This window comes from Tinamus guttatus, unplaced genomic scaffold (assembly GCF_059628265.1).
Source record: "Tinamus guttatus ecotype Peru unplaced genomic scaffold, ASM5962826v1 Tinamus_guttatus_pri_ptg000171l, whole genome shotgun sequence".
Classification (NCBI taxonomy): domain Eukaryota; kingdom Metazoa; phylum Chordata; class Aves; order Tinamiformes; family Tinamidae; genus Tinamus; species Tinamus guttatus.
The window spans coordinates 4695001-4836727 of NW_028288705.1; the positions used below are offsets into that span (position 1 = coordinate 4695001).

Genomic DNA, 141727 nt, shown 5'->3' on the forward strand with positions numbered 1-141727 from the left:
GAATCCCCTTGTTGCCTCGGGGGGCTCTGGGGATGCAGGAGCAAAACAGGCCAGAAAGCAGCAAGACACACTCACCTGGGAGAAGGCCACTGTGGTGACTAAAAACAGATAAATGAAACAGGAGAAACTCTTCCTTAGACTTGTGAGAAAGAGGCTTCACATAAATCTTCAAGTAAAAGTAGGGGAGGAGAATACATTGCTGAAAATACCTGTTTGAGACTATTAGTAGGAATAGATAAAAAGCTTAGAATAAACACGTACTTGTGATTAAAAAAGAACTCACTTGCTACCCAGAGTCCAGGTGCCGGGTGACAGAGCAGTGCTAGAGAGATGAGGATGTTCAGGAACAGCGGGGACTCCTGCACGAGAAGGGAATGAAAAGGGACACTGACGCCCAGCTCAGCAAATGAAGAGGCTGCAATAGGTGACGAGTGCATAGAAAACTCGGTGTACCCGTCTCAGAGGTTCTCCTGGGCCCGAATCTAGGCTACGTCCCCTGCTGTGAATCATGTCCCCAGCCACTCCCCAATGAGCTGCGCGCCTGATGTCCCTGGGGGAGCGGAGCTGCTGCACGGGATGACGCAGGGAACGGCGCCAAGAACCACACGGGCCAGCACTTGTCAGGCCTTTCTTGTTCAAATGGGTAATTTCCAGCCTCCTCTTCTGCCATCCTGCTCCCTCTTGAGAATTTAGGTTTTGGGGGCATTTTCCAACCAGATGACAATGCTGCACAAGCAGCCTCCTTGTCCGCAGGGGTGTTGCGGGAAACAAACACAAAGCAGCCGGGGCTGCAGGGACTTGTTTGTGTGATAATGGGTCCCTGACTGCAGGTGAGACTCTCAGCCCCTTCATCCCTTCCCCTGTGAGATGGATACAGCACCAAGCAACATCACAAGGTCGCCAAACATGCTAACAAATAACCTTGGAAAGAAAAATGTTTGAAATGCAGTGTTACTGCCATTACTGTAACAAAAGTAAAGACACAATTGCATTAAAGAAAACAAATAGAAGTTTTCCTCTTATTGCCATTACTGTCTCCAAAGAAAAGCAGGAGGGAACCCTCAGGAAGAGCAGAAAGTTGGAAGAATGTTTTCTCATGACGTAAAAGGAGGTGACCTCTTGGTTGCAAAGCCTGGGTTAGTGCTGAGCACAAGAAAGATCAGAGATGTGAAAGATCAGAGGTCTCCAAGAAGCAGCTACCATGGCTCAAGTGCTGGGCAGAAGGGTCAGCCAGCGATGATGGAGAGGAGAGGAGAGGAGAGGAGAGGAGAGCAGAGGAGAGGAGAGGAGAGGAGAGGAGAGGAGAGGATAGGAGAGGAGAGGAGAGGAGAGGAGAGGAGAGGAGAGGAGAGGAGAGGAGAGGAGAGGAGAGGAGAGGAGAGGAGAGGCAGAGCACCAGGTGAGAAGGTGAGGCACAACGAGCCTTTGCTGTGAGAAATGAAAAATTCTGCTGGCTTTTCCACTTTGCTGTTATTGTGCGGTGCGCACACACCTGAGGAGTTTCCTGTTGTCTGGTCCCAGGCTCAAACGAAGGAAAGGGGAGAGATTTGAGCAGCAAACTTGTCTCCATGATCTCAGATAGCCCAGCCCAAAGGAGGACTTGTCTGCAGTTTGCATCCCACGACTATTTTCCTCAGTGGATGCAGGACATTCTCCAGGACACATGGATACAGGTTGTTAGCAGAGTCCAGGGCAAGAAGCTCAGGAGATTTTACCTAACAGGTTTAAACAAACAGCAAAACAAACAGCAAAAATGGGCAAAAACATGGATTTGGGGTTTTCCAGAAAGGAAGCTGGTGGGCTCGAAAAACAAAGAACAAAACCACACTAGGAAAAAGAAGTGTGGCTTTTAAAATTTGCATTTTGACATATTAAAATGCTACAATAAAAAAAGGCAAAATATATTTCTGGTATGCTTGTGGTTTGGATATATAACAGCTATTAAGAATGCATCTCTTTTTGCGGCGAAGGCAAGGCCAGAGAGAGAAATATTTCCAGCAATAAGTTGCTTTACGCGATTCTGTTGAGTAAAGAAAAGCCTAGTTTATATCCTGCTGTTTAGTAACAATTCATTTATACAGCTCTGAGTCATTCTCGGCGCAGCAGCAGCAGCTTGAGCTGTTTACTGAACTGCTGCAAATTTCTGTGCAGCCCGTACGGATAATATCCAATGCTCCGTAGCACGCCGGGCGGGAAATGCCTGCCGAGGTCAATCCATACCTGGAGCAAAGCAGAGGTGCGCGATGAATCTCAAAGGTACCGCTGCAAATATTATTCCAGAAACAAGAGGGGTTATTTCAGTCAGGGAACCGAAGGAAGCAAACAAATATCTCCTCTTCCTCACAGGTAGCGAAGGTGAAGCTGGACCAGCTCCACCTTTTCCAGAGCCATCGCTTTAGAAGGAGAGTAGGTTGAACTGATGCATGGAGGCAGGCTTAAATAGCAGGTTGTGCTCCAAGAAACTGGCTGGGGAGCACAAAAAGAGGCTGTAATTAGAAAAAGGGCCAGTTTCCATTTTACATTCTGAAGATATGCAGTATTTTAGGACCACGAGTAGAGTTCTTTTGTTGTTTAATTCCCGGGGGCTGCTCATAACCTCCACTGGGAAAGTAGCTCCTTAGCAGAGCTACCAAATTACTTTATGGTAACACAGGAAAAAAAATCCCCACACTTGCAGTAAACATCTCAGGATGTGCCAGTCGTTCAAAGGTTATGGAGTTCAGCAGCTTACTGGATAATTTCATGACACGTGAAGCACTGGGCTATAGCCCTTTGCTCCTCCACCAAGGCATCAAGCTGAAAAAGTAAGAGCATCCCCATTTCCAAACGAGCCTTGTGGGATCAGAGATCCTGTGCGTGGCACGGAGATGTGTTTTAAAGGAAAACGGTACGTGAAAACGATCGACTGCCAATAAACCCTGCAGGCTGGAAGGGCTGCTCGCAGGGACTGCGCACCCACTGCCTCTCAGAAAGGACTGAGACGGATTTAGAGCAATGGCAAATACGAGCCATGCATTTGGGAGGGTCGTTCCCAAAGGGCTCTTCTAGATAATGACAGCTTTATTGTGCAATACAACTTTATTTTCAGATGCAGCATTTTAATCTATTTGTGCTTTTATTCATTATTTTTCAGCCTTTTAAAATCCAGTTAATCCAGTTCTTAGTTAACATTAAACATTTTCATCAGCATTAACTGGACCTATGAGCACTTGTGCTCCTAGCCTGGATTAAGTCTGTATTCCTCACGGTTTTAAATGCATGAAAGTCAACTGTGCTTTGTGTTCTCTATGCCACAGTGAATTCTATGCCGTTAAGGCTGTAAATGGGCCACATCACTCATGAATTACTAAGCCCTATCACTGCGTTTTCTGTAGAATATATGCTCTCTATAGGCTTTATATTTGGAAAAACAAAGCTGGAGAACTCTGAGGCTATTTTTCTCATTAGGAGTCTTTAGAATATACCCTGAAAAATAAAACAGCAAGATAGTTTAGTCACCATGTATAAGTGGAATTCATTAACTGCAATGGAAATTAGACCCTTGAATTGAGAGGCTAATTAGGATAATTAGGTATAAAGCCTGAAAGGAATCTACACAGACTTTTCTTAAAATCTCATTTCTACTTAGGAAATTCAGAAGCACCTCCACTGTCATTTTCTGGATTTATACCCAAGTAATTGAAATCACTAGTTAGCTCCTTTAAGCTCTCACTATCAGCAAAAGCCATCGAAGCAAAACAATTAACAGGTAGGCTGCATGTTTCGCTGTTATTTCTAGATGAACTTAATGTCACAAAGCTGTTCTTTCCAAAGGTACTTTGGCATTCTGATGCATTAAAAAAAATAAAGCTTGATTAAAGTGCCACCATCTATTTAAGAAGCTGACAATTTTTACAATGGTAGCAAAAGAAGAGCTGATAATTTTCAGCTTCTCCTACCGCTTTGTGCAGGAGAGTTGTGCTTTTGGATCAGTTGCCTTCATCCAGAAGGAACTTTCCTTCCTCCTGTATTTTCTTCCACCGCTACCTGTGCTGAGACCATCATTTGGAACAAATCAGAAATATTAAATAAAAGATGTGCAAAAAACAGGTAGAAAGTGGAAAAACTGAGCAGGGAAGGAAATCTAACCGATTATACACAGATATGAATTTTAACTGTGTGCCTTTTCCATGCAGTTGACTTCCCTGCAACCATGAGGACGCACACGCCATTCCTGGCTGGTATTTACCGGAGAGGGATTTCTAACTTGTGACCTGCTCTTTGCGCCTCCTTTTCCCGCTGGTGACATTTAGTTGTCACTAGAGCTGTGCCCGTCTGTCTCACACGCAGCTAATGCGAGCTGAAAGGCAGCAGTGACAAAGGGAGCCCCGCAGCCGCCTCTCGCTCACATCCCAGATCCGGATTACTGCGTAACTGCCGTGATGAATACGGAGGGCTCCCTCAGACCCCGCTGCCCTAGGACCATGACACTCTCGTATTTAAAATATGGAAGTGAGCAGAAGCAGGGATTAAAAACAGGTAAAACCAACCCTTGCCCATCACAGGAAAATATTGTTCCATCCTTTGCAACTGGTTTTCCTCTAAAAAGCTAGAACATAATGAGAGCAGTAGTGGCTCACGCCGAAGGGGTCCCCAGGCGTGTATCTGTGGGTTCTCCTCTCCGCAGAAATGCCTGCAAGCCTTCCGGCAAGTCCTGCTGCTTCCATCGGCGTTTGGTGACGATTCAGGCAGGCTGACATGTGGGAATGTGTGCACAGCCTTAAGGTGGCATCACGTGGTGTGACCTAGGAGAGCAAAGAGGCTACAGTGGAAGAAAGGAGAGAGGCCTCCCCTCACTTGGGCTAAAAAGGGGAAAGAGTGGAGCGAGGCTCGTCAAGTGCTGGCTCCTCTAGAGCATCTGGGACGCCTGAAGCCGTCATGGCATCTCGGATCAGCACCTTATCACTTTGAAGTGCTGTTGTTTGTTTTTTGTTTTTTTTTTTCTTTTGTGGGAGGCTTTCTAAAATAGCTCCCAGCAACCCAAGAGACGCTGCCAGCCTCAGCACGGGGGCTCTGCATCGTGGGGAGCTGCTCTCTGCAAGGCTCCCGCAGCTCTGCGGCTCGGTGCGAGCCGGGAGCCACTGCCCTGCACCGAGCAGGCGCCCCCGCTGCCTACGAGCACGTGGTGCTCGTGATAAAACCAGAACCAAATGCAAACAAGCCCCGCTCCGTCCAGCCCCAAACTCGCAGACCCATTTCACATCACCCCATGGTCTGAATTCAAGTCTGTTGAGTCAATGAGTTTAGGACCAGCCCTTCACGACTACCCTTTGACTCATTAACCTGAACCTTTGAAACCTCTGTCCCATGGGAACACATGTTTTATGGACTATCTTGGCTCTATCAAATAAATAAATAAAACATAAAACCTAAAAAAGGTTGCCTTTTTGCCAAGCACACAGGAGAGTTTAGGGTCCAGGACTGTATACTTTGTATCTTTCCCACTCATGCCCTGGAATTTGATTTTTATTCATCAGGACAAATCACTGCCAGGGACTTCTTTCAGCATGCAGCAAAGCAAGGCAGCTCTCCAGCTATGCGTTACCCAGGGCATGAGGGCAGGCTCTTTCGGGGCACAGCAGAGCCAAAAAAAAGGTCCCCTCCTTCCCAATTCCACCACTGCTCTGACATTTAATGTCACCTGCACACTGGGGTGGTTGTAGCTCTACAGTAAATTTCTTTTTAGCAGGAACTGGATTTTAATTAAAATCTGCTGGTTTCTTTATGAGCAACAATAGGTATCAACCTTTCTTAAAAGAAAATTGGGGTTTCGGTTGCTAACCGCACATGAATCAGTTCTCTGTGACTTTCCCACATAACCTTCAGGATAATTAGTCAGCTTTTTCACACAGTCATACATCTCTGTCCCTTTCCCTCCTGCTAGGATGTTCTAGCAAAGCAGCTGTGGAAAATTAAGGTTGAAAATCAGAACTTCATGACAACCTGAGCACATCTCAGGTTACACAGAACCACAGAATCACAGAATGGCTGAGGTTGGAAGGGGCCTCTAGAGATCATCTAGTCCAACCCCCCTGCTCCAGCAGGGACACCTAGAGCACGTGGCACAGGGTGGCATCCAGGTGGGTTTGGAAGATCTCCAGGGAAGGAGACTCCACAGCCTGTCCGGGCAGCCTGTTCCAGGGCTCTGGCACCCTCACAGGAAAGAAATTCTTCCTCACATGGAGATGGAACTTCCTGTGTTTCAGCTTGCACCCATTACCCCTTGTCCTGTCACTGGCCACCACCAAGAAGAGTTTGGCCTCATCCTCCCTACAATCACCCCTCAGGTATTTGAACATGTTAATCAAATCTCCTCTCAGCCTTCTCTTCTCCAAGCTAACCAGACCCAGTTCACTTAGTCTTTCCTCATGAGAGAGATACTCCAGTCCCTTAATCATCTTCATGGCCCTACGCTGGACCCTCTCTAGAAGCTCCACGTCCCTCTTGTACTGGGGAGCCCAGAACTGCACCCAATACTCCAGGTGCGGCCTCACCAGAGCTGAGCAGAGGGGCAGGATCCCCTCCCTCCACCTGCTGGCAACGCTCCTCCTCATGCAGGCCAGGATCCCACTGGCCTTCTTGGCCATGAGGGCATGTTGCTGACTCGTGGTTAACCTGTTGTCAACCAGGACTCGCAAATCCCTCTCTGATGAGCTGCTTTCCAGCAGGTCAACCCCTAGTCTGTCCTGGTGCTTGGGGTTATTCCTCCCCAGGTGCAGGACCCTGCACTTGTTGAACCTCATGAGGCTCCTCTCTGCCCAACTCTCCATCCTGTCTAGGTCTCTCTGAATGGCAGCGCAGCCCTCAGGAGTGTCAGCCACTCCTCCCAGTTTGGTGTCATCTACAAACTTGCTGAGGGTGCACTCTGTGCCCTTGTCCAAGTCATTGATGATCAAGTTGAACAGCACCGGGCCCACTGCTTATCAGAATCCACAAAAAAACATACAATATTCTATACATTACAGAGCAAAACAATAGCTATAGGAATGACATCCTGTGCAACAGAAAGTATATTAGTACATAGCTCATACCTCTGGTATCAAAAAATGGTGGCTTTTGGCCCAATGGGACAGATTCAGAGCTAAATTCTTTCTCATGTGTATATTAGAGCTGCTGTATTGAAATTCAGAAAGCATGGATTAGTATACCTAGATAAGCATATGGTATTATTTTGACCTAGAGGTTTGTGTTTGACCCATTTTTAGTGCAAACACATGTTTCATGGCCTTTTCAAGAAATTTGACCTCCAATATCGATGAAGAAAGAAATAAAACTCCAGAGATAAATGAAAATATGGAGATATAAAACTCATTATTTTAATGGACACAATAACTCTTTCAAAGTGTAGACTCTTTCATGAGGATTATTAAAGCTGAGCAGAACTACAAGACATTTTTACTGCAGTTTATTATATCACACTTTTCTCCTGTTCCGAAGCTTAACAGGATGAAAGTTGTACCTTTGAACAATGTGGCACTCTAGTGCACTGAATGGTCTCCATCTCTGTAAAGTTTGTTCTCATAACCCTGCAGCGTTACTCAGACAGCCAGTGGAACACTTAGTGCTCTCTCCCAGTAAACTAACGAGATACTGTAGAGAATAAGTCAGCATCTGTTGTTCCCTCAAAATTAGATCGGGACTGGGATTAAGGAATTAATAAATTAAAATCAATGGCTGCATAGAAGGAAAAACAGAGCTTCCCATGCAGTGACCTTCTATATAGCTTTCCTCTGTTGTTTTTAGGAGGCACGTGTAGGCGGTGCAACACCTCTCCTAGACAGCCTGCTATGGAGAAGGTCACATAGTAGCGCTGGACAGAGTTACAGCAAACACAAACACTGGAGCTCTGGACAGCTCTGCAAGCCGAGAAGCGCGGCTGAAATGGCGTGGCCAGAGCCACGCTGCGCGTGGCCACCTGGCTGAGCACCTACGCTTGGCAGTGTTGCTGCAGGCTGCGATGGAGCCAGCGAGGTCCAGGCCGCAATATAAACTGCTGTGCCCTCTGTTGCTGCGTTGGACTCCTGGACCTCCTTAAGTGTCATGAACTTGGGCTTCTAAATATGTTTCACGACAAAATTCCAAGCATCGGCAGATAGTTGTGCATGCTGGAGCGGAAAGCTCCGAGTTTGCTGACTTTTCCATAGCCCAGCACCAACTTGGTGATGCCAGCACAGACCCAGCATAAGCGCGTGGTGCCACTGGCATGGGAAGGGCCACGTTGCAGCCAGGATTGTGCCCACATCCCTGCCTGGAGCAGAGCACAAGAGGAGGGTCAGGCCTGGCCCCAGGGCAGGGGACTCAGCTGCCCTCAGGCACAGACAGGGGGATCTGCCTACATTGCATTTTAGGAGCCTGAGTGCTTTTTTGGACCTATGTGCCTGAAGCACTTTAAAAATCATGGAGGGAAGTGCCTGGGATGTTCTGGCCACTCCAGGATTGTGCAGCTACAGTTTGTGGCAAGGTAGGAAACTCACAGTATCAGATCAGACATCCATAATTGACCTAGACCCTGTTTAAGGGACCTACTGTTTTGTTGGATCAAGCTCTAAACCTACTGCTGCTGACCTCACTGAATAATTCTAAAATGGGTCCACGTTCTCCTTCCAAAACATACCTCGCTTGTGTTTTTCACTTATTTTTCCTTGAGTCATGGTTTAAAGCTTTCTCTCAAGACTTCTTTAACCCGTTTTGGTCCTCCCTGCCCATCTCCTCAGGTCTTCCTTCCTGCCTGTGTATGTCTCCATTCAAACCATGGGGCTACGCAGCGGCTCCCGAGTCACGGGGTGAGTCAGTGTTGATGCCGGGCACCCAGCAGCTCCCACAACCCGGAGCTCCACACGCTGCCCAGCTCCGTCCTGAGGGCAGCCACTGCCCTGCACTAGGGGTCGGAGGGAGCCCCTTCTTCACGGCGTGAGGGCATCTGTCACACAACAGCTACCCTGCAGACCTCGCGACGGGAAGCGCTGCTGCTGGCGTGGCTGGAGGACCGGTGCGTGTTTCCCTTCTCTCATACAACCGGCAGGGCAATCACCATCTGATGAGCAACGGCGCCACGTTTCAAAGCGGGAGAGGCACACGGAAAAAGCTGACACGTGTCCCTCCCCAGGCAGCTGGGGCTGTAAGCCTGGCGGGAAGGAGGGCCTGGCGGGAAGGCCGGCCTGGCGGGCAGACCGGCTCACACAGCACGCAGCGGGGGCGCACAACCAGCTTCGTGTCTCCTACAAACCCAAGGACGAGGAAGTGAGATTCAAACATCTCTGCTTGTATTTCCTTACCAGTGTGAACACAGAATATAACAGATGGGCAGGTTCCTACTTGCTGTTTATGCCAGATACTCTGATTACAATTTGTTCCAAGTTGCTTGGAGTTCAAGTCATACTTAGTGTCTCGGTAAACTGAAGAACAAACGCATGGCTGCATGGAGGGAAAGGGCAGAGCTTCTTAAAGGCACTGCATTGCAAACATCTTACCATGCTGCATGCGACAATCACGAAGATGTGTGAGATTATTTCTGTAGTAAAAGAGAAAGGAACTTCAGAAGTTGCTCATTTATTAAAAAGTTCGTTTTTCTACAGTAATCAGATGCAAAAATCAAGACGAAATATACAGCGATCCTGGCAAAAACAGCTTTCTATACTTCATAAAAAGATAATAACCAGACTGAGAAGAGGTCTGGTGCATTTTATTTATTTTCTAACATGAAGTGACAGCACATTCATCCATTTCTGGATTCACAAAGATTTTAAAGCACAGCTTGAAACCTTTAGGACTACAAAGCCCTGTAGTACCTCATATGAAAAATTAACCATAGAGGCATTAAGTGACTTACCTCAGGTTTTGTAGCAATTTAGTGGCAGTTATGGGGTTTTAATCTCTGTCTCCTGCTCTAGCCAATGCCTTATATTTCTGACAATTGTTCCCAACTACTGGTTAGTTCTTTTTACAAGAAAGGCATGTTGTTATCCCACCATTGCTCTGATTATATTAGGGATAGCAATCTGTATGTATATGATGATAGAGACCAACTATAAAGCCATTCCGGAAATTTCTAGTAAGTAAGTACCATTTTTGAAGGATCCAGTTAACCTCAAGTTTAGGTTTTTAATTCTCTGCTATTTATTAATTGAAAAGGTTTAAAAGTGCTCATCATTTGCCTTCTTTAATCTGAATATTCATACCTGCTACTCTCTGTTGAACTGTTCCATGACTGTGTTGCATTACTACTTTCTTTGAACAGGGCGATTAGAACATAGGTGAATAGATAAGTAATATTTCAAGAGAGATTCTGGCATCTACGAGGTTAACAGAACACAACTTTCAACCACTAAGGAAAATATATGTACAAACAAGGGCTGGTGTCACACGGCACTTCAGAACCATGCAAGAAGGGAAAATCAGTGAGAGAAAATACGACATACCTCAACTATGGAAACTAAAGAAAGGTGTCCGCACACTCAGTTCTTCCTACAGACGTGGCAGCTTTTCCAAGTGGAGCACATTTATTCTAAGCTAAAAACTAGAGCATTTAGTAAACTCGCAATGACAAGTGCAATAACATTAGGAGCTGCAGAGGCAGCATTTCAAAGCAGTAGCATTTATTCTGACTTCTGTTATTAACACCCACTCACTCTGACACCAGAAATCCAGAGGGAACAAGGATGAGAAATTTATTTTTCTGAAACGTAATTGCATTTCGATGCAGATTCAGACTTTGCTATAACGCTGAGCAGTGCCCAAATGCGTAGGCAAAATTGTTAAAAAGCTTTACAATTTATGAGATGCTAAACACAGTCTGCAGATACTGCTGATTTGGGACCCATCTCTAACCTCGGGCATATATTGTTATAAAACTCTAGGAGACAAAATTCACTGTATTTCCTCTACGGCCCACTGTAATAGATTTTCAAGATGTTTGCCACATGGTTATTAGAATTCCATCTTTCCAGCTCAAGTGTTACAGTCAAAATCAGGTGGTTACTGAATCAATAAACACTTTAAAAAGCTTTGATATTAGTCATACTTGTAAAACCCTATGAACTCTCCACAACAAATGGTCAAAATTCAAGTATGTTTAATACTAATTGCAAAAGCAAGATCTATGCTCTTAGTCATTAATTTTATTTCAATGACCTTTTTTTCAGGAAAAAAAAAAAGGAGAACTATTTACTATTTAGGAAAAAAAATGGTATGGATCAGTGTTTGTTCCAAAGTATATGGAATCCATTATATAGGTCTGATATCTGTAAATTTAGTATTATCTGTTTAGAATTAGATGATTGGAGATCTGAGGTCTGAATATGCAGAAGTAAAACTCCTGATGTCAGTGGAGGATGAATCACCAGTCTTTTCTCTGTAGTCATGAGTGACAACTAGTAAATAAAGCAGACACTACCAAAAAGAGATGGGCTTATGAGATTATGAAAAACAAAGACTTTCAGAGTAATGTCTCCTTTGAAGTTTTTCAGTCATAAATGTCAGAACTATGAAGAAAATTCCTTTTTTTGTAATTCAATAGGGCAGCTAAAAACACTGAACTCTGGCAAAATTTTGCTATGTAAAAATAGTACACAGGTCCTAGAAGGCTTTCTACACTTCAACACAAGTAAACTTAGATTCATTATCTAGGGCCTAGCAAAGAGCAAATTTATCAGTTGCTGATTTATGATTCCAATAAGAGTTGGTCTAACTCTTTTCAAAGCAATAAATCCAGTAGCTTCCAGGCTCCAAACCTTCCCATTACAATCCCGTGCTCTTTACTGCGTGGCTTTTGCCATTCTCCTGCCCAGTACTTTCCAGACACACCTGTACAAGCTCCAATCTGGAAGCCCTTCCTGCTGCGTCCGGGGAGCAGCATGGGGTTGTATTGACTATTTTAGTGAGCACTGTGTAAGGATCCGAAGATCAAAAGACCTTCCAGAGTCTAAGACCAATTAGGACAAGCTATTCTATCCAAATAAATCCACACCCAGTACTTCCTGCCTCCATCCCTAGGTCCTTTCAGACTCTGCAGTAGGCTCAGGAACCCGACATGTTATCTGAGTTGCTGCAAGTTTACAGCCTGGCCTGCGTGGCAGGCACAGACAGCCTGTCTGCGGGGCTCGTAACACCTCCCTCCTCCCTGCAACAGCTCAGCAGGCAGCTGCTCTCACACTCCGGTACGGGAGAAAACTAGTTTCATGTATTTTTTTTTTCTATTTGGCAACCATCTTTTGCTACTCTTTCAAGGGAACATCAGAACGTCACTGATTCCCTTTGCCACTGCATCTCCCAGATAGGGAGTGTGAAAGTTGAGGCTGTTCCCATCCAGGTAGCCGAGTGTCTTAATTCTTCCTCCTATGTGACAGTTTTTCTCTTTATTCTGATTCAGCCTGCCCCCTTCCCCTTTTTGTCTATATCTATCTATATCTATCCCTCTCTTTCCTTGGAAGGGGGACCTGCTACCTACTCTCTTCTCTTTATTCCCGCACCTCCTTTGCTCTGTGCACCCAGCCCATTTCCCTGGGGTTACTACTTTGTGATACTAACTTGTGACCTCTGCAGTTGAGCAGAGACTAGAAGCAAAGAACAAACCACACGGGAAGGGAAAATTTCCTGCTTCCTGCTTCTTTACAGATCAGCTCCTTCTCACAGATCCAGGCCCTACTTTCTATTACACTTAGGATTATGGTCAAGGTGGCAAACTTCAAAAGCACATTAAGGTCCTAAGGCAAAACAGGACCAAGGCCACATCATAGTAACCATCAAAACTCAGAAAACCCTGCAAGGTGCTAATAATACCTCGGGTTACGGGGAATTCACTACAAATTCCAGTTCCTAATACTTGCTATATTATAGGCACTAGTTGTTCGAAAAATTGAAAAAATCTCACCGCTAACCCAAACCATGGCTTGCAAAGTTTACTGACCTGGCCAAACTCATCCCTTTAAGGAAAGCAAACTTAAGGAAAGCATCCCTTTAAGGAGAGTGGTAGGACCTCCCTTACGTGTGACTGAGCAGTTTTGAATCGTTCCGTGCACATTTATCACCACAATAAACCTTGTAAGGGCACACTGCAGCAGCACGTTATTTCAGAGGCGCAGAACAGCAAGATTTCCATTTGGACCTCTTCGTTCCCAGGTTCAGATTCTTTTTCCAGCTCTCTTGGCGGAAAAGCTAGAGAATTGTCCTCCGGGGAGTGAAACAAAAGGATTGCAGAGAAATTCAACAAATGCCTAAAATGCACAAAATTCATGCAAAATGAAGTATTTTTCTAATTCCTTTTTTGGAAACAATTGAATTGCTCAGTCAAACTTTTCCAAGCGAGTCAGCAGGAATCAGTCACTCCTTTACAGCGGGGGGAAATTTCCGCCAAAGAAAGCATTCAGGCTGAATCACTAATGATAAACACTGACTTTGGCAACGGAAAGTGCTAGGTATTTAGTACTAAGGATTTTCCTTAACATAGCAAAATCCTAAACTGTTTATGTGTGTCCACTTACCAGAAAAGATTTCATGCATGCAAACTAATCAATCAAGGAATTAAGTCAGCAGTCCTTTGTTTTGGGGGATGAAATAAAAATACACAAGTCACATCAAAAAAGCAAACTGTTTGGAGGTGTGTATATTAAAAGCGTTCAGAGGGAGGCAACAAGTAACTGCAACGATGCCCTTGGTGCAGAGCTCTCACCAGAGTCCTGCAGCCGGGGCAAGGGGGACTGGCCCTTGAGACCCTGTTGCCACATCTGCTTCATGGATTGAAAAAAGCCAATCCACAACCCCACACTTGCCCATGAACTCTCTAAAACAGTCAACACTAACAATAAGTACAATTTCTGCAGCACTATGAAGATATCTTGTACTGCTTTGGATACTGCATTGGGGTTCAGGAGCCTCAGACTATTTCTGCCTGTAGTAAGAAACAGACCCTACCCAGTTTATTTTCCTCATAAATATAATTCACCGGCTTCTAAAATGTGTGTCATTGCAGCAAAACATAAATCTAACCCTCCTACATGACACAAGACACACATCAAGCCTAGCATTAAAATCCTAGCAGATGTAACTCTCATGTGGAGCTGCCTTTTTCTGCACGCACAGAGCAATCCCTGCCACATGGTCTCTCTGCGCATTTACATTTTAAGGTAATATTTAATCAGATGCTTAGTCTGGAAAATGAAGATCCTGCTGAAAGTAGGTCATGTTTATTATCATGAGGAAAGATCACCACGCCGGAATGTTTCACTGGAATTCGCAAAACAGGTTGCAGCCTCCCTTCTGTAAAACAATGCATTCCTCAAACACCTTAAACAGAAATTTGCATTTTATAGTGAGCTCTAGGGAGGGGTTTAGGATGCAGCCACACAGCAAGCAATGCTGCGGGTGTGCCCTTAATCCTGCACCCAATAACAGCTTAAGTGCAGCAATTTTTTTTATCTGCTAGTGATTCCATGATAAACAAACTGTCTGCTCAGCTCTTGTCTTCCCATCCATCACAGGAACAAACAGTACTTCCTGAGTCTAGTCTTTTACTGAATTATACTACAAATGAGCAGATACTATATACTAAATCTCTTTCATTTTTTGCTGTCATTATTTTTAGTTTTGGACTGCCAAAATTAAAATTCCTATTCCTGAATGTAATTATGGGTTTAATAATCTTATAGGTAAGTAATTTGTATAATCCTACATCCAAATATCTACTTCAAATTTCATTAAAAAATGCAAATGATGCATTACACAAAATGCTTCTCCAAAATTACAAACATGGCAATTGAACCCAACACATGTTCAAACAGTATTTCTTTCATTTTTCCGACCTATTAGTAATTACGTGATAAACAGTAAATAAAGCTCATATTCATTCTTCTTAATCAAGACAAAAATATTAACATATTTCTTGGATTTCAAGAGAACTCAACCGCAAAATCTCTGCAGTTTAATAGTGAAATAGATTCTCTCTTAACAAGAGATTTAAAAGAACCTCGCCAAAAAATGAAAGACACACAGGGAATAATTAACCAAAAACAAGTGATCAAAAATGGAAGTTTCTGCCTCTAAGAACAAACTTGCATACCCACATAACAAAAAATTAGTAGAGGTTGAGGTGAGTATAATTCCAGTGAAGCCAAGGGGATATATGTGAGTTGGGAATTTAATCTTCTTTCACCTGCTCACACAACATGCTTAACCACACACCTATTGGGAAGATCCTAACAGAAGCAATATGAAATCACCATAACTATGCTGCTACACAACAAAAGGCATACTTGCCTTTAGTCTTGCCTTAAGATAACCTCTGACAGCTTTGGGGTTATATGCAACAAAAACAAACCTTTTCAGATGGCTGGACTTATTAAAAAGGAAATGCAGTTGAATATGCCAGTTTCACCTTGGTTATTAAACCACCCACCTAAAGCAGAATTTTCCCTGGGCCCGAAGTCCACAATAGCATCACGGCACCTATGTCCTGTTGACATTAATAGGAAACAAAAGGGCCTAATGGATCTACACTGGGCTGGGCCTTTCTGTTGACCATAAGGCAGGTAACGCTTCTTCATAGAAACAGCAGATAGCTTTGCAGCTTCCCAGCTTGGGAAACATCCTTTATCCTTTGCTCCTAAACAGGAAAATGTCCCTCTAGCTCCCTAGTCCCTCTTGCACCTCACTTACACCTCGCGTGGAGATCAGCCTGTGCTCAGGTACAAAGTTTTGTGACTGATGATGGCGGGTCAGACCTGTCAAGAGAGGAGAAAACTCACCCACAGTGTTTGAACAACAGTCTGCTACACGACACAAGTTAATGGAAGGAAAATCTGATTTTCAGTTGTAATCCTCTCTGGTGCAGTGGATAAAAAAATGTGGGGTTTTTGCCTTTACGTGTCCTCACTTCATTTTATTTAATGGCAGATTAAATATATATATATATTATGCAACTGCACATACAGAGAATGAAGGTGGCACCTTTATCAGCTAGAGCTGCTTGTTGACCCAAAAACTTCTCCAATCCAGCCAAAAGTTGTTAAGATAGATGAAAAAGAGGTGTGTTGATATCCAGGGGATACCGAGTGAAAGCAAATTTTATTAGGATGAAAAACCTGGAGGGAGAAGGAGGAGAAAAAAACAGAATAAAATCCTTGATGACAAAGTCTGAACTGCAACGCTGTCTCAAAGGGCTCTTCACATAAAATCGTAATACTGCCTGTATATTTTTCTCCCATGACCATACAGCCTGCTTTTGTAGTATCAATACAACTCAACCCAGAAGAGCTAAAAATGACTAGTTGTACTAAATAATGCCACAGTACTTAATTTGTCAGAGTGAATGCTCACTATCAATTTCTACTTAACATGACTACCCTGAGCTGAACTTGATGGGAGGACAAAAATGCTGGAGTTCCCCTCAGACCAGAAATTTCTCCATTGGGATACAGTGCAGTAACCTATCACTTGTCGACTAACACTGAGCAGGCTAACACCACAGTTACTTTTTCCCATTGTACTAAAAAATATCATATTAAAAAAATACATTTTAACCTAGGATCACTTTTGATCCAAGTTAATGAAGAGTAATATTAAAAAGAAAATTTTGAACTTGCTTTGAACATGCACATTCAAGTGCCTGTCTGAAAAGCAGCTTGTCAGGAAAACTAATGGTACCTAATGAAAGCCAAGTTCACCCTTGGAGAGAAGTGTACACCGGATCCTCTGCACAGTGATGGAGAAGGCAGCGCACGTGGGAATCTGCTACGTCAGAATTACATTTTCTGATGCTTGAAACCTCAAGCTGTGCTGTTCACAACAGTGTTGTCCCCAAATCTCAGCTGATCCACCTCCTTCTTGTTCTTTTAATTCTAAGGAGGGGAAAAAAAAAAAAAAAAGCACATTAGGCCTTTGGAGCCTACATTTAGTCAAGACACACACAAAGCACAAAACCAAGAGGTCTTTATTGAATATTTTCACATATCATCTTCCGAGTCGCTACCCTCAGTTTTCTGCAAGGGCCGCTTAACACCGATCACTAAGTCAATCGTGAGCAGCTCGGCAGCACAGTCAAGAACTGCAAGGACTAACTGGTATTTACAGGACACTGACTCCAAGCCTTCTTCGCTCACAGGCAGGGGCTCATTTTTCCTGAGTGCATCCATGGCTCTGAGATAGAACCTGTTGAAGCAGTTTCCCCCCGCTGTGCTGTACAGGGCCTGGGGGATGCTTAGCAAGGCATCCGCTACTGCATGAGCTACCTCGGCTACCAGGGGCTCCTGGCACTCCTTAGCATAGTGCTGAATGTAATAATGCAGCAGGATCTCAAAGTTACCTCCTACTGGCAAAACTGACCCTGCTTCTATAATCCAGCCGGAATAATTCTGCTGACTACTTGTACAACCACTACTCTTTGGATGGTCCACAACTAAGTCACTTCCATAATCCTTGTGGATGTCACCTGGATGCTTCCAATTTGGATGCAGTCTGTGTACCTCTCCTGAAGAGGCCTCTCCAACAGTGAGAACACTTAACTCTCTGCGGGGCTCGACAGGATGTGGGAGCACCTGCAGGTCTGTTTGCTCACACACTGGATTTTCACTGCCCTCCAAGCTGGACTCTATGATCTGCATCGCTGTTTCACCCCCGTCCCTTCTCAGGTGATGCTCAAAGCCCTGACTACCATTACAGGAGATATTTTCTGTGGGGAGCTGCACGTGAGCAGTAGAAGGATGGAGGCCACAGGTGCCTGAGGTTTCACTCTCCTGCCTCTGCTCGACAGTTTCAGACAGCTGCTCCAGCATCTTAAATGCCCCGTGAAGAGCATCCGCGTGCTGCTCGATTGCACCAGGGGCCGGCCCGCACAGGATGAGGCAGTGGGGCTGGAAGGCGCAAGCACTGCTGAAGCCCAGGTGAACGTATCTCTCCGAGCCAAGCAACAAGGGCCGACAAAACGCTGCCACTGCGACGTCCGTGACTGCTCCCTGCGTGTCGTGGCACTGCGGGGTGAAAGGCGCCACGCCGGTGACTTTGCACAGAAGGGTGATCTCCTCGGGCGAGAGACCCTCGACAACAGCGATGCCGTACAGCTCGGCGAAGTAGATGACCACCTCGGGCTGCTTCCCGGCCGACAGCAGCAGCTTCACGTGGCTGCTTTGCAGGCGCCTCACGATGGCCTCGGCGCCGCGGGCCGCCCAGCGCTGCCAGGCCTGCAGCTGCGCCTCCGAGTGCAGCGCGAGCTCCAAGTCGCCGGGCCCGGAGAGCAGGGGCTCCGTGACCACGACGGCCGCCACGTCGCCGCCCGCGGGGCGGCAGGCGGTGAGGCGCCCGCGCAGCAGCAGCCCCGCGAGCAGGCGGGAGCGGGCGAGCGGCAGGCCGGGCACGGCGACGTGCAGCTCGCGCCAGTGCTCGGCGGCCACGCGCGGCGGGCAGCGCTCGCAGAGGCCGCGGCCGAGCCGCGCCAGCAGCCGCCGCTCGCCGGGCCCCGCGCGGCCGCCCAGGTAGGCCTCGAGCAGCGGCTCCAGGGCCGCGCTGCCGCGGCCGCCGGGCGCTGCGTGCCGCCGCAGCGCCGCCCCCGCGCGGGCCAGCACGGGCGCCGCCAGCCCCCGCAGCGCCCGCGCCGCCGCCGCCCGGGGCCCCGCGGCGCGCAGGCGGCGCAGCAGGGCGGCCAGCAGCAGCACGAAGCTCTTGGCACCGTCCCCCGTGGCGGCGCGGAGGCGGCCGGCGGCCGCCACCATCAGCCTGCGGGCGACACGCGCCGTCAGCTCCGCTGGCGCCGCCCGGCCCTGCCCTCCCGCCCCCCGCCGCCGTACCTGGCCGTGGGCGGCTCCAGGCGCAGCGCCTCGAGCAGGCGGCGCCCGTCGCGCGTGGGCAGCGCCGCGCCGCCCGGCAGCGCCAGCAGCGCCCGCCCGCCGCGCGGGCCCAGGCAGCCGCGCACGGCGCCCGCCAGCGCCGCCGCCTCCTGCGCCAGCCGCGCCAGCGCCCGCCGCTCCGCCGCCGCCATAGCGGCCCGCCGCCCCCGCACGTCGCCGCCACGCGCGCACGCGCCGGGAGGGAGGAGGCACCGAAGAGAGGAGAGGAGAGGAGGGCCAGGCGGGTGCGACACGACTTTATTGAGGGCAGGGGACGGCGGCGGCCCGCGGGGCGGCCGACACGCGGGAGGAAGCAGGAGCAAATAAATAAGGGCAGGCTCTGGCCTTCCAAAGCGGCGTTTCCCACCTAGTCAAACACGGGCATTGCAGAGCAGGGGCAAGGAGTCGAACGCCTGAAAATTTAGATGACAGGGACAGGTATCTGTGCCCCACACTCCCTAAAAAGGATCCAGTTCTTGCTTTTTTATTTTATTTTCTCTTTAGAAAAAGACAACAGGACAAGCAGCCTCCCACATTTATCGGTGCTGTCCTTATGTTACAGAAATTACTGTGATACCTCAACCGAAGTTGCAGCTTCAGTATATCAAACACCACACACTGCAAAACGGTCTCTGGTCACAACTCACCAGCCAGAAGAGGAAACTCTCTTTAAAGAAAGCTTTTTTTTTTTCTTTTCTTCCTTTTTTTTTTTTTTTCTCCCCCCTGGGGGCTTTTTTTTTTTTTTCTCCTTTTGGGGGCAAGAGAGAGTCTGACTAAGGAGGAAAGCTCGCTTTCAAAAACAGACGCCTTCACAAAAGATGGGGTGTTACATATGGCACACGCTTGACAATTATCCCGACACACTTCAGGACAGCAAGAAACCCACCAAGAAGGCACTGTTTGCAATACTCGAGTGTCCGGCAATACCCTTGCAATACAACAGTTCAAACAGCTGTACAGCATCCTTGTTACATGATATTTACAGAAAGAGTGGTGAAGTAACAACCTTCAAGCAACCATACCAAGCACTGCATCTCAGCTCTGTTTCATGAACACCGGTCTGGCAAAGTTTCCCAAAGGCACAGGAGGGCAGCAAACAAAGAAGAAAAAAAAAAAGTAAAAAGAAACAACTATCACAACATTTTATAGGGCAACCTTTAAAATTATTTAACGGTTTTAATGGGGAGGAAGACATGCTATAGCCTTATAAGAAACATCTACTATTTGAAAGTAATTAATATGTGAAATGCAAGAAATACCTCCTCATGCTAAAAGTGCTACTTGTTGCATTTCACATGATTTTTTTTTCTTTAGGTCATCTGTATCTAAATGGCAAATTAAAGGCTTAGAGTGCTTTTGTAGAAAACAAACAAACAAAATCCCTACCATGGCAACAAACTCGGAGAATATCTTATTTCCTGTACAAGAAACAAATAGTAAAATCAAGTGTGAAAGTAAGTGCTTGTCTGAACATTAAAAAACTAGTTGAGGTCACTGCCCTCAAACATCTGCAAACTGTACAATCATTTTTTTATGACTATGAGCAGAGTTCAGTCTTAGGTACGTAACATTCAAGATCTGCTACACATCATGGTAAAACAGGATAACAGGGATGCGCTAGAGAAAAGGCTTCAAAAAAAAGACCTGCAACCAGGTGCACTATAAAGGAGTCAGCAAGAAATTGCTTTGTTTCATTCATGTGAGGGAGCATTATACAAAACTCGGCAAAATGGGAATTCCCGGCTTGTGCTTTTTAGTATTTCAGTAATCTTTCAGTCAAAGCAGAAGCGTGCAGCTTTTACTTTGAAAATTTTCACAGTGTAGAACATAACTAACTTAATTTTTAAGTGGAGAAGGAAAATACCATGTAATTCATGTAAAAAATATATCTAGGCTGGGTTATTAATTGATTTTGAATAGAAGTGATTAAAACCATCATAGAAGGAAAGAAGCACATTCCTATCTACAATGGAGATGATAAGTCTTAACCATCATTCATGAACTTCAGCACCAAAAATTTAGCAGAGTGCTCTTTCAGGGTTTTAAGCTATTGCCCAAATTTGCAGTTTCTGTTTGCCTCCCTCTCATTTCCTCGTATATCCCTGTCATGTACAAAATACACTTAAGGAATTGCAACAGATCCTAAAACAGGTAAAACTTTGACATTTGAATGATGAAATGAATGATCTAAGTGCTGGGAGCTTTAATTATTAGAACACCCTGCTTTCTTTTCCTTTATGACATCTTTTACTCTGCTGACAACTTCAGGTCCTGCTGTGAGGGATCCTACCCCGCCCCTTTTTCTTTCTTCTTTATTTTGTATTTTAAAAAAAAATGAGAGAAAGAGGGCTCTTCTACATTCACATATTTTGCCTTATTGCCTATGGACATGATAGAAGCCCAGTCCGGTTTGGTGGTGTCCTTGGAAAACAACGTGGCTGCCCTTTACAGCCTGTCTCCTGTCACCCCGCGGTCCCGCCTGGGCTTCTGAAGGGGTCTCTGTGTTACTGCAGCTCCTCTTCAACTTGATTCGGAGGCAGAAAGGCTTAACTGGCATTAGGAACTCACCAGACAAATATCAGCACTAAATTATTTTGCTGAAGTTTTGCAAATTGTGTACATGCATTTTTTTTTCTAAATCAAAACATGTTCAAAATCCTGGCTTTAAATCAAAATTTTAAGCTTTCTAATTAATCCACAGAATAACAGTTAGGTGCACCAGGGCAATAAGTTAGATAGGATATATTGCAGCAAGGAAGAATTTAAGAGAGACTCAGGGTCTCATTCTGATTTGTTTTGGTACGTGTATTGTTAGCCATCCTGATATTTCTGAAGCCTTTCCCCTAGGAAAAACACATTTTCATTTGCGAGTGAACTGTTGACTGTGTGGCTGAATTCTGCTCTGCAGAGTCTCTCCTTTGGGAGATTCAACTCAAGCTACACACTAGATACAACTGTGTGTTAACATTTTGTTTCAAAATAAGAAAGAGTCCCTGATAGGAGCAGCCTGTCTTCTGACCATGAAGTGGTCATACACAAAATTCAAAGCTGCCAGTTTATCAAAACTTACAAACATACTGCAAATCCTTGACATTTGTAACTCATAAGCATGTGTGGACCAAGGCAGTACTTTCTTGGCTGCTGCATTGTTAAAAACTTGCTCTGTATGCTATATGGAGGAATGTTTTTATGAAGAAACATAAGTTTTAAAAATTGTAAAAATAAAACCACTGGCTTATAAGCCCTTATCACAATTCAGAATAAAAACTGTCATACTTCCACAGACAAATCAAGGACATTAAAGTGTAAAGGTCTCAAAGACCTCAGCTCTATACTTGCCCGTTTCATGAGCTTCGTATAATAATGTATTTGTTTGACCTAAAACAGTTTACTTCCAACCACCCAATATTCGCTCCACACCCCTTACAAAAATGGCTGCAAGAGGGCTACTTCAAAAGCTACTTTGTTCCAAAAACAGTAAGTTTATATGTAACAAACTCTGCTTATTGATTATTCTACCAAAATAGGAAACATGCCCTACTAGCGGGGGCTGACCTCTGGATTTGGACTCTGAGCTATTCCACAGTGAAGGTAGAGCAGTGCAGTGTATGACCTACAGCAAAACACAAGGCTGATGTTGCACGTCTGTGAGACAGGAGAGGCACACACCAGGAACGAGAGTGTACTGGCACTTGCACGATTCTTACTTCAACTGGGTAGACAGGAGGATGACTCTGAACCATGCACTCCAGCGCAAAGTTCTGTAAGTTGTTGCTACAGGGCTCTTTGAGATAATATTGCATCAAATGAAGTCCCACTCAAAACATGGTCCCCAGTAAGAGTTTGATCATTCCAGTTCAGAAAGGCCCGTGTTCATACTTCCTATTTCAAGAAAATATTGATGAGAAATTGTAGCACAATCACGAGCAGAATGATGACATAGTGCTTAAACTGCAAAAATTGGCTGTCCATGGATGGTGGATTGGAAGTGACTCGATTTCGTAGAGCCATAATGTCCCTGGAAGAAATAAAATAAAATCCTTTAAGGAACAATCAAGACAATTTGGTGTTTCTTGATATGTTAGGGATCCTTGCAAAAAGACAGTTTTTGAGGAAAATTATGAAATATTAGCGAGTAGTCGATATTTGGGAAGAAGGGTAATTGATTTAATTATCTTGGTCCTTTACATACTCTCTAAGGAAAACAAATGCCAGGAAAGTGGCATGTTATTTCATGTATTTCATAGATTGCATTTCAAGCAAACATACTGTCAAGAAAACAAACAAAAAACATCAAAAAAGGAAAATATTTTGATGCTTCTACTTTCATTTTTCCTATTTAATAAATAATAGACGTCAGAGTTCAACAGTTATGCTGTTCCTTGAATCTGTGCAAAACACAGCCCCTCAAATTAAACCGCCCATGTTTTTACACTTCGAGCTGAAGTACTTAAATCAAAAATTAACAAACTAGCTCATAATAATCTATGCATGTATTTTGCATGTTTAAAAAGCATTTCACATCTCTATTTTCAGGTAGGAAAATATTAGTTGCAAAAAAGCCTCTCCAGTTTCTAATAAGCAGTTGGTGAAGAGCCTGAGACAACCAACATTTCCCATCATTTGCTTATTTTATACAGATGTGACAAACTATTAAAGCATCAATGTTTATATATAAAAAATCTAGTATTTTTCCCATTGGGGGCATGATGTGTTGCATGCATATATGAGGTTTGGGTGCTCAAATTCATGAAGGCTTTGGCAGCAGTTATCCTCTGGTTGTTTTGCAGAGGGAATTATACTTTTACATTTTATACTTTTAAGTTTCACCTTAAAAATGACCATGGTGGTTAGCTGCGCTGAAGGATTTTTTTTTAATATATTCAGCAGCTTTTATATGAAACACTTCTTGTTTCAGTCTCTGCTTGTTCTCTGCTTTTGAATCGCTCTGCTCTCAGAGCTTTCTCATTCCTACTTTAGTGAATCAAACCCTTCCCCTGTCTTAAACTGATCCACACTAGTGAACTTGGGCACAAAGCAGGACAAATTCCAAAGAGATTTAAAATCAAAATTTGGTCCCAAACCTACAATAAGAGATGACCATGGAAAATCTCAGGTGATTTCCCTAAGGCAAGTATTTCATTGCTGTGGGTCCTGAAAAAGATTTTACAGTCATTTTTTTTTTTTAAGACCTGTCAGTCCACCTGTATCAGCTAAGGTGTCTAAATAAAGTTTTAAAATGTTTCCATTTTATAGTTATTCTGTCTTGATTACTGGACTATATAAATATTTCTTTTGAAATCATTATGACTGTTTTATCATCACATCTTTCAGTTTTCCACCTAGCACTCCTGTTGAGATGCATGGCTCAAAATCCTTCCATAACTTTCTAAAAAAAAATTAGTGCCATCTCTCAAATATACAAGGAATGAAAACTGATTAAAATTATTCCAGGAAGGAAGGAAAGAAATACAAAAATACACTTCCAGTGACCCAACACTAGAAATCCCCAAGCCATGTATTTCAGATTTCCCTATTCATAACTTGACAATTCTCCACAGAAAACAGCCTGCATTTATCAGAGAAGACACCAGGCTTGTTGGTGCAGCAGTGTCTTTCTCTGAACTACTCTAGTGCACACCATAGCCCAAAGCAAAAATTATGCCAGAATTCTTAAACACCAGTCTGAAGTGGTTTACTTGGTTTTTACTTACCCAACTTAAAACCCTCATTAAAAGCTAGAAAATTAATATCCTTGAAATTACAAAGCATGTTATTCAGTCTACCTCTTAATATCTTCTTGTGTTTCCTTTATAGCTTCAATTGCACTTTGTAGTTCACCAAGGTCTGCCCCTTTCTTCCTTATTCTTGTATTATGCTTCAGGAGTTGTGCTAGAAAGATGCAAAAGCCAGGCGTAACCGACAGAAAAGACTGCTTAGTTCAAAACTGAGCCATGTTCTACGAAACCATTCGCAAAAACGAGGAGCAAGGGCTCCAGCTGAGTTGGTACTGAAGGCTAGAGCTTTATTCTAGAGTCAACTCTAGCACAGGACAGCACGTTAGGCATCTGAAATATTTTTAAAACACATACTGGACTAACTGCTACAAGGACTGTCATCAACAAAAATCTGTTTTCTATCAACATACCGCTCTACAAATTAAATATACATACATACACATATATACAAAGGCTGTGTTGTTTTAATTACTATTTACAAACACTTTTTTTTTTCCCCACAGCTATTTAGTCTGCCTACATTACATATGGATGATTAAAAGAACAGAGAAGTTACCAATTAAAACCATGAGCCATCTGCTGCTTTTGTTTCTCTAGGACACACTTTGTGATCCAAAGCACCTAATGATCTCTGATACAAGCATCCCGGGTAGAAGAGTGTGTGACTCTAGATTTCCATCCAACTGTGGAATAAATTTACCATTTCTACATGTAAATGTATCTTTTCCTACCTTCGCTTCCAGAGGAATCCTGATTATCAGGCTCAGGGGACGAGAAGCCACACTCCCCTTTCTTCTGCTGACCAGTTGGTTTTCGTTTGATTTTTGGAACACTCACCTACAATTGATACACTTACAAATTATTTCCTGAGAATGAAGAATGTGCTACTTTGCCACAATTTAACAGCAATAATTACAAACACAATAGCCTAAAGTTTGTGCATCTTCTCTTTTAAAGAAGAGATCTTACAAAACTGTTGAGATCGAGCTTGAATACTTTATATTCCTATGCAATTAGCAATCTCCTATAATAAATAAACCATGCAACAGAGAAGTGAGAGACTATGGACTGGGTAAATTACATTTCTGTAGGATAACAGCAGTATCTTCCATGCCTCCCTTCATCGCTTTGATGAGACTCATGCACATAATAAAATATGTCCAAATCCCTGGATCTTGTGCAGTAGCCAACAAAATCAGAGCCTACCATTGGTGTCCGATGTCGAACTTTTGTTTGGATGGCACCATCTTTTTCAAATTGGATCATATCATTCAGAGGGTCCCATGGCCTGGTGCTACACAGAGAGTGAATGCAATTCATTAATGCCATAGCAGTATAAAGAAGAAATATTTTCTTATTCAAAGAAAAATATTAAGGATAGCCAATATCTCTCCCTACAGAAGGTAGACACGGAGCTATCTTTCACAAGAGGCTCAGCAAAGGTCACTTTCAAACGTTTAACAACCAGGGTTACAGACATTTCAGCACTCACTCTGCGTATTTGTAGTGCCATTCTCCTGTGACAGAATCCTGATCAAACAGTTTGCACGTCCACTCTTCACCTTTAAGTTTCCTCTCTTTGGCACCCTTTCTCTGGGCTTCTTCAAGAACATATTTCTCTTGAGTGGCTTCTGTTTGGTCTTTGTTATTTATTGCTCGAGTCACTTGTTGCCAAAGCCTGACAAGTGAGAAATATAAAATGAGTTACAAACTAGTTGACAGAAAAAAAATATTTCCCTAACAAGTAAATGAACCAACCTCCAAGAACAATATGACCACAGGCTAATGCATCTTTGAACTACATTTTCATTAAGACTTTCTATAAGGACAGGGTTTCTAAATAATGACTCTGTATTCAAACAGCATTTCTTTCTGGTTTTATAGGTCATGATCAGAAAAAATACAGTAAAACAGGAAACATCAGCTGTTGGCTAATGTTTACAATTCGGAGAAGATAATATGAGTTACTTTGTAGAATCGGTTACACACACTTCTAAAGCAAACTTACTTCTCTGACTCAAAGTCACCCTGCTCTTCAAACTTCACTGTGTATCTGAGTAATCTACGCTGCTTGATATCCGAAGTTGGGTTCCAGAAGATCTCTGAAACGTCTGTCTTTTTGTCACTAATGGTAACTTCACTGTCCTGTAACACACAGAATTTGGCTTAATTTTAGGTCTTAAATAATGCCAAGATGACACAAAAGGGAGGAATAAGCAATTTTGGTAACATGAATTTCTTTTCTGGATGATACATATAGCTAATAAAAATTACACATGCTAATTTCAATGTTCAATTTCCACACTCTGTTCAGGTTCTAACAGGAACAGAGCAGCAATGGAAGCATTACAATGCCCCCAAAACTCAGTGGTGACACCATCATCTCCCAGAACTGATTCAAGTTTGAACATTTCATGCTGGTGCCCTAGCAGTTTGTCACAGTGCTAACATGAAGATATTTTACCATGTCAAAAATATTTTTGCATGAACTACTCGAGCACACTCAACTTATCCATCCCTGAGAGTTGCAAGCAACATTATGTTGATTCTCTAGTCATTCCTCAGACTGACTATAGTATATTATAGTATAAGATTCTTGAGCTGACTGTAACAAGATGTTTTTTTATGAAAGTCAATCTCACCAATTCTCAAATCTTACGAATTTGTTTTGTAACACAGTACCATTTTCACTTGTCTTAACTGTCAGCCAGAATTTATTAAGCACTATCACTCATCACTACTTACCCAGTGACCCTCCAGAATAGCCAGAACTTCTTTACCAAGCTTAATTTTTCCTGATATTTGATTAACACTGTCATTGTTACCCAAGAATGGCTGTAAAACAGAGAGAAATGCTTTCACTTTTATTTTAATAACAAATTATATCTTCAAACATGTCAAGTGTTAAAGAAAAAAGCACAGTTATGAAATGCATTGCAAGCAGCCCTACCTGCTCTTAATATAAGAGCTTCTCGCTGTTTAATCCCAGAAATGACTATAAAATCACAGAAAGCTGTTCTCCCTCTCTGTTTTCTCAAATGCTTTGCTGGACAGAAGTACAAGGGCTGACTAAGAAGTGTGGAAAGAAACAGGGAAATAATGCAGGCTTCTCTTAGTGGTAGTATTGTCTTGGAGGATGTTGTCACTTTCTAATTTTTACTATACTAATTGCACCAGTTTAAGGGTCCTTTCTGAGCAGGGACGAATTCTTGCAGAAACACCAACAAATAAGACTGCCAGGGATTTCTTCCAGTACTTTTGATAATCTACACATATATCCTGTGGGCTGAGGAGCCAAAGCTTCAAGTAATACAGCCTCGTAACTTTTAATTTTCACCTAAAAATTCACCCGAATGCACAGTTTCCACCTCCACATGCTTCTGCTTTACAATTGTTTTTTTCAGCTTCCTATCGGATTTTGCCTCAAAGGTACCAGAAGTGCAAGCCACTCATGTGTACTAGAGAAACCCCTGCTAAGTCGTTGCGAGTACTACAAATATTAACATTCTTTTCACTACACCTACATCTGAGATTTTGAACAATGTTTCTACAGCACAAATCACTCTCAAGAAGAGCCCATGTAACTTAGCCTTGGGCAGACAGATCGAACAGCTAGTCAAAACCTTTGCATCGTCTTTACTCAAGAAGTCCCCAGCAACTTAAGTTTTATCCTGGATGGAGGAGGGGAACTTGGGTTTGAGTTCACCTTCAAAGGTTCGCTAGGTGGTTTATAAAGACCATTTTCAGCTTCAAAAATAAAATAAAAATGGATATGGGGCAATGACATGAAAATTCCTCAGTTTCCAAAGACAAAGAGCCAATTCCATATTAAAGAAAACATAAATAGTTCATGTCTACAGAGTGACCTGATCATTTATTACTATGCTCATTCTCTTCTGGTGTCCACCCACAGCATTTCCTAACCTTGAGCTTGAATTCAATGGTTGCGCTGTAGCCCGTTTTTTCACAGGTGATGTTGACAGTTCCCCCAAGCTCTAAAGTCATGGTGCCATAAAGAATTCCTGAAAAAAAAGATCCCAAACATTTATAACTAAGCAAGGTATAAAACTTAAGTTCTTTGTGCACAATTTGTAACAATTCCTACAGTAAACACTGCTGCATCAGAGGAAAAATAGAGAACAGCCCTAGTTATCATCTCTTTAGTTGACCTTTTCTAATTATGAGTGTTATCTTCCTGTCATAACCCACACACACACAAACATTCAGGAGAATTACAAGTAGAGTGGAAGAATTTAAAAAAAATCTGAATATGCATCCACTGTAAGTGATAATTTTTGTCACCAATGCCACACACACAAAAAAATACAGAATATCAAAAACATAAATGAAAAGTTATAAGAAAATGGCCAACCAATCCAATGTCAAATTATTTAATTCTGCTAGGTCATTTCCATAGCTGATGAAGAAAGCATTATAGAGCTGGTGATTGGCCAAATTCTGTCAGAAAACATATGGTTGGATATACTTGGTTCAAATATATCCATTTATATAAATTAGATCAGTAGTTAAAAAAAAAAAAAAGATGGCCAGCAATACTGCCCTGTATTTTGTACAATTACCCACCTTCCAGAAAGTTTTACAAACTATTAATGGGTTTCCTATACTGAAATTAGAGATGGATGGGCATGACTTACAGTTAAATAATATATTCAAGTGTAGATACTAACTTGACATTCACGCTTACAAGAGAAAAAATACTAGAGAAGCTCAACAAAATTGTTCTTAAAAACAAACAAACAACAAAAAAAAACAGTATTTTTGTCCTGTTGAAATATTTGAAAGTCTCAACAAAAAGAACTATCCAAGTTGCCTGTGTTCACAAAACTCCTCTCAGCTGACAAACTCAACTTCAAGACAATCTGCTGCTCAGAACAGTGAAGCTCTGTTCTTAGGGTTTTTGCTGTCTAGTAAATGGGCATGTGGCTACCTTTGCAATGAGCGTATGGCATGGTCATTACATAATCCTCTCCCCTGTTCAGGAATGTTAGCCGTCCTTCTCCATCCAGTATGGCAGATAGCGAATTCCCTAAAAACCAGAGAGAACATTTTAGCGCACACTTTCCCCACTGCAAGACACTTGTCAACATTTCCTAAGAATTGAGCAACAATATTAAAGAACACTGGTATACCTGGTGCTGCAATTTACACTTTCTAGTGAAAATGTTATAAAAAGGAGCATCTGCAATTATAAATAAAAATACTGATTACTCCCAAGACTAGCAGCAAAAACTTTTTAAGGAAATGTGAATACCATGTTCAAAAGCCAACTTCTTTACCAGCTTTCTTCTACCCACAAAACATAGCTTGTGGCTTCATGTACACATTTGACACTTTGACAATAATCCAGAAAACATCTTATTATTTACCATAGAATTTGGATTTGGCCAGAATGCTACCACTAAGGCAAAACCCATCCTTGCGATTGCTAACGTAGAAGGCAGATATTGGAGGATGATGAGATACCTGTTGAAAACACACATATTTGAAGAAAATCAAGCAATATAGCATAAACTTTAGCTAACAATGACAGAATACAGAATTCAAGTTCTTTAGATAAAGATCAAACAAATAGTGTTACTGAATTTCATGAGTTATTCAGAAAACTAATGTTTGATTTTTCCTGGAGGAAGAGAGAAGAGAAATGCAGGAAACACCTCACTTGCTTGTGATATCTCTGTCGGAAGACAGAGAGAAAGAGACATCTGTAGGACAGCAGTGCTAATGAGGAAAGCTTTTTGAAGATTTTTCATGTATTTAAATACTTTTTTTCCCCTGAAACTGCCACCTCATTTGCCTTGCACAAAAATGCCATAAATGTATTTTTCTCAAAAACGATTTTTTTTCATAGTTACTCTAACTACCTGTTCTGCAATGTAGAAAGTCTTGCTGTTTGTTCTTGGGTGAATCCACATGCAGCGGAAAGTCTCACCAAGTATAGGATTGTAGGGCTTTTTAAGTCCCTGCAAAGAAACAGAACAGCCACACAATGCAGGCAGAGAACTTGCAAAACACTTTACCAGGCTGACACTGAAGATAACACTGAGAAAGTAAATAAATATATAATTTAGAACATGTTGTACTTGATTTCATCATCTGAATATAATGCACATTTATTCTACTGTTCATTTTACGGGAATCAGGACAGATTTGATACATGACTAAACTAAACTGAAGAAGTGGAAAAAATGCCATTTTCCTCACCAGAAATAGGCCATCATCAAAGAGAGGTAAACAAAGAAATGTCTCAACTTTATCTCAAAGAAAAAGAGTTCAATTTCTACTTGAAGGTAAAAAAGAAAAAAAGCAGTTGGATATAGTCTATTTTAAGCATGGCTAGCAACAGTTGTACAACTGATGAAAACTTAACCTTGCAGTTTAAAAAATTCATAGCAAAATAATTAACAACAAAAACATACATCCAACACATCCCAAAGCTCAGAAATTAGACAAAGCCTCTAACACAATGACAAAATATACGAAAAGACACCTTTGGCTTTTTGTAGAATCCTGACAAATACCACTTCACTACTTTCTTCATACGGTTGTAAGCATTCTCTTCAAGAGCAGCCCTGAGAAAAAAACAGAACGGACAGATCAAATACAAAAAAAAAAATTCCATTATGCACTGTTTCAGGTGCAACATCCTGTTAATCCTTGTACTGGATCTTATATCTAGGAACCAACAAAAATGACTGCATTGTAATTTGCAATCACAATTATTAGAAAATGTTATTAGAAAACGATATTAGAAAATGCAATCACGTTATTAAAAAACCTTCAGAATGATGCTTCAAAATAAAAACTATCAAAACAGTTGTGTCAAAATGGAAATCGAATAGAAAAATCAGAAATAGCACTTCCTGAACAGTCTTTTCTGTGAAGGGAAGCGCTAACAATACAAATGATGAAACATGGGTTGCCAGAAACCTACCAAAAGAGCAGCAAGAATGTATGTAAATTGAAAATAAATTGGAGGAAAACATCTCAACTCCAGTAAGTTAGTGTTTCTTTCAGCCAGGCTGCCAGATGAGCTTCCTACTATGCACAACATACTCCAGAGAGCACGAGCAGTGCACAGAATGCATGTAGCTATTTTGCATATAGGATTTTAATGTGTGAATAACAGAGCAGACAGAGCAGGCTAAAAATTGTTTGACTGATAAAAAAGAAACATGCAAGAAAAACTTCCAAAACACAGAATGTATTTAGTTTCAAGCACTGGCAAAATCCTTCTTGGAGTCTACTCTTGAGCACCTTCCAGGGAAATTTTGTGTGTATGCACATACACACACATATTTAGGCACACACACACACACACAGAGAATTATTAAAGTAAGCTGGAGTTCTATTAACATTTAGAAAACCCATCTATTCAATGAGTAATAAAAAATTTAAAAATGTATTTAAAATTATACTAAATACTTTGGTTTTTGTCTTTGACTTCTGCTTCTTTGCTAACAGCCCTCACACCTGTGATGTAATCCACCTCAGCAGACTGTACTTTGAAAACATTTTTACTTTCACGTTTAGTTTGACAAATTGAATCTGTCTGTCTGTCTGTCTCTCTCCCCAAAAGAGAACTGTATCTTTCTGGACCACACTGCGAAACTTTAGGCCAAAATAAGGTTTCTCCTTCCTATATATAACAGGGAAGGACAATAAAAAAATGTTTATTTTGCAAAGCCAACCAAACTTAATCACAAGAAAGAACAGTAGTGCCGGATGTACTATGTTTAGATGTTTGTATCACTAAATCCTGTTCCACTTTTTGCATCCACTGCAGTTCTTCCATTTATAAAAGATACTGTTTTAGAAAACTGTTCTACTCATGTTCAACTCAGAATTGAATAATATCTCAATTTTCTTCCTTTATTTGACCATGTAAATTCATTATAAACTTGTAGGTAAATATGTATTTTAGAAAATAAAAATAAAAATAAAAAAAGCAGCTAGGTGGTACTGTTTTACCATTTCAAATATGCATCCTGGCGAAAAAAAAAAGAACAGACTGTTTTAGTGAAGGCTTCCAACCACTGTCTAAAAGACACAGAAGTGTCTTACTAATTACTAATAGGCATCAGCCTTCAGGATGTACCTGCCTTATGAGCTCTTAGACATTTATTTTTCAAAAATAAAAACCCAGCAAGGATATTTGATGATTTGCCAGACAGGCACTCCAACACTAAGTAGTCTATGACTTACTTTAAGATGAACACACAAAGAACAAACACTTTAATATCTCACCTGTTAACTGGTTTTAGTACAAAAATGAAAATAAACAAAATCAGAGATAGGATTGACTCACTCGGACAAAAAGTCTGCATGGTAGTAGTAATCAGACAGCTTGTCCAGGAAGGAACGAGGTTCCAAGATAAACGTGGGCAGCACGACCTTGGACAAGTCCATTCCTGGACGGACTTGCTTCAGCAGCGTCCAGATCAGACTCTTGTTTTCTTCTGACACTACTTCTGTCTGAGCAGCCTCCCCAGCCTAAAGTGAATAATAATAATAATAATAATAATAATAATAATAATAATAATAATAATAATAAACTCCATACAGAAAGGCAAAACAAAATAATTTTTTAAAAGAGACCAACACATTCTAAGGATGTAATGAGAAAGGAAAACTGGATACTCAGAAGAGTAACTGTGGGAAAGAGATCAAGTTCCTCTAAACAGACATATGACAGACATCTCTAGTTCAGGATGCCAGATTTACTATTCAGTGTTAAAAACAGATTTGTTTCATCAGTCCTAAAATGTTACAGAAAAAATGGAGATGGAATATTCTTCAGAATTCCTCCCTTAGCTTTTTTTTCCTAGGTATCAAGAACTTTTTCCTGTGTTCTCATGTGCAAGATTTATAAAGCTGTTCAACTTTTCCCCACCATGCAAGCTGCCACATTTACGTTTTTTAGCACATGCTGTGATCAGCCCACAGTATCAATTTTCCCTCAGAGAGCTCCACTGGGTTTAGTGAGCGCAAGCAGCAGCCCCAATACAACGTGCCTCCTTTCTGCCTGCGGAGAGGCAAAATATTTTTCCTTACAGCTTTGGAAATCAAAAGCAACAGCTGCAGAAAAAGAAGGCTTCTTTCTAGAACAGTTCTAAAATACACAGTCAAGAGTTGACCATCAACATAATCTTTTCATAAAGGTCATGTAAAAACAATACTAGAAAGTAACAAAGCACCAAGCAGTTTTGTCCAGTAAGCATATATATATATATATATATATATATATATATATATATGTAAAAGGAGAAAAAATTCTCACAACACTTTAGAGAGAGAAACTCTCCAGAAAAGCAGTGGTAGAATATAGCAGAAGATGTGTGGAAACACTTTTTCCCCACTATTGCTAAAAACATGAAAGAAAACTCTGCAAGTTACTTTTCCATATTTGATTCAACCCCAAAAATATTAGCTTGCTCTTTGGAAAGGAGGGTCTGCCCACTACGTGAACTGCACTTTTACCTCCCCAAGCTCTTCATGACTCTGTTCCAAGTAAGTAGTTTCCTTAACATCAATTGGTTCAGGATCAACATAAGAATCATCCTGTCGCTCAGATGTGTCACTGTCACTTTCTTCACTTTTCCCCAGTCCATCGTTATCAGATTCATCATGATCGTGATCATTTTCCTTATCAGATTTGTCAGAGTACAAGTCAGGATCTTTAAACTGATGCCTTTCAATTTCACTGTCATTTAACCTACAAAAAAATAATAATAAAAAAAAGACAAAATGAATATTCAGCTCTACATATAATATTTTTTTTTTGTTTCGAAGACAGGATCTTGGCAAAATAGAAAACATTAGTGCCAGTGAATATCAACAGCCTTGATCTAGCAGCAATTTTGAACTAGCTTTGTTGGAGTTATACAGGATGCACTCTTTGCATTGAAATGTTACATGTAGCAAGCCTAGTTTCCTCATATTTTTACCCATGAAGTTTCCAGATTAGTCTTCCCTGTGAAACATGCACGTAGACCATATGAAAACATGTAAAGTTCACTGATCACTAGAGAAGTAGTTGTATTTGGTAATACTTCAAATAACTTTTATTCATATTATTTATTTGTACAACTGCACGAGGGGACAGGTAACCTAAATTACCTGTCTGAACCAACATTACAGAGTGCAACAGCAGCACAGCACAACTGAAAAGGAGGAGAAAGCCTTCCGCAGACTTTAGATAACTGGGATCTCACTAACACAGTGGGGGAAGAGGCTCGCTACCTAGGAGAAAAAGATAAAGAATCTCCTCTCCTGTCTTCATTTTATTTGAAGTTGTCATACAAGGCATCACATGGCAGATAAAGAACACTGCCTCTTCTCTCAAATTAAGAAAATATAAGTGGATATTGTTTTTTTCCAAAGATACAGGAGTTAGGCTAGCTCTGAGCTGGAGCTTTTTAAATCTTCCTGGGAGGCTGCACAACTGCACAGAAGTAGGAAGCACACAGGACAGTGTTAACACGGAGCTAAACCCACCTTCACCTTTTCTCACCCTCTCCTGGCAACCTCAGCAAAACTGCAGCTGATTTTTTTATTGTTGCTTAGATAGTTAAGCACTGAACACTTTTGGAATAGGCTATACCCCAATACCTACCTAATTAAAACATCATTCTTAATTAAGCTTAGCAGTTGTGACTAATTGCTGTGACTGCAGTCTGGGCCAGCTGAGGAGTTCCTATCTACCAAAGCAGAACACAGTGACTTTAAACTACAATTCACGACAACAGCTCTTCAGCCAAACTGTGCAAAGCAGTTTTATTTCTTCATGAGAGAATGGAAGGAGCAATAACCTCCACTGAGAGACTCCTCAGCCATATGGATAGGGCTATGAATTGGATCTGAGGCAACAATTTGCATTTTCTCAGACTGTTTATGCCAAAAAGAATTGCGTTTCTCCCAGTGCGATGCTTTAGCTCTGCCTCAAAAGCAGAACCAAACTACAACAGCAATACAAGCTCCCTTCCTACCCAGAGAAGACAGACAGGCAACTGACTTTCGCACATAAGTGATTATTATACATATATATATATATATATATATATAATGTCAGTCAAAAGTATATTGAATTAATGGAAGATTATTCAGAAAAATCACAAACAGCTGAAGATTCAGACCGAATTACTTCAGATAAAGGAGCAAAACTTTTCTATTTTCTAATGCGCTTTGCTGCCACAATTCAAGCGTTTGAAAAGACCATTTATCATGCTTGCTTAATAATATTTTTGTGAGAAAGTTCATTATGCTCCCAAAAATCTAGCTGAAAGCATTTACTGAATTGATCAGGCAGATAACCCAAGTCTGCTTGAACACCGTATGCCACACGATAAATTTTATCCACTCTCTGGTTGAAGGTTGAAGAGATCCAAACGTGAGAATTCAGCTTTTATGCTGTTTTTGAATTGAGTTGCATCTAAGGATTCAAAGCTAAAAACATGCTGAAAATGTGTAAAGAGCTATATTATTCATACTTCAACCAAAAACAACAACATATATTCAGATCTACCAACTTTTGTCACACAAAGTAAACTTTATATTTTCAAGTGAAGCAGAAGAGAGACCAACTTGAGGATACCAAAAATTAAACTTGAACAATTGAACTTACAGATGTAGTATCCCGTTTTGAGTTCCTGTGCCAAACTCCCTCTGTACCCATTTTATTCTTACAAACTCTTATAAACACAGAGCAAATAAGGCATCTAAACAGAAAGCAGGAGCAAAAGACACTGTGAATTACTACCATGGAGTTTTGACCAATGGGCAATCCAGTTTAGTAATTAATTAATTTACTTACGGGAAGTTTTCTCCACTGTGCAAGTTGTTAGCACGAAGCAGACCATAGAGAGACACGTGCGTGCTGTCTGATGAGGAGTTCAGATCATGTTCCTTCCCTTCCCTAATCATGGTGCGCTTCAGCAGACTCGAACATTTCAGAGCCAGCTCCAAAGCGTCCATCCAACACCGGCCTAAAGACAGATTTATTACCAAAGTATTTAACCAAACTGTACAACTTCAATTCCCTAATTTCACAGTCCTTTATTCATCTGTTTACTTTAGCATGGGAGACATATTTCAGTGAAAGAGAGAGTTGTTCTATGCTACCTGCATTAGATTTTATAATCTGGTGTCAAAAATCTGGTGGTGACAAAAATAATTCAATGGCTCAATGACATCCAAAAGATGTTTCAGAGTAGAACAAGCAAGGTAAGTTTAGCTTCTACTTCAGTATATTCTAGTGTCCCTTCCTTAACATGTAAGTACCATGGTTCCATCTAGGCCCTACCGGCTTCCTCCAAAGTTGCCTATACCATGCTCTAGTTTTGAAGACTAAATAACTGCATCACTTAGCAAAATTTGCCAATCTAATACAACAACAATGTCAAATAGGTGCTAGAATAATAGCATATAACTATCTTTTCAATATAAAGCATGGCTATTTAATTTTTTTGCAAAAAGATAAGTAAATAACAAAATGATTTGTTTCTTCTTTCCATTCCTTATTTCTTCATTCCAAATTTGCAAGTAATTAACAATGAATAAATAAAAGAGATGGAATATAAAATGAAGGTAGCATAAACCTATGCTTATGGACAAATTAGCATAAATAACCCCAAAATGCCACTTCTACTCCCTTTCACATATATATATATATATATATATACACGTATATACATATGTATGTATGTATATAAAAATATCTCTTGATTTAAAGGCAAAAGAAGTCCTAATTTAAAAGTCTGTACTGGTAACTTTAATTAAGGAAACAGTTGCTAAAGGAAAGGAGTTGAAAGGAAGGAAAACAGTTACTAAAAACAAATTACACAACAGTCTTAAATTCTGTTTCCCTTTTATTATAACTTCTCAAGATGGCTGCACTAACATTGAGCACCCTGCGATAAAGTCTTGATACAAAACTGTATTTTGAGGGCACCGCTACTGCTAGAGCTCTGCAATGTTACCACACTGTATAATACATAGACAGCTCCATTAGAATCAATGCCTGTCCACATCAGCATTTTAAAAAGGAGCTACGTTGAGTGCTAGACGATAATTAACATAATGAAGTCTCAAGCAACCTCTTTCCTGCTCTGCCCAGCCGTAGCCCAATGACTTCCTTCAGGTCAATATTCTGCTTCAGTAACCTTGAAACACTTCCAGTACCAACACAACCGAATGCACAGTGCTAATGGAGAGCTCTCACAATCATGGAATTGCAAACACCCTGCTGTAATAGGTGTAGAAAAAGAACTAAAGACATCTCTCTTCTAGGAAGTTCTAAAATTCAGGAAAAAAAGTACTAAAATATCTATTTACCGTCTGATTCTGAAGCAGCTCGGATGATCAAGTAACTGCTGGGTAATGGCTGAGTTATAGAACCAACTGCTTCACCTTTTGGACCCTTGAAACACACAAAAGAGAAGCAAGAGCATTAGGTATCTTAGCCCAGGTTTAGAGTTCTTCATTCAGGCTGACACAGGGCAGGGCTATTTGCTGTCACTCAGCAACATCTAATGACAACATGAATGGAAAGATGGACAGCCCTCTTTTACTGGATTTCTTCTGCTGGGTCTTCACTCTAAATATAGCTCCCAATTCAACCCCACTTTGAAGAGAAAGGCCTTTGGCATTCAGATCAGTTTGTTTTGTTTTTTTTTTTTTTGGCAAATCACAGTTGGATCCATAACTTGCAAATGCTCTGCTGATGCCACTTATAGCAGGAAGACAAAAGCATCAAAAGGAAGCCTACTGGGGGTGTCACCCTCACTTTTAGGGATTAGGACACACAGAGAGATTGCAAGGGACAAGTCCTTCCTTCTCAGCTCTGTATGTGAGCTGAAGGACTGAGATAAAAAGCAAGCAAAACAAAAGGACCTTCCATGAGGAGGCTCGAGAGAGCTGATTTACAACAAATGCTGCCAAGCAGCGGAGCCCACAGGGCCCCATTCTTCCCCGCTCTGCTCTCTGCTCTTTTCTGATGAGAGCAAAGACTCTTTGACGCCCAACAGGCCGCTCCAGCTCAGGAGGCCCAGCCAGACACCAGGGCAAGAGGAACGGCGGCACAGAACGGGAGGCCCTTTGGGCCGATCTCCTGTGCCCATGTGCTGGGCTCCACGGCCGCAGCCGTCTGCCCGTCCTCTGCACACGGGCGACTCGCTCTGCGCCCACAGGAAACGGAAGGCAGCGCCTCCCGCCCAAGCACCGGAGTTCTCCACGGGTTTCCCCTTCTTCCTTTCTCCTTAACTTCTCCATTAGCGGATAATCAATTCACAAAATATTTAGGTGCCTAAACCTTGACTTCAGTGGAGTTGGTGCCCCCCAAAAGGGCATACCCAGGTCTATAAAGGCATTTAGATGCTTGGGTCCTTCTATAAAGAGTATCAGCAGGGCACCACGGCATTGTGCTCAGTCAAAAGACACAGGATTTAAACCGCCGAATTTTAATTTTCACTGTGAAGTTCTGTGCATTTTGAACTTAAGAATTATTCCCAAAGACCCTTCTATTGTTGCCAAGAATTGGTCTTGGAATAGAACATTAAACAACCACTTTAAGGCTCCTTTGAAAAGTTTATTTGTGGAAACTTTCAGACAACTGACAGGCAAAGAGGGCTGTATTAAAGAAAAAAAAAATACTCGAAGCTATCATTGAAAGCTGGGTTAAGCCTCCCTAACTGGTGAGTTAACACATTCTGCTCTTGTTTGATTTCCCCAGAGAAGCCTAATGAAAAGTTAGTACAAGGCTTAGAAGAGGGAATTGGAAAGCAAGCAGAAGTTTAGAGCAAAAGCAGGTAAAGGCAGATATTTTAGAAGCAAGCATATGAAACAGCCAAAACATTTCCGAGAGTGGGAGGGGGTAGCAAGGAGTGTTGGTGACACTTAAGACACCAATACACACACGCTGGCACTGGTGTAAATGATGTTCAGCAACTCCTGAATGCTAAGGACACCGTAACAGCAACCTGGCTGTCCAAAAGCTCATATATTGCAGCCCTCATCCAGAACGAGCTGAGAGCTGCTGGCGAAGGGGAGGAAGGAGGGCTGGAGTCACCTCCTCGGCCACCACGAGCCCTCCATTCCCAGATGACCGAACCCGGACCAAGGGCAGAGCTCTGCCCAGGAGCCCTGGGTGCAGAGGACACAGCACTTACTGTGCACTGAGAGACTGTGGTTTGGGATGGTAAGATTGCTCCTGTGGGGAAGTACAGCCTTAGGTGCTCTGCCATCATTAAAAGTGAGCAGATCTCTTGCAATGGACATTTAAGCAGCCTGGCTTCTTTTGGAATAACTGCTTGTGGATCTTAATTTCCTCTAATTAATGTTCCAGAAACACTGCACATTATTTGTTTTGATGTCACTAGTTACGAATTCAAAATCTATTATCTGTATATTAATATTATTTGACAAAGACACTAGGAAGTTTCCATTGGTTAGGTGACTTACTGGAACTGTTTCTGTCCTTGAAAAAGTGACTGTACAAGTCAGATACAAGGCAATGGCTAAGTTTAAAATTCTGCTTCCATACATTCAAAAAAACTTTTAAATTTACTTCCTGACAGAATATTCATGCCAATGAAACTCAAGTGTCATGAACATTCATAGAAAGTAACAAAAATAGATAAACAGCCACACTTTTAACTAAATATGTAGTGAAAAATTATTTTCAGTAATTTTCCTAGGTAGCAATCTCAGAAAATCGAAGTGGCACCGGGACGGGGCATGTGAAGGAGAACGAATGTGAGAGAGTGCACAGGGCTTCAGAGCGCGTGAGGAACATCAAAGACCACAGCAAGAAGCTTAAGGGAGCATGTTAAGTGACTGGCCTCAAACTACTGCAGAAGAGAATTCAAAATCTGCCAAAAGTGGGAAGTGTGTCCAAGCAAGAAAATCTCCTGCAGTACTTACACCTGTGTAAATATTTTCTTGCAATGTCATCTTCCTAGGCTGATGGCAAACAAGGTTCACTTTATCTTTGATTCAGGCTCGTCCTGGTAAAGCTACTCTGTAAATCAGTCAATTGCTATTATGCTTATGAACGTTTGCCTCGCAGTAATAAATCTGTAACTAGGAAGTTATAGTTGACTAGGAAAACAAGGCAGAAAGTTTCAAACTTCAAGGCCTTTCATCTAATTAAAACTAGTAATTCTCAACTGCAAATAGCCATACCAAAATGAACAAATGCCACTCCAGCTCTTAGCACATTTAGAATGGACAATTACCAACTTGTTCAGGTTCAAGATTTGACCTACCTTAAAAAAGTAAAAATCTGGTGGGCCATGTCCTCTAAATTCTAAATATCTAGTTAAAAAAAACAAACAAATCCATTTCTCATTGCCAAGCAATAAAGAAATAAAAGATCGATTTGTGATCTTCTGCAGACAGGCCACCACTTTGCAATGGAGGTATATGAGCATAAATCATTAAGTCACATTAACACCACACCCTGTAGCTTTGTAAAAGAGCATGAAGTTTGTGTTCTGCAAACGTGAGATCATCACTAATCAGTGAAAAATCCTCCTGAGGAATACAAAAATAAAATTATTCTAAAATGTAACTACCAAAGATTTGCTCTACAAGTCACAAGTTTATATAACATTGTTAGTGGTAATACTTTAAGACGATGACCTCAAACAAGCACCAGGAATTACACTTGCTGACTGGCCTTCTGGTCTGAAGGAAGAAGCAAAAGCACTGTAGCACATTCTACAGCTATCACAGTGCCACATCTGTGTCAACTAAAGGTGCAAAAGATGCAACTTAATATAGATGGTAATTGCGAAACAAAGGCTCTAATATTGTACAATCACTTCACTAAAAGAAGTTGTCATTTCAGGAGATAAATATGTTCCCTTGTGCTATGATTCCACACTACCTCTCCATATGTATGCATAAAACAAGGATTCTATTAGCTTGTTTATTTGAATATAAAAGCAAAATTTGAAATAAAGATTCCCATGAGACACTAGGCTAATCCTTCACTGTGCAGAACACTATACTTTTCAGCAGTTATGGGCTAATAACTAACGATATTACGTCATGCATGACCAAGCAAACACCAGAAGGGAAGGAAAATATTTGTCTTTCTAAAATTTCAGCCAAAAAGGAGCATAAATAGGTAACAAGGTATAATAAATACTACTGTTGTACAAGGAAGCCGCCTGAATGTTTTATTACACCCCTAGTAATAGAACTGGAAACCCCAAAATGCTTGTAATCCATCTCAGCTCTTTCATTCAGGCAAATGACTTCCGTCTTTAAATGTCCTTCCATAGCTAATCGTTGGAAAATCAGATTAGATTGATGTAAAATACAACATTATTATACTTTTTTCTTCCTCTGTACTCTTCTATACTGTTTTCTTCCTCTTACACCACTGTCAGGGACTGAACTAGTTTGTTTAATCTCTCCACACATCTCACAAACTATTTAAGCATATAGTCTAAACTATACAGAATAAATCAAATTACTTTTTCAATAAGAAAGACTAAATGTTGAAGTTTAACATTCAGAATAGACAAACTATTTAAGCTTTAACAAAACTTTTCATTAAGGAGGTTTTCACTCATAGCTGGTAACACTAATAGCACACACAGTTCTTAATGGACAACCACTAACCTTCACAGCCCATATGGACTGCTCCAAAGGATGAAAAAGTTTGAAACAAAAGCCATCTTTTTTAGAAGGCCTCTCAATGAGTTCACAAGCGTTCAGGAGCACTGTTCCTACCCACTGGCCATTTTTGGGAGTTTTGTAAATAAGCAAGACTCCTGGTTTTAGTACACACCACAGCTTGGTCCAGCTTTTCAAGGTACCACGAATCTAGAAGATAAATCAAGTTGAATATGAGTGAAGCCAGTACCAAAACCATCCGTTTTAACAAAAGTGTAATTAAAATAGAATTTGTTTAGTAGCTTTACTCTAAGAAAAGCTCATCCAGTGCATAAAGTTTTATGAAACACTTATTCAGCTACATCAAAAGAACAACAAAAGCATAATCTTAATGCCCATTTGTCTACTCATCCTTGATGAAAACTTATTCTACAAATGGATTTATATATGTTATTCCATTTAAATAAATAACTCTCTATATATCTCTAAATTTGAATTGTATTATCTGGCGATTTCATCCTAAACCTCCAAGAATTTTTCTATTTTGGAAATACTTGCCCACTAGCATGAAATTTATATATATAGATACATGTAAAAATGTGTAAGTATCCTTGAAAGCAAAGTTCCTCTGAAAATCGATCAAAGTCTGTTGAGAAAAACAGAATATTAGGAAAAGAGCAACTCTCATACATATGTGTATTTCTTGGATAAAATCTCTTACAAATAGCTATTAACTTAATTCCATAGATTATAGGAGAATCTTTCATGCATCCAAATTTGCCTATATCTGATTAGGCTGCTCACCTCAGCTCTGGCAGATCTGGTATTTAATTTCTTGAGCACCTGCAGGACTGAACACCAATCAGATATCCGAGTGCTATTCCAGCCTATTTACCTTCATTTTGCATAAACCTGGAGAAACTTTTCTCAGATAAACTATCACTCAGAGCTAAATAAAATGTGTAACAGACTTTCCTGTACAATTTGCAAGAAATACGTTTACAAATTTAAGGAATTAACATGAAGACTGCAGTAATTCTGATGACCCTGACTACTCTGAAGGAAATTAATTTCTCTTCTTTCATACAAGTTTTAGAGAACACTTTTATCTCAAGAAAGAAAAATAACAGAAAGGGATGCATAAAGAAGCCTGTACTCAAATATCTAACATATCTGAATGACTTTCTTTACTAGCAACAGAGCTCACATTCAAAGTGTAAAACAAAGAGACAAAATCAGAGTCTGGCAGCCAACTCCTCTGGAGTTCACTGCTATACATACAAGATGCATGTGACTGGTGACTGCAGTAAGTAGGAGCTAGGTCTACTATATTATTCCCCTAGGATTTAAGCAAAGACCCTGGGATACAATTAATAGTTCCTGTGCTTGTAGAAAAACATTAATCAGCAGCTAAGAGATTGACCCTTTTCTATTCTGGTGAGAAAGCAGCAGGCAGCTGCTAGGTCTTCAGCTCAGGTTTCACCCTTAAATTCTGACCTTCAGCCAGTCAGCCATGACAATAACTGATGGGTCTGTGATAGTGCTAAGTAATTCTTTCGTGGCTCTCTTCTTCTCTTCTCTGTAATTTTTCTTTTGAACCTGTAATTAATAACAAAAAAATATTTACAATGACAGACACAAACTAGTAAGCATAGCACAAAAAGACATCAATAAATACAAGTCAAGGAAAAAAAAAACTTATAAGTTCAATTTGTAATACGGATAACAGAAAAGTATCTTTAAAACATAACAGAGCATTTGACTTCAAGATGTAAAAGACTTTTGAATGATCTGTTTCAAGACCAGCTACTTCAGATTCTTGTGCAGTTTGTTTTTAAGACGGAGAATCAGGGAAAACACTGTTAGACTCCCAGAAAAAAAAAAATCCCTTCTGGGTTTAAGCACAAAACAAATCCAGAGATAGATTAATTATCTGGTCAGTCATCTTCATCCACCAACGACTCTCCCTTGCTAGCAGAAATTCACAGCTGTATAATGTCCCCTCTTTTAGTGGCAAAGAAAATTTAAATTTCTCCTGCCATGTTATCTGCCAAACACTGGTGTTTGGTCTTTTTACAACACAGGGACAAAGCCTGCAGGAAAACTACAGGTACTGCAAGTTGCAATCTTGATAATTCCTTTCGTCATCCATCGCATGGAGCAGATTATATCCTGAGATCCTTTCTAACCTAAATTATCCTTTAATCTCCTGTCGCTTTAAAGACTAAATTACAGAAGTCCATACTCAAATAACAACACAGCAAAATTGGAAAACTGAAGAGAATCAACAACATTCCTTCTCACAATCATTAGATATTCCATAGAGGTCTCATCACTATTTGGCATTTGTTTTCTCACTGGAGAACAAGGTAAAACTAGGAGATGCTCATAACCCCTGAGGAGATGCTTTGATATTGATTCACCTTGAGAGATTCCTTTTTTGTAAGCTTGCTTGAAGACAAAGAGATGTCCTTCTCCGAGCCATTGAAAAGTTTGGATTCAGACTGCAATTCACAAAATGCACAGTAAATAAGAGACAATAATAGAAACAAGGATGATATTGTTTCAGGCACTTTCAAAAAAGTGTTTGAAATGCATAGACAGGTTTGCAAATGTCCATTCACATTCACTTTCCTTCTGTTTCCTCCACATAAAAAGTAATGTGAGCTGTTTACTATCTATTTATGGAGTCTTGCTTCTTAAAGATTGTAAGAGTGGAAAGAGTCCAATTTCTCCACAAGCTGACCTACATACAGTAAATATTTAGCACATGTACTCTGTTGTAACAACATTCTTGACTAGCTGGGCATTATTTTAGCAGGCAGAGGGTTTCAGGCTTTTAAGAAAATCCTGGTATTTAGACACCAGAGAGCCCACGTGTCTGACAAAACTTCATTCCCAATCCCAGCCCCAATGTCTTTAAAACCTGGTAATTTCTCCAGACTGACCGCTAGAGAGGTACTTACCCCATGACCCATGAAGCAAAATAGTTTCTTCAGTCTAGAATTTAGCTGTTGTGCAAACTACCAGAGCACAGGTGACCACTAAAGCTACTCGTTCTGCTCCTTCCTTCCCAGCCCCACGATCTGATTATTTCTCAAGTCACCTTAGAGAAGCTCATAGATGTTTATAAGAGCTAAGTCCTCATTCGGAACAATATGCTGACTCAGCACCACATGATTTCTTCCACCCTTTCTCCATGTCTTATAAGGTTCAAAGTTTATTCCTTTGCATCTCTTGCCCACTAGTTAAAAAGGAACTGGAGCCAACTAAAGATTTGCCCTGGGATACAGAGGAAAGGAAAAACAAAAAATTAGCCTACTGTAGAGTTATTACTTGTCATTCCTATTGCAACTGTGGGAACGCTGAGCAGGGACCCACTATGTATATGATAAAATACAAAGAGTTATATCTCCTTGCACTGAAATGTAAATTTGATTCCTGCAAAATTCCTTCCTGCATATTAAAAAAAAAAAAAGAAGAAAATCAACATGATCATCTAAGCTTTGTAAATTCAAGGACACTGAAAACTGCTTCTTATTCACTTCAACATTTCGAAAGGGTAATTTTGAATCTCAGACTACAACACAAAGTTTTATCACTGAATTTCTATTCTCAAGTACTTTAAAGAGATAGTATTGAGAAAATTAATGAATTAATGCATTAATAAAAGTACTGCCTTTAAACATAATTTCTTTCCTAGCACATGGATCACTCAAAGCAAAGAGATAAAAATGAAAGAATTACAAACAGAACAAACAACAATTTAGCCTTGGTCCTGCTTCACTGCCTCAGAATTAACACTTTACAAGAGTCTACTTAGATAAGGTTATTAATTTGTTGTACTTGCCAAAAAGTCTAAGTAGTCTAACAAACTTCTATTTGATAAGTGTCAGACTAAGCAAGTTTTATTTCAGGGCAAAGCACTGTTATTTTGTGCCAATGCAGAATTAGTTTTTCCTTATTTGCTTCCACTATCATGCATGAGGCATATTTCCAGAAAAGGCACCAAAGGATTTGGGCAATTCGGCCAAAAAGTAATCCTGCTATCTCAAAATCATTTCAGCAAATGGTGCACCCTACTTTCACATGCACCTTGAGAGAAGGAAGGAATCCTTATCACTACTTATTGAAGATATGTTCTTAACGCTCAAGATACAGCTGTAAGACTGACACACAACTTTAAATTTGGTCATGTAATTCCTCTGTCTACAAGTTAAAGATCTACTGTACTTTAAATGCAGGAACAGAGGAGGCACTTAGCACTCTCTCATAAGAAGAAATAACCCAGTCGTTATGCAAGGTATAACTTAAGTAAAACATTCATAACTAATCTAGTTGCTCACTAACAGAACCTAATACCATCCATAAATATTTAAGCCTCCAAACGATAAGTATGCCAGGTTACAAAAATTCATTTTCTCAGTATCTGGTCGTAAACTCCACTAACATGACACTATATTCACCTATACAATAGATTCTGGAATAGATGGGAGAGTCGGCTACTTTTAAGCTAATAACCCAGTGCTACCTCCACACATTATGTTTGGATCCCTGCAGCTTGTTAAGAGGAGAACATTTTAAGAGCACCAACTGCAGTGGCCAGCAAGGAATGTTTGAGTACCTTCACACCAGACTCTGGGCAAGCCTCGTTCCTGCTTTCCTCACCCATGGTTAGGAGGAAGGGCTGTCACTTAACCCCACAGCTAGGACAGTTGACTGCCATCGTCTGCCAGACTTGTATCATTTGTGGGCTGTAAAGGAGCCACTGGTCTTGCAAAGCCCCACAGAGTTATTGCAGAAAAGAAAAATCCACACTAGGGTGAGTAGAAATGCCTCTCTTCTCTTGGATAATAGAGAAATGCAAATAAACAAAGTAAAAGCAAAGTATACAGAGATTTAAGATCAGAAAAGAATCAAGAAAGATAGGCACAGCAAAGAAAAGAAACACATGGGGTAGTAAAAGATAAATAATTAATAGAGTATGAAAAGAAAATACAAGTTAAAGAGCTTTGACTTGACTTCCAAATCAGGAAACAGCTTTGACGTGACTTGCAAATCAGGAAAGATTTAGAGGTTTCTGGACAAACCAAGTATTTTGGTCGGAAGCAAGCTGAATGGCTAAGAAGCCTTCCTGGGCCCCCTGCCCAGCGGGCCTCTACGAGGTGGCAAAGCGGAGGCTGGTGGTTGCTGGAGGCCGGCGGTTCCAATGAGACCTGGGCACCAGCCCCAGGTCGGGCTCCGCAGCAGTGACATGACAGAAACTGTTGAATTCGGAGCAATTCCAACAGCATCATTAACCATTACCAAAAATCTTTAGGCCACTCTGATTGTTTCTGGCGTCTATTAAACATTTGTCTTAAGTGGAGGAACCAGTAACTCCTCTTTAAGCCTCTGACACGTGAAATCTCTTTTCGTGCGGCTACTACTCTGGGACTGCGATCACTCCCCAGCGCAGCTTCCCCTTCCCCTCGGGAGCTGCCTGCTCCTGCTGCACCTTGATGACTGCTTTTTAGTGGTTGTCATCACGTCCTTCCCTTGGAAAAGCCAAAAAGGCAGCCGATGCACCAGCACAAAACACAAACACAAACACACACACACACACACTTAGATAGCCTGAAGTATCTTTCAACTCTATCTTGTAGTGCTGCTTAAGGAAGAAAAGCAGACAACAAATCCTCAGTTCAGTAATCAAACCATACAGGACTTCCCCCTCTGCAAAACACAGTCTCTCTCTCTCTTTTCTTTTCTCTTAAAGACATTAAAGACACCTGTTTTGTCAAATATCTGATAAAATTATTTTTACAGAACTCCAACTTCTAAATAAATACACTAGATAAAAATTTGACATGCCAGACACTTTTTCCTGACCAGAATATTCAGACTCTGGAAGAAGAGATCTGGGATCACAAAGTATAACAAGAGTAAAGGTCTTTTTGGTTGCTCCATGGTAGTCCACGCTTTCTTTCTTTTTAAAGTTTAACCATCCCAAGATGTTAGTGCTTCTTTCTGGTGACTGCAGTGTCTATCCCTCAGCTCCCAGATGTACGGACTCACTTTTCACTGCATTTAATAAGCTTTTTAAAAAATTTATCTTGCAATTATACCACAATGATTATGGATTTGCCTGGATGCTGCCTTCTTCATTTCTGTAAGACTGCCAGAATATAAACATGCATAGCAACCTTATCTAGTTTATTGTACTACTGAGCACATTTTCCTTTGTGCACTCATTGCCACACAGAAATGGACCTTTACACATGACTTCTGAGGTGCAAAAGCCCTTTCAATAAATATAACAAAAGAATACACACAACTGTGTTGCAACTGTGAAAGTGATAAAACTAAAGCTTCTCCAGTTACAGTTTCTTTAGCATTCCTATAAGATCAGCTACAGCTCAGTGAGCAGCATCCTCATCCACATCTTAAAGGGCTGTAAATTCTGCTCTGTACAAAGAGTTGACTTAAATCCATTGTTACATTTGGCTTGGCAAAACTGGACTCCAAGATGACTGCAAGAAGAGTCCACATTTCCTTTTCATTAATCTGAACTGCCATGTGATGGCATCCTGAGAACTGTATTAATAAAATTGCTTTAATCCTTATCTATTGATAAACGTGAAGAAAAACCTTAAGATTATCTAGAATGAAAGCTAAATACATTTGTATTTCTTGGAAAAGATACTCAACTCTTTTTATGCAGATATTTTTAAGCCACTTTAAGGTTGCATTACTTACCTTGCTTTTTGATATAGAATGTGCCGCATCCTCTTTACTTTGTGACACATCATCCTTCCCTTTGTCAAAACCTTAAAGAAAAGACACAGTTGTTATGAATGATTTGAACACGTTACATTATACTTGAGTTAGCCCGTGAAATACGTTCAGTAACTTGTGTTTAACAAACAAGTGCAAGCAAGTCAGATTTCTTTAATGATGTTCTAAACCATTTAAGCATATAGCTTACCATAAGGATTCCAATGATACTTTTTAAATTGAAACTCATTGAAAAATCATTTTTCAAACAACACATTCATTAGTCCTTCACATCAGCTGAAAGCTTACCAGTTACCACAACACAGGTAAATGTAACACCCACTCAGGCCAGAACATCCATCCTACTTGGAGGGTGCTGTGACTGATTCAATAACCTGATCAGTGCTAATTGTGGTTTGCAAAACATCCTTTTCTCCCCCATGCCCAAACATGCACTGTACATATGCAGGGCAGTACTGAACAAAGCCTTTATTATTTCTGTAAAGAGAAATAATCTGCTATATTCTAAATGAATGAAAGCAGCAACTATAGGCCACAGAAAGGCACATTGTGGTCTCTGTGTGTATTAAGGAAAAAGAACCAACTACATATATAATCATCATCCTGGTGATACATTTTCCCTGACCAGGTCTGTTCTAGCTTATAGAGGGGAACAAAGCAAGAGGAATAAAACAAAATTTCTCAGTTAATTTACCTTAGTAATAAAGCAGACAAGTAGGAAGTCGCACACAAGCTCCAGGAACGGCCCAGCCAGCCCCAAGCGTCGCCCCACCAGGGGGCACCAGGGCAACATGGCGGTGTCCCGAGGCCGAGGCCCTCCCGAGCTTCCTTCCCTCCCTCCCTTCCGCAGGCCCGAGGCTCTCCCGAGCTTCCTTCCCTCCATCCCGGCCTCCCTGTGCAGGCCGAGGGCCCCTGGGCACCGGGGAAGCAGCGCCTCAGGCGGGTCCCCGAGAGGAGGTGGGAGCAGGTTGCGTTTGTGCTCCCCAGCGGAGCAGAGCGGGGTGTCCCACACGTCTCCGGCGCTTCAGGGACGCTCTGCAGCCCTGGTGGGAAGCTTCTGCTTCTGACAGGCGCATGCAGGCCGAGGGCTGGGCGGCACAGTTAACACCAAGGCACATATTTTTCTAGGGCACCGATAATCAGGTGCTGAAACAACAACAAGAAAAGTTGCTTCAAGCCTTAAAGGGCAGAATTGCCTTAGTGCCTGAAACTCAATGCCAGTTTGAGGGAACCAAGCATTCCCTATAACCATAGCAATGGGTTTCCCTTTATTCCCATAACCAAAAGAAAGTCCCAAATAAGAACCAGGTTCCACTGAAAATATAATGTAGACATTTCCTAATAACTTTCCAGTTTGTGTGTGCATGTCTACACATACAGGCCTTAGCAGTTATAATCAACAGGCGCTATATCAGAATCACACTTTTTGAAGACAAGCAGTTATCATTCACACCTGACTTTCCACAGCAGAGCAGCTTTAATGTCTTGACACATTTCTACCTAATGAGCCTTAAATGAACCTCCCCCAGCAGAAAGGAAAACACAAGGAGCTGCCATTTCAGGTGATAACACAAACCGACCACCGCAACTCCGTACCCCAGCTACCCTGCTTGGAACTGCTCTCACCAAGGGGAATACGCGGAGCTCGGGACGCAGGCGGCGGGCTCTTCTCCTGTGGGAAAGTGCAGGTTTCACATAGCTTTGTGGGTACATCAGAACTCAGGTGCTGACCCAGCCTCCCCCCTGCTCCTCAGAGCAGTGACTTTGCCAGCAAAGTCTTTGCTAAGACAGAGGTGGCCGTACAGGAAGTTGTCCTATCTCTTAACAGCAGCAGTTTGAGACTGCGGCCTGCAGGGAAGTTTCTTCTGAAACACCACAAAAAGCAATACATGAGCCCAAAGTGAGGACAACATACAGTTTGCCTTGGAAATACTTGGTCAAGGAAACAGCTGAAGTCAGATTATTGAATTTACAGGATCAACAGTAAGAAACACTGTTTTCTCCCTCCCTGCCATCAGCAGCGAACTGCAAATTTCTCTATGGACTCCTGACCAGGACAACAACCCACTCCATGAAAATATACCTCACAGTGCTGTGTGCTCTTGCTCTTTTTGTTCTTTTGTTAGCCCCAAAGATACTGAAAGTTGCACTTCCCAGTAGGAAATGCTTGCACAAAAAGTAGCTGAGGTCCCTGTCCGGAGCACAGATACAGGCTATGGGAAGCTAGAGGCAGCACCTCATAAAAAAAGATGTTTCTCAAGATTCCTAACGTTTTGCAACTCTCAGTGTTTTCAGTGGAATATTTTCTTTTTCTTTCCATTTCCAACCCTAAAATTCAACTGAGAACTACTTAAGAGGATAATCTTGGCTCACAGTTCAATGCAAAAATTCAAGGGCTGAAGGTGAAATCCTTTGCTGTGACTTCTCTTTTACCATGATTGGATTTGTGGATCTTACGCTACTGAAACTTGCGAGATCAACCTTCAGCCCTAACAAAGGAGGAGATGTCAAGCAAATGCAGAGAAGGAGATTCAAGCAAATGCAGTTTGACCTCCCTCATTTAAAAAATGCCCTAAGCTTCACTGCCAAAGCCGCTAAAAGTGGTTCTGGCCTGCGGACTGTGTGCGCAGCAAACGTCTCTCCCTCCTTGTCTTCACCTTGCAAGCGCCATTCTTGCATGGTCAGGACACTTCAGCTGACTAACAAGTCTACTCTCAAATTGCCATTTGCTGTCAAATCAGAGAGGCCGACTCTGAAACCCAGTCCAAAACACAGTGGAGTTTATAACATGACCTTAGAGTTCATGGGAAACTTTCCCTCGCCACATTACTACAGAGAGCACTCGGCAAATCGCTCTAAAGCTCTCAGACCTGAATTTAAAATGGAGACTTGTGATCAACTTTCAGACAAAGATGGAAGTTTGATAATGCTGCACACACAGGATGTCACTGGAACAAAACCGAATGTTGCTTCTTTTGAGATGGCACTGGAGCATCCTGCCAATATTGAAAAAAATAAATCCTTCAGAATGCTGCCTTCAGGAACAAGATGAATATATGCACACATAGCAGTGAAATTCTTAGTTTATGGACAGCAAAATTTTAAAACAAAACTAAGGAATTAAGCTTTAAGTTAAGACACTGCAGCTGGGAAGGATAACTTGGTCACTGTTCTTTAAGTTGCACCCGCAATCTGTCCCTTCAATCAATCTTGAGAGAAGGGGAAAAAAAACCTCCCCGAGCAGGCAACATCAGCATTTCAAAGCCTGATTTTGTAGCTCTCAGCAAATATAATCTATATTTGGGATATCTGAGTGAGGAAAAAAAATCAGAAAAAAAGCATATTGCTACTTAGTTCTAACAAACCTGTTTTATCTCAAAGATAAGAAAGAAAAAAGCAACAAACGTGGGAACAAGTAACAAGCAATCTATGCATGAAAAGATCACAAACAGCAAGCCAAGCCACAACATTACTGACTTTGAAATGAAAGGCAAGGGAACAGACTGATTTGATTATTGGTATGAATAGATAATTTTGAAGACCAAATAACTGGGCTAAAATATGTGTCCTGCAACAATTGCTACCAGCTATATACTTAGTAGGAGATAGAAATACCAGGGTTGTGAAATAACCATGGCAGAAAAAAAATCCTTTTAAATCTGTGCACAAGAGAGAATAGCACTTTCAAATAATTGATTTTCAAAAGCTTGTTGACAACCAGTTTTAACAATACAATCTTACTGCTTTGGATTCTTCCTTCACTTTTGAAAGTGAAGTCAACAGAAAAGCTTACTTTAGATGGGTGAAACCAGCTCCTTGCTTAACACAAACTGAGAGGCCAAGCCTACCAATGTATTCATATTGTCTAAATTACTCAGACAAATGAAAAATTTCAGGAGACAGATTTTCTAGCTCGTTTTCTACCAGTTATCTGGTTTAACTTCATTTTTTCATTATTTCTTTTCCATGTGTTCATTTCAAATAAATCATCCACTGTTAACTTACAGAGAGCATCCAGCTGTGGTGTACAAACCCACATAGGAAAAAACAAGTGGGAAACTAACTCATTTTTGTTTCAGTAAATACCAGGTCACATGAATTTATTTTAAAAGTAAGAGGGTTTGGTGCAACTGCCAGCTCGACAATTTCAAGCTTTCTTTGAAACTCTTATTTCTTGAGCCCCTCTAATAAAGCTTTGCATTACGCTCTCTGCAGAAGGCTAATCCGACTCCTGAAGCAGCGTGATGGGAAAGGTTGTAGGGTAAAACACAAGGTTTGATGGTGCCTGGTCAAACCATGGCTCATGCAGCAGCAGTTGCGGCTCCAGGGATGCTGCCAGGCCAGGCAGCAGCCCTGGGATTGCAGCAGCCCTGGGATCCCAGCCCGCCGCCCCCAAACACCACACAGTTTTTCCGCGCGCCAGGACTTATAATTTTGGTGACCTTACGCTGCAGACGGTGCACAAAAAAAATTGAAAACTTGTTTCTTTCTTCAGCGTTCTGATCGCATGGAATGATGCTGCAAACGAGCTACGTGGGCAGGCATAGGACCAACCACACACGCAGAATAATTCTGCTGAGAATGCGCACATTTTATAATGTTCCTTTTCAGAAAGAGGTGACCTTGAAATGCATTTTCAAGGATCCTGCTGAAATAAAAGTCTGTGTACTAGCAGTGCGTATTACACAGAATGACATTCTAAAATTCACTTCAGTACCCCAGTACTGATTTTCAGAGACAATAAACCTGACCAGAAGGAGACCCAAGCCCCTCCCTTGTGTGAAATTTCCTGAAGCGCAGAGTTGTGCTGGGGGCTTTGCGAGGGGCTCTTGGCCGCAATTTGCTCTGTTTTGTCACTTTATGTCCAGGCATGGATGACATGCTCACTGATGCTCTGGCAGGCAAGGCCACATTCAAACCTTACGCAGTATCTTCCTATTTTAAAGCAAGATTTTTAGGGAATGGTGGGGGATAGGGGGCTACAAACCATATCCTAGATTTTCAGTCATGAAAACCCAAAACACAACCACCAAAGCAAACTACCCAGTCAGCACCAAATACACAAATCCCTTTTAAACGGATATTTGATCTGGTGTTGCCTATCTACAAGAACTCCTGGCACTGCAAACAGCTAATATCTAAATGCAAGCAAGCAATATTTGTTCTGAATTCCTGTGAACAGTTCCTACCATCTCTGTAGAGATGTGGGCATCTCAGGAGATTATTTTCATTCAGGTTGAACAGTTTCAGGTACCTCCTGTACATTAAGAAAAGCAAGACCAAAACAAACCTGGTAAAGCAGGAGAAAGTTCGTTATATCCTCCAAAGGAAGCGTTCCGGACAAGTTTTCGGCCATCGGGTCTCGGGGAAAACACAGCTGAAATCCCAGCACATGAGGAAAACCTACGTCGCGGCGGCCCCTCGTCCTTCATGAGTTAAGGTGTTTGTGCAGGGATTAAGTTCACTCGGAAAGCTGGTTAGCACTAGCTGGCTGGAACAAGAGGGTTGCAGTAACAGCCTTTTACCTCACATTCTGATGAGTAAGACACGAGAGGGGGAAAAAAAAAAAAGAACAGAACAGCACACAAACGAAGGGCGCCCGTGAAAGACGCGGCGAGGAGACAGATGCTGCCGGATCAGCTACACAGCGAGCGGCAGCAGCGCGTCTCCGCCGCGCCGCGAGCCCTCGGCGCGGAGCCTTCCCGCCCGCCGCGGGCGCTCAGCGCAGCCCCGCTCCGGCTCTGCTCACCAAGCTCTCCAAGAGCGCGGCTTCTTATTGAGGAGTTCAGGACTGCTTGAGGAAGGACACGAGCGCTAAGGTGTCCTCCCTGTTTGAGACCTTGCTTGCTCAGAAGGACAGCACAGGAACCTGAGAACCGAGCTATATTCTGCTTTTGGTAGCAGTATTAAACTTCCCTGCTTAGGCACTTACGTAGCTTGTTTTCATTAACTGATGGCTGTGGCTCTGTATCTTCATTTCTCATTTTTTATTTAAAAAGGCAAGGTGATAGCTTCTTCTTCTCTAAGACTCTGCCAAATTAATACATCAGCCTAACCATTAACAACCAGCCTAGCCTTTGGAGGAGCTGCACAAAATAAGTTCCACTTATGAAGTTGTTCCCCCCCCCCCCTTTTTTTTTAATTAATCAATTTAATAGCAGTATGACTTTGATTCATCCTCACACAGTACTGCTTCCTCCAGCTGCTTGTGTTAACGGTACTAGTTGTGGCTATGTGATTTCAGCTCACCTTGGCCCAAAGAACACCGTGATCAGCTGAAGTCCTCTCTAACCTCTGTGAAAGGTTAGAACTGTGCAGGGTTTATAAAAAAAATATAAACAAAATATTGTGGTTTTTTTTTCCTGATTATAGCTCTTCTCCATGACACTATGACTCAATAAAATGTCTTTTCACCTCTTTTAACAGAATAATCCTAACATATGCCCCCCATGGAGGAGGGACAGGAAAAAGGTGAGGAGGCTGAAACCGTTACATGGAGTAATCCTCTTTCTTTCATACAAGAACTGAAATACCATGGAGAAGAAGTGTCCAGGGTGGCACAGATAGCTACAGGCGCATACAAAGCACACGGGCCTTGTATTTATTCTGTGTGTATCCATTACATTGTGCCACACTTCTCAGCTAAGGGCAGTCTTGTTTGCATGAAGGACAAGAAATAGTAGCTGAAAAAAACAATGGGGGATACTTGCATGGATGGAGACTTTTTTTTTTTTTTAATATAAACTAAGTACCATACATTTCCCCAGTGCTATTTTTGACCATAAAACAGCAGAAAGTACAGTGGTTTAGGTCTCTGCAGCGTGCGCATTTTACTCTCTCTAAACAAAACCGTGAAAAAAGCTCCAGTGGAAAAACTCCCCTGTATATGTAAAAATTACCTTGTTCCCTCCTTACAAACCTGTTCTGTCTAATGAATGGCTCTTATCTGCTCTTTCAGAGTCAAGCTGATGAAGCAGCCAAGGGACCTCTCCTGACCTGGTTATCACAGGACATTTTCTCTACCTTGTACTTGCACCAGCTCCTCAGGGTCCCAAGGAGAGACTCCAGCAGCTCCCATGCAAGCACCTTCTTCTGGGAGTGCCACAATGCAGGTCCCACACCCTGTCCCTGCTAACAAGTGTCTACCAGGGCCTTTTACAATATCATTTTCTATCATGTTATGCTCCTCTACTGAAAAGTGGCTGCACGTGCAGGAGTTTGGAGAAATGATATAATTTTGAAGGTCTTCCCTTCATTCTTCCCCATTCTCACTCAGTTCCCTTGGCATTGCCTTTATAGCTAAGCTGGAAAAGAGTACAGATTAAAAAGCTTCTCTATTTAGAAGCAAGACTAAAATCTTCAGCTACAGAATATTAGGAATTCCAACAATAATAATGTTGATAACATTTCTACTCACTGACGCTGTCTTCCAAGCTGTTATCTGGGTATTTTGACTAAGTGCCTTTTGCTTTAACTCAGCAGCACCACAGGAAAGCCAGAATCTCTGGCACATTAAACGCCCCTTTGTCAAAAGATATCTCTGTGTCACCAACACAAAGGAGGGGAAAAAAAAACTGATTTAAACTTAACTCTTTATCTCCTTCTCCCTGCAAGTCCTCTTCATAGTTCACTTAAACCTTCAGTGCTACAACAGTTAAGGTCATGGTTTAACTGAAAAAAATCATCAGTTCATCAATCTCCACTTGTGATTTATTAATGCCTGTTCACACCTGTATACATAATTTCATCTGCTTTGTTACTTCAAAAGAGTGTATATTGTTGCAGAGAGGACCAGAAGTTCAACTCCTGAAGCTGCACAGAAGCTGGGAAGTATTGCGCCTTGGAAAAGACCAGGACTCACACAAACGTGTTTCAGGTGCATGTCACACTGTGTCTGTACAGGAAAAATAAAAAATTGGTTCTTCCTACCAGGCATTAACCACATAGTGGAAGCAGGTATTGACTAATTAGACCACACAAGGGAGAAAGAAAGTTTTCTGGTTTCTCTGCTTTATATAAAGCCTAAATTGGTAGGATGGAAGAGGGGAAAAAAAAGAGGGAAAAAAAACCTCTGAAGATTTATATTAAATATCTCAGGAAAACAAAACAAAAAATCCCACATTCTCAGTCATAATTTGTCATACTTCTCTTTAGAGTAGGAAAACGTGTCTGCTTTGTAAATTTTCTACAGAACAGACTGTATGTCCCACATTGGCTACTCAATCAGCACTGCTTTAGTGTAAATACCAGCTGAAAGCCAAATCATAATCCAGCGCTTAGACATTCTTGCAGGATATTGCTTGGGGCAAAACTTAAATCTCAGCGTGCAAAACAGTGTCAAACAGAAGACACATGCAATTCCAACAGTGCATGAGCAGTTCTGGTTTTATCTTAAAACATTTTCTAACTGAAAAATATCCACAAAAACAGCACGGGCTTATCAAGAAAGACCTCTCTGAATTGTACAGGTATTAACTCTGAGTACAGAAATAAATGGAACTCAAATCAAATCACAGTTTGAACTATCCTACTGAGGAATTTTTAAAAATCCCCCAAACTTGTAATATACACAAACAAATGATTCTTAAAGACAATGAGCACAACACTGTACATGCTGATACTGCTGCAATAACGAATACAACTCTCAGTACATCTACTTATGCAAAGAAAAAGATCCTATTCCTCTCCTCTGCCTCCATGGGTGTACAAGCAAAACCAAAACCCTCTCACACCCACCTCTCTACCAGCTGGTGCAGCTGAGGAAATAGAAGCTTCTTGGACTCGCTCTTCAAGTCCCTGACAATAATTTGCCCCGACATCTCAAAAATGCTATTCTTCCTTGCACAATTCTCCCCCAGTCTGACAAATGAAAAGGTCATAAATAACCTTACCTACATGCAGCATACACACATCCTTCCTGGTATGCAGAAAACAGACAACACAAACTGCTGGCAAATCCTACTTATAGATGGGCTTTATCCACCTACATTTTGTACCCGCACTGCCTGTGAAAGCCTTTTTCTGCCATTTATCCAGAAGTGTTTTTAAAGATCTACTTGCCTTTAGACAGCAGTTACTTGATTCACAAAAGAGACATCCTAAGAAAGGGCTACCCGTTGTGTTGTCATTTACAGCGACAGGTTCCTTCCATCAATACCCCGGCTCTCGCTAGCGCCTGCGGGACGAGCACACGTTGGCTGGGGCATCTGCCAGGGCCCAGCTGAGGAGGCCTAGGAATTAAGGGCAAGGTCCCCAGTGCCTTCCTGAGGACTGCATGTGCCTGCACCTCAGAGCTCACTAACAACCCAGCTCCTCCTACCCAAAGCAAACAGGCTTGGTCACTACTCAGGTTTCAGCAGTTTTGATCTCACACCACTTGTAAAACTCTCAAGGTCACAGGTGAGGTTCAAGCTGGACTGTGCCGCAGAGATTTAGCGCAGGAGAAACTTGCTTGAGAAGCTGCACAATGATGAGCCATCCCCGGCCTTTTAAACCCATCTCCTTGGCCGTGACCAAACAACAAGAAGATGGTGCAATTTACTGGAGCCCTAAGTGCTGGGTGGAGCAGCGCCGCAGAAGTGGCGAGTTAGAATTAACACGCAGCAGGCTCGGATCAGAACGGGCAATTAGAAGAGGAAAGCAGGACATCAGGATATGACTTCAGAAGACTAACCATGCACAGCAGGACTTCAAACATTCAGCAGAAATGCAGTCTGGCAGCACAAGCTGGACAAAAATGAATTATTTAGGGATCAAACTCCTTCCTTGCTTGCTGTGAAAAAAAAACTTACATTCCGATTCAGGAAAACATCTTGAAAGCTTTACCCCTGCACTGCCTGGGGCTTTGCCATCCCCGAACCAACACACCATTATCAAAAAGAAATATCAACAATTTCAAAATGGCAGTCAAAGCAAACGTGGAAGCTGACGTTTCTGCAGAGACAAATACCCTGCGAGCGCAGTTGCCATCTCCCCTGCCTGCAGCAAAGGCACCGTGGATAACTGCAGGCACGTAGGATGCCCTCCCCTGCTCCCGCACAGGACCGCTCCCGTGCGGCCTCAGTCCCGCACAGACCCACGGGGGCCCCTCGGCCTAGAAGCACCAGTCTGAAGTGCCCATCCAGCAGAGGCAGCTGGTACTTTAAGGCACCTTCAGGTTTCCTGACACGGGCCACGTTTTCCTGTCTCTGTGCCATGATAGCCCCTCTTTCCCCAGGGTCCTCAGGGTCCCTTTATTTGGCCCAAGGGCTGGGTGAGAAGTGGGATGTGTCCTGCCTCGCCAGTGCTCCCTTTCTGGCGTCAGTAATTCCAGGCGCTTCCTGCTGCCTGGTTCAACAGAAAGTGCTGTCTCTGCTACCAACTGCAACATCCTGCTTGGAAGGCTGCAAGTTGCCCAGATTTCCGTGGATATCATCCTTGTCGTCGGCAGATCCATAATTCCCCTTCCACTGTCAATCCACTTCCCTTCTTAACTCTTGCATCTAGGCCACTTCTTATAAATGATCTTGAGGCTCTATCTGCTTCTCAGACATGTAACAGAGAGAGAGAGGAGGAGCAGATCCTGGTTCTCCTTAAGCTCCTTGTGTCACACATTTCCCCCCCTCCAAATGTGTATCACACATTTCACCCTGAATAGGCTGAATCCCCTTATTCACACAAAAGGCCAAATGAATACACTAAAACAGCCCAAACCCTAAATTATGGGGCATGAAGTTATCTCCTCCTCCCTCCTGTTAAAATCCCTATCAAAAGACCATTTAATTTTTTAGATCCATTATCAAATTTATCAATTCTGAGTAAAATATTTAGTAAAAAAGCAGCATTATCGTTCATGCTATGTTCAAGGCACACAGAGCTGAGGACATTTCATTGTCTAGCAGGAAAACTGACCAAAAAAAAAAGAAGAATATTCTGAACACAAAGCATATTGGAAGCAATGTTCATATTTAATACACAGCACCAACAAGTTAGGGACTGGACTCTGATTTGAAATGTTATGAAAGGTAAATAGGAAAATTAAAAGCAAAGCACTCAAAATCTGCAACTAATGACTCTATGCGGAAAAAAGATTTCCTTGAAAATTTTGACCATCACAACATTCTTGTTAAATTTTTCTAACTGTTCAAGTGTGCTACTGAATTAAACTGCATTCTTAAATATATACAGTGAAAGGAGGAAAAGTGATAAATGTTCTCAAGGTCAGTTCCTCAGCGCGGCGTTCCCCTGAGCTATAATGCTGAGAAGCCCCATAACCAGAACACTTTCCTTGCTGAAGCTGAGCTTAGAGTCCCCTTGAAAATCGCTATTGCTGGCTGGAAATGTTGGTGCCAAACAGGAGGGAAAAAATGATATAGTTAAATTAACTTTGCATCTATAAATCCTTTCCTGAATACTGTAGAGGATAGCTTTTATTTATTTTGATATCTTTCAAACATCGTTACATCTGAGCATCTTAGATAAGTTTGCACTAGGTGGCACTTGAATTTTGCTGTTCTCCAATTTAAAGCCACTGATTTTTGCAGCCCTGATACACTTGTTTTAGGGAACATATATAACATGTTAGGGTCAGGTCTGGCTTATTCTGACACAGCAGTTAACTGCCAGATGAGAAAGTCGCAAACACATTAAATCCACACTAACTAAGATGAAAAATCCATCACAGAACCGATGTTTTATACCACCGAGTTAGCCTTATTATGGTTAACACTGAAGTTGCTGTGTGAAGTGCTGAGATCATGCAAGCAGAGCAATCTTTCAAAAGGCAGTTCTGTCAAAGAGCCCAGCTGGAGGTTTCCGTGCAGGCGGTGTCAGAGCGCTCACTCTGCCCTCAGAGGGCAGCCCCGCAGCCGGGAAGACGAGCTGCCCTTGCGCCTCCGACTGAGGCAGTGTGCCCCAGGAGCTCGGAAGCACCGCGTGAGCCGAGGCCGTGCAACCTCTGTGTGCAAAGCTTGTATAAACCAGGGGTAGAAGTACGTTTTGGCTGAACACCCACGATACAAAGTCAAATGAAGCCAACCTGGCGTTATTAAAACAGGGAGTATTGGGTTCCAAAAAGACAACAGCCACTGCCAGCTTAGGTAACACATTAAATTCCATTCTGAAGCGATGCACACAAAGGCCATAGCTAAAGCAAGCTGAACCTTTAGGGACAAAGTTACAATATCTCCTCCTCCACAGAATCACACTTCCTCCAAAGGGAGGGATACTTAAATCTTCTGAACATTGCTAAGTCAAAACTGATAGTTTGTTAACATTCTGTTAAATTAAGAGAAAATTCTTGGAAGCATTTAGAGCACTGCATTTACCCATGCTTTTACAGGCACAAATTTTTAAAGCAGAACTGCTTCAGTTTCCTGCCACATGCCTCAAACCAAATCGTGCACACAAATTTTCATCCCTGAGCACACCGGCTGAACTGTACCTCACATCTAAACTCTTCAAATGCAAAGAAACAGATTCCAAGGTTGAATTAGCTGATAACTGTAAACCCAAATGAACAAGGAGCAAGGAGGAAGCCACCAGTTTTAAACTAAGAAGCCAAGCAGAGGAAAAGAGCAGCTCTTGGAAATCCCCAGGAGTTGCATCTCACAAACACGAACGCCCCACGGTTACACACAGAAATGCTCAATCTCACTGGGCACTTCCCAGCTTCGCAGTCGCTCCTGCTGCCCGCTCACCCTTCCTTCCACGCAGGAAGCCAAGCGCACAGGGTGACTGTTACCTGTTCACCCCCACTCCCACACACGCAGACTCCAGCTCTCGTGTACTCGTAATCGCACTTGCCACAGCAGCCACGTGGATTTTCCTTAACACACAAGCACAGGCACGAACCAAGCGTGCTCCAACAAAGGCTCCAAGGGGCTTTCATCTCTCCCACTGCCTGTGTGCATCCAAGGACTCCAGCAGCTGCAGCGTCACCGGCTTGTGCCAGGATCACCATTCACCCACTTCAGCCAGGATTAACCCTGGCTGCTCCAGAGCTCTGCACAGGAGCCACTTCGTTCCTGCTCATTCTCTTTTAGCCAATAATCCCATGCTGTGTTTGCCAAGCGAGCTCTTTCAGTCAGGCAACAACAGCAAGTTGGCAGCATAACTTATTGGCGACCAGTAACACACAACGGGGCCAAACTGCCCGGAGACAAAAGCCAAAGCACCCAAGTTGCAGTGCCCCTATAAACACAATTAGCTCCTTGCAAGGCTGCACAATACATTTCTCTGTACTGGTTCTCTTTTATTCTGGGCCTAATGGGCTTTTTCATTGTTTGCTTATGTTACCATCACCAAAGGGTGCACTCAGGTGCCAGTAACCAAAACCATCTCTGCTTAGTTCATAGTAAATACCTTTAAAGGCTTTATTTGAACATTTCATACCTTTATGCTTATCCACTCCATACTTCAAGCATCTTGAACATACTCTTGCCAGCTCTTTCACAAGAGGGACGTTTGTAGTTACAGTCACACTCAGGTAACCATCATTTCAAACAGTGCAGCTACATTTGTTCTGCTCCCCATCTTCAGGCTTGCACAGCATCTTTTCCCTACATAAATTACTCCCATTTTTGTTAGCCCTGTAATTCTCCTGCATGAACAAGCCCTGCAGAGTAACCACCACAGAGTAACCACACAACTTCTGAACGGGGCTGAGTCATCGCCATGAAAGTCAAACCCACCACTTCCAAGGTGCGGCAGTGAAAGGTTGCTGAAGCCTGGCCCATTTTCTACCTTTTCCCTGCTGAAATTAACTACAAGCCAAATTTCTTGTACTGGGCAACTACAGCCTTGATTCTAGTAGCCCTGCTGGAAGACAAAGCCATAATAATGACTGATGCTAAGCAGGGCACAGACACACACAACAAGCTTCCAAACATTTATAGAAGCCCTGAAATAATCAGAGAGAAAAATAGGAGGGAAGACTTGGTATCTGCAAGGAGATAGTACATAGCACAATCAAGACTATTACTTCTTTTAGAGCCTGTTTTATTGCTTCTCATATGAGTAAAAGCCCTTAAAGCACAGTTGGATTATAACTATAAATTAGTGGGAATAGCAACACTGAAAGGAAGCATTTATTAAAATATTTGAACATACTTATACTACATCATTTATTACTGAATACAGTGTAGTATGAAGAGAGAATAGTAAAAAAATCTTCAAATGATGCAGTAAAAGTTACAAACAAGTTACCTGTGTAAATGCTACAGAAATTATTTCCACAGTAAGCACAACAAACCAGAGAAGTAGATGCTGCTGTTCTGGAGAGATAACAGCAGCTTTCAGAAAATATCCCAGAATTTTAGTAGGGCAGAAAATATTACAATAATCCTTTAAACATGCTAAAAAGATTACAAAATTCAACATACGTAACAACAGTCTTCAGCTCCATTATTATTATTATTATTTTATTCGACTTGTAGTAACTGGGAAAAGAGCAAAGCAATTTGGAGACAGCAGAGAGGCTGTTGTTATTGCTGCTGCTGTGTTCCTCACTTTAGGAACAGGAACCCCAGAAGAGTTCAGAGCTCTTCTCAGCTCAGGAACTAAAGGAGGTGCAGAAGGCTAACATGGCAGCCAGAAGTAAAATGAGAGAGAACACTTCTAAAAGTGTTAACACTTAAAGAAGCCAAAAGGCTTCATTAAGAACTGCCTACGCCATGGCCAATAAGACACTACAGGCAATCACAAGGGCAAATACCTACAAAAAATCAGGGAAAGCAACTATGCCTTGCCCTTTAAAAAGCAAAGAACAAAAAGCACAAGCCTTGGCATGTCAGGTTTACTAACAAGTTTCATTTCTGTTGCTCAAGTTCACTTTGGATCCAAATTGGTTCCTATTAACCCACTGAGAATTTGTTTTTGGTAAGCTTAAAGCAGAGAAGTGTTTAAATGCTGGCAAATGGCAGTGCTGAGACTGCTGCTTCCCTTTCCAAAGGAGAAATGCCCTTCAACAGAAGTGATCGTTAAATGAGCTTTACTTTCAGGCTTACGAGACGTGGCATAAAACTTCTCCACAAAGACACAGTTCAAAATACTGAGACACTAACGTGATCATCAATTACAGGATTACATGTGCACAATATTATTCACCATCACGTGGACTGTTTTCCCACAAGTCACACCATACTTTAACAAGGTAGTGCAGCTTGTATTACATGTTATCTATTCCTGATTAGAGCATAAGGATATGAAGAATTACATGCAATATTTTAAAATGTTTTCTTCCTTACATGTCTGTTGTGAAACGCTCTCTTTAAATCAGCATTTGCAATAGGCAATTAAAGTCAGTATTGAAGTTCTTCAAACCCTCTGTAAAAAGTAACTCTTTCTTACCATGGCTGTGAACTGTTCCTGGGCTGAGAGATGGCTGGAGCTGCTCTTTGGTTGGAGTAAAATAACCTTCTTTCCCCTGGCGCTGGCTCATCTTTCCTGGGGTTGAAAGGTGTGATTCATCACTGTTTGTTACCACTGCTGGAAAAGAAAAAAAAAAAAAAAAAGGATGCTCAATCATACTATTTGCCTCTGTATGTGTTTCTATTAATAATTTCACTGATATTTATGAAACTGGTATTAAAATGCTGCCTTGGGGAACTCTTTCTTTTAGAAAAAGAATATTTCTAACCAGGGACTTGCTTGGGAAGAGAAGGAGAAAGGAGACCACAAGATTGTTCCAAGACTTGATGCAGAACTTGGAGACAAGGATTCGTGGAGGTAGGAAAGCTACAGAATAAGCACTCAGGTGCTGCCTAACTTCTGGAATGCTGCTTTCCTCCTCCTGTGGCAGTTCTTGCTTTCACTAGGCACAAGAGCTTGCCAGGTTCTACCCTCCTGTCCCAGAAAGCAATGATGAATGCACTTCTTGTTGACATATATGGATATACAGGTCCTGTTTGTAAAGAGCACAGAGCTGGTGATTAGTAACTTGTCTAAAAGAGCATGTTATGACATTATTGCTCTTGCTGTAAGATAACCAGAGCTTTTCTCAGTCAAAAATTCCACAGAACTACTCAAAAAAAAAAAAAAGTTTATTTTTCTAGGCAAAATCTTTCAAAATACAGATACCTACAGATACCTACCTCTTCATTTTATTACTACTATTTATAGTACCCAAAGCAGATTGCTTTTTTTTTTCTAGCAGAGCCTGGAATCAACATGAGGCAGTATGAGGAACGCTATGATGATGAGATAGCCACCTGTAGCATTTTACCCCATCAGATAAATCATGTGAAGCAGTTCTGCTCCAGACAAACTAGACCTTATGCAGCATCCACTTTCAGTGAGCTTGCTGCAAACAGCTCTGGGAACGCTGCATGAGGAGGACCCCCTGCTCCCACCACACAGCCTTCTCCGCCATCCCTCAATCTTCCAAAGGCAGGATTATTAACGATCCGCTTTATTTTCTGGAGATATTCAACACCTCCCCACACACACCCCCAGACGCCACCCTGCGCCACGTGCTCTAGCTGACCCTGCTGGAGCAGGGGGCTGGACTGGATGATCTCCGGATGTCCTTTCCCAACCATTCTGCGATTCTGTAGCTGTTGCAGAAGGCTCATTTACAAGCACACCAAGTTGCTAATGTTTTTCCTACGTTTTCACTTCCAAAGTTACTAGAGGGCGGTTTCGACTTCAGAGATCAGTTCTCAACATTCCCAATTCAGGGTGCAAACAAGCTCTTCTCACTTGGGTTATACAATGCTATGAATTAAACTTGATGACTGGCAACTCACCAACACCCATAGGGTTACAGTCTTCAAGGTCATAGTTAAATTTGTGCTCCATTAGCCTAAAAAAGACTCCTTTCCTAAAAAACATAGTTCACATGTTCCCTAATATAGAGTATCTTGTGACAAGCTCTTTGCCTGCTTGGGGGTTTAAGCTGAACTTCTTAAAACTAGTGTGCTTTTAAATAGAAATGAACCTGCAAAGCAGATGAGTAATAGGGAAGTTTTAGAGTTTTCCTTTAAGAAGTGCTAAACAAATGGAAATAAATCAGATAGGAACATACATATCTGTCTGTACTGCAGCAGTCACCAGGAAGTAATAGTCCCCTTTATTCAAAATACCTCATCCTGATGCTCAGAGACCCTCGCTTTGGGATGAGGGGGAAGACAAGGAAAGACACATCACACCTCTACTGGTCACAAATTAGTGAACATGACTAATTAATTTTCACATTTTTTTCTTAAAAAAAAAAAAAAAAGACCTGATTTTTAATATGTGCTTTATATGTGTTTGGAGAAGCTCCTTGGCTGCTGATTTTATGAACTCTCTGTAAATTTATAGTATATACTCAAATCATCTATTCGATGACAATGTTTGATGGTCCCACAGCTAGGCAAATTTAGTTTGATTCAGGTGTACACAAGTACTGCTAGTGAAATCTTGCCACACAAAACAAAAGCTGTAAGCATCAGAAACATTACTCAGTTTCTGACTAACTTTCAAAGCCCTCACACTGAGGGCCGTGAGCCCTGAGTCAGTTCTCAGCTGCTTGATTTGATCAGGAGATCTTTGTGGCTTACTTATCCAAACAATGACTTTTTAGTCATCATGCCATTGTCCAACTTAAGCGACTGATCTGGTAGACATACACTGAAAACAAGAACTGCAAGGCTATTGCTTTGTGAACCTTTCAAACCTCTCAAATGGTGCTCTAAGTTAAACCTTTGGCTTAGGCTTTGGAGCACTCATCCAAACTGCAGAAGACCTCAGTTCATCCCTTCCTTTACCTGAATGAGTTTAAAGCCATGTCATCCAGCTCCTTGAAAAGGAGCAGCGGGTTATTTTGGAGAGAGAACATGAAGTATTTGCGGAGCATATTTCAATATTAACAGAACTATCAGAATTGGTAATATATACTTTGTTCAATTCACCCATTTTGACCATCAAATTACTAATTTATATTTTGTCAGTGAGATTCATGTATCAGAAGGAACACCAATTGCAGTCTTCACAGATAATTTATTATGTCATTGGAGGAAGCTATGGAAAAAAATCTGAAATGGCAAATTCCCAACTCTTTTATATCCATAATGAGAAAGTCAAAGTAACTATGTTCTAGAAAATAGCACAAGGACATCAGAATAAAGCATATGTTTATTATAATTCATTTTTGCAATAGTTTTGAATGTCTACAAATCAGCAATATCAGCTCTACTTGATAAAAAACAGGAAAACTAGAAGTTGTTAAGTATTATTTACCCATTAGTTTTTAAAAGTTGTGTTTCCAGACATCTCTCACTAGCCTATATAGGCTTTACCTGTAAAGCTAAAGCTCTCTAGGCTTTACCTTTCACCAAAAAACTTGAGAAGTAACTTCAGAACTTGAGAAAAAGGTTTCAAGAACTGTGCAGATTTTTGTACCTCCTACCTATGCAAGCAGGAAATGAATCTGGAGATGCCATTAACTGCACCACCAGCCCACAGAAGAGGCCAACAGTTGCATGGAGACATATTCACAAAACAATATTAAAAATAGCTGAAACAAGTTTGTCCTCTGTAAGGACATATATGTCATACTATAGCACAAGAACCAATAGCACTAAAGGATCTTTGATTTCATGCACATACATACAAAGAAGTTTTCCCCATTAATGCCCCCAGGAGCATCCTTATTTGGGTATTACAGCACATGCACCTGTACCATTCTCATTATGCAAATGTAATAAAATTATGTGAACCATGCAGCACTACAAACAGACTAGCTCAAAAGTGAAATTGCTTTTGAATCATTATTTCCCAGGTGTTTATTATTCATACTACGCTAACATTTGAATCTTCCAACTCAGATTGTAGTCTCATCATGCCTGGCACTCAAAAAAACAAGCAAAAAAGTTCCATCCATCCCCATCCCGACCCCCCCCCAAAAAAAAAATTTAGATGTTAATGAATTGTTTGCCAGGTAAAATACTTTTCCAAAAATTACTTTTCATTATACTTCAGTCTCTCAATGAGAACACAGAAGAAACCCTCATACTTAGCCCGGGGACCTATCTGCAGAGATACATATTAGTATTAGGAACATAAGGCAAACACAGAGTAGGAAAGGGGAGTCACTTACTTGATGGTCCATGAGAGTCTCTGATTTCACCATGATGCTGTGCACACACACAATTGAAGAACGAGGAACAGCAAACAAAAAAATCCAGGCCAGGAAGAAGCAAGTGCACAAAAGCAGCAGCAGCAGCAGCGCAGGGAAAGAAGGACAATGAAAACAGTGTTAGTTCATCACTAAAACACAACATGCACCTCAGTTCCGAAGGCAGGACCTTGGAGGCTTTGCACTTGAGAAATCCAAGTTGAGGCAACCAAACTGACAAATGTGCTTATAAAGAAGCCATTACAAGAAGCCACCCTCATACATGGTTAGTAAAGAGCAACTGCCCCCAGTGCTACCCGAGCGGGGCTCCTCGGTGGGCAGCGTGACGCCAACGGGACGTGATGCTCAGCGCACCGGCAGAAACTGTTACCTGGGACGTTCTCAGAAGGCTAAAGCTACACAGGAAGAACAGAAGATTTATTTCTGAAACTGCTCCACTTTTAAACAAGTGTTTCGGAAACGCAGAAATTCTTAAGTGATCATTCACATGCAAACACCGACGAGTGCCACGGCCAAGCATAACTGCCTTTGCACACAAATGCCAACTTAGAAGCCACAGATTTAGTTCAATTATAACCACAAGTAGCAATTAAATTGCTTAGGAAGCAAGACAAGCAGTGCAGTTTTAAAATTAAAAAGGCATTTCGCATCCTCATGTCTCCAAAGAATTGACTTGTATTAAAAATAAAAATAAGATCCCCCACTGAAACACATCAATTGTGAGCACTTAGGAACATAATTACACAGCAGTAGTCTGCAATCCCTCTTGACATTTGAGTTGAATTTTTTATGGATCACTAATGCTCAAAGCCACAATCGGGGTTCATGGATGTTCTCAGCGTCCAGAGGTAAAGCAATATCCAGGTATCTGTCTCAGCATGAGACGGGGCTTCCTACCTTGGAGGCACGTGAGTAAGGAGAAGAAAACAAGCAACTCGTCAGCATGAACATACACTCCCTCCTTAAGAAGCAAGGAAACCAAACATGCTGCATCTTCCATACCCTAAACAAAAACTGCTGCTCCATTTCTAGGTCGGAGAGAAACCCTTGCTCTGCTCTAAAGAGCCCCTCATTTTGCATGTCTGTTGCCAAACATAAATAACACTGAAACTAGAAAAATCTCAGCAAGCAGGAGCCTCTTGTGCCCTGAACTGCCAAATCACACTCCTGCTCTCAAAACATGGTTTAGCCCTCAGCTCCCAGGAGAGGTGCTGGCATTAAACCAACATTGTGATGTGCAAATACAAAATACTGTAAAAAAAAAAAATTGTATTACCATACAAAAGAGTAGAAAGATTAGGGAATTTCTTTTTTTTTCTTTATTATTTTTTTTTTCTCTCTAGGATTTTGCACTTGGTTTAAAAGGACTTAAGTAAACATGAGAAACTGCAATAACTAAGAGACATGCAAGCACTTCTGGTAAACAATCCTCTCTCCCTGTCAGACACTTGAGGTGGAAGAAGGAGATATTCCTGAAGCAATCCATAGACATATAGAGAGGTTTAGACACTAGGCTTTCAAGAATTCAGGAGTTTATGGTAAAGTCTCTTTGACTCTACAGTGCTAACATATTATAGGCAGGGAAGCCATGTATATGTGATTTGGACCTGTCTTACCTTATGCTGCATTTAAGATTCAAGAGGATCCTGCCTGAGGAGAGCAAGGAGAGGAGTAGCACAGAGAAGGTGCAACCGACCCGAGAACTGCGCACCAGGGCTCCCTGGTCAGTTTTATTTCCTGCAAGATGATGGAAAGCCAGAGCAGAGCACTGGGAAATAAAATTGTTGGCAGATAGAGAGGAACGAAGCTCCTGCTGCTCAGCCAGCCCGTGCTCACACACTGCGTACGCGGAGAGAAAGGCCCGGCAGCAGGTAGTGTCTCAGTGCCCATCTCTGGGGCTGTCCCGTGCGTGGCTACAATGCGACGCCCCGGCACAGCGCGACACCCGAGACCGCGCAGCGACTGCAGTGTAAATATTTGAGTACCACGCAGTTACCCTGTGGACGGGTCCCAGCAGCTCCCGTGGCAGGAGCCAGCGCACAAGTGGTCCGGGCTCGTCCTCACGGCCGCCAGCACACGCGGAGCCCTGGCCCAGCAGCCCTCGCCCGGCAGTGCCGTCTCCAGAGCCTGCACCCACCCACCAGCACCAGCAGAGAAGCTCTACTACCCCGTCCAAACGTGATGAGAAACATCAAGAGACTGAAATTAGATTATTTCTGCCACAGAAACCCCTTTACTTTCCAATATCTTTGCCTACTCTGCACCATCTGCAATTCGTATCACTGCGGATTATGGATTCAGAGCTTTGAGGGAACAAAAAATGACAGTTTTTCCGCCTTTAATGTTTTCTGGGAAAAGAATGCCCTCGGGGCATTACTTTTTATCATCTCCAAAATGAAGAGAAATACATACTTAGTTTATTAGAGCCACAAGCTCTGATAATAATAGACTACACTTACTTTTGCATTTACTTAATTCAACACAGACTTCCACTGTAAAAGCAGAAGTTTGGCATAAAGCAGTTCAGTGCTTCATACAAAACTTTCCTCTTTAGCCCTGATTCTGACGGGGGGTTTCTCAACACCATGTCGTTTAGCCTGCTCTTGCTGAGACACATCTAGTTCAAATGTTGCTACCCAAATCTACTACAACATGCGCTCCTTCCCATTAGGTTTTAGAAACGCAGGACTCTAAGGACTCGAAATAGCAAAATGGACCATCACTAGAGACTGAAGCCACAGTTCTGACTGCATACCAGAGCAGCTCTCTGCTTCAAAGAGTACTATTTTTAGATACTCATTTTTCAGAGGCAAAGCTTCTAACAAATGCCATTAAACCTAAAATTACATCTGCCAACTTGTTCTATAAAACAAAGCTCTTTTTTTTTCTGTTGGAGAGTAGGGTAAAAGCAGAAACATGTTTCCTTGCTAGCAAGTCCGAAGCTCACATTTCTGAGATTAATTTAGAAAGTCTAACTAAGAAGATACTTCTTAAAGATATTTATTTTGCTTTTCAGATGTACTAAATTAGGCAGTCTGAAATGCAGCAACTAGTTTTATTTCAAATCAAGTTCTTCCTGTACAAAAGTTCCAGGATAAGAATTTACTACTGATTTGATTACTGACTTGATTTGCTTATTGATAAATTCAAGTATAACGTGCATACAGAAAGCACAAGATAAGATGCTGACTTTCATCTGAGTTTGTGCTGGTTCTACTCTATCTTTCATTTTTCTATGCAGTCCAAGGGGATGATCGGGGAAAGCAAAAAGAGCTTATATGCAGTCCCTGATGTGCTACAAATCCGTAGAAATTTGCCTACACAGTAGTTTATCTTAATGGACTTCTAGCAGTAGTTCATAAGCAACTAAGAATTATGTCTACATGCACACTTCACTTTATGAACAATGTAGAAAATTCAGCCTCACCATTTGCCCACAAAAAATGCACACCTTGAATTACTTGTTCATGTTCTCAGACAGGCAACTTTCTGCCTTAAATACTGGAATAACCAACAGCTGCTTTTGGAAAACAAACCAATTGTTTCATCTTAAATCCCTGACATACACGAGCTAAGTATTTATATATTAAAAGATGAAAACTTGGTCACCCCCAAAGGAACGTAGGCATTAGCCTAGGTGTATTATTAGCCTGTGCCTTAACTTTGTCAATGTTTTCAATTATACAATTCTTTCATTCAGTCAGTTGGCACTCGATCTGTCACCGCTCTGATGACAACCTGCTCAACCAGCAAACTGCACGTTTTGAGTCAAGTATCACACTGGCATCAGAACTACGCAAAATTAAACTCATCAGAAGACAGGCAATCTTAGCATGAGGTGAAAAAAAGCACTCTATTGTGACAAGACTGTTGGGAGGAAAGGAAAAAAAAAAAAGAAAAAGAAAAAAAAAGCCAAACACTGAAGCCAGAGATAGTGCTTTGCCAGGTCTTATAAAGTTGTTCCTTCTCTGTCTAACTGAAGACATTTAGAAAAGGTTATTTAAGGTACATTATCTACCTATCAAGGAAAAAAAGACATACAGGAAAAAACAAGATATAATCAACTTCACCCTTTATATGCTCTGAAAGTAATAGCACAGTACTAACCAGAGAAGCAGCTTAGCACAACTGATTTTTGATGCCACAGTAATGGGATTGTGTGTGACATAAAATTCAAGTACCAAAAATACTTTAAAAAATGAATACATGAGATGAAGTATCAACATATAATATACCCAATCAGACTGCAAAGTAATTGCAATAGTGATACAAAGCTGCAGTCAAATGAAACAGAAGAAAACAGTAAAAGGAGAAAGGACAATTTTGATCACAAGATACTGGGCGGAACTCTGGAAGTCTGTAATGAATCACTCTTTTTGCAGCAGTGTTACCTATGCTATAGATCATTCACAGATTTTGAAGTGAAGGAAACAAGAATCTACCCAGGCTCAGGAAGAAAACAAACACACTAAATCAACTCCTGAATACAGCTATTTAGAATCTTGAGATAATCCACATCTGCTTTGAAGAATGTCGTTTCCATTTTGAGGAAATGCAGATGTTGTGATGGTAAATCACAACATCTTCACAACCATTCAAGAATATAAATCACAGTGTACAGAATTACTGCAGAAGAAACACAATTAAGAAAGGAAAAACAAAACAAAACAATGAAAAGCACAAATTGCTGTATTAAAGGTTCAGGCACTGACATCCAGCAGTCACTCTTTAAATTGAAATCTTCAACTCTAAAGTGTAAGCAGCAAATCCAGTGTCTTTGATTAAAAAGAAAAATGTGGGTTAAATCCATCCTAGTCTCCATTGGAACACAAGCACAATTCTTCAAAAATTATTCAGAACTCCACAAGATGTCAGGATTGGCATGCACTTGGGATTTTCAAAATAATTGGGCCCAAATTAGACATGCTTATTTTTTTAATATACTAGTTTCATCAGACAAGTAAATTAGATATTCCAGATAAACACTCAAAAATATCTTCACAGCTGTAGTGCACAGCTCTACGTTACATCTGCAATTAAGATACACAATTTCCCAACTAAATGATATAATGATAAGGACTCAAGACTAGCCAGTTATACTAGATTCTTAGCATGCTGCAATGCTGCTTGCTTCCAAATTTATCACAAGTACCCAATTACTGTTTTGATGTTAACAAATGTACAGCTTCATGTAGTAGTTGAACCATCATAAATCATTTGTCACTAATGAAGCACTAAACCTGGCCTTCCATTCAATTACAGGAAATACGTATGTATTTTTTTTTGCGTTTTTTGAGTCGGTGTTGTATAAGAAAGCAGCTTTGGAAAGAAAAAAAAAAACATTTCCCACTTCAGTTTTGAGAGCACTTCCATGTAAAATAGCTTACATGAAAAATTAAGTTCTTAAATAACTTCAATATTAACATTTTGCTGAAGTGTCACAATATTCATTGGCCCTTTTTTTTAAGTACAATTCAGGTGGGGGAAGAGGGATAAGAAGAGGTGGTATTTTCACTACTTCAGAGAGTTTTTAACCTGCACCAATTATGTTATAATTAAAGGAGTCCTGAAAGAAAGTAATTATCACCCCTCCTGCCTTTTCTTATCTATCCATTATAAAGCAATAAAGTGCTGCTCAGTAAAACTGGCGGGAACACTTTCTTCATTTGGGACTTAGAGACACTAAGCAGAAAATCCAAGATGCAAATGTTTCCAGGCACCCAGCCTCCTTGCCATAAGGATTCAACAAGTTTTGCTACTGAATGCATTTTACTAGGAAAAAAACTCCATCCAAAGAAACCCAGGGCTCATTTTCGGTGTTTAACCTTTCCTCACACAAATGTCTTTACTTTTACTTGAGTATGTAGAGCTGTATTTAAATTACTCACTGAATTCCTATCAGGTTCCCCATCAACCAAAATGGTCTCCATGCTGGAAGAGCTCGTCTCCACCTCGTCTTCAACTAGAGTTCTTCCATCCTGCTACCCAATGTATCCTGGGAGGGAAAAAAGAGAAGGAAAAATAAAATAAGAAAAGAGAGACAGGAAAATTGCTTTCAGTGGCTGGCATGAAGAGGCCTTTGGAGATCTTAGGAGGGTAAACAGTTGTCTCTCCTACGTTATCTGTATTGCAGTTCCTTGCAAAACACATGCATGAGAACGTGCATTAGGGAGGGAAAGGGCAGATTCAAATAAAACCACCAAAGCAGGAGTTATTCCACAAGGAAGCTTCTACTTTTAACCAGATTTGCCTCAAATGAGGAATGGTTTCGCTGCAAAAACAGAACTAAAACATGAAAAGGCCACAATCTTCACTGGGATGCAGACCTGTCAGCCCCATGCATGCTGTATCTCTGCATAAAGCTCTTCTAGCAGCACTCCAAATCTGCTCATGTAGAACCTCCCAATATCATTTCAGAAACAGTGTGGGGAGGCACAATCGCAGCCAGATCTCGGCGGGTGAGTCTCGGGGTTAAACAGCACCACCTGCGGGACACTCGGGCGCTCAAGCTGCCGCCACAGCAGCGGGAAAACACCTCCTCCTCCTCCTCCACGCCATGCTTAAAGCTACTGGAGAGACAAGGCTTTGCTCTGGAATCGAATCAAACGCTGGGGAGGGCCGGGGGGGAGCTGGTTTATATCGTTAATAATCATGTTTTCTATTCTCACATATCATCAAACACACTAGAATTAAAATTCCCATGGGACGAGTGTACAGAATGATAGCAAGTTACCACAGCACACACCACTAAAATACAAGAAGAAGAAACACTAACGGGAAGCAGGAAGAACAAAAGACACTTCATGCAGCAATGCTTGAGGAATTGCAGTTCTTACTGCTCCCTAGATCAATTCAAAGCAGAAGAGAGAGTCTTACTCCAGGGCCAAAGCACCGAAGTAGATAGCACATAGCTGGGAAACAGCTTCCATTTAGATTACAAACAGTACATGTTCTGAGGAAGATTGAAGTTATTAATACAAATTACCACTATGAAAGGCAACATTACCACAGAAAAAAGAAAATTTTTACAGGTTTTCTTCCACATGGCACACAGACAATTCACTTGTTTAAGGCAGAATTTCATTAAATGTTTGTTTTCTTAAATGTCTCTTGGAGGTTTTTTATCCTCTTCCCCGCTGTTTCATGTTTCACTCTTCAGCAGCGCCAGGCTGGCTGCGTGCATGTGTGATTTACAGAAACATTAAGCACTGTTAAATGGCATAAAAAAACGAGCAGCGCCACAAGCAGATGTGAGCAGTGATATTTAAAGCAGCTAGTGGGCCTTTCTAGCACGAGAACCTGCTGCCATCCCCGGTTATCCAAACAAACAGATCTTTCCTGGCACAGGAACAGTCACCCTACAAAAACACCAAGCTGTAAACACACTTCTATTTCTAGCAGCCACTTTAACCCCAGCTTTATTGTGAAGGGGCCTGGGTACTTGAGATCTCAGCTTGTTTACATAACAGGGCAGCTCCTCCTTCCTCATCTCAGCCTCAGGAGCAGCTGGATCTGACAGATCCCTCCTGGGCCTCCTCAGCAGGATGCGCTTTCCTGCTTCCCAGGAAGCTAAATCCAACTGTTTTCAAGGAAAAAGAGGGAGAGGGGAATTCTACCTACCTGAAGCACTCACACAGGGTAAATTAGGTGCTGAAAGGACAAGGTCTGCATCCCCCCACATCATTTAGTGCCAAGCAGAGAGAGGTTTGGCTCATTTGTCTTGGCAAAGCAAAGATGGAAAGGGAACAGAAGTGTTTCTTAAACAGGCTGAAGTCAACACCGAGGAGGGAAAGGGGATCTCCTAGAAGAACACTGCCAAAAAGCAGCATGCACACAAGCAATTAACTTAATTGTAATGCAAATAAACATTATTTATTTTAAACATTATTTATTTATTTATGCAGCTAGGAACTGCTCTTGCCGTGTCAAGTCACCTGTATGAGCAAGACAGAGCCCTCAGTCTCCTGGGCTGTAAAGGCGACTCATACAGTTAGAGGCACAAAATGGATTTGGAGCAACTCCCTATTCACTTATGAATTCTGTTGATTAGATTACTTGAATGTGTATTATAAAGACATGTTCATTCAATTCAATAAAACGGTATTAGGAACAAGAAGTTCTTTCGCCACCCCCCACCCCCCATCAGTGAAAAGACCCCTCAAATACATTTTTAAAAGGTGTTCCAGATCCATTAATGATTTAACTCTGACTGCACAGCAGCACTGCTCTCCTGAGGGGATGTTTCTAATATTAATCAGCAAATCAGTTCAGAGAAGGACTCTTCCTTCTACACTCCTTCTTCCATAAAGGTTATTTTTAGTTCAACCACTTTTCTAAATTTAGGAAAATTTATCCAAGTCCTTGTTTAATCACATGGCTGAGACGCCTGCTACATGTGGCCCCCTCGCCCCATCCCCACTCCTTGCAAGAGTTCCCAAACTTCAGGCAAGGTGCCAGCTGCAAAGGGGAGGTGGTAGAGATGACACATGTATGTGGCAGGTGCAGGTGTGTTTCTTTTTTAACCCATGGATTTGGGTTTCTCGAATCCTGCGTACCCAATCAGGCAGGTAGGTCTGAGATCTGCTCTGAAGTCACTTGGTCATTAGATACCCCACTTGCATAGTGCTCCTGTGATAGGATCATGAGAATTTCTGCACTCAAAGCTCCTGTTTTGGAGGTGGGAGTGCGGCCTCATGCGCACCCTGCTAACGCGCTGCTCCAAGTGCACGGAGGAGCCGGAGCTGCGTGCAGCCACCAATGGGCCCCGTCCTCCAGGACACTCAAGTCAGAGCAATCTTGATGGCAACTCCTCCTTTCCTGAAGGTCCAGAAGAAGCTAATGCATTTAAATTGCCCAGTATGAGTATCAGTTAATGGTGCACTCTACATTAAGATGGCATAGGGATAAGACACTTGACTTGAAAGATCAAGGTGGCAAGAGGAGCGGACAAGGCACGGTGAGAGGAACAAGAGGTGTCTGTTAACAATGGCTTCAGGAAGGGTAAAAATTCACAGAGGTCCTTGCTTGAAAGCAAAGGATCACAACACCAGAAAAACACTACCCCCAGGAAGCAGCTCTCAGGTGCGGGCATCAAAGCAAGAAGTGGGAGCTGGTGGAAGTGGAGCATGGCCAATCCATCACATCACCAGTTTTCCCCATCTCCCAAAATAAGCACCTTATGCACGCTGACAAGAACGTGGAAGTGCCAGGAAGAGGTTTTATTCTGCAGCCTTCAAAATAAATTTGAGAGCTGAGGGAATTCTAGCTCAATGTGTTTTACTAGGGAGTCACGCGAAGGAGGAAGGCCTGACATAACAGTGACATGTAGGAAAGGCCATACATGAGTAACTGCAGGGTATGTTAACTCTGAATCGCAGCTCAAGAATCTGCTCCTAGGTAGGACCATACTAGGTTTAGCAGCTCCCTCGGCTATGTGCCCCAACTATCCTGTGCTCATTTCACACAATAAGCCCCCAAATACACACTTGTAAACACTTCTGCTTTGGGTTTCATCACTTGCCTCCTCATTTCCTGAATAAACAGCTCATGGGCAAAGAAAGCTTTGCTTCCTCTCTCTGCATTGCAGCTCTCAGAAGGAACAAAACAGGAAGGGTGAAGTGCTTATGAAAGAGTCAAAAAAAATCTCTATTCTAGAAAAAACCTGCAAACTAGCAGCACAACAACTAGAGCATCTCTCAGCTGATCCTTTCAGAGTGGCAGATGGCAACAAATGCCAAGAAAAGCACGATAGACTTCGGAGCAGTCACTGCAATTTTATTAAGTTAACTTAAATGGTTGTCCTGCAGGCAAACTTGTCCAGGTAAAAATGAAGGAGTTCATAACAGGCAGCAAGAGCTACTTCGGGGTATGACAAACAACATCATCTCACTGCTGAAGCCCCAGCCGTTCCCAAGCCCTCTCATTAATACACACTGTAGAGCTCCCCAACCAGCCTCCATGACACGTATTTTGCAAGACTGCTTCCAAGATCCAAGGCTGGCTGCCTTCATGGTAAAGATGGTCATTTCTTCACGTAAGGGGTCTCATTACCTGGGACCAGGAACCATAGGCTGCTTTGCCTCCACGAGCCACTTGCAGCTTAACTTTCGCACAGGGGAATCCCAGAGGCAGGGGATCACTGAGAGTCTTAGCTTTTTTTTATTTTTTTATTTTATTTTAGCTTGAACTAAAACACACCTATGATGATTCCTACCATTCAAAAAAAAAAAAAAAAAGTTCTGCTCTGTTGTGACAGCATGGGGAGAGAATACTTAATCAAGCCTCACACAGTCAAATACTGTATTTTATTTTAACATTTTGAGATGCTGGGGCAGGGGTTGCTCTCTTCTCATATTTTGCAATTTTATTTCCACCTTGCCTTGATGATACTTTAAATATAGCGTTCTAAAGCTTGTTGGCTTTGGTCAGTTTTAGTAACACATGACCTTTTTTTTAAAAAAAAAAAAAAAAATCTCAGCAGTTGGTGGCAGCTCGGGGTCACCAGGCTCTTCACTGACGTTGAGGGCAGATGCATACATAGAAAAGATTTCAGACCACATCTACAACTAGCATTTGAAGAATATGGCTTTTCAAAAATACCAAGGCAGACACAGATGTTTACTAGAATATTTTAACAAGCCTGGACACACTTCAAAGTTAGCAATTTGAGCAGTGTTTTGTAACTTTAATTTTTATAATCCATCCTGCAGAACAGAGCAGAAAGTCACAAACATTGAACAGAATCATTACATAGGGGACTTGCACATGATCCCAATGCCAATTCCTCCCTCAAATCATTTCTTTCACAGTAACTTGAAAATTTAATCCTTCTGCAAAATCTTTCCTTTCTTCTCTAGTGATGCCAGGACTTTTCTTTCACAACTGTAAAGGTATTGCTCGTAGTTAGGCACATCCAGCTAGCCAAGCGACGTTCCTGCAGGCAGAGGTCTGCATTGGCAGCAAAGCTGCTCCTGTCAGTACCTAGGAATCGGAGCGGTTGCTCTCTGCTGCGAGGCCGGCTGCTACCGCCCGTGGCTTCTTGGCACGTTGCGCTCCGCTGCTCCGAGCGCTGCTGCGCCAGGCAGCGCCGAGGGAGATGCCCAGCACCGGGCAGGCTCCTTGCTGCCCCGCTCAGCCATGGCCGAGGCTGCTGCGCTGAATCCCCCAAACCTGCTGCTGGCACGGGTGGCCATGCTGTTCTCAGCGTGTTTAAAGACACTTCTCAGGGCACAAATCACAGAAACGGAGCTGGGCCAAGGAGCTGCTTTGCAAGTGCCTTCCTGCTTGCAGATCTGAGACATGGCAATGGTTAAAAAAACAACTGCAACCACCCAAAAAAAGACAAAACCCACCACCAAAACACACCCAACCTACCACAGTTTCTGCCAGAGTAGGGCAGCTGCAGGAAATGAAAGGAGTCAAGGCAAGGGAAAAGGAAAAGCCAGGCTTTTGTCTGAGGAATTTCTGCAGTGAAAAAGGAAGATAAGTCAGCAGAGATGTTTCCATAGACAAGATGGATAGCTGGAAGAACAGCTCCTTCCATTTCTGATGCCAAAGTGGAATCAGTTGCAGTTCTGAGATACAGAGACGGATCTGAATTTCCGCTGCACGGAACTTTCCAAAACAAAACCCAGTCTTGCTTTTCTCGAAAGGGACATTTTCCTCTTTTCCCCTTGACAGGCTTTACTGTCGAGAATAAAGATTCAAAGCATTAAAAGGTGAAAAGCGACACTTGCTATTTCAAATCCATGAAAAATATTTTAATCACATTAGTATCAGAACTAATTGAACACACTGAAAAGAACTTCAATATATAGACACTTCAAAAATCTACTTCATTATTTTAAATAAAGCAGAAAAAATATCTTCAGCAATTAAACTGTCTAAATACCTAGAACAGAATACAATTACTGACACAGAGATATTTGTATTTTGACCTTCACTTGAGATTTCCCTCAATTTAATAAGGAATAAAGTTTCCAAGACAGCTATTCTGACACTACAGTGTAGGATTGTTGCAGTCATTCCTATCACAAACCAGTGAACTGTCAACTGTCAGATAAACTCCATCAAGTGACTAGATGAGTACTTCTTTGTAACAGATTAGGAGACAAAAGAAGTTAGCTTAAACCACTACGAAGGAAAGTGCTTTGACTTCACCTGAGCACATAGGCATCATCTGTGGACTAGTCATTGCCCTATCAAGGCTATTCCAATTGGCTTCCAGAATCATTTTTTTTCCTGCCTTAAGCAAACGAGATTCTAGCTTGCAACAACTTCAGGGTATGGACTTGCATCAGACATTCTTGCACATTTTGCTTACGGAGGGTTTATAAGCAAGTTACAGTTGTAATGAGTACCCATTATGGCAGACATTGCAGCACGTGTTGCTTACATTGCAATGTCGTTCATGCTTTAGGAGAAGTCTGCATTCCTGCGAAGGACAAGATTTTTTTTCCAAGCCTCAGTACAAGAGTTTACAGTTTTCTGCTTAAGCAAAATTATCCTCTTTTCTCACCTGATCTTTCTCCCATCTGTCTGGGAGCTAGAAAAAATGGGAATGGGAAAAATGGGAACATTTCTTGATGGATCCCTGCACTCCTAAGGACTAAATAAATAAATGACAGTGTGAAGCGAAGTAAACCTTAATAACTCTTTTCATGCTTTTATTTCTGTCTGTACAAAAGAAACCTTTAGTCTCATGAAGGGCATAAGGGAGCGGAATTGGTTCTGGGTACTGAAAAATAAAATCCCAAAAACATTGCTTAGCCATTTGCTAGGACCTACCCAAGAAGAACATATTTCTTCTGAGGAACTGTGAAGACACTGCCTTAACCTGTATTTATTTAGAACTGGCACTGGACTACAGACTTCCAAAACTCTAACCATGCTAGAGCATTTTGGGGGCTAATTGTTGAGGAAATATATCAGCCTAAAGAACTTACTCATCTTTTCTCACTCAGAGCTTCCAAAAATCTACCAGTACAGAGCCTCTCTTCTACTGCCAAACACCTTAATTTCATCAAAGAACTAAGAGGACTTCTCTGGTTCCTGCTAGTAAGAATCACAAGGACACTTACTGGGGTTCAGTTAGAGAGCGACTAATTTCTGCTCCAAAGTGAGAAATACAAAATAGAAAAATCAACGCAAGCTCTAAACATCCTTTCACAGTAAACTAAACACACTCAGACAGATTTCAGCTGACCTATGCTTAGTTACAATACAGTTATATCATGAATGGGAGGTTTCTATGAAATATACATTCTGTAGGACTAAGCAGGCACATTTCAAGCTGCAATCTAATGTTTATTCTCAAGCACAATTTAGTTTTCTATTATCTTGGCAGCAGTTTCTTTCCTTGGCATTAATATAGAGCTGATGACATAAGAGATGTCATCAAGACATGTCAGCTAGTGCTAGAAGGTAGATTCCATGATTTCAGGATATGGGATAGCTGTATTAGAGTTAAAGAACAGAAGATGAGAAAATTATATGGTAATAGGAAAACCCACAGAAATTCTAATTTAAAGGAGCACCAGGTTCAAACCAGCAGTGATAGTATCTGGATTACACATCATGGATTATTAAAAAGATTTAGAAAGTCTAATTTAGCTTTCCATTGTTTATGCCAAGTTTAGTTTTTCACTTCATCTTTGCCTAATTAAAATGAGCTAGTGAACTTAACTTTTGACTTTTATGTATCAATGCCAGCCTCTATGTTTGCTATTCAAGGCTTTCTATAGCATTTTTTTAAACTTGCCTTTTTCAAGCTGCCGAGTTAGTGCTGATCAGCTTGATTTGGAAGCACTGCAGGAATCCACAGGGCTTGTACCTGAGCATCTAGACCATGCAGCCAGGTGCCCCGCTGCTGTCAAACCCTACGGTAATCCAGAGCTGTCCAGTGACAGCACACTTACTTTTTGGACAGCCCATCTTAAAGCAAATAAACACTCTTCTTTGGGTGGAAGGTTCTTTGGGCAATGAGGTGCCAGGGTAAGGGCAGGATCACCTACAAAAGGAACATCTTTCACCTCACAAACTTAATACATTATAAATTTAAGAAATGTATTTATTTTTAAGAGAAAAACTACACTGCTCTCCCCAAACCAGAATGCTCATTCCTACTAACTGCTAGACTGCTGCTAACATAGACCAAATTAATCTTCAGTTTTTGCTACCTTTTTATAGCTTATACTCATATTTAAAATTCTATACAATACCCAGATAATAGTGGCTCACAACAATTCAATACCTTCTCTGCAATAGCAGTTAACTATACCAATATCATATTGCACACCTTATTCGCTTAGGAGCAACTCACACATAAATGTCAGTCTAATATTGTGAAAAAAAAAATGTAATATTGATTTCAGTTAAAACAAGAAGCGTGCAAAACCCCTCATTCTCAGAGCACTTGGCATGCTGAAATGCTCAACTTCGACTGGGAAAAAGGGTTTTGTTCCTTCAGCTTGCAGTCCTTGGCATAATTCAGATGAGCTGACTTCTCCTAACGATCGCAACTGAGGAAAAGATATGACAAACCAGTAAGTGTGGTAGTGCAAGCCATACTTTCCGATGCTGGCTTTTAGAAAGCCTGGGACATTCTTACATTTAGTTTTTGTTTTAAAAAGAAAGCAGTCAACAACATACTCTAATCTCTAATAATAGCTATACAGAGTCTCTGTAACACATCTGGAATAGGAAATTAGTGCCTGGTAACCCCAAGAGAACTATTAATTTCCTAAAGTCCAAATCTTTAATGAATAGCCGCTTGGATCTTTCAAGGCCCTTTATAAGTGATAAATTGCAAAATAATTGAGAAAAATCAGCCATCCCAACAATCCAATCAACAAAATCATACAAATACTCTTGTTAGATCATAAAATTATCAGCCACTTGGGTCCCTCCTCAAAACGAGGGGAGAAGTATGCCAACACTTCACACATGAGAACAACTGTTTCCCAGCGTTGATTAGTATAATTAACCTACATAACCCCGTCTTTGGCCTTGCACGCTAAAGATGAATTCCACTTGAAAACCAATTAAAATGCAAAGCAGTCTACGCACTCTGGGACTAAGGAACTGCAAATGCATTTTTTCTTTTAAGCAAATCAAAAGTACAATTATTTCATCAGACACTGCAAGGGATTTGTTGGTTGTCTCTCTAAAAATCATAATTCACCACCAGATAAATAACTCATTTCAGCAAGAACTGAAGAATGGAAAAATTGGATTCTCAATGAAGACACTAAAACATTTAAGGCTTATGAAGGAGAATTTCTCTGATGCTAACAAAATTGAAGTCTTTCTTCCCAAGTTCTGCTTTCTCCCACGTGATGCCCATGCACTGCTTGGAGAACGCCCAAGGCAGGAACCCAAACCAAGCCACACAGGTAGGGATGAGTATAGTACATTAGGACACCTTAAACTTGTGCTCCAATCCTGGTTGCTTCAGTAGAAATAGCATAGGGATAACAACACTCCAGAGCACAACATGTATTTGATGCAGTACAGTTATGCTGGTTTATAAAGGCTTATTGTTTGTGTCTGAGGAAGAACCTGCAGGAACTCTTGCCATCAATAAACTATTAAAAAGGATAGGTATTTAAGACTTTTGTTGCTCAAACTGCCCTTGCTGGGGTTGTCATTACTAAAGTAGAAGAAAAACTGCTGGACAGGCAAGTAGAGCTGGATTCTTCAGTTTTGTCATTGATTGCTTCTAACATACATGCGAAGAGCACGGAAAATGCTGGGCTACAATAGATAATTGCAAGGTTTCAGAAAAAAACTCAGACTCTGATAACAGCGTACAAATTGAAAGTTTTATTAAAAATAAAGGCAGATTTAAGAGTGGGACAGCCTTACCTTTAAGAGCTTTAAGCTCAACTGGCCTTGAAATAATAAGAGACACCACAAAACCACAAGCAACTGTGTTTTCAAGAATGTTTCTAAGAGTGGCAAAATTCCAGTTTAGACAGATGAAATGTCTAAATTAATCAAAAGCGGTTTGGAGCTTTTAAAACACCGTTGAACGTTAGGTTTCGTCTTGCTTAGACAAAACAATTTTTAGCAGTTTTACAAGGGATATCGTGTTGGCTTGTTAAAAACATGACAGCAGGTTGGCTTGTTGCAAAGCCCTGCATGCAGGTGGCCCCCAAGCAGGTGGTCAGGTTTTCCTGATGTCTTGGGTTTGTTGCTGCTATGATGGTCACTATGTTATTCTGTCAGAGCCCTGAGTAATGGCAGGTATGGAGGAGAAGAGACTAACAACCAGTCAGTAAAAGAGCATTTTGCAGTACACAAACAACAGCTGCTTTGCATGTCAGATACAAATACTGTGACAGCTGAGGACCAAGGGCACCCTTCAGCTTTGCTTAAAAACAAATCGCTGGCCACTGCGCATTTTCCTTCCTTCCCCGCCTGAGCTTAAAATTCATATTATATCACCTGATTTCGAGTCAACTACAAAATATTGCTTACCTAACATTATATTTTTCCATGCTATTCTATATAGGACACTATCACATTTTAACAACAGAATAAAAATTCTGATGTTTTTGTAGTTTTTTGTTACCATCAATTCCCTCACATTAGTCATCAACATCACCATTAATGCCTCTGACAATAAACCACAAATTCATGATGTTTTCACTTTAAGCACTAGGTAAAAACATAACGTACTTTTTTTTTTTTTTTTTTTGGGGGGGGGGGGGCAGAAGGAACTGCAGAGTAAGTCACTTCTTGTGCAATGAAGCCAAGCTGCTTATCATCATATTAACGTTACTGATCATTTTAACACCTGAATTTTGCTTCCAGTGACCTGTATTTTATATTGCAGTATAACCTTGTCTTTTCCTAGCAGGGTTGATGGGGGTATTGATTTCCCCCCCTCCCAACACATGCTGGTCTAACAAGGATTTCTTCAAGTATTTTGACAATCTTGAATCGACTTCTCTTTGAAAGTGAACCCTTTATGAGGTAGCAAAAGGCCTGCTTAGAATGATCTCATGCAGCTTCAATGCCAAATTAAGACATTAAGAACCATTTCAAATTTTTAACTCTCTTTAGGAGTTATTCTGATTGTTATTTTATCCTTGACAACATTTCAGTTGTTCTGTACATGTTCAATTTGTACAAAATGCTATGCCATCTACATTAACCTGAGGTTAGACAGTGTTATATAGAGATATACACACACACCTGCAACATTTGTTACAAGAATTCTCAGTATTTGCAGAACCTACCTCAGCAGGGTAGGTCAGTTAGAAAAGCAGAATCGAAGTCCTTTCTCAGCCAGCTAAGGACATGGACCATAATGTCTAACAAATCACAGAAAAGTAAATTACTGCAGCTGAGATATCTTTCAAAATGGTTACCCAAACTAAACTGTTCCTGTGCATGTGAATAGATCATATTTGGACATTTTGCTCCAGCTGACCTTGATCAGAACAACTTTTTGCCTAGAAAGCACAGTTAAGATGTGGCAGAGCACATCTGGATCCCCTAAGCTTCCAAACACCACAGAACCAGGGTAAACATTCACCAGATAATACTGGCATGCACAGGAAACACGTGCGTTCAGACTAACCTCTAACTTTTTTCTTCAAGATGTGTCTAGGCTGAGCTAGAAGCTTCTCTCCGTTCTGTTCCCCCAGGAGCAGTCGCTCCCATCAGAAGGGTGTCACACATCATGGTATGAGGGGGCATATGGTATGTGGGCATGAGCTCCACAACAGTTCTTAGCACGCAGCTCACCCTGAGAAGCATGGGATAGGCATCCAGGTGGGTTCCTTGACCTGCACTTCCCTTGCTCGCTAACATTTCAAACAGGCATTCTTGGAGAAAAGCAAAATACACTCATACAGCTCTAGCAACACACCTCGTAGAGGCAGAACTACATAGCCTTAGAAACTGTTGTAATTAAGAGCAACAGTACGAAAATCCTAGCCACTGACAAGACAAACGGACCAATCACTAGTAAGTCAACAGTTTTCCAAGCCACCTCTTCAGCAATTCCCATGTTTGCACTCTGGGAGCTGAAAACAGTCTCCGAGTTACTGGCTTCACTATATAGCTCAAGTGAGGTATGTAAATATTAAAGAAATTCTCAGGGGACTCAGTATACAAAAGTTTATCGTAATGCTCACAAGCCAAAATTCATAAGTTACCACCATCTCCATTTCCAATGGAAAAGAACAGACTAATTCTCTTAAGATCAAAATTACTGTCATCTCTGCTAAGCAAAATGTTTGCAGGGAGCCACAAGAGGCAGGAGATGTCAAGAATGATGATGAAGGAGGAGCAAAAGCCAAGTCACAACAGCAACTTCCTGAAGCCAGAAAGCATAACAGTATCAAAATCCAAGGCTGCAATGGAGAACAGATCTATGTGACTGCATTTTACCAGAGTATCAATTCAACAGCAATGCTTCCAGAAGGGTTCTGCTCCCAGCAGATAAACGTATGCTGATAACAACTGCCTATATATAGAACGCTATACACTAGTTTTGCTTGCACAGCTAAGTCTGTAGTAATTTGACTGGGGAGAGGAAAACCTCTTGCTGACTTAAGCACCTCACTGCAGCTTCTCCCACTCCATTATGACAGCCTGGCCTTTGCCAGGCAAGGGAAGCAGCAAAGATTGCTAAGCACAGGCTTCAAGCAGAGACACTTAAAACTTGGCAACAGCAAAAACAGCATCTTAACTGATGAGAATAAATCAAACAAATCAATGAACACATGCCTTTTCCTCCAGATAAAGAAAACAAATGCAGACTGAAGTTGGGGAACTTCTATTTACTATACTATAAGCAATGATATTAAAGCCCCCAGACTCCTTCTCTCCAACACTTGAGTCATTCCTTGATCTTTGATTTAGGACTGTAAGTTAAAACCCTTTCCTTCTCTCAGGACTTTTTCCAATTTGAAACTTGCTTGTTTTTCCATTTCTGCCCTTGGGACTGCCCTGGAATACACAGTGCAGCCTGAAGATTAGTTTACAGCAAGTTACAAGTAATGAAAACTGCAGCTGCTCTCTGACAAAACAAACTCTTGCTTCCCTCCCAGCATTCACAGTCAGAGGGTTAGGCAAATTCAAACATCATCTCCATCACAGCACTGAACTATATTCTAAAGTTTTTAAGAGTCAAGAGCTTACTTCCCATAAACTCAAAATAGGACCCCGTATTTGCTTCCCTTAAGATGTTTAAGAATTGTGAGTCACTACAAATGGCACCAATGCTGCAGAAAGACACAACTTATGTTTCAACACTAAATACTTAAGACAGAAATACCCGATAAAAAGAAACAATCAAAGTATTGTTTACCTACAAGGAACTAACAGCAAAAAAACCCAAAGAAACAGAAGTATTCAAAACCTAAAATCAATTGTTAATACTGGAAGTGTTAATCCTGGCATTTCTTTTTAACTCTCCCACCAAAATACCTACAATGAAGAATAGTGCAAGTCTGTGACATTACATCTAACAAATTTTCTCAATAATTTATGATAATAGGCATGTTACCCTTTACACTATTTACTTCAGTAAGATTCAGCACCTCACAGCTTCCTGAAATTTAAAGCAAAAGCAAAGAACAAAAGAGCCTGAGGTTCAAGATGTCTGATCCTTGCACTCCTACCCAGCTGTACCAAGCGGCCATGGTGCTACAGAAGAGCTACCAGCCTATTTTTTCCAGAAGCAGACTAAGTCACACAGCAAATAGCTTTTCTGCTACATCTTCAACAACCTGGTGCCAAGCAGTCAGTTCTCGTGAACATTTCAGACCCAGAAAAACCTGTATTAGACAAGAAGACAGAATTTGTAACTGTTCACAGCACAAGAACTGACAAGATGTTAGAAATAACAGAGATAAAGAATTCTTGCACATGCAATAAGAGGAAGGAGGACTTCACAATATCTTATATAGACTATAATTAAAGGAGTTCAAAAATCCATGGAAAGGAATTAAGAAGAATTACAGCGAGGGAAGATAAATTAGCAACACTTGCAAAGTATTTTCTCCAAGTTTTCTGTTGGCAGACAGCTAATTTATTTAGGATATAAGGGGAAATATTTTTTTCTTGTCTTTCCAAAAGAAAAACTCTGCAGGTGAAACTTGGAAGCATTCACAGCAGGTAGCAACTCAGTGTTAACAACTGCCTTATTCTGTTCACGTATCAATTCCTTCCAGGCTGCTCATATGACAATTAATACAAATAAGGTAATTTTGTTATATTTGCTAGATAACACAAGGCCTTTTCATAAGCCATTGGTATTTATAAAATAAGAAAATTTTCAACTGGAAGGGAAAGCAGCAAGGGATAAGCAAAAAGGGATAGGAAAAAAGCAATCTATTTTCTTATTTCGTAATTGTGTTTCATTTCATATAACGGGAATCAAATATCCCTTCATAACTAATAAAATAGATATTTAAGATTTTTGAATACTTTTGTCTCTTATTAACCAAAAGTAACTACTTCAGATTCAATATATGCCACAACATACATTTACAAATAATGCTTGAAAATAGTGACAGAGTAATAGATCTTTAATCTTTCTTGTGATGCAGGTCAAGCTTTGCTAGGGAAGAAAGCAAAAAATCAACAATAAGACATACAAGGCTTTTTAAGTTGACTAAACAGAAATACTGCATATACACAGGAAAAAAAAAAAGAGCTAAAACTCATTTTAATTCAATACGAACTTACCTATTAAGACATTAAGCATTATTTATAGCCTATCATCTGAAGGGACAGAGACCACAGTAGATGCCTTTTAGAATAAAAAGCAAAACAACAAGAAGCTCATTTTCTGATGCTAGCTCTTAGTTTATATAAAAAGAAAGCATGAGAACCAGTGTTGGTAACACAGAAAGAAACCGATTTAACTTAAAAATGAAATATTTTTGTTATGCTTGGAGGAGAATATCAAGCACCTTTCCCTAATGAACTCCTGCTGTTCAGCAAGCATCTTCTCTGCTTACACAGTCCAACTCGGAAGCACTGACAGTAAATATACACTAGTTAATATTTAATTCAAGCAGATGACCAAGCTGGTACCAGATTTCTATTTTGGAAGTTCTTCTCTAATGTTGTATTAGAATTTTCTGCTCTCCATTTTGCTTTCTGCTCTGATGAGCTGGGTTTGACTTCTCTAATCAGTGCTTCTTTCCTCGGTGTGATGTATTCAAACAAAATGAAGCTTTTTCCTAATAGGAGAACATTGCTTCTAGTGGGAGATTTCATGAAATCCACCTTAAAACCTCCCCCTTATGTTCATTAGTCTTGTGTGTAAATCAAATTGGTGTGTCCAACTCTAGAATGGCATAGAATGTGCATTTTTTCAGAGGAGGTTGCTTTTACTTCTAAATATGATGTTTTTCTCACCAAGAGAGCTGACTTTTCCATTGTATTAAACAACCATTGTTGCATTAAAATTTACCCACTCCTGCAAGGCAGCATAAGCCAGGGACAGCTAACTATAAAAATAATTCCACAAGTAGAACCAGAGTATTGATGTTTTGTTTGTTTGTTTGTATTCTGTCGATAGTAAATCTTTATAAGTAAATAAAATTTGGGCCCCTAATTTGACTTACGTAACAAAACAAGTATCAGTTCTTTGAATATATTCCTGAAGACTACATTGTAATTAACGTAGATTCTCATTTGATCGCAAAAGAAACAGTATAAAATCCAACTCTCCCTACAGGACATATGGATGGTTACATGAATCCTCCAGCCTCCAATAGATCATAAGGGACCGTCTAGAAAAGTCTTTAGTGTAAATTCTGAAGTCAAAATTATTGTCTTAGAATTGCAAATTCTTCTCATGTATTGCACAGACTTCCTTTGGAAATTAAGAGAGACTAATCGAGAATCATTTTCAAAGCCTACAGTTTGCATCATGGAGATCACATGAAGTATTGTCTCTGCTTATCCCTACAGTGGCCTCTCTTTCTAAAAGAGGCTGCAAATAATGTAAGCACTTCAGGTCACGTTTACCCCTGCTGCTGTGTTAAAATGAAGGTCTTGCTGAAAGGGCACTGCATTGAGAACTGGCAGCTGGCAGGAAGTTATCTGCTTATAATATCCCCCAGCACAATTTCCTTTATGCACACCAATATATTCATGCACTCACATACCACGCTCTACAGGTATAGCAAGTCCTTTCGGTACAGCAGATACCACACAGCTGCTCTGCCCATGTCCTGAGGTAGGCATGTACACCTGCAAGCATGCTGCCTTCAGAAAAACTAGCATCCTCCACCCTGAGCTCTCTGGAGAAAACACTAGGCTATGACCATGCCCTCTTCTAAAACCATGATCTCCTAAAAATAACTAAAGCCACGATTATTCATATGGTGCCTCAAGTTATAAAAAATGAGAGAGGAAATTCCCTGCAGCAAGTTAACCATGAACTGCGTAAGACCAAGGAAGGAGAAAGATGACAAATAACCAGGGAAATGAAAACAACTAGCTTAGCTGGCAATGCAAGCAAATGTAGACAGGTTATAAATCACATAAAAAAGAGAAAACTATAATCTCAAATGTTTTTCCTCAATAAAATTAACATGCAAAGGGCCCTAAACACCCCACTTAAGTAGAAGAAAGGAAGAAGCAAAAAAGCTACCTCAGTAATGAGGGAACATGCATCTCCTGCTTAGAAAAATTACACATACCATCTTCACTCAAGAAAACCCCACAGCCTTCCATCAGCATCACACAAGCTGCTTCCACCTGAGCACGTTACGTGTTGGCTACAGAGTCACACTAGCAGGCAGCACAGTCAGATGTGCGCTCACAGGAAGCAAAACACCCCAGCACTTCAGGTAAGGATTTTATAGCTTTCCTCATTCTCCTTCTGCCCCCTTCTCTGCATTGCCAGAGCTTCCATAAATCGTGGAGGAATCTCATCAGAAGGGAGACAATCCCACAGACAGAAGTACTGAGCACCATCTACTGTCCTTATTAGAGGTAAAGATAATAAAACAACACCCATCTTGAGACTACTGATAAATTCATTGTCTGTTGAATGAGAAAACAGATAAGCCTAAATGCTACAGTTGCTCCTGATGTTTCTCCTTATTGACCTTAATTCTTGGCTAAAGGATGACAAAAATGACTTCTTTCTGATGTACAGACCTCTCTTCCCTTTCCAGAAGTTATTCCTATATTGGCTTTCACTGGAGCATAGCCAGTTATTCAAGCTCAAGCTAGTAAAATTTAACATATATTATAAAAACTTGGATAAAAGACGTTCATTACACTCAAAATATATCTACTATACAGCCACCGTATGTTTAACTGGCTCACGGAGGCTCGTCAAACCCAACGGTTTACAGCATAAAGTTGCTCACAGCTCATCTGATGTACAAAACACCAGTGTGTCACTGTCAGGTGAAGAGACCAAGTTATGGAATTCACATCATGCTGATACCTGTTTCTCACCCACCAAGTGTATGGATTTTTTCCCCTGCATGTCTCCCAGCCACACTAGTTACTGAGTCATCAATAAATCACTAGGTTTCAAGTATTTATTTTACTTTTACTTGAACTACTACAGAAGCATTATTTCCCCTAGACTTGATTAAACATACAAGTAATTAGAGATCAGCCGAACAACAGCCGTGTCCTTAGCCTTTAATTCCTATCATTTTTGTCACAGTAATATTTATGCTTCCTACATTCACTACTATACCAAAGGAGTTCAGACTTCCTTGTCACACTTCCATACTTCATCACCATGCCATTGGATATTGTAGTTTATATTACACATGAAGTAGATACAAATAAAATCAGTGTTTCAATTGTTTGAACATTTTTCGTTACTTTGGTTTTTAGTTACTTCAGTTACTACTTCAGTTACTGTTACTTAGAAAGCCAACATGAATACCATAAACCGCAGCTGAGACGAGCTTGATCTCTATGTATTAAAGCTTGAATCATGGAAAAGGATTAGTACCACTTGATCCTAGAGTTTAGCGAAGCCATTTGCATTAAAAAAAATTAAAAAAAAATTAAAAAAATAAAAAAGAGAGAGAGAGATTTGGTCAAGAAGGAACAAGATTGAAGATGTATAAAAAACCTTTTCTAGCAAAAGCAAAACATGTTTGACTCGCTACCCTATGAAGGTGACAACCAGTCACCTGGACCAGTCTTCCAGAAATAGGTCTTGGAGAGGAGTGGGCACTTCAAATTTAACAGGAAAAAAACAAAAAGGTAGAGATACAACAGTTGGAGGCTATAAGGGAAAGTATATCTTTTGAAATTGTGTCTTTTTTTTTTAAAAAAAAAAAAAGCACTTCTTTTAGTATCCAAACTGGCCCAGGAAGTTCCTATCCAGCTCTGCCAAGCTCTTTCTTCCTTCCATTTGTGAGCTACTGAGTCAACATTTAATAAAGCACACATACAAAAGCAGCTTCACTTGCAGTTTTCTGCTGAGGGTGTCCATACAGACAAGGAGCAGGCACAGCTGCAACCTGCCTATGCAAGAAGCTCTGTGCTCTGTCGATATGTCTAGAGCTATGTCAATAGCAAACTATTCAAGGAGAGAAAGAGATAAGCAAAGAATTCAGCACACAAGGAGTTATTTCATTTTGATGCTACACCTGTGAGGGTGAAGGGCAGAAAGCTACATTCTTCAAAACGCAGAGTGTCATGTCCAAGTAATATACACCCCATTACAGACACTATATATTTGTTTCAACCAAAGCATTTGGTACATTTGTATGAGATATTGAATTTCACTAACCAGATATCTAAACTGGCTCAGTTCTCAGCAAGCGACGTATAAATTATTCTTGAGATTGCTCTCAACTGGAAAAAATAAAATACTACAAGCTGTCACAAGAGTTTGCACTTATGCAAGACAACCTCCTTGCACCAAAAGCCTCATAGCAGAGTCCTTTTCAGACCAAGGGAACTCAATGCAAGTAAAGAAACTAGAGGTATTCTAGAGCCACTTTAAATATTTGTTTCAAGGCTGCAGTCATTCTTTAGGAAAAGTTCTCCGGTTATAAACAACAGTAAATGCATCCTGCTGATATCGGCATGGCATAACCGTTTCTGTCTCCTGCAGTTTATGCAGGCTCACTGCTTTAATATCCAAGCAATATCCTAAGTATTCCTTTCATATTTAAGGGCAGTTATTTGTTTCATGAAATGCAAAGTCCAACAGGATGTAGCCAAATCTCTACTCTGGACAAAATGTCTCATTCTGCTCCTTTCCAGGGCACCAGCAGCTACTGCACAAAAAACAGGGCCCCCGCTAGACTCTTCTCCCTCTCCAGACTTTTAACAGACAAAAAGAAAAAGACAGAGCTGTATTCTCAAGTACAAACCTTTTAAAAAGCAATTTGCTGGTCCTTAAAATAACCTTCAAAACACCAAGGCTTCTTGTCAGCAGGTAAGCAAAAGATAACTCGGAGCAGCAAGCTGCCTTCCCTTATCTAGACAGGATAGGCACATTAACATCTCGTGCAGCACTTCACAGGAGCACTGGCTGTCAGGATCACTGCACTAGAGCACGTGCAAACGTACAGATACAGCCCAGGAAAGCTAAGGAACGAGCCCAGGACTAGCCGCAGCAGGAGAGGTTTCAAACGGAGCACGAGGAAGGGAAATGGGCAAGTGTGGAAAGAGGAAGGTCAGCTGCATGCTCTCCAGCACAGCCTCAGCACCAGCGAATCCTTCAGTACTTTCAGCAACAGATTTAACATTTTTGCCAGATAAAGGATTAACATTGTAGACTGTAACGAGGAGGAAAAAAAAAAAAAGAAGAAAGAAAGAAAAGAAAGAAACTCATATGTCCAGTTAAGAGTGGGAAGAAAATAAGGTTTTATCTGTTCATTTCGTAACACCAGAAGTCCAAGCTACTTCCTCAGATCTCACTTCCCAAATGCCTCTTACCATCTGTCAAACACTTTTAACTCCTCTCAAGAAGCTTTCTACTCTACAATATATGTTACATCTGCAACAGATTTTCCTGTTGTAGAGTACAGATGGAATAAAACATTTTGTTTTATAACAAACACAGCAAAACACTGCACTGAACTTAAACTGTGTACAACCCCAAACCAGTCCCTCTGAACACAACACTTCTGACTCATGTGTTGCTTCTAATCTGTGCCCCATTACAACCAAACACCACTCTCACAGTCTACCAGGTTCAGCACTAAACATATACCTTCCTTTCAAAGGTCAATGTCGACTTTAGGCTCCAAGTCTCTGGACTATAGTAAGAAATTACAAAAATGAGGCAGCTAAGTCCACCCTGGAGAAGCATGCACCCTGCTGCTACCACAGGCTGGCCAGGTGCCGGCTTTAGGCAAAGCGACCAAGAGCTGCTTCTACTACCTTCTAACTGCTGCCATTTTTCAAGCAGAGAAACCATTTCTCTGCCCAGGTTAATTTATAAAATCATTCCCCAGATGCTAATGACTCCTCAGGTCCAGAGTGAAAGCGAGACTCCAAAGCAGCAACAACACATTCTCCCTCCTAAATCCCAAGAGCACAAAAGCCAATGTTTATTTTTTCAATGGAAATCACTTATTTCTATGACCTTCTGGTTTCCAGTAAGATCCTCTGCCACGTGGGAGACTTGGAAAAGCCACACTAGTCTCCCTAGCTGTTTGTATCACTTCAACAGATAGAGGATGGTTGCATATACTTCATATTGCTATGAAGTCTGAGCAGGAATTTTCTCCCAGAACTGCTGGAAGAGCTACAAGCAGCAGAGGTAGCAGAGGAAACAGAGTTTAACCACCAAAACACAAGGCAACAACAAAAGAAAATACTTTAGCAAAGTCTTTTGGAAAAAACAAACAAACAAAAGTTTTGTTGGAAAAACAAAACATATTTTTACACCAAGACTGTACCCATGACCTATTATATCTCAAAAGAGGTATATTACTATATATATATATAGCATATATATTTTGTAATAAAAGATAACTAGTTAACTTAAAAGGCTGTCTAATAAAATGAAATAATTATTTCAGTAATACTAGTGTGAACACAAAATGGAATAGGGGGAAAATGATAATTCACTCAAAAGAAACTTGACTTTTAGAAGCAGTGCTCTAGAAGTAGTACTCTTTACTTCCTCACCAAAACAGCCTAGGTGAAGAACTAAAAGTTTCATACTTTGCTGTTTCATTTCCTGTAAACCCAAGAACTGCACAAATGCACATCTCAAACTTTCGGCTACTGCTCCCCTTCTCCTCAGCTGCCCATCTGCCACAGGAGCAAGTTCTTTAACACTAGAAACAGCAACACACCTGACCAAGAGTCCCACCACATACTTTTGGGAGGGAACCCTCAACTTTTGCATGTTGTGAGCAACTGAAGAAAAACCCACACATTTTGACAGTGAGAAAATTCTGTTTCCCAGAAGAGATCACACGATTACATCCCAGAAGACCTTTCCTGTCTTTCCGCCCTTCTCCGATTCTCTGCAGTTTAGCACTCTAACTTGTTCTGTTTTTATCACAGAACTTACAGTATCACAGTTTGGTTCTTACCAAAGAATTGGAGTTTTCACAACTTTGGAAAGTTTTAACTACATGATGGCATAAATTTGATATAGAAAATGCATTTTCTTTTCGAAAACAGAGGTCAAAGAGTCTAACATGAGGTAACATTTTGACAGGCAAATTGATGGCATGGGAAATTGAAAGCAATTGATGGCATGGGAAGAGCGCGGAAAGAACAAATCCTCAGAAGAGCCGCAGAAGCTCCACAGAGCAAGAGTCGCCTGAAGTTGGAAGGGGGAGCTGGGGTAACAGGCATCACTGTACAGACAAAAGCCAAATAACCAACCTGGCAGTTTATTAAACCTTTTCTGAAGAGCTCTGCACAAAAATATACTGTAAAGAGAAAGAAAGAGAAAGAGAGAGAGAGAGAGAGAAGGAATTTCACTTGGCAGCATACAAAATATGTTTATACTAGGAAGTTGCACAAGCATTTCTTTGAAAACATATAAGCAGACAAAAATACATTTGTAAATATGCACTGCTTCCCCCAAGAGCCTTCTTGATTATTTCACTATGGCTTTTATGGCCACTAATAGGTTTATTGCAAGAAAATTGATGTAGAGCAATCATCAGCAAACTTTATTTCCCAAAAATCTTTTTCTATGAATTTGAGCATTTTAATTTCCATGAGAGGAAAGCCCAGTGAGAATATGACATGAAGGAAAGAAAGAAAAAGAGTGCATCAGTCTAACTCTTTTTCCTGATTCAATTCCCACTGGAGTAGTTAGATTACATCATTGAAATACATCTACTGACAAAGCTAAGCAGAATTTATGACACTGAACTTCCCAAGTCCTTTCCTCTGTTGGTCAGCCTGATGTCAGATAGAAGAAACATTGTCATTTCAAGGAAGCTGAAACAAAGATTTTTTTTTTAAAGCACCAGGAATTCTTTACATAAGAATAAGAAGTGCAAAAGTTCAACATTTTTGTTTCCTGTGCCATCAGAAGATTCTAGTTTAAGTTGCAAGGGATAACAAGCTCACACACTCCTAACGCTTAAAGGACAGATATCCCCACAAGTCCATGGGTCCTTTAACAGCTGCAGGTAGAAACATGACCTGGATAGACATTTTCTGAAACAGTGGGTTTTAATTTGAGAGGAATCCCTGTTTAGACAGAGATCTTTCCTCGAGTCATGATCAAAGTAGGAAAAAAGGGACATATTCACCACTAGATGCGAATTACACCAGCCTCAAAAACGCACTTTATTACAGCAATTTCACAACTCTACAATAATAAAAACTTAGACAAAGAAGCCACAAGTGAGCATAACCACACATCTGTCTTCTTAGCTAGCTTCAGTTTTTGAAAGAAATGGCATTAAATCAGCATGCGGAAAGCTGGGCGGTGCAGCAAGCAGTCCACTCACAGAACAAATTACTCCAAAGTTCGGGAGTTTTGATAAAAGCTAGGGCACGGCCGAAACAACAGGCAACCTCAGGGGCTCGTAGGGAACGCTAAGGGATTATTTTCCGAAGACATTAAGTAACAGTCAGCTGAAGTCGTATTATTTCCCCTTCTGTCCGCGCAAAGGCACTACACTGAACTCCCGCTGACCGCCGTGACAGGGAGGCCGCAGGAGGGGACCCGCCCGCGCTCCCGAGGCCCCCGTAGCGCCCCGGAGCCCCGATCAGCCGCCGCCTCCCCGGAGCTGCCCCGGGCAGGGACGGGGCTCCCCGCGCGCAGGACGTCGCTTGCGAGGCCGGCGCGGCCCGGCCCGGCTCGGCTCGGCCCGAGCCGCCGCGCGGCCTCCGGGGCACCGCGGGGCCCCGCGCGCGAGCCCGGCGCGGCGCCCGTTAACGCTCCGCGGCGCCCGTTAGCGCCCGGGCAGGGCGCGCTCCCCGTGCGCCGCGGCGGGCGCCGAGCCCCCTGCGCCCGCCGCCGGGCTCGCTCTCACCTCGGTGCGGCCGCGGCGGAGGCTGCGCGGCCGGGAGCGCTGCCTGCGCCGGGCTGGGCTCCCCTCCGCTCCCCTCGGTCGCTCCGCACTCCGCTCGGCGCCCGCCGCGGCGCAGAGTCGCCGCTTGATTCTCTCAGCGGCCGCCGCGCCCCCTGCGCGCGCCGCGCGCACGCGCACGCGCAGCGCCGCCGCCGCCGAGGCCCAGCCCCGCTCTGCCCCCGACGGCCCCGCCGCAGGGAAACCCCTCCCCAGCGTCTCCACGCAAAGCGCGAAGCTAGTGGGGCGCGGGTCTGTCTCTTCTCGAGAGTAACTACACGTAGGACACGAGGAAATGGCCTCGAGTCGCACCAGGGGAGGTTCGGGTTGGATACTAGGAAAAATATCTACATGGAAGGAGTAGCCAAGCGTTGGGACAGGCTGCCCGGGGAAGTGGTGGAGTCACGGTCCCTGGCAGGGCTCAAGAAACGCGTAGATGAGGTGCTTAGGGTTTAGCAGGTTTAGCAGGCAGGGTGGTGAAGGGCCTACGGTTGAACTTGATGATCTTGAAGGTCTTTTCCAGCCATAATGATCCTTTGATTCTATACGAGGCTGACTTTGGTGTCTCTGTGCTTCCTGCAACAGGAGTCATCTTCTCATCCACCTTAATCACGGGGGCAGGACCTGGGGTAGGACATAGGAGGCCCTGAATTGCCCCTCTTGTCTGCAGGAGATCCTCCCCTGGCCCAGCATAATGGCTTTAAACCTAAAACAGAAATAATCATAGGCCAACAATATATTCTGTGATGAGCCTGGGGTACCAATGTGGGGCTAAAAAAATAAAACTGCTGTAAGGGAATCTGTGGGAAGCATAATTCTCATTAACTCTGGGAAATACTGAGGCACTGAAGGGAAAAGGACTCAAAGATCATTCCAAAACAAACAAACCAAAAAAGTACAATATTTTCTGAAAGACAAAAAACATTTTGGGGCATAGTTGGAGGGAGGGAACTACTGAAGTTTGTGATGTTGGAATTTATTATTTTTTTTTTTTATAAGCAACTTTCCTTCAAGGAGCACTACTCCTTCAACTAGAAGGAATAAATTGTAATGAATGTTGGAAATAGTTCAATGTTAAATAGCATAATAGTATTGTAATAATCATTGTGTGTTTTAAAATAATTTAGGCTGTAAAAAAAAGGAAGTGTTTTCTGAATAAACCCCATAATTCTACAAGTGAGATAGTCTCCAATTATTATGCGAGGAAGAACATCATTTTGATTTTTTTTCCTCAAAATGTGCCCCCTCAGAGCAGCTTTAAATATGTAATTGGTAGTTTAAAACCACAAAGAGCATCTCTCATACCATCTTACTGCATTTAAAACAAAATGAACGCATAACTCGCATTTCTATCACCTGCCAGCTAGCTCAGCTGGAAACAGCTGTAAAGGACCAAGAAACTTGTGAAGATGCTGAGTAGTTTCTCTTTCCATTTAGTTCAAGGGGACCTAAGTCACTGCATTCAGAAAATATTTGGCACCTTGAGTGACAACCTGCTAAATGATGACCCCAAAAAAAGCAGCCAGAGGATTAATGGGTCCCACTGTGAAAATAAACCACCAAACTCAATCTGTTTTTCGTAGTATCATATGCTCTACCTCAGTTGTGTTGTGGTGTCGCTAGTAGTCCATTATCTTGAGCTAATGCTCCACTCACCATCTTTTCATTTTGCTCCTTGAATGATGTGTGTTAATTACAGTTAATTATATTATTTCCTCAGTGCTTTCAATACTTCTGTAGAAAAACGTATGTATATATTCCAGAGTGCAGAAGATCCCTTTTTCTTCTCAGCACTTGTGTATAAAATGTTGCAGAGAATGGAGAGCTATTTTGTTTCGAAAGGATTTGACATTTTATTTTACAAGATTTCCTATTATTAAATAATAGTTGCCTCAAAGGAAGGCCTTGGGATGAAAGAATTCTCTCTGAATTCTCTCTTTTCCTTAGTGTGCTTTCTTAGCACTACAGTGTTCCCATAGCTGGATTTGTGGTAGAAGCTCACACCAAGACATCAATAACAGTGTATGGAGAGCCACGGGCTTCTGTTGAGGTGGCTTATACTGAGTCAGATAAAAGTTAATAAAGATTTTCCTAGGGGGTGCAAACATGGAATATGTAACAGAGAAATTTTGTCAAGGAAATGTCATGGAATATGTAACAGAGAAATTTTGTCTTACAAAGGAGGAATGGAAAACAATTATTTGAAGACCCAGAATAGTAGATATATGAGTATGTATTAGGTATGTATGGGCACAGGTATATGGGAATATAAATATATATGTATAAGTATGTATATTTGGATAGTGGGTGTGAGCTTCCACCTCACTCATTAGGATTGTCAGGCAGAAGAAGCACCACAGGTACATTTGCTGACTTGTGCTGCGTGTGCCGGGCAGCCGCTCTGCTGCGAGGCCTGCTTGGCTGGACATGAAACCAGCGGAGGCTCTCAGCAAGGAAGGGCAAAAACTCTTCTTCTGCAGGAAAACCTTATTATCAGTTAAATCAATTTAAATACATACAATCAATTAAAATACATTTTAATATATATATGCGGCAGTAGACGGGGAAATTGCTCTATGAAAGAGTAGGAGATCTGTTCTGTCTTTGAAATACATCTTTCAGTAGGGCATATACTTTTTGTTTTAAAAAAACAGTGGAGATGCCAACAATTTAAAGATAGACATAACCTTTGAGGTTGTTTAGTCTGCACCATTTGTTCAGGACAAATTTTGCAATAATATATTGAAATAAGCCCTTCACCTCGGTTACCTACAGGTGCTTCTCCCTGGCTCAGCTCTTGCAGCAGGAGCAGCAGGAGGGTGACCAAGACACTGGAGTGGGAGTACAGGGACCTCCTGCAAGTGGAGCGAGGCTGCTCATGGCAGGCCTGCCTTTCCGTTGCTTCCTGAATTCAGGTGCTCAGAAAACATGATAAGGTAGTTTAGAGCTTATATCGAACAACGAAAGGGCACATGTAGGAGTAGGGCCCATAGGTGCTATAGGAATACAGACAGCTAGTGATAAGAACATTTGCATTACTCTGAGCTAACAGACTTGCAGAGTCACTAGAGGATTATTCGCATAGATCCGGGTAGGTGTTATCCTATTATCTAGTGGTAACGCAAACCACAGGGACTCCCCTGGTAGGGTAAAACAGAGCGAGAGTAAAAGTAACAGCAGCAGGCTCTGAAGTAAAGTGAGAGCTCTGCTGCCCTGGCAAGGGAGCTTTTCCTGGTTATCTGGAGCACGTAGAGTAGCTTTCCACAACTAGTTCCGCAACAAGGCACAGGCTGCTTAGTAGTCTCTGAAAACCAGGAAAAAAGGGTCAGAAATGTACTAGAAATCTTGTACTGAAAACATTAATATGAAATATATCAACAACTTCCTATCTTGAGTATAGCTGCTCCTTGCTTACTCTTCCAAATGTTTTGGCTTCACACATCTCAAAATTACGTTTTTTTTTCTCACTTGAAATGATTTTATTTTTAAAAGTTGAAATTCAGTTCCTGGTTATCACTACAAAAGCATCTGGGATTGGGTAGGAAAAGAATAGCAAAAGGATTTTTTAATTATTATTTCTTTTCTTTCCTTTTTTTTTTTTTTTTTAGTTAAAGGTTTACGTAAAATGATTTCTTAGACTTTTCTTACTATTGAAAAAAAAAATCAACCACTTAAAGAGGAGCTTGGTTGCCCTCTACGGGGTAGTGTTAGCATTGCTTCTAGAGTAACCAAATTGCCTCTTGAACACATTTTGCCAAGAATCAAAACAGTAAATGCCTCATTGCATTACTCTGTGCTGCTTTGGAGAAATTATCAGCATTGTCTCATTATTCATTAATTTAAAAGGATATATTAGATGTATTTCTGAGCATATTGTTCATAATAGAAGACAACATTTAGCGGTACCCCTGTGGAGTTTGATAGTCTATTCTCATCGTACAATAAACATTTTGAAGCCTTAAAACTCTTTTTTATGTCTAACAATGATTGGAGTTTCTGATCTGAAGTCAGTATGGTAGTAACTGAAATTAGAAGTGAGAGGAAAATATTTTAAGTTTGAATCTAAAACCTATGTTACAGGTATGTGACATATTTACAAGTTACTTTCCATTAATCCCCATTGTTTGTTTGCAGTAAAGACTGATATCCTTATGAAATGACTTTTTTCCTACTGTACTCCATAATTTTCTCCATGCATCCGTAGAACTAACTTTAAAATCTGAACATAACTTTCCACCATTAGATCACATTTTTACTTTACAAGCAGCTGAATTGTGGAACTGCTCATTCTGTCACAAGGGTTGGCAATCCAGAGTGCTAATACATACATTCCTTCTTGCTAGAACTAAGCTTATCTCCACGAAATATGTCAGTCCTGATCCTCTGCATTATATCTGGTTATTTCAGGCATGACGTTATAGGATTTTGAAATAACACACACAGAATCACAGAATGGTTGAGGTTGGAAGGGACCTCTAGAGATCATCTAGTCAACGCAAGCACTTTGTCAGTACCAATGTGTGTGTGTTCTTCTGCATCCCCAGCGCTCGAGTATTCTTAGCTTTGATCTGGTTTGTCATTTTTGCAATTTTTAGTATGCTCTTGTCTGGCAAGTCCTGTTAAAATATCTGCTGTATCAGCTTCTAAGATATCTTGAATAATTTCTTTGGAGGTGAGTCTGTGGCTTCTATTTTCCTGCTGAGTACAGTTTTCTTTTCTTAGACTCCACTTTTTGTGCAGAGAAACTCAGGTTTCTCAGGTACGGAGGATGGAGCTTGATAAAATTATATTTAGCTGTATCAGTAGGATTTTAATCTGGTAATCCTTCTGAGAAAAATCCGTGGCAGCAAGGAGATCTAATGCACCTGCTTCATCTGCCGCTGAGTTTGTATGCCCTCATAGTCAGTTTTCTCAGAAGCTTTTGTGTGTGTTTGATATCGTGAGAACAAACAGGAATATTATGGGAACATGAAGGGTTTTATACAGTAAGTCAAGTCTAGATGGGTCTGCAAAAGCCTTTCAATCAATTTAATAACTCTTCATTATAAGGCTCCCTGCAAATTCCAGGTGCTTTCAGACTTAAGCAGCATTATCAGAGATGGGGCATAAAGATAGTTTTTCTACAGGTTTGACATATTTATTTTTGTTTGGTTCAGTTTAAACTAACCAAGACCTTGACAGGGTAAGGGGAACAAGGAGGAAGAAGGTGAAAAGCCCGGATGCATTTTGCAGCAGGCAGTTACATCTGGTTGACAATATCCAACCCATCCAGGCTGAGGCTACACAGTGACTGCTGAGTCCAAATGCGAACCTTGCAGTTCAAGACTGCAGGGTTGGTTCTGCAGCATCACACATCATCAGCAGATATTCCTTTGTGGAAATGTAGACAATTCTTCCTCTGTCTAAAATGAGGTGATGATAAAATCACACACACACAACTAGAAAGTAATCTGAAAGAGTTTTGCAATGAGAAATCAAAATCCTTGCTGGTAATCAGAGTTCTTAAAACATAAGATATTGACTGCAGAGTGGGAACCTCTGATCTGTATAATGGTTTCACAGAAAACTAAAAATTGTGTCTAGATGCTGCAAGACTGGGGCAAGTCTAAGTCCTTAGCTGGTTAGCGGACGCTGACAGAGGGGATTCTTGCAGGTACCCCGTAGGCCTCTGGAGTGCCTGGTCAAGTCCACTCCTCTGCTTCTGAGGGTATTTTTATGTCAAAACACCTCTGTGGTGACAGTCTTTCCCATGTCAAGGATGTAGATAAAGTGTTCAGGGCACCATGGCTGGGTTTCTTCACAGAACATTTACCACAGAAGCACCACTTCACAGTAAATATGATCAGCCATGACTAAAGGCCCCAAAAGAGGTAGCCTCTACCAGTAAAACTTTAGGAACCGCATTGTGCTAGTCTTCTGCACAGGTTTCACACCTCCTGTCTACTGTCACTTGTGCTTCGTTCTCAGGTGCATGCTGTGACCGAGGGCTCCCATCTCATTCTCCTATTTGTCCTTGCAAAGCTTTCTAATAAGCTTATCACTCATCCACCACACAGAGCCTGAAAGTGATGAGAGGGTAGACTGGGAGATATATATATATATATACACACAAGTAAAAGGTGTGTGTATATGTGTTTTTTTCCCTGTCCAGGGTAGTTATCTAGTCAGCTCTTGGAGGGAGGTTGTTAAAAGAAGTCTACTGTCACATTTGATGTTTCTCTCCCAGATAAGCATTTGTGAATTCAGAGCAGAGTGTGGGCATCCTGGTCTTGTTAGGATTTCTGTTTTGCGGTAAGGTGCTGGGATCAGGGCTCCATCTGCCTCTGCAAATGTGCACGGTGATTATGTGGTCTCCAGCCTGCTGTGTTAATGAACATTTTCTAATCAGGGAAAGGCAAGCTGGGCCCTAGTCCACCTTCCAGCTTTTGTAGCATATAGCTCCTGTGTTATCCAGCACTTTATTTCTTTCATAACAAAGACCGATAGATAGAAAACTATGTAAAAGCTATGTAAAAACATCACATGTTTTTAGGTCCTTTCTATGTTACGCTGTGCTACTTTTCATTCTCCTCCATGTTTTGTTATCTTTTTAATATATACATTTAATATATTAAAGACCAGTCATACATTTAATATATTAAAGACCAGTCTCTGGGCCTTGACAAGCTGATGATGACAAACTGGGAGTTATGCCCTTTGTTTTGTCACATGTTTAATAGCAATAAACATCACAAATGAAATATGATGGGGATACTTGTTATTGCCCCAGCCACAAGGGATTTCTTGACATTCCTGTCTGTTGCAACCTTGTAGTCTACAAATCTAGTTGGAAGTTGTCTATGTGGTTCTGCATTTTTATCTCAGGAAATATCTGAACTGTCATTTGCTTTTTCCCCCCTGTGTGAATACAGTTGTCATGACTCTTGCTCATGAATCGTAGTCCAGACTCAGTTCATGACTTGAGTTCATTTTTTTGCAAAAGGGAGTAGTTACAGAGTAAATAATGATAATTCAGGAATTATATCTAGCACGGTTTCAATTCCTAGAAATATATAGAAGAAATTGTCCATTTTTAAGTGCTAGGTGATAATAATTCGTTGCAACTATTTTTAAACATGTTTAGGAAAGTCGTAGGGAAGCCAAGTTTATTGCATACCTGAAGCATCCTTTATTTGGCAAAGGGTACACTGGCTTAACATTCTAGGAGAACTAAAAATTCTGTTAATCATCAATCCTGGAGATTTTTACTCTAACTGGAATCAAACAACTAAGATTTTTTTTTTTAGGTATCGTGTGGTACAAATGATCTAATACATGCTTTTTATAAAAGCAGAGAGAGAATTACATGTCTCTGACGCAAACAAACACAAATTATTAAAGCTACATCGCACTTTAGAGTGTTTAGTAATTTCTTTACAACAAAATCCAATGGGAAACACACAGGAATCCACTAATCCTAATTTAGGCCTACGTAACCAAGATGCAAGAAGGCTGAAACCTGCTTAAAAACTTTGCTTTGCTAATAATATAATTGAAACAATTTGTGGTAATAGAAGATTCTCAGGACAAGGAGAATAAAAAGAACCCAGTGGAAGCCTGGGAATATCTGCCTGGCAGGTGGAATCATGAAATCCCACAGAAAATGTAGGCACAGTATTCCCAGTTTTAAGCAAATTGACTGGAGTCAGTAAAAGCGTAAAACTATTTGCTAACGTTTTCTTGCTTTTGTGAAGGCAACTTCATGACTCCCAACCTGTGCCCAGTGATTCCTGCCAAAGAGACGCATCGTGTCTACGGGGAAGCAAGTTTTTGTTAGCCGCAAATACTTATACTAAAAATGCCCACGCTCTGCCGTGGGACACACTACTCCTCTCCAGTGTGCAGACCTGGCCCAGTTCTGCTCTGCGATGCCTCTGTGCCACAGAAATGAACCCGCTGCTGCCAGGCAAGTTCCACCCATGAAAGTGAGGCCAGATTCAAGCTCCCTCCCTGCAGAAAACTGGAAAACAGAATTACATATTCAGGGTCAGATTTTTTTTAACACAAGGTTTAACGGAGATATTTGCTAAGAAAAGTAATGCTTTTCAACAGTAAAAATAGTTCAATCAGAACCTAGGTGATTGCTCTGTACATAGCAATGGTCCCTGCCCATGAGCGTATGATCCTGCCTTCATAGGAAAGACAAGGGAATTATACTAAATGGAAGATAGAGGTGGGTATTTAGTGGAGGAAAAATGTAATTAAATCTGGATGTGGTGTGGATGTAATTATTAGCATTTCAGAATTTTTAATTAAAAATAATTAAAATTTCAAAATTTAATCAAATTTAATTAAAAATTTTAATTTAAAATTAAAAAATAATTAAAACACTGTTTTCTTTTTTGAAATACATATATATGACTGGTGATGTCATCACTTCTACAGTTTGCCTGGCACTTTTTACCGTCCCATAGAGAAATAGGGTGCCAATATGGACCTGCTCCCACTAACTGCCATTGAATTGATTTCTGTTAAACAAACAGAGTGATCTTTAAAAAGCTGCCCCTTCCCCTCCACCTCCTCATGCTCCTAGGACATTGTTAGTTCATGTCATACATCATTCAAATGATACAGCTATGATGCAGAGAATAAAAATCAACAGCAGAGGGAGGCACATGAATAGGCACAGGAGAAAAAAGTGTGGCATTTACACATGAAAGCAAATGAGAGGGAAAGAAGAATTTAATACTAGAGGGAGGGAGAAGCTGTAGCTAAGGCAGAACAAGTGTCAGCAAAACAACTTGGCTGCAAGCATTAAATAAAAGGAGGGGGGAGTCTTTTTGGATTCCCAGGAATAGCAGTTCCTGGGAGTTTTGAGGCAGGGGGACTCTGGAGGTTTGTCAGGCTGTGGGTCCTCGCGTGGGGCTCAGAGCTCCCTGGGCACGGGCCAGGGCAGCTCACAGGGCCCCCCAGCACAGGGCACCTGCAGCTCCCAGGACCACGGACGGCTGCTAATGTTAATCCTCTGGGAACTGGCCGGTGCGATAAGGCCAAAAGTTGGCCATGAATGAACAAGCTGTCTCAGTCCTCCATTCACATGAAGAACTTAATAAGCGTGTGCATGCATGTACGTGTGCTCACACAGAGCTCACAGAGCTCTCGTGTATTTTCATCCTTCGCAATATGTGACTTGACAATTTAAAAGCACAGAAATAATTCAAAAAAATTGATGTAGACGCAGATTCCAACTATCTAAAGAGAAAGGAAAGTTGCACTTTTGCACCATAGGAACCAGTCTTAGCCTCACGTGCATATTTGAAGCCCACTTATTGAAAAAGAGGAAGTTAAACACCCTTTCCCGTTTAGTAGGGCCATAGATTCCTATAGCACTGTGAAAATGGCTAAGCAGACCGTAGAATTATTGACAGCACTACTCATATATATGCACAAGTTTTAAAACAGACTTTTACAATTTTTAAAATTTAATTTTTTGAGATGCTAATAATTACATCCACATCCCATGCAGATGTAATTACACATGTCCTCCTCTGAACACCCAACTCTTCTTCCAGTGCAGCTCCCATGTCTGTTTGCTAAAATCACACATCAGTCTGTTAGGGTAGAGGCTACCTCTCTCTAAATGTTTATACAACATACAGATCAATGAGGAGTGAACTAAATCAAAACAAAACACCTGCAGGTGTTCTGATGCTCTAAGTGCACTCCATTGCCACTTAAATACAGCTTTGTAAAAATAAGGTGATCGAGTGATAAATCTGTTTATTTCTCCCCCTAGAAATGTAAGGCTTGGCTTGAAAAGAAAATTGTTTTTGCTTGACCTACTTTATATATATATATATATATAAAATGTGTACTACAGACAACATGAGTTGCAGTGTCCTCATATGAGGGTGGGGACTGTTTGCAAAAATACTGTTCCTTAATTAATTGTAATCTAATATGCCAGAGGCACAGGTTTTTCTTTTGTTGACTTACTTATTTGGACCACAGGTGAAGGACAATCTCAAGAATCAATTTATCCATTAGTGGTAAAGCATATCCCTTTTTTTTGCCCCCTAAGTTGGCATCTCTGTACCATAACGTCTGGATTTAAACAAACTGAAAATCTCTCTCCACTAGTTAGGAGGTCATTTAACTCTGAGCGCTACCTTGATGCATATGATGCAAAATACATCTCTGTTAAATTTCCATTTTAGGACTTGTTTTTTTGCCTTTTGTTTCAGAGAGCCGTAGGGATAAACCACAGTTTCCCATTTTCTATTTCAAGTCTAGAATGAAATATTGCTTACCCTGCTCAATGAATCAGGGTCTGAGGGATAAGACATTGTGTTTAAACTTCCCATCCGGAAGTGCTGAATTAGTAGCCCTGTCAAACTTCTGACTTAATTCAGTGAAGTCAGGATTTTATCACTCTTACCTGGATCCAATGTGATTTTTCCTTTTCCACTTCTGCTTTTTCTCATGTGAAAAGGGGAGATATCATGATACTGGTGTTTGAGAAGAATGTCATGACACATTTTACTCTGCATGATGGATTTTGTCATGCTGAAGGAAGGAAGACAGGAGGTATTCTGTCCATGTCTGGCTCCTTAGCTACTGAAGGTATTACAATCTTCTTGGACAAAAAGAATCTTAAAAGACTCATTTAACTGGTTATTTTCCAGTTCCAATGCATCAGCACACTGTTGTATATTTAAGTTATTTACACCTTTTTAAAATTATTTTTTTCATTGAACATTTTCTAAAGCACATAATATGTCCTAATTCTGTACTCCAAATCTGTATAGCTCGTATAATCTATACAGAACTGGCACAAATGTGAGCATTGTCTGAATTATTGCAATTTGGACACAACCCTGTGCATAACAAAAAGAGCAGCATGAAGTAATAAGCATAATAATCTATTGTAGAGTGTATTTACATTTTAAAAGCAGTATAAAAACATGAAAATACTCTCACAACGTATGAGGTAAGTCAATTATCCCTTTTTTTCACAGAAGGAAACACCGAAGTGGAGAATTGTAGGACTTGATCAAAGTTATAGTGGATAAGCATGCCAGGGTTTATGACTTTATTTCCCAAACATAGGAAAATTCTACCCTGATAAGACTAGCGTGTCAGTGAATAATACACTGGGATACCTTTTGCAGTAGTTTCCTTTTGAGTAAAGATTGAGGTAAGCTACTCTACCCAAGGAGCTTAAAATCTTCATTACACCTGATCTTACTGAACTTTCACTATAGCTCGCCGCTGCTTGTATCCTAAAGAACCCTCTTCAGAGGACTCTCCTGCTGGTGTCAAGTCCAAATGTAAGGAATAGGCTGTAAAATCAGTGCATAAAGGTTGCAGATGGCTCCTATAAACGCTCTCACTTATATTCTGTTCCTGGCCATGCATAAATCACTAACTCCATCTGTCTGCCTTTTCTTTTAGTGTCTTGGGCATTAGATCTCATTAGGAAATAGCAGGGAAACTCATCCCAAGCTGCAAGAGTTTTGCCAAGATTTGCATAAGATACTGCATCTAACCCTCGTGGAACACTAGCATCAGCATTTTGCTGAAGGTTTCATTGCAGAAAGTAATACCTCTTCTATTTTATATTCTTGTCAAGGTGTCTGAAAGCAGGGAGCATCAGGCAAGAAGAAATCCTTATTCTCTATTTTTCTGTGCTTTACAGTCAAAGGGAGTGATGACAAGCATATATCCTGACATGATATTTCAGATTTCACGATCATTCTGTTTGACCCGGAGTCACTTACAGTCACCCTCTTCTTGCCTGATTACCATAAAGAACATATTGTCAGAAAAAGAAGAAAAAAAAGCACAACTATTTATTCTGGTCTTGGCAATAGGGAAGCTATTTTCATCTTGCCTGGTAAGTATATGGGGGTTGGATTCTTATAATCACATCTAAAATAAATGCAGGTTACTTGTGGTATATGTTGAGTTTTGTTCAAAAAAATTTTTAATGTGGGAGGGTGTGTAAGCCACCCCTGCTGAGGAAGTGGCTAAAATGGGTTCAGCAGCAGAGGAGGAGAGCAGGTTATAAATAGGAGAGAGGGGGGGAAAAAAAAAAAAAGAGAGAGAGAGAGAAAAAAAAAATGGATTAACCAAAGACCAGGAAGATTTGGGTGGAAAATACCTTGTGAGGAGAAGGGATTTACAAATGGAGCTAAGGATTGTGACAGATAGGAACTCTAGCTTATTGATTCTGTGATCAGGTGAGGGCATTCTCAGGTGAGAATTCTCTTTTCTTTATTTTTTCTTCTCTCTCTCTCTCTTTTTTTTTAACTAATTAAAAAACCCTACAAGTTTTCCTTATGACAATGACCTTTTGAGCGTATTTTGGAAATTGAATGAATGTTTCCAATGTCTGAATGTTATGTAGTATATATTAATTATTTAAATAATTCCACTTTGATGGCACATATTGCTTGCTGTTTGTTTATGCCACAAAACATGTGGATCCTTTCTGCTGTGTCAGCCAGGAGTCCTGATCAGAAAGAATAATCAAACTATGTGAAGATTGCATCTTGCCACATGCTCACGAGCCTAATCAGCACAGACAGCTTTCTTTTTGATCATTTCCTGACTTTTACTGTATTTCTGGGTCACTGTTCTTCTTCTAATGCAAGTTTTCTACAATATGTGGCCCTATGTGTGTGTGTTGAATTCTGTGGGTCTTTCAGGAAGCAGACTGGTGGAGGATGGAGAGAGGAGAAAATGCAATTTGGCCCTTATCTTGGCTAGCGAGTACATAAAAATCCAGGACAGCCAGCTGTGCTGATGTCTGAAATTACAAAAGTGGAAGGTACAAAGGTGGAAAACCATGTTCAGCCTCTGCAGCCTTGGGATGTATGTCTAGTGCACATGGGATCTGGCCTGTCCCAACTATGTTATATGTACAGGCAAACTACTGTGCCTGTATATTTGCAAACTGACCGTAAACTTGACAATAGGTGGACAGATTTTCACAGGAATGAAGTACAAGGAACATCTCTGGAGCTTGTACAATCTGCCCACTCTCTGCACTGCCTTATGAGCGATCCATGATGAGTTATAAAACATGCACATGTTTACAGTCATTTCACTAAGAGGCCCAAGAGTTTAGACTTTTGCTTTCCAAAGCAATTGGATTGATTTGGGTGGATTCACCAAAGTATTTGCTATTTTGATCAAGTGTGATGTTTTAGATCTTATCCTTACACAGGCTTCAATAATATATTTAAAATTCATTACGCAAATGCAACCCATTATTTAGGTATCCTTAAGTTGTTTTACATTGATTTTTCTCAAGCTGCTGATCGAAATAAATGATTGATAAAAGGGGAGTGATAAATGTGTGGAGACTGATTAAATCTCTGATTAAAGGTGGGTGGCTGTATATGAGCATTACAGTAGACGATTTAAATAACAATTTAGTTGAATTAATATAGCTGTGTCTGCAAGTAAGAGCCCAGTGTGAATTTTCTATCCTTTGTTACCTGAACATCATAAGAATTAGCTGTTTTATTTCTTCCAGGTTGTTGATTTCTGTATCTTTCATGCATCTCCATGAATACAATAGCATTCAACAACTGGATATATGCAACGATAAAACACTGATGCTTTCTGACACTCCCTAAGAAAAATCTATGATGTTCTTGTTTAGCCTACCTAGTGCACACCAAGGAAACAATTTCTTTTTCTTTTTCCTTTTTTTTTCTTTACTTTAATTGACGGAGGGGGGCGGGCAGGAAGGGGAAGTGCAAACAGACACTTTTCTAACTTTCCCTTTGCCCTCACTTTATGTGGCTTTAAAACAATAGAATCCATTTTAATTCGAAACTGAAGAATCAAAATATGTTAGCATTGCATTCCTTTCTGGTTGTGTGACGCAAGAAAATTATAATTTGAAGCTTATAGAAAGAAAAAATGTCTTGCCTAATTCCCAAGAGGTTTTAGTTAGGATGAAGTCTACGATAACCGCAACTATGAAACCGCAAGTTTCTGCAACTGCATGAAACAGAAGTCAGTGGAGGTGTATCTTGCAACAACTACTACAGGCTGTAGCTTAGTAATAAAATCTCCTGGAGCTTTCATACTTTTCAGCTTGTACTTGACTTCCTTTATTTAGAAAGTACCACGGGAACTTGATAAACCAAGAGAGTTGCATTATTCGCTCTTTGGATCCACTGTGGAGTCTGCCTTTTCTTTCCTTTTCACCAAACTGGAAGGAAGAGACTGTGGGTAGACTGTCTGTGAGCTATTCATAAAAAGGGGCTTTGGATTCTGAGACATGGGTCCCTTTATCCCCGATTTTGCATTTTTGTTCTAAGCATAGGAAGCGCAGAATCCGCAGCAAAAGCTACTGTTTTATTTTATGTACTTGAAGAGACAAATAATACATGAGATCAAAGCTACTTTCACTACCTTTCCTGGATTTTGTTTGTGCTCTCCTTTCTTTTACTGCTTCATAAAGGAGGCAGCTATATACTAGGCTGTAACTCATTCTGTTTCTTTTGATGTTGCTGCATATTCCAAAAATAGAAATTGGTGTTTAAATTATAGGCCACTTTGCTTTTAGTTTTCTTGATTCACACATGCTAGAATTAAGGAACATATATTTTTAAATAAATGACTTAGTTATGGAAGAGTTGGATTCTTACTATGTTGTTATAACTGAAGCATTCAAAAACCGGGCATCTAAATAGATACGTGTCAGATACAGAGTTTATATTTTGGAATTATGTAGTGAAACTGAGGGAGAAGTGGGGGAAAACTCTGTCTGCTTGGCTCAAAAAATGGTTTTTGTTTTGATAGCACAAAAATAAGTTTGGTAGGGGGAAAAAATACCAATAGGATTTACAGGCGTAAGAAGGCAGCTACATTTATAATTAAAGTCTGTGATACAGGGAAGCTTTGTGAGACTGCAGTAGTCCCATCAAAGAGAACATTCTTCTTGTCTTTTTTTTTCTCAGGTTTGGTGTAGAAATGAGGATGAAGCTACTGGAGAAATACTAAAGGACAATAATCCTTGGTCACACTTCTAACAGTGCATCCTTCATCCCTGCCAAAACAGGAGACATGAACAAGCTTGTTGGCATGTATGAGCACTTGCGTGTGAGAACATGTGGCCACTGTTTGAAATAAGCTGTGAACACAATGTGTTAAATTGGGCAAAGGTGCTAGCCTGCTGTTTGCATTATTACAGCTGTGCAGTTTCATCTGTTAAAGAAGATGGGGTTGCCATAACCAGCGCCTCCTTCAGATATTCTGAGCTATGTTTAAACATATACCAAGCTGTCACGACAGACAGAGAGAAGCTGTTAACCATGCCCCAAACATATATTGGGCATATGCTCTGTGCTGGGTTGGAGTCTTAAAGAAAGTGGGGATGTGGAAAGGATTCCAAAGAACTGGATTCCAGATATCAAATCTTTTTTTTCCCTAAAAGCCATCAGACAAGATCAGTCCTCCACAGCATTCCTTTCATTGCAAATGACAGTAGCGCATGCAAGTGTAGGTCAGCGCTGCCTTTGCTGCATTTTAGAAAATATGGCGGGCAGACCTCGCAGTAGGTATTGAAATGCTGAGATTTCTTTTTTATAATGCTTAAATCATCTCTTTTATAGTACTTAATTCTTAAATCATCTTTTATAATACTTAAATCATGAAAAAGTATTTGCTGTGATAGCTGCATCTGCTTGTCCAAGCGGCTTGGTCCACCTGCAATACACTCCAGGACTCTGAGGGCTGGCTCAGTCACCTCAGTTACAGTGCAAAGGCATGGATAGGATAGGAATGACGTAGTGGAAAACTGCAGACAAAGTGATTTAAAAAAAAAAAAAAGAATCGTAATGGTTTGGAAAACTACTACAAGGTTTATTTACTTGTATTGTGTTGCAGACTGCTTTGCAGAAACATACTGGATGAAGCCACCCTATATCTCAAGGAGTGATGAAGAAATGATGAAATAAGGTTCTCATATTAAGCATCTCTTTACTATGAATCAAGCGTGGCTGTGCCTGCCTCGCTGTGAAACAGCAGTGGGATTTGGAGAATGACGTGAACATCTGAGATACATGTATATATGTAGGTATGTGTGTGCACACAAAATGACATAGACAAACTGTTGTGCACACAAGGTAATTAAAGCAGCTGCATTAACACCAGCAACATCTTACTTCAAACAATCAATCAAGGAAAAGTGCTAAAACAAAACTGAGAGAAGAGCACAGGAGGTGGAGGAAGATGAAGATTGGCTATGATTACAGAAATGAGAGCAGATTTTCTTTTCTCCAGCAGATGGTGGGATTTTCTCAGCAATATGCAGGCAACAAGTAGAATCATCCAAATCTCTAAAGAAGCAATCAATCTCCAGCCTCTTTGGATTGACACATTCCTGACATTTCTGGCGGGAATACAGTTTCAATAGGCAGCAAATTTAAGCTGCTGGAGGAAGGTTTGCAAATTACCTGACAAATTAGCCAGCAGTTGTCCATGTACCTCACTTTTAAACTACAGTTTAAATGTCACAACTTCTCCATAATTTGCATGAGAGCCAACAGGTGGTATTTCCGCATAGCTTGGACATACTGTTTATGGAGATCAGATAGGAAAATATGCCAGTAGAAGAATATTTCAGCTTTTGAGTAGAAGGATATTTCAACTTTTCCATTGATCCGAACCTTTCCAGGTGTCACTTACTCAGCTATGCTGAACATAGGACGCTACACCTGACTGCCTGTTGTTCTAACACCATATAGGTACTCTCATGTTATGCTCTAGTTAGCAATTTAAATAATGAAAGGAAAAAAATATTGCTACGGATGTTATTTAATTTCTTATTCATCACTATGTGGTGGAGCTAGTAAGTAAAATAGTAAGGTTTAAACTCCAAGCATTGATATAGCTACTATCTATATGTTTTTAGGCAAGTCATTGATAAGTGATTTTTTCAGCTTTTTACTTGCATACTACCCTCAAAAGATAAGATTATGTTTTTTCATGGCTTTGCCTTTATTAGGTGCTCAGATAAAACAGGGAAGAGTAGATAAAATAGATAAATTTCAGATAAAATAGAGAATGATGGCAGTAGAGATGGACTGGGATCATGAGCTTTCTTTTAGCTGAATCATGAGCATTTACTTTTAGCTGAATTTTTAAATATCTTCCCAGATCTCATATTCTGCCAAATGCTGCATTTCTGGTTTGCTAACAATAATCACTCTTTCCTGTTGAAAAGCTAGATTTTTTTTGTCTATTCGGTATATTTTAACCCTTCAGCCAATACAATTCTACTGGCAAAGAACCGATGTTGTGATACCACTGGCTACCACGTTCCTTGTAAACCACTGTCTCCAGCAGTAAGCAGTGGAAGCAGCATAGATTTTTTTTTTCAGACTATATTGGCTGAATTTGTTTGTTTAATATTTCTCATTTAATTCTGTCTTAACTACTAAAATGACTACACTCATCCCCTACATTGATGTTTTCCACCTCAGTTTAAAACAACATGAGTCATAAGGCTACAGAACTTATTTCTGTCAGGAAAGGTGGCGTCCTACGAAGTAAGAAGAACTTTCTTTCATGATATAAGGTGATGAAAGTTTTTGTCTCAAATTGCCATTTTATTGTTGATACAATTGTTTGAGCTTTGAGAAGCTTAACATCCTGAGGCACAGTGAAAAGCAGCCAGTTATTGGGTACTCATGTAACCTGTGCCAAAGCACAAGCTTTCTCTGTTGCTTGGCTTTATGAGAAAATAATAAAATGAGAGATTGGTTTGTTAGTTTCTTGTTTTTTCAGCTAGAGAAATACATGTCCAAATACCTTCTTCCCTATCTTTCCCCAAGGTTGAACTTTTGCACCTTTCTTGTGTCCTGTTCTGCACATCAAACCATTTGAATCAACGAGATTGCTCAGCAAATAAGGTGCTGTTAACTGTTCTCCTAGCAGCTTCTTTGTCTTTCTTCCATGAATTCTTATATCTGTAGCTAGTTAATGACACTTTGTAATGAAAGGCAGAGCTTCTATCTATGTTTTTTAGTACAGACAGAACGTTAAACAGTTGGAGGTTCAAGAATCTCTCTGGCCCTTAATAAAGAAAATGTGAGATGACTGAGTAGGCTGGTATGTATTCTTTATCACAGAGCCACACAATCACAGCATGGTTAAGGTTGGAAGGGACCTCTAGAGATCATCTAGTCCAACCCCCCTGCTCTAGCAGGGACACCTAGAGCACGTGGCACAGGGTGGCATCCAGGCGGGTTCGGTAAAACTAAGGTCTATAGAGCAAAGATAAAGTCACTTAAAAATGGACTTTAAAATGTTTTGGGTTCTTCTAGTGAGCCAAGCAGATAAGAGCTAGAGAGTACAAATTCCTCTCTACAGGCATGTGGGCTTTATTCATGCTCTTTGGTTTATGGGGAAGCCTCACTCCGTATCTTCTGTGCAGATTTACGATTCGCAAATAATCAAAATTTAGGGTTTGCCCTAGCATTTCAGATATTAGCAACTTCTGAATATGTATCCAACCATTTGTCCTGGGCATTTGTCCTTGTTTAAAAGGGTAGTCAAGTCACCTTCAACTGCAGGAAGGTAAAGAACCCTGAATAATTTTACTGCCACTGCAACCATGCTTATTTCCTGCTATCTCCAATCCCTGGAGCACCACCCCAGTGCTTCTCTTCTCCATCTGTTGCCTTCTCACCTACTGAAGCACTAATATCCCCCAGAAGATTTTGCTGATTTCACTGACAGTAACACCTGAAGCCAGTTGTTGTGTGCTGGTTCCGCTGGGAGCTCAGGCAGGCAGTAGGATATAGCAGTTTTGGAGTCTTGCACATGAGTTAGACTCAAAATTAGACTGTGATAAAGCCAGGTACTGCTGCTGAGAGAAAAAATTGTCACTTATGCTCTTAAGAGTGCTCCTGGGACCTGGTGCCTGCATGTTCAGAGCTGTTATGGTTCCCTCTGCCATGTGTAGTTAGAAACAAGGTTCTGCCTTTTGCCTGTTTTGATCTGCTTGCTGGTCAGAGCAACTGACACAGCAAATGAAAAGCAATTTACTACTATGAACTTGGGAATAAGGATTAAGAAGACTAAAAATGCATTTGTTGAGTTGTCTATAGGGTGGGTAACTACCACCCTTGCTTGGAACTGAAGCTGCAGCCACAGTCGAGCTCTCTCTGAGGTGCAGCTGGAAGCTCAGGGCTCAGCACAGGGCAATACTGGACCCCCCTGAGAAGAGTAAAGAAGGACCGAGTTCTCCACACAGCCAAAGAGCGAGGTTTCAAGTCATTATATTCATGCTGTGAAAGGATGTTGGAGCATGGCACCTGTCCTTGGAGCCGTTGTGGTTTGTCTGTGGCTGACAAAATGCCTCCATGAGGAGCCGCAGACAGACATGCAGCTTCACCTCACCTCTCCATGCAAGCAGGAACATGGACATGTCCTTCCTGCAGCTTCCTCTAGGCTTCATCTTCAAGAAGCTTGTTTCAGAGGAACGATGTATGTTCTCCCCTATTAACGCCCGTGATGCTCTTTGAGTCACACGCTTTACAGAGGCAACTGTAGGCCTGTAATCCTAGATTAATGTCTGGATGTCACATACAAATGGGACTACTACTTGTATATATTATCAAGTTTAATAAAGAGTGGCATTGTCTGTGGGATTCTTGTTTTGCTTTAGCAAAAGTTGGAAAAAAAAATCCTTGAGTGACCTTCCAAGGCTTTAAATGATGGTATATCCAGATCTGTTGTACTTAATCTTCATAACCTTCTTCTAGTGTTTTCTCTTTGCCTAGAAATGAGGGAACAAACAGAAGATGTCTAATAATGCTAATCATATCCCCACCCCCTTAGACAAAATCTCATTTTAAATTAGAATGGTGATTTGTAGAAGTGGTTCTCTCTCTTTCTCTCTCCCCCTTTCTCTCTCTCTCTCCCTTTCTCTCTCTCTCTCTCTCTTTCTCTCTCTTTCTCTCTCTCTTTCTCTCTCTCTCTCTCTTTCTCTTTCTTTCTTCTTTCCTTCTTTCCTTCTTTCTTCTGTATTATGACCATGCATTTAGTGCCATGACCTGGCACTAAACGTTCTGCATCAGCCAAAGTAGTTACCATTTACATCAACACAAACCAGTGTATTACTGGAAAAAAAAAAAAGCTTAAATTATCAGAATCCACTTGATGTTGTTGCTTATGCCACTTTCTGTCTAGATCCAGCAACTTTTGTCTCTTCTAGTCTGCATGTAAAAGTTCAGTTCTATGTATACAAAACTTCTAAGGAATAGGAAAAAAAGAGATGTGCAAGAGACCTAGGAGCAGTAAACGAGGGGCATACATGCCTGAGAAGAACAATTACTTCTTATCATCTGCCAAGCAGTAGTTAGTAAAGAAAGGACAAATCTCCCAATAGGACATAACCATAGACAACAACTTGACTGGGAAAACAACCTACCCACTAAGCAAATGTGACACCGACAGATAGCTCAGTTATCGTGCTGGAGGGTATCGTGTCTGTATGCTTGTTTGTTCACTTGTATATACAGGATTAAAACTGAGATACACAGGAGAGTGTAATCTAAACACAGAAAATCAATAAAAGGCTTAATAGAGTGAGCAAATATGTCATACAGTAACTTTTAACACTTTCTAAACAGTGAATGTTTCTATAGAGAGACTAAGGATTTAAAAATGTAATCTCAAATTAGAAGACACTTCAAATTGTAGCCTAACAAAAGGACACATATTTCTTACTGGTTCATGCTTTTATTTTTCCTTACCTTTGGGGTTCCTTATTTCTCTTAGTTATCCCCTCTTATTCTTTCACTCAAGGATAATAAGGACTCAGTTTCTGTGCCCTGGGATAAAGCTCTTCTTTTCTCCTCTCCCCTGCAGTCAGCAGCATGTCTGGATTGTGCCATATGAACTGGTGCTCCCTAAAGCGGAACAAGGGAAATAAGTAACAACTCGGCTCTCTGCTGCATGCGACAGGAAAAGAGACTGACCGTATTAGACAGTGAGGGAAGCCAGAGAATGCTGAGAATGATGTAATGAAGATGTTTGAATCCTCCTAAAGAGGAGGGCACAATTGGGTCAGAACTGCTGGAGAGGGAGACATTAGCGGGAACTTTGCTTGAAGTCATCAGGCAAGAGGCTGCTAACTGTGGCAAGGAAGAGTGCGTTCCAAGAATGTCAGTAATTGGCCTCAGTAGAGTCCCTACAATTATGGAAAGTCACACCAGCTATTGGAGAAAGCTCATGCTAATAATGCGACCCTCTCAGCTCATTAAAAAGCAAGTCACAAGGCAGAGGACAGCTGAGATGTTCACTAAGAGTGCTCATTACTCAAGTCTCTTTTAGATGGGTGAAGAGCTGGAATATATTCCAGAAAGGTGACAAAGAAGAAGGAATAAGCAGGAAGTAAGAAGCATTAGGCACTTGTCTGTCATATTCGTAATAAGGGGAAAATTCTGGCACAGAAAAAGACATGCAGGAGATAGAACTGCCTGGGATGGTCTGAGAAGAACCTCTGTTCTTAGAAGAATTGTTTTCATTAACTGCTACACGGCAAGAGAACCTTGATGCAGTGCTACGTAGGGTAGTATAGCTAAAGGGTGTGAAAATTGTTTCTTATATGGCTCCTGATGGCACCACAACTACTATGTCATCTTCAATTTCTTGTCACTGCAAAGATCCATGAAATCTTATTGCTGGAACCAGATTTCTAAAGTTAGGAATCCATGCTCTCCTCTTGAGGAGCCAGAAATCCCAAACTAGGTTGAAGACAAGAGTGTGTGCTGATGAGGTGGTGTGAGGGGAAACATAGCAGCCAATGAAGCATACTGCAGTGGGGAGCTCCCAAAGTCCCAGCTCTCTCCTAATGCCAAGATGGATTCCCTTTTCCCTTAGGCACCTCGCTGACTTTTGGGTACCCTCCTGCCCTCCCTTTCACAGACAGAAAGGCAACATTTTGGGAGCAGGAAAGAGTTTGCCCATGGCTTAATGAGAATGATGCTTCCCTGAAGAAAGGCAGGGTAGGAAATGGGCAGCTGATTCAAGCTCTCTCTTTTTCTCTGGTTTCTATGCCCTGGGAATCTTCATTTTTAAAGCTGCACTTTGGTGTGTCTTTAACAAGCATCCTCTATTTTTCTGATCATGCTGTCTTTAGGGTGGTTCACACATGTTGTTTATCAGGACAGAGAAGGGTATTTTAATTTGGAAATTTGTCCAGATCAGAGACCTGAGTCAAAGTTGCCTAAGTTTTCCCCAGTAGCTGGATTGGAGAAATGACTTTTCTAGAAATGTTCCAACCATTTGAGAAACTGTTCTCAGTCTGGTGAAACTTCTGCTGGCCTTAGTGTAACACCTTGTACGTAGACACAGTTTATATTTAAACAAGTTTTCCTTAAAGAATATGTCTTTAGAATTCTAACAAAAATGCTTTTGGTCTTTTTTTTTTAACTTGCAACTTGATTGTAGCAGTCAAAATATGTTTATGAAAAAAAAAGGTAAGTTTTAAAAAATGTCCTTGAAACGGCATCTACCAACAGGTTAAAACTGTTTCTATTAATGCACATTGTTGCTCCAGTAACTAGCTCTTGGTATATCCTTTACCCTCCGCTTAGAAGAAAACATTTGTTCTTCTCTATTTAGTAGTGTTTGCAGGACTCCAATAAAATCAGTTGGGCTGTGTTTCATGAAGAAGTATCTGCTGCTCTAATCAGAGCTTTCTGTCTTGGTTTCGGGAACTGAATTTGTGAAATAATGGCTTAGAAGAGTGACAGAGGAAAAAGGAGGTCTCCTTTCTGTAGACATGACAAAAAGAAGGAGCTAATGTATATTTTTTCTTTGTAAGCCAAGTCCGTTGAATTGTAAGGATTTCCCACTATGACAAACAGTGGTAGACTTGGGCTTTTAATAATGTGTACAGAAAACTAAGAAAGACCTCCTGGGACTATTCCTTGGGAAAACCTTCTCAAATAACAAATGCTCTGGGGAAGAACAGTAAAAGGTTTTGTTAAAAAATATGCAGCTCTTCAGGACACCTAAGAACAGCATGATCTTTCTGTAAAGAGTTTATTTATCACGAATGGTAAGCGAATGCCCTGCCTGCAGCCAGCATCTATAATAACGTTGCTTTAGAAGGATTACACTTGCATCCTGTCTCTTTTAGCCAGCATCATTTTTTTTTTAGCCGCTGAATGCTGGACAAGACCCACAGGCATACAGAGCCTAAAGGAAAGTCGCTCTTGAAGGCCCCTTGAAGTTTAGCTTTTTTCAGAGTCACTTGGCGGCTTTAACTGGTCGCCTTCTTTCAGTTTCTTTGTGGGACAAAGCTCTGTGCCTTGTCTTTGTGATTCACGGTTCACACAGATATCACCTGCTGCCAACAGCAGTCGTTAATGTGCCGGGACAGCGTAGTCATCTGGCAGGCAGCAAGGGTCTCCATGCTTCGGCTGCAGGAGGCTTGGTAGCCTTTGCATTTGAGAGGCCGGATCAGTAAGGTGTAAGTGACAGGAGAACTTCAGAGAGAGTCAGAGAACTCGGTCCTGCACACAAAAGAGTGAAGTTAACTCACAACTATGAATAAACTGCTTGTTATTTCCATAGCAAGCCCCTTCTCCCAGCACTACTCTATAAGAAAAGTAGCTATTCCTCTGAGCTCATCTCTATTCTTCCCTCCCAGGACCCACCAAAATACTGAGCTGATTATCTGATTACTAAATCCCAGTGTCACCTCATACAAAGCAAGGATGTTTTTGATGCAGTCTAAGCTGAAAAGTCTGCAATAGAAGTTTGGTATGCATGTTCTCAGTTATATTTGCAAAAATGGAGGAAGATCATTTAAGGCCTTACTACTAGCATAACTTTTGCACTCATCTGTAATGCACAAGTATCATAAAAAAATTTAGTGAAAACTGGGGAGTTTTGTTCCTTTTTTTATTGTTATTATTCTTTTGAGGCTACTCATTTTGCAACTGTTGCTCTAATTATCCTAAGATGCAGTTCTCCGTCACAAGACTTTTTCTCTGCACCACTTGCATTCCTTGACTGCCTTTCATACTCAAAACCTTTACTGCATATTTGTCTTTTTGGTAATTCTAGTCAGAAATAGATGAGTTATTTAAATTTAGTATTTAGAAAATCAACTCACTCTTTCTAACCCTTCTCAAAATCTTTGTGCCCAACAGAGCAAAGGTTTAAGTCTGAGCCTACCCTACGACTTACGCTAGGTTCCTTCTAATGGCTGCCACTTTCTAAAAGAAGAAACAGTCTTGAAATGACAGAAAGGGACACACAAATGATAGTGACGTGCAAAATGCTCAGGAATATCCAGACACTTTTGACACTGGCATCTACTAATGAGATTGTCGAAGTGCCTGTTGAATTTCAGATGTTTTCATTGTGAGCCTTGGCAATAGCTCTAAGCAGTGCCAATGGATTGTTAAAAATAACCCGAGGAATGTACCCTTTCTAGGTCAGAATCCACTGCGAAGCTGACTGCACTGTAATTATAGTGCACTAAATGAGTTACAGCTTGAGCTAATCACACCCCACTGAACTAAAAAGCTGTAATTACACAGGGAGATAAGTCGAGCTTGGCAGGATTTCTTATGGAGTCTACAGTTTTGAGTGAAATTTAAAGTCCAGTTTGCTGGTCATTACAAGCTGCGACTCAGCCAGGCCAATTTACAATTTAACAAGTAAAATATACAGAGATTTGCACTCAACAAAGAGCAAAACTTGGTGGTATTTTTCTAGTGAAGATATGATGTAAAGGAAGTTGAATTGCAAATTTACTCAAAAAATTGCAGTTACTGGAGGATATTTATCCAAACCAACCAACATTAAATTGGTTTTATGACAGTGCGATGCTGTTGTTTGAAAGGAATTAGTACAGTTTATAGATGTAATTGTATAAAGAATTATGGCTTTGTATTTTTCTAGTATTCCATATTCTCCTCTTATGTTGAAGTAGGGGAATGAGTTATCAGGTTTAGGGCTTCACATTTAGTTCTTTAATTCTTGGTTTTCTATACTTTTGAGCTTGACTTTCTTGAATTTCTGGAATGGTACTTAGGCAATTTTGACTTTGCACTTTCAGAACTTTTCACCATTGATTAGCTGTTTAGTAGATGGATTGGTTGGGTTTATTCATGATAGATTTTGGCCTATTTTATAAGCAAAGCACATGGTAGACAGGACAGCCTTAGCACTGTAGAAATCTCACAGGGAACAGCTCACAGAGGTAAATTTATTGATTATCATATGCCAGATGATCATATTTGTTAAAAACCTCATGGCCACCCCTTCTTCCTAAAGGAGTAAGCCTGGGATAAACATCAGTAAAAGGAGAGAAATTATATTAATTAATTGTATTAATACAACACAGAAAGAAAAGACAGAGAAACTGGAGAAGGAATAATCATTAATAAAACATAAGGTGGCTAAACCTGGCAAAGATGTTGCATTACTTGAAGTGATTCCTGAGCCTCCTGAATATTTCTAAAGATAGTCAATGACCCTGTTTTCCTAACAGTCAGTCTTTTTCGTCTTGATGCTCTGCCTTAGCAGGTGAATAAGTGGATTTAGACTTCACAGTCATTTACGCAGCATCGTATGCAAATTATTCTGCTATAGCAGTAGCTGCTCAAAAACCTACTGTCTACCACAAATATCACTGTTGCTGTTAAACATAATCTGATAATTCAGTAAACTAAAAACAAGCTTTAAATATAGCTCATATAGGCACTTACTTTCACTGGAGAATGTATCAGTGTCACATTTCCGCTGCATCCTCCAGGCCACAGCAACAGTGCAAGAAAGGTGGTTCTAATTTTCTGGAAAAGGCCGCTTTCGGAAAAGGGCCAACGAGCAGAGTATGAGGCAGGAACCATCTGCAGCAAGCTAGAAAGTACTCGTACTCACAGCGCGAGGCTGTTCTGGCCTGCTCCTTAGCATGAACTACATGAGCCCCTGAGGCAGGAAAGAGAAACTACCTACAGGATTAGCTTTGATGTGAGACCCCAGGGAAGATACCTCTCAAACAGGAAAGAGCTTAGTTGGGTTTAAAACCGAGACCGTGGATTAACTTAATCACTGCTTATGTCTTTCTGGAAATCTCCATGAAGTCAGTATCTAGGATGCTAGAAAGGCAGATCAAGATGGAGTAAACAGGTGTTCTTTTTAAACAAGCTCAGAGCCAGGAAAGAATGTGAAGATTAAGGGGAACAAGGTATGGAGGATTTTCACTAAGGAGTTGGGCTGTCAAGTTTCTTTTTGCAAGTAATTTTCAGAATGTTGTTGTTCTTTCCAAAAGTGGTATAGTATCAACTGAAGAACTTTCTCAAGTGGATAAAAGCCAAGAAAAGCTTTCTGTGGCTGAGAAGTCCAGCAGGCTGCAAAAGCCAACTCCAGCTATCCGCTGTTCTATGCGTGACTCCTAGTAACATAACAGGAAGGAAAAGGCAAGGGTGGAGGGTGAATAAGGGAGAAAAGCTCAAGAGAGAGATGTCAGGAGGAGCCCGACAGCGCTGTGCACTTCAGGAAAACCAATCTATAAACTCAGTCAGGTTCCTTAAAAGAGGCATGCAGTCAAAGCTATCACTGCAACCAAAAGCAGTGAATGTTAAAATATTTCTGAAAGCTGGTGGAAGAAAAATAGTGCTCTCCCAATTACAGACACCATTCTCTTTTCTTAAACTGTTAACTGGATTGGTTTAAACCCCTGCATCTTTTGTTCTTCTCCTGTTCCCCTGTTTCTTTGCCCTGCTCCCTCCTGCTTTCTTTCCTGACTCAGCACCTAGGAAAGCAGCTCTTAGCGGGTGAATGACACAAAGCTGCTAGTGGTGCTGATTTAGCACAGTAAACTAACAGGGCAGTGGGATGGGATAATAAAACACTGCAGGATGGCTGGCTGTTAGACTCTTACCAAAATTGTCTCTGCTACCCACACCAGGGAGCAAGCCTTAATCTGGAGTGAGGTGGTGTGGACTGGCTTCTCTCCATACGCTTCAAACACAGGGTTTGAAACCTGCATCATTTGTGCTAGCTGGAATTGCCCACCACCACCACCACTATCATTCCAGCACCCCTAGGCACTTACTCTGTCTGGGCCTCTTTAACGCACGCTGCATCGGTGCCTTGCCTGCCTTGCACACGTCATGCGCTCAGACCGGCACGCTCACGGGAGCAGGCTGAACGCCCAGGTCAGCGACTGTTCAGCCCCCCGCAATACGCTGATGCTGCTACAGTTCATGCCGTGCCTCAGTAGTGATCGTCTTGAGATCTGCCACAGAGCATCCTCATCCTTTGAGGTGGAGCCAGATAGGCAAGTGTTGGACACAAAGCAATCCGGGGGATGGATAGAGCTGATAACATCATTAACAGGGAATTCATGAGATCTTATGTTCCACTCCCGTCCTTTGGATTTAAGGCAGAGCTCAGGCTCCCATGTCAAGAGAGGGTTTTGGGACTAGGGCACTAGCCACAGCAGGTGAGACTACAGTGTTTAACAGCTGGAGATACCAGGAGATTACAAAGAACCACATTCAAGTCATTGTGTCAGGAACTGGAGCTGCTCTCCAGAATCAGTGTGTTACCAGCCCAGGCCCTACAAGAAGAGGTCCCCTGCTTGGAGCCGTGCAAATACCCAGTCTTATGGTGGATAGCGGTTTTGGAGTCAACTTGCATGAGGAGGCCCTTAAGCAGTGAAGCCTCTAGAAGCCCTCCTACAGATCCTTCACCCGTGATAAAATGCACACCAGAATAGAAAGGGTTCCTCCCTGTAAAGGGACAATCAGTGCATTCCCATCTCCACATTGACTGCTATGGCTCTTAGAATCATATTAAAAAAGAGGTTTCACTCTAGTGTTTTCCAGACTCTTGTGACTGACTATGGAAAAAAGATCTGGGCAATAACGAGTGGTTACACCTGCTGTGGTCATGACACCCACACCTTCCGCATCCTGGATGTCTCCTGATAGGGGCATGTTGGCCCCTTTTCCTGCCAGGGTACATATGCTTTCCTGAGGCAGTCCTGGCCCTCAACGCCACATCCCCACTTCTGCTTTTAGTAGAGGTCCCGATCTCCTGTGGGGCTGAAGAGTGTTTGGCTGGGTAGCAGCCCACTTACTGAGGGACCCTCATAGGCCCTTCAGGCACCAGCATTCCAGCATAGCCAGGATCCCTGTGTGAACCCGTGTGCTTCGTGCAGGCTGTGTGAAGAGACCAGTGAGCCATTCTGCAGGGGTGGGCTCGATAGTCCCCAGGCCCTGAAGGTCAGCAGACCTCCTGCCACTGCTGCTGGAAGTGGTGGTCCTCCTCTACCTGTCTTGGCAGGGGCTCCCTCTTGTTGTGGCTATACTGTGCTTCATGCCTGAAAAAGGTTTGTCGTGGCAGCAAAATATAATGCAAACTGCAGCAGAGCAATAGTTTGATGTTGCAGATGCTGCTTTAAAAGCTTTAAAAGCTGCTTTATTCTCTTCCTTCTTGGATGCTTTGTCTTTTGCCCTCTGCAACATTTATTCATCCCTGTGTTCTCTCCTCTCCATCCCCTTTATTTTACTTTTTTAGTCATTCTAATCTTGACAGTTCATTTGATGTAAAATAACATGAATAAAATAAATTCTGACAGGATACCAAATATCTGTGTTTCTCAGTTTCAATACCACCTCAATACCTCAATAGCCAAATCCTGCTCTCTGATCCTCGTATTAAACGTCAGCATAAAAGAGTGAGAAATCTTTTCTTTTTTTTTCCTAATTTCCTTTGATCCAGATTTTGGAATCTCAGATCTTGAGGATGGTATCACCTGGACTGTAAGATCACCTGTGAAGTCCCTCTGATTTTTCCCTATGTTCTATGCTTTCTTTTTGGCTGTGGCTGCTACTTCAGAAGCCCTATGTGGACTCACCCATATGCAGTGCATGAGAGCAGCTTGTTTTTTTTTTTTTTTTTTTTTCTCATAAACTAAGTTATGTAGCTTGCACTTCTTGGTTCTTTTAAGCATTTCTGTAATCAAAACAAATATTTTTAATGAATCATATAGATATCTTTGATATCTCTGAGTTACCCTTTCACTTTTTATTTTTTGCAGCTCTTGCCATCTCAGGGATATTAGACATTGCCCTGGAAGCAGGGCACCATTAGCAGTGTAATGTGCCAGCTGTGTCATGACTCACACAAGCTCCGTATGCAATGCATGGTGGATTCACACAATTATTAGAACCTCAGTTACATCTAAATTTGTTCCCTAAATGATGGGGCACTTACTTAATTACATTTTCTAGGACAGATTGTAAGAAGAATTAGTTCAAAGGAGGAGCACGATCTTCTGCTTACCTACTACCCTTGTTTGGTAGCTCAGGGCAAAACCTTTCCCTGTGGTGGGCAGTGACAACTGTGGTCCAGCTGGTGATATTCCATTGAGGAAATAACTTGAGAGGTTTAATGGGTTGCATAGTAAGTCATATATAGTCATATATAGTCATAGTAAGCTTCCATGGCGAGCTGTCACTTTACAAACTAGTTTTCAAAGAACAGACTTACTTTCTGATCTCCTGTTTGACTCCATGTACTCAGGCTGCAACTATTTGCCCCTTTCGTACCTTTCCAAGAAGAAAGTGACCCGGCTTCTTACTGGCTTTCCCAAGGTCTTTGTGATCATTTGGTGCCTCTGAAATAGTAGAGATGCTCTAGACTTTGAGTTAATCTTGTTCCAGTTAGCTAGGATGATAAAATCCTGCAATCTGCAGGTAAAAAAAAAAATCCACAGGCACCTTACTTTGGCTCTTCCCAAGTACCTTCCAGAGCTGTATGACAACTGCCCACATGACAACTTTCGTGATATTTATGTGAAATTGGTCCTCATGTATATTATTATATCCATAGCAGACATCATTTGTTTGGAATTTCATCCATTTTATTAATGTTCTCTTCTCTATATGTAGTAAAAGTCAAGCTGAAAGTATTAAAAATGAAAAGGACAGTATAAACATTAAATCCAGGTATTTCCAAAGCTAACAGACCCATCTTTTACAAAACAGCTGTTCTTTTGTAGTAAAAAAGAAGGTTGCAAATTGATAACTTTCCAGATGAAATATTCTGAGGGTTTTTTAGAAAAAAAAAGTTTTTCTTTTTCAGATCTCCATTAAAAATGTCTGTCTTGAATTTAACATTATTATGTTTGTCAGCAAAGTCTTCAATGAGTGAACAAGGTAGTCTTGCATTGTATCTGCACCTGCCTTCCTAAGCACTAGTCTCTACCATTAACCCAAAATATACACAGCTATCTAGATCCTCAAAGGCCTGCACCAGTGCATTTCATTGATAAACAGGATTTGGTACTGCATGGTTAATGACAATCAACATAATTACCGTAACCTATGTAGATGATTGCTTCTGAATTAAAATGTCAATTTTAGGAAAAGGAAAAAAAAAAAGGTACTCCAAGATTTGAGATAATGGCTTTAATAGAGCATGACCCCCTTTTTCTTTTTTTCCTAATCCCCAGTAAGTACATTTAAAGTGCTTCACCTCACATGTGCTGTCTAGAAGATCATAAGTAGCACAGTCGAGGACTGCCAGGCTGGAACTGGTTAAGATGCAGACCTACAACCTGCTTCTATTCTTATGTACCCACCTCATCATCTCACAGATTTATCTCATTTATTCTGTTTTGTCAGAACTGTTGCTGTGATTTAACTTTAATTGTTAGTTATTTCTGAAATTGCATACAAATAGTTGCATTTAATTTTAGATATTGAGATCCAAAGTTCATTCAACTTTTTCATTGTTTCTTACACTTTACAAAACAAATGACCTATCCCGAGACCCATTTTTCTCCCTTTCAGAAACAAAAACAAAAACACATTTCAGTGTCCCCTAGTGATTCCATGTTGCAAGGAATCAATCCTTAATCTTTGAGATTTTTGGAGTCATTAACCAGTGCCAAACATAAAAGTCCTATGCACATTTTTCATTCTTTCATGAAAATTCAGGCTAGATTTCTGTTATTGCTTAAGTCAGCACAGGGCTTGCTTGTTGTGAATGATTCATGGTATGTTTTCAGAATATATCATGAATGACAAGCTAAAATCTTTCATCTCTTGTTTGTACACAGTTACTACAGCTTGTCAATAGGCAATTTGGAATTGTCTCAAGTCTTACAATGAAATCCAGAAACTGCTTGTTTAAGTGAAAAATATTTACCATATGTGAATTTGGGTATGTTACTTATGGATGGAGTAGTATGCTCATTTTGATGCTCTTCTACTGTTTAAGGATTTTTTATTTTTATTATCCACCTGTCACATAATTAATATATTTTCTTCTTTACAGGGTTACCACCAAAGAAAAAAACTGCTTATTTTCAATAACACCATGTAACCATCTTCATTTCCCCTTTGCTTGAATATATGTAATGGAAACAAAGCTAATGATACCGTTCAATTTTATTGACAGACAAAACATCACGATTGTGATTTCTCATAATTTCACGTGAATACTAAAATATTTCTCCTTCAAACACTGAGTATGTCTACCTTAAGACTGATGAATCTGATAAGTTTATCCATCTTAATATTTTCCTAGCTCTATTCCCTCCAGTCCTTATTCACTTTCCATTCAAGCCTCTGTGACAAGCCTAGCTCAGATCCTCACACGCTGAGACCCCTTCAGAGGAAGGATTAGACCCTCCTGACTGTTAGCCCTGTCACTAATGGTCATGGATTGATTTCTAAGCGTCAGAATGTGCACCGTATGATACTTCAGAAAAGACGCAAGGTTGTTACAAACTTGCTAAATAGACCTATTACATCAGCCTCATAGATCCATAACTCATGGGAATTCTTCCCTTGTTGATGCTGTTCCCAGAACAAAGACTATATAAGGCCTCCCCTGTTGATTTTGAATTAAATAGCACAGGTTACACCCTAGCATTAAAGACAGGGACAAGAGACCAGCCTACAAGTTAGTTATCCGATGACCCTTAGCTCATTCTTGGACTGCCAGCCTATACAGACATTCATACTTTGGTATCTTCCCTAATTTTGTTACTTATTCCATCTTAATGGAAGACAAAATGGATAACTATTTGCCTGCACAACACATACTGTCATTTTATTGTAAAGACCTTTATGGAAGTTAATAAAATTAATTTTATATTCTTAAAAAATGGTCTTGAGAAGCTTTGCATTAAAAAAGGCCAATTTACTTTGGCCTGAACCCAAAAAATCCATATTAGGAGATGGAGCAAGAAGAAGCACATTACACTCTGCTTCTCAAAACTTAAGTTTATGCACCAATACTTATTTCTCTCTCTTTTTTTTTTTTTGTTCTGTATTGGATAGTTTGCCAAAAATAGCCCCGACAATGGTAAAGGATGATGCTTCTTTAATCTTCTAAGCTATATAAAGATGCCTAGAGAAGTCTTGCCATGAGAAAGGACTGCATCTTCTTATTCTAGAGTACACTCCAGAAGAATCAAAAACCTCTTCCTCTTACTATACCTGCTAGGAAGTACAATTTGCCTATAATTAATTGATATGCTTACACTTTTTCCTTCTATAGAAGATTATAACAGCAGAATTTTTTTATTCATGGAGGAAACAATGTAGGCACAACGCTTAACTAATCAAGATTACAATGAGGCAATGTTTTAGATAGTCAGTGTTTGAATAGAGACTTTAGCAGCCTTAGTGGGAAATAAAAGTCGGCTCTTGAAAAATCTGAGTTGGAAGAAAAAATAGCATTTAAATATTTCTAGTTCTGTGGAAAAAAAAACAAAGGAGGATCAGTTAAATGACATATCCAAGATGGCAGACTTAAGTGACCAGGATAACATCAGTTTGGATGTTCATAATTAGGACAATTCAAGAAAGGACATACAAGTTCTATTTTGGTCAAGTTTTTATTGCTGAAGTGTCTGAGGAGATGTGAAAAAGAAAGAGAAAGAGAAAAAAAAAAAAGAAAAAGAAAGATTTCAGTTGAGTGGAAGAAAGGTCCAGAGCAGAGAGATGGGATTGTGAATAATTAGCATAGAAACAGCATACTAAAGATGTTTTCTTTTGCGATTGCTCAAACTTGACATGCAAGCAGAAAATTGGGTAAGAGTCAAGGAGACAATGCCCAAGTTAGGTTAGGTTTTGGAAGCAACATGTGTGCACCACTTGTGCCATTTCCTGGGACCAATGTAACTGACCTCTCAGCAGAGCTAACTAGCCTAGTGAGAGCGCTGCACTGGGCATAGCTGCTTCCAGCTGCATCACACTTCGTTGTGTTTCATTGACATAAGGGACATGTCTGAAGAAATGTCCCAGGGACTTCCTTAGGGAGTGTCTGGCTGAAAGCAAATGATTAAAAAAAAAAATCATGAATAAGAATGGAAATTTTGATGCTGCTTTCTTAGTTGCTTGCTGCATTTAATGTCTTTACCTAAATACCTGGGCTTGGCATCTCTGTGACTGTTACATAATTTTGAAGTTTTTATTACCAACTCATATAAAACACAATCACAGCTAAAGAATAAAAATTGAATATTTTTGTCACCTATTGCACGTTGAATAGTATTTGCCTAAGAGACGCCTACAGTTCACTCAGTAGAATGATGTATCCGCCATGTGTATAGAAAAAACTTTAACTGAACCATAAAGGTTAGGGAGGTTAAACCTCTGAAACACGGTTGCTGGCAGGTTTGGATGCTTCTCTCTGGAGACCCTTTAATAAAAAACCTCATTATTGGTCTGCTCATGCAGCGACAGTCATAAATCTGTCGAGTGAAATGCAAGCTAATTAGAAAGCTCTTTTTCAAGTCCTGCAGAGTGTATTAAAATAGAGAGTTTCACTTTCCTGCTATAACTTATTCCTTTCATACTCAGCCCCATTCACTTCTTGTAGTACTCCTAAGATCTTTTTCATTCAGTTACAGGGCTGCACATGTAGCAGGCTTTTCAATATGAAATCCTTTCTGTGTTGAGTAGAAAGGGTCCTTGTCTGAGGACAGCCAGTCACAAAAGACCTTCAGGAAGTGAAGCATTAGCTTCTCTGTCCATCCCATCAATTATCCCTTGCTCCCCTTCCCCTGTGAAAACATAGACATCTCTTCAAAATTCAGAACTGGTGAAACCGGGCTACCTTTGGCTAGGGATGTGGCATTTATTAGAATCAAAACTGGTACTAAATGTCTGTTCCTCTGCAGGATAACACAGTACTGACTCTTCTGTTGCTGTGTTAATACTACTCAATAAAGTTGTTTGGTGAGAAACGCTGAAACAAATAATCTTGAGAGACCAAGTACATTTATTTAACGACAGTCAAGTTACTTGGAGAAAGTGTAGAAAAATCATTCAAAGCTCAGTAAGTAGAGAAAGTAACATGAAATTACAATATATATTGATCTTCTTGGACATTATTGAGATGAAAATGAGATTTCTCACCCAAGTTCTTATAACAAAACTAAACTCTTTTACAATAGTTTCCTAGTCTGTGATTCATTTACTGGAGTGATACTTTACAGCCTTTGTAGTTACTGTTGAAGGTTATCTAGCTAGAATTTGGTTGGTGTTGGAGCCAAGACTGATGGAGAGAGGTTGGTGCCAATAAGAGAGGTGGATTGTGCTAGATGGTCTCTGGACTAGCTTTTGGCTGGGCACTGAAATGGGCTTCTTTTTGAGACACAGGATGAGAGGGCTGGATGGTGTGACAGACTGATAAATGCCCCCAGTGGAAGAAGGCTCAGAGGAGATGGGCAAGGGCAGTGTGCCTACGAAGCTCGGAGAACAACGTTGGCAGTGAGTGGCCACAGCTGTTGCAGAGAAGGCTGAATTTGTCATAACGCAAAGTGCACCAGGTGGTGGCCCTGTTGTGGATAAACAGCTATGTCAGTTGAGTGGATCAACTGAGTCTATCGCAGCTGAGCAGATCAGCTAGTTGTGTAGATGTCTCTCCCTGAGCCCATCAAAAGAGTGTGAATGTTTGCCTGAGTTAGGCAAAACAGCAGTGGAGGAGAAGTAAAAACATCACTCAGCCCAAAATTTAAAAATTGAACAACTAACAAAAGACTTGAAGAGTGCAGTGGGCTTGAGCTAGTCCCTGGGGATGCCCAGCGTCATGACAGAGAAAATATTATAGAGACTGATAATGGGGATCACATTAGTATTGTGATTAAGATGCTTATTGCAATTGCTATATTTTGCTAAGTGTTACTTGCACTTCCATTGTGATTTCAGGATATCGTAGTATCACTGCCAAACTGGGAACATTGCTAAACTCTGTAACATTAAATACCTTGAAATAAGTACTTTTTTTCTAATAAACATTATATCCTCCAGCTGGTCAGAGAATACTGGACTCCAAAGTGATGGCCTAAGGTGAAGGTTAATGTGGTGATTTGGTTTTACAAGTCAAAGACCGAAGGCTGTATCTGGCAACAGGAGTAGGTAGACTGGGGTTGAGCAGGTCTCATTTCTTTGGGTTTATGTACAGCACTGTGTAGGGTGACTGCATTTGGTTTACAAGGCAAATTTTGGTACCTGACTTTAAAAAATCTCTGGGTAGAGTTACCAAACTTTAACACTAAAATACAGCTTGCAGATGGTTCTGTTTAGGAAGTTGCCCTGTCCCAAAATGACAAGTTACATGATGATGGAAGAGAAATGCTTCCTCTCTCAGGCACATTTATGGTGCAGTAATCCTTGTGTTGGTTATGTGGTTGAACCAAGATTTGGGGACCAAGACACACATCTTCCAATCTGCTGACAGGGAGTCATATAACTCTTGAGTCTGACCTTGTCCATGAAGAAAGGGAAAAAAAGGGGCAACACAGTAGTTCATACATGTCAGAGAGCTTGAGTTTTTTGTTCATGGTATCCAGTATCATAGAGATTACTTGGCACTTGTACTGCCGGGGGTGGGCAGAGAGAAAGGTCTGTTGATCGGTTTTCTTTAGCATATGATACCCCAGCCACAATTAAGATCAGATCAGGGCAACACACTGACAAATATCTCTTGTTGCTGGCTGTCATTTCTTGCTCACATTCCCAAGGCTAAACTAATTGCCAGACTTGAGGTTAATTTAAGGATTAATTTTCTCCTTCGTGTCAGATTAGCAGAGACTGAGCAGCTTTTTGCTTTCCTGTGGGACGTGGTGCAGAGTCCATCTGCTCAAATTCTCCGAGGAGGTTTCAACTAATGGCAGTTCTGTGAATCTCTTCTGTTCTCTTTCTACACCATGGTGTGTTTTTTCAGGCTTTTGCCTTTTGTACTAATGGCCTTACAGTTGTTACATGGCATGAGAGACTGCTTTACAGTATTTCATATAAATTGGGAGTAGATGCTCCAAGCATCCATCTGAGCCTAATGTCCATGCTGTCATACTGCAATTGCAGTGAGCTGAATTCAATGACCCAGAGGTTCCTTCACAATTTTACCTGCTGCCTCAAACCCTGTGAGCTCATTCAGATCATATGTCACTCTTTCCATCTCATTTTCCCCACCTGTGCCTCTGCTGCTCTTTAATTTTCTCTGTATGTTTTGCTGCTTGTTTATGAGAATACCTAATATGATTAATGAGACCATCCCATGAAGGTATTCGGTTCTGAGGACTACTTTAAACCTAAGCCTTATGTTTCAACCCCTGCAAAGTTTTGGAGTCAGTATTTCCACAGACTGCTAGAGCTGGAAGCGAACACTTCATCCAAGTTGGAGGTTACAATGATGTGTTTTCATATGAAGCACAGCATTGTTTCAGTCATAAATCATTTTGGACACAACAGCCATTATAACTGGGTCATAACTGAATTGAATCAATGTGAACAGAGAGGATGCTAATAAGACTAGTATGATTGTTAGCTCCAAAATCTCTTGAACCAATAGGCCTAAAAAAATAAACTACTTAAGATATTTGGAAGGCTGGGATGGATGATCAGCCTTCACCTGGCATGTAGCATTGATTTCTGTCCTCTTGAGTCAGCAATAGTCAACGGATTTTCATGCCAGGCAATTATATAGACCTCTCCCTAGGAAAAAATATTTTTTTAAAAAATCAAAAAAACAGATTGCTTAGTTGACATAGGGACTATCTGATAAATGTAAGTAGCATTTTAACTAAATATTTCTTGTTCTCCCATTGTAGGAGAATAAGAAATACAGACTGAGATACGTAGCTGTCTGTATGATTTCTTTGCAAAGGCTTATGTGGGGAGTGTAAGGCTCTTATACATGCACTTCTCGAGAAATGGCGCTAATCACACATTGTGCACAGGGTTTTCAGATTTAATAGCAGACGCTTCGGTGAAATGGATGTTCTGCTGCTGGATTTTCTATTTCTGTCTGCATTTCTCTTGGAAATATCCTTTCTGTGCAAAGCTCTTAGAGAAAAAAAAAAGGCAACTCATTTCCATTTTCTGGGGTCTGGGATTTGTATATACTGGAAACACAGCAAAGCTTAGATGCTACTCTTAACATTTTGAAGTCAGATAAGCTAAAAATCAAATGCTGCTTGATTATAGACAAAGAAAAGCTTATGGCTAGTGTTCCACTCCAGATGTAAGAGACCCCTATTCCCTTCTCACATCACAAGGTTGTGTACATTCTGTGGGAGACAATGGAATTTCACTCAAAAATAGTGACTTTATGAGGTAAAAACTATTGATGAAAAAGAAAAGAATCTTTTTCAAGAGATAACTAGCAAGAAACTAGTCCTTCCCAATCCGCATTTCTTTTCCTTCTTTAATATCCTTCTCTCTGTGTCTTTTACTGCCTGTTTAATTGTTTGTCCCTCATTTTCTGTCTCTGTGTTCTATAAATCATTACTGACTCATACTATTCCCCTTCTACTCAAGGCTTTTTTTCTGGGTTTTCATGTGCTTACTGTACACTACTTCATCCTACTTCATTCTGCTCCTGTAGACCCCTTCATCTCACGCCTTGCCTTACCCTGTTCTTTTTATCGCCTCTCAAATTATTTTTTGAGACTGCTACCAGCTTCAGACAAGGCTACTGGAAGGGGACAGGACCTGGCTTCATTCCATAGAGGAGCTCTTCAAAGAACAGGCAATTTAGGAAGTCACTAGGCTTCAGTAATCTGTATTAAGCCCTCGGAGACAGTGTTGGGGTTCACTGTTGTCTAGCGCAGTAAGCACAAATGCAGAGACACTATGTCACTGGATGTTGTGATATAAAGGGAAGCAGGATCTGATCTCAGTGTATTGATTGGTTTAAGCCTTAAGTAATTCCATCTGATGCTGAGGGAATCATATGACATACATCAGTGCTTAAAAAGTTATCTTCAGCTCCTTTCTCTTAGGACATCACTTCTGCAAACACTGAGGCTGATTCACAACTATTTTAGTGACGTTTTGCTGCAATGCAACTCTACTGATTTCAATCGATGTAGGGCAAGTTTAGTGATAAAACAAGATGAGGAACTGTGAACATGGCCCACATACTTTTTCTGAGTATTTTCCAAAGTCTTCAATTATTATTTTGACACTCCCTACATTTCACTTCAATTATTCATATTTGACAGAACCTGCTCCAGCATTACCGCACATTAAAAACTAGAAACACCTCCAAGGTATAGTACAAGAAAGTAATAAGCCCTATTGTCCTTGAGGGGAGCACTGTAAGATTCTGTTCTTTCAAGCAGACTGATAGATTTTTTTGCCCTGTTGTGTCAGCTCATGGTTGCTGAATGTATTCTAAAACATTTCAATTACTTTCTATTTAACAGACGTTTTTATTAGATCTATAATCTCATGCCTCATATCCTTACAGCTTTCTCAGTATTCTACCATTGCCGTACAATTAGCAAGAGGATATATTTTCTGTTTTCTCCCTGGTGGATTCTAAGCTTTTCTTCCAGAGGCTAGATTTTATTGCAGATTTTATGTCAGGACAAGAGAGGCTCATTGTTTCTTCTTAACTGTTCTCCCTAGAAGTCAAAGCCATGCTTTCAGGAAGAAGAAGCCTAGTGATAATCCAAGCAAGAGAGAAAACAGTTTATGATGTCCAACATTCTCATAAAAATTCATTTCATGTTCTGCTGACCTCCCTCTTGTTGATTCATGATACATAAGTGGAACATCCACATTATGTTGCATCAGAGTGTCCAGGCTCTTCCTCTATCCTCTATTTTTTTTTTCACTGCAGAATACAGGAGATAGGAGTGCAGATAGTTTTGTGTGTTCATATTTTGGCAATTCTTTTTGTTTATATCTATTAACCTGGCCCCTTCATGTACAGAAAAATATAATCACCCTTGCATTTCAGTGGTCTTAAGTCATACAAAAAATGTCAAAGGAAAAAGCACATTGATGCTGTCCCCAGAAATATGGTCCCTCAAAGCCATCTGCTGTGCTCTCCATTTTCCACACCAAAAGAACACAATAGCAGATTCCCAACTTTCAAGTAAAAGTTATAAATGCATTAATTACCTTCCTAATTAATGTTAAGTCTATCTTTCATTCAGCATTCATTTTCTATTCCTCTTAAGTCTTCATTCAAAACCGGATATGCTAAAATATGGCAAGAAAAGATCTTTGCCCTGAAATATTTGGAAAGGAGTTTGGAGGTGTTCATGTTTTATTTTGTGCAGATGTTTTACAATTTTTTCACAATATTGCTCTTATTGATCTGTACAGATCATGGAGGTGCAAGATAATTCAGGCAGGGGGTCTCTAATCCAACCTCCTGCTCAATGCAAGGTCAACTATGACTCAAAGGAGTCAACCAGATTGACCACTGGCTTCACAGAAAACTCATCTAGGCACAGATGAGAACACAGAGTGTTCTCCCCTAAGGCCCAGAGATCATGTTACCACCTCCACTGAAGCAGTGGTCTAGAAAGCACGCACGCAGGAGAGGCAGCTTCTGTAGCTTTCTCAAGCTGAAGCACCACAAAAAGCCAAGGGCCCTGGTTCTGCCCCCATTTGCTCCTGGCTGTGTCTCACCACCACCACCTAATGTGGTTGCCGAGAATCTGCCGCTCCGTTTCATAAAAGTAGCTTGACAAAGAAGGACATGGTTTTCTGCCAAGTTGTTTTGCTCTAATAAGCCAGCAAATGGCCTGCAGCCAGCACGAGACAGGGCAGCTGCTCCTATGCCACTACTAAGCTACAGTGTCAACTTGAACTTGGGTACAGTGCGATATTTTGTGAGCTCCTGCAATGTGCTGTGACCTCCAGACTGTGTGAAGGTGGAAAAGATAGTGCATGTCAATCTGCAGAGAGGATTTATGATGGAAAGGGTGACTCTGAAGCCTATGGGTTATGTCACTCGTGAAAGAGAGGTCTGGATTCAGTTCTTCACGCCTGGCAATGCTGAGGTTAGATAACAGTGGCTAAAAGATCAGGAAGAGGAGTGAGAGGGTAGAATGGTATCTCCTGCAGAGGAACACTGCAGATTGCAGCCTCTGTGGAGCTTCTCTCACACCCTCCTTTCCTAACACCGTGCACGCCGAAATGATTTCCGCATGGTGCAACACCTGGAAACATGTGTCCTTATGAAAAATAAACTCAGAACTGTCACTTGAACAACTCAAGTGTGATGAGGGAAATGGATTTACTGGGCCTTTCCTTTAGGATTATTACCTATTAGGAAGTTGTTGGTCCTCAAATACTGCTTTGTGTAATGAACAAAGCAGCTGCAGCAGGCTCCGTTCACTGACTACCGTTGCGTTTCTCTGCTGTCTGTCTGGATCTGCCCAGATGAAGTCAGGTCGCAACTGAACATTTGCAAAGGGCCCTGTGAGCACTGAGTTTGTTTCTAATTGAGTAGCAAAGTGCTTGTAGGATATCACCCTCTGTTAGTTATGTCTCTAACCGGCGACTTTGTGTCTAAGTGCCTTGAGTCTCTCGGCTTTCCCTATTACATTAGAGACCTATTCGGATTTGTTGTCTGTATCTTAACCAGCCTTGTAAAGGCAGTGTGGTAATAGTCCGTGAAGCCTGGATCTGATACCCATCTCCCAGGGCTTGTCTACAAGACGTGCACAGCTGGCTGTCCAAGCTGCTGTCCCAGAGCTGCGAGGAGGCCGGAGCCCACCGTTCACATGGACTGCCCCACTGATCCCAGAGCTGTGTCCCCTGGCATGTTACCCAGCGTGGGTCTGCAGAAGAGCCATGCAGCACTCCCGCTCTCTTCCTGCTCCTGCCAGCCAGACAAAATTGCAGCTCTCTGCTGCACCAAATGGATTCAGCAGCACAGGTCAGCCTGTGTCAGGCAGGACTCTGCAGTGTGTTTCATTACGCAGAGCTGAGTGCTCCCCCTGCAAGAAGGAAAAAAGCACAGAGAAGCTTTTCAGGAGGTTTTGTGAATTCTGGTTTTCTTTTCTTTTACAATAGAAAGAAATATTGTTTGTCTCAATATTGTTTGAGAGGCAAATCCAACATTGTGTTGTTTCATTCATAATAGGCAAATTACAGCTTAGAGCATGTTTATTTATATTTTGGTGTGTTTCAGTAGGCTAGCCTGGGCATAAATGACTAACACAGTATTTGTCATGCAAGCTTGAAACCATGAAGGGTGAAGAGGGCTGTTAATGGCCTCTGAGGGCACCAGTAGGACCCAGCGGGTCCACCAGACCCGACTTCAGCCCAGCCTGGCCTTGTAGCACCCCCTGGGGCTGGGGCTGCCCCCAGTGCCCCTCACCCTTGCGTGCTGGGATGTGTCCTGGGGCCTGGCCCTGCGTCCCTGGCAGTCCCCAGCGTCGGTCCTGGACTTCTGTACCCTGTCGGGCTCCTCACGGCCCTTCTGCTCTGCTGCCTGGAGACAGGAGAGCTGTGGCGAGAAGCAGAGTGACTGGGTCAGCAGCTGCGAACCCCAGACATGGGCTCTCGAGAAAAACGAAGACGCTGCTAAGAAGCTGAGCATCTGCACAGCTTGGTCTGCAGCATGTCTCATTTTGCCTTCGTGCAATTAAGTGCTGTCTCTTCCCGCGACTGGTGCTGGAGCGTGGTAGTGTTATATGGGGGAGCTCGCATCCACACACCAGCCAGAAGGCTGTCAGTCACAATATGCCAATCTGCAGTGCTGTCGATGGAACTGATTATATTTTTGCTGTCAGCCTTCCTCCCTCTATTAAAATTCAATGTTTTGGTGCAGCATTTCTTATGGACATTTGTTTTTATGGAAGCATATGTATGGGCTTCCAAAAAATATTGAAACCTGAGATAAATAGCTTATAAATTAGCAGCAGCAGGCTACAGTGTAATAAGCTGCTGAAGTTTTTGTTAACATACATGACGATTTGTAACAAGTTTTAAAACCCAGCTATATACTTATCTGTTAAATACCGTTCCTCATGCCAGACCTTCTGGTCCCACTGTACTGAAGTGTGATGACTCCTTTTTCAATTCTTTTGAAGACTATGTTAAAAGATTCAGTAGGTAGTGGAATCCAAAGTGACCAAGGTCCTGATCCTCCAAGTCTTCGGGTGTTGCCACAGCCCATTAACATCAGGAAATACTTCATATTCACTGTGAACTATCTCAAGCCATGGCACTGTGGAGAATGCACCCTGAAAGAGTGTTAAATTGCACGGTGGTGCAAGTGAAATCTGTCCCACTGAGTGGTAGGAATCATCCATGGTGTTTTGACTGGGCTGCATGAGCAGATAAAGGGAGACCAGCAGCTTCTATGTTCCCCATATTTTGCCCTGTTTCTGCTCACACAGGATTTCTGATCTAGCAAGCTCAGGAAGGCAGTATAGGGTAGCGCATCTGTAGGTTCTCATCCTCTCCTCACCCAGGTCTTTGCACAGCAGATTAGAGCTGCATATCAGCGCTGTCAGCTTCAATGTGACAGCTCAGTTCTCACGCGTTGATTCTAAAAACGGTGCCACCATTTCAGCTCCTACAGCTCCTACACCTGATCTTGCGGGCTATGTAACTCCTACACATTTTGGTGTCTTTAGTGATTCCCAAACACCCAAACATGTGACTTCCTTCCCTCCAGTTTATTTATCTTTATAAAAAATAAAAATTTGTTGTGCAATAAACATTTTGTTTTCCAGTTCTCATTGGCCATTTTTAGTCCAAGGGGCTCTCAATATTTGGGGCTGGGGGGCAGAGGTGTTGTGTACTTTTCTTACTTTTTTTTTTTTTTTTCTACTTTAAAGCTAACTTGCGTGGGTTATTCTATTCAGTCAGGATTTTGGCAGTCATTAAATGATATATGAATCTGATAAAGGGAAGCCACCCCTCAAAGTCTGCAGAGCCAGGGGACAAAATTACAGCTTGTTCTCCCCTCCAGGGAATTGCCCCCCTGGCAGATTTCCTCAGGAGCAGCAGGGAGGGAGGCTTCCCCTGTGATGTACCACTGGCTGTACCACGCATAGTGCTAAGGGAGCACCCACCTGACGGTACTAAATATTCCAGCCAGGAGTTTTCCACAATTTACTGTAACCTGTTACTGTAACCTGTAGGGATGTCAGTGATATTCTGTGGTACCTAAAAGTGCTTGGCAAGATACGTGGCAGTGTTTGAGGAGCAGTAAAGGATGGTGTAAATAAAGACACCGCATCTCACTCTCCTCTCTGCACAGAAATCCCAGGCCAGCAAAGCACGTGGAAATTTGAAGACTCGCAGCCGGGCACCGCAGCCACGCAGCCAACTTGCTCCTGCCCCCAGCCAGGCTCGCTGGCAGCTGCTGCCACCTCGCAGCCGGGATAACTGGTTCCCTCGGGAATCCTCTGCAGAAACATATCCTGTAAGCGGTGTCAAGACCCAGAACCAAGAACACGCTAAGAGAGAGGCCACCTGAGGGTGGATGTTCCCACAGGCTTTCAGTGTCCCGAACAGGCCAAACCTGGGTGTGAACTGGGTGCTCTCAGTAGAAGTGAGTGTGGTGAGTGAGCATAGGCTTGGCTAAACCCAAGCAGAGCTACACAATTTATATATTCACCTCAGTGTATACGTCCAGAAGTTTGGGACAGAAGTAATTCCCAGCATAGAAACACAAAGCTCCAACAGTAACTTGCTCAGAAAATGCAGTGTAGATGGTGAACAGCAACGATGTAAGCAGCAGGACCATGGGGTTTCTGAGGACTCCACCCCAGCAGCATTTCATTTCTCCTGTGTTCAGCTGCTCGTTCTGACCATAACCCCTCTGCAAACACCTCCCCAGAAGAGGAACACAATAGGGCTTCCTCACAGCTCCACCACCAGAGAAGTTTATTTA

The 141727-nt window shown here is 41.2% G+C and overlaps 2 protein-coding genes across 8 annotated transcripts; both read right to left on the reverse strand.

Annotated features, from left to right (window-relative positions):
* Positions 1-16946: 16946 nt before the first annotated feature.
* Positions 16947-19000, reverse strand: BBS10 (Bardet-Biedl syndrome 10). Its single transcript, XM_088522919.1, has 2 exons — positions 18810-19000; positions 16947-18738 (listed from the first exon to the last, which is right to left on the reverse strand). The coding sequence occupies exons 1-2, from the start codon at positions 18998-19000 to the stop codon at positions 16974-16976; spliced, it is 1956 nt and encodes a 651-aa protein (XP_088379045.1). The 3' UTR covers positions 16947-16973.
* Positions 19001-21751: 2751 nt separating this feature from the next.
* Positions 21752-93556, reverse strand: OSBPL8 (oxysterol binding protein like 8). 7 transcript variants are annotated; one of them, XM_088522949.1, is made up of 24 exons: positions 93437-93556; positions 73988-74094; positions 68061-68097; positions 64331-64468; positions 48965-49035; positions 44650-44730; positions 43724-43825; positions 42233-42436; positions 37937-38021; positions 36417-36588; positions 34085-34319; positions 32913-33097; positions 31095-31176; positions 30469-30567; positions 29974-30070; positions 29535-29633; positions 28511-28608; positions 27332-27421; positions 26595-26731; positions 26079-26264; positions 25793-25880; positions 25318-25423; positions 24635-24740; positions 21752-22866 (listed from the first exon to the last, which is right to left on the reverse strand). In XM_088522949.1, exons 2-24 carry the CDS (start codon positions 74027-74029, stop codon positions 22731-22733), a joined length of 2676 nt encoding a protein of 891 aa, XP_088379075.1. In that variant the 5' UTR covers positions 74030-74094; positions 93437-93556; the 3' UTR covers positions 21752-22730. The 7 variants fall into 7 exon arrangements, with proteins under 7 accessions (XP_088379075.1, XP_010216466.2, XP_010216465.2 ...); XM_010218164.2 differs by lacking the exon at positions 93437-93556 and having other exon boundaries at positions 64331-64465; positions 73988-74120; XM_010218163.2 differs by lacking the exon at positions 93437-93556 and having other exon boundaries at positions 73988-74120.
* Between the last annotated feature and the right edge of the window lie 48171 nt (positions 93557-141727).

Excerpts from the sequence above, each read along its gene's own strand:
- OSBPL8 (XM_088522949.1), bottom strand. The coding sequence starts at position 74,029 with ATGGAGACCATTTTGGTTGATGGGGAACCTGATAGGAATTCA. Across the intron at positions 43,826-44,649 it reads CAAAAAAGGAATCTCTCAAG|GTTCAAAAGAAAAATTACAG; the intron begins GTGAATCAATAT and ends TATTAATTACAG. Across the intron at positions 30,071-30,468 it reads CTTTCTACATTGCAGAACAG|GTATCTCATCATCCTCCAAT; the intron begins GTAGTTAGAGTA and ends TGTTTTCAACAG.
- BBS10 (XM_088522919.1), bottom strand. The coding sequence starts at position 19,000 with ATGGCGGCGGCGGAGCGGCGGGCGCTGGCGCGGCTGGCGCAGGAGGCG. Across the intron at positions 18,739-18,809 it reads CTGGAGCCGCCCACGGCCAG|GCTGATGGTGGCGGCCGCCG; the intron begins GTACGGCGGCGG and ends TGTCGCCCGCAG.